Source organism: Sciurus carolinensis, chromosome 16 (genome assembly GCF_902686445.1).
Source record: "Sciurus carolinensis chromosome 16, mSciCar1.2, whole genome shotgun sequence".
Taxonomy (NCBI): Eukaryota; Metazoa; Chordata; class Mammalia; order Rodentia; family Sciuridae; genus Sciurus; species Sciurus carolinensis.
The window spans coordinates 49,832,904-49,956,027 of NC_062228.1; the positions used below are offsets into that span (position 1 = coordinate 49,832,904).

General features: G+C 49.0%; 4 protein-coding genes and 1 non-coding gene across 9 annotated transcripts; 2 read left to right on the plus strand and 3 right to left on the minus strand.

Moving 5' to 3' along the window:
- The first annotated feature begins 10,247 nt into the window (after positions 1-10,247).
- Positions 10,248-10,316, plus strand: Trnaa-cgc (transfer RNA alanine (anticodon CGC)). Its single transcript has one exon. It is a non-coding gene; the product is annotated as a tRNA-Ala (tRNA).
- Positions 10,317-44,236: 33,920 nt separating this feature from the next.
- Map3k10 (mitogen-activated protein kinase kinase kinase 10) lies at positions 44,237-59,141 on the plus strand. The gene is made up of 10 exons (XM_047529102.1): positions 44,237-45,513; positions 48,551-48,731; positions 51,588-51,736; positions 52,191-52,366; positions 52,947-53,193; positions 54,492-54,608; positions 56,373-56,544; positions 56,640-56,752; positions 57,104-57,793; positions 58,547-59,141. Exons 1-10 carry the CDS (start codon positions 44,832-44,834, stop codon positions 58,867-58,869), a joined length of 2,850 nt encoding a protein of 949 aa, XP_047385058.1. The 5' UTR covers positions 44,237-44,831; the 3' UTR covers positions 58,870-59,141.
- Positions 59,142-59,334: 193 nt separating this feature from the next.
- Ttc9b (tetratricopeptide repeat domain 9B) lies at positions 59,335-61,686 on the minus strand. Its single transcript, XM_047529668.1, has 3 exons — positions 61,164-61,686; positions 60,368-60,550; positions 59,335-59,526 (listed from the first exon to the last, which is right to left on the minus strand). Exons 1-3 carry the CDS (start codon positions 61,582-61,584, stop codon positions 59,417-59,419), a joined length of 714 nt encoding a protein of 237 aa, XP_047385624.1. The 5' UTR covers positions 61,585-61,686; the 3' UTR covers positions 59,335-59,416.
- A 3,188-nt stretch (positions 61,687-64,874) lies between these two features.
- Ccnp (cyclin P) lies at positions 64,875-69,239 on the minus strand. The gene is made up of 7 exons (XM_047527196.1): positions 69,195-69,239; positions 68,204-68,392; positions 66,616-66,705; positions 66,379-66,534; positions 65,687-65,845; positions 65,451-65,602; positions 64,875-65,040 (listed from the first exon to the last, which is right to left on the minus strand). Exons 1-7 carry the CDS (start codon positions 69,237-69,239, stop codon positions 64,875-64,877), a joined length of 957 nt encoding a protein of 318 aa, XP_047383152.1.
- Positions 69,240-73,508: 4,269 nt separating this feature from the next.
- Akt2 (AKT serine/threonine kinase 2) lies at positions 73,509-119,011 on the minus strand. 5 transcript variants are annotated; one of them, XM_047527975.1, is made up of 16 exons: positions 118,840-119,011; positions 110,105-110,218; positions 100,437-100,660; positions 99,478-99,603; positions 91,568-91,696; positions 89,869-89,980; positions 81,903-82,056; positions 81,352-81,483; positions 80,521-80,586; positions 79,519-79,587; positions 78,635-78,757; positions 77,195-77,323; positions 76,819-77,033; positions 76,260-76,347; positions 76,043-76,145; positions 73,509-75,105 (listed from the first exon to the last, which is right to left on the minus strand). In XM_047527975.1, exons 4-16 carry the CDS (start codon positions 99,521-99,523, stop codon positions 75,026-75,028), a joined length of 1,446 nt encoding a protein of 481 aa, XP_047383931.1. In that variant the 5' UTR covers positions 99,524-99,603; positions 100,437-100,660; positions 110,105-110,218; positions 118,840-119,011; the 3' UTR covers positions 73,509-75,025. The 5 variants fall into 5 exon arrangements, with proteins under 5 accessions (XP_047383931.1, XP_047383930.1, XP_047383933.1 ...); XM_047527974.1 differs by lacking the exon at positions 100,437-100,660; XM_047527977.1 differs by lacking the exons at positions 110,105-110,218; positions 118,840-119,011 and adding an exon at positions 102,496-102,600.
- Positions 119,012-123,124: the final 4,113 nt, after the last annotated feature.

A 123,124-nucleotide genomic window follows, 5' to 3' on the forward strand; every position in this document is an offset into this window, starting at 1 on the left:
AGGATAATGGCATGGATAAACTCTTCAGGAAAATAAGAGAAATTTTTCCAATCCTTGAGAATGAGATGGACATTAAGACACAGAATTAATTCAGAACCTCAAATAGATAAGATAAAAAAAAAGTCTGACACATTATAATTAGAATGCTTAATGTACAGAGCAAGGATAGAATTTTTAAAAACTTCAAGTGAAGAATAACAGTCACATTTAGAAATAAACCTATCAGAATTGCTCCTGCACTCTTAGCACAAACTCTCAAATCCAGGAGGGCTTGGAATGCTGTGTTAAAAGAAAATAACTGTCAACCAAGATTGCTATATCCAGCACAACTACCCTTCAGAATCAAAGGGAAATAAAACCCTTACAAGATAAGAAGAAAGTAAAAGAATTCCTGACTACTAAGCTGACACTACAGAAAATATTTAAACACAACAAAAGGAAATTTTTAAAACCCCAGATATTGCAATAGACAAATCAGGGGAGAAATAGGACCAAATTAAACATGAAAATCAAAATGGCAGGAATTAAAAACTTTGCTCTATAATAACATTGAATGAGAATGTTCTGTAGTGCAGGCTTTCTACTTGTAAATTCTTTTCACTTTTGTTTATCATGGAAGGATTTTATTTCATCTTCATATCTGAAGGTTAGTTTTGCTGGGTATAGGATTCTTGGTTGGTAACCATGTTCTTTCAGAGCTTGAATGTTGTTCCAGGCCCTTCTAGCTTTTAGGGTCTGGGCTGAGAAATCTGCTGATATCTGTATTGGTTTCCCTCTGTATGTAATCTGATGATTTTCTCTCACAGCCTTCAAAATCCTATCTTTATTTTGTATGTTGGGCATTTTCATTATAATGTGCCTTGGTGTGGATCTGTTGTGATTTTGTGCATTGGGTGTTCTGTAAGCCTTTTGTATTTGATTTTCCATTTCATTCCTCAGGTTTGGGAAATTTTCTGCTATGATTTCATTGAATAGTTTGTTCATTCCTTTGGTTGTATCTTTGTGCCTTCCTTGATCCCAATAATCCTTAAATTTTGTCTTTTCATGATATTCCATAGTTCTTGGAGGTTTTGTTCATGATTTCTTACCATCTTCTCTTTTTGGTCAACTTTATTTTCAAGATTAGATATTTTGTCTTCATTGTCTGATGTTCTGTCTTCTAAGTGATCTAGTCTATTGGTGATGCTTTCCATTGAGTTTTTTATTTGGTTTATTATTTCCTTCATTTCAAGGATTTCTGTTTGTTTTTGTTTTTGAGAATCTCTATCTCTTTGTTGAAATGATCTTTTGCTTCCTGCCATTGCTCTTTCAATTGCTTATTGGAGTGATCATTCATTGCCTGCATTTGCTCTCTTATCTCATCCTTTGCTTCACAAATCATTTTAATTATGTATATTCTGAACTCATTTTCTGATGTTTCTTCTACCATGCTGTCACTGGATTCTATTAATATAGAATCTAGGTTTGTTTGGAACATTTTCTTCCTTTTTTTTTATGTTGTTCACGTATTGTCCCCTCTAGCAGTGCAGATCTGGGGTATTGCAGTTTCCCCCCTATAGGCTTATAGTGACCCTACAGGTTTCCAAAACCTTTTCTTTAAGGGGGAGATCAATATTAGCAACACCCAGTGCAGACAATATGCAGCACAAAACCAAATAGCCCCTATGAAGACATTAACAATATTGTCATAATAAATAGAGAGGATGAGTTCAATTGTTATCTATAGTATAACAAATAGTTTTGCAATAAGGTCTGCTGTTTCCAATGGAGGATAAAGAGGATGGGGAAGAGTGTAGGATGTAGCTGTTAATGGAATAAGAAAAGATTATATAGAAGTTATAGATCATAGAAAGTGTGTAGTGTAGTTAAAAGAAGTTGGCTGTTAGCATGAGAAAAGGGAGGAAGAGACTCTGTGGAAACAGGTAAACAAAAGGAAAAGAGAACAAGAAAAATAAAGAAATGAAAACTTAAACATTTTCAAAAAGGAGAAAAAGAAAAAAGAAAAAAATCTACACTATATCAGTCATGTAGTATTCTAACCTCCCAGTCTTCAGAAGGCTGATGCATGAGCGGCAATGAGCTTCCAGTCTCCGGTAGGCATCTCAGAATAGGATTTGCCCCACCTAAAAATGGGAGCTTCCACTTCTGAGATAACCCCAGATGGCCACACTGGCTTCCAAATGTGTTGGCAAATTGGGAACTGCAGCTTGGGACATAGGCATGGTCAACTGGGGTTCCTGGAGATAGGGTGTGGTTGGTCAGGCAGGGGTTCTGGAGGCAGGGCTTTGTCAGCCGACTTCTCAACCCAGACTCTAAAAGCTAGAAGGGCCTGGAACAATGTATCTCAAACTCTGAAAGAACATGGTTGCCAACCAAGAGTCCTATACCCAGCAAAACTAGCCTTCAGATTTGAAGATGAAATAAAATCCTTCCATGATAAACAAAAGTGAAAAGAATTTACAAGTAGAAAGCCTGTGCTACAGAACATTCTCATCAAAATATTTCATGAGGAGGAAATGAAAAGCAACAATGTAGGTCAGCAAAAGGAGGAACTACCTTAAAGGAAAAACGAGGGACCCAAGATGGCAGACTAGAGGGAGGCTGCATTCCTTGTCACTCCATAACTCTGGTTTCAAGTAGAGGATATCTGTTTCTTGGTAAGGCAGTTTTTGCTGCTTATCGATCCCCTGTTGTTTACCTCATTTGTCTGCGTGATCACCTGCAGTCTGCCAGCACATTGATGCCTTCTTTGAGTGCAGATTGCTCAGTGTCAGGTGCCTATCATTCGCCATTTGCCTGCCTCTCACCTGTCCATCGCCTGCCTTACACCTATCCATCTCCAAATGCCCAAGGTTCACCTCCCGATCATTCAACAACAGTCAGCAAACTGATCATCGACCGCCAGTGGAGCACCAGCTGCCTGCTGTTGCCTGGAAGTTCACTGTTACAGTACCTGCAGGTTTGGTTACATGTGGCTGCCACCATTTTGAGACAACAACCAGGCCCCGTAGGACCCCTGGTCGAACTGGCTGAGCCCCATCTCCAGGATTCCTCAGCCCGATCGATCACTCCCTGCCTCTGGAGCCTTCACATTGACTGACTGCTCCCTGCCGCCAGGACCCCCAGACCAACTGACAGTGCCCTATCCCTGGGACCCCAGACCGACTGATTGCAACAGGCCTCCAGGATCCCACAACCACACCAAACACACCCGACCTCCAGGACCCCTGCCTGACCAACCACATCCCACCTCCAGGACCTCCTGCTGACCATGGCCACACCCTGAGCTGCAGCTCACCATTTGCCAACACATTTCAAAGCCAGAGCGGCCATCTTGGATAATCCTGGAAGCCATATCTCCGACCTTTAGGTGGGGCAAAACCCATCCTGAGTCGCCTGCTAGAGGCTTGAAGCTCATTGTCAGGTACCGCTCATGCATCAGGCTACCAAACTCTGGGAGGTTTCATTACTATATGACTGTTACACTGTAGATTTTCTTTTTTCTCCTTATTGAAAAAATTTAAGTTTTTATTTCTTTACTTTTCTTGCTCTCTTGTCCTTTTGTTTACCTGTTCCTTCAGAGTCTCTTTCTCCCTCTTTTGCATGCTAACATCCAATTTCTTTTGATTACACTCTCACCCTTTCTATTATCTAGAACTTCTGTATATTCTTTTCTTATCCCATTAACAGCCACATTCTACATCCCTCTGCATCCTCTTTGTCCTCCATTTGAAACTGCAGACCTTATTGCAAATCTGTTTGTTTTACTGAAGACAATATTTGAACTCATTCTGCTTATTATGACAATTTTGTTATTGTCCTCATAGGGGCTATTTGGTCTAGGATTGCATAGTGTCTGAATTGGGCACTGCTGATATTGATCTCCCCTTAAAGAAAGGGTTTTGGAAACCTATAGGGCCACTATATGACTATAGGGGGAAATCTGCAATACCCCAGATCTGCACTGCTAGAGGGGAAGATACATGAACAACATGAAAAAACAAGGGAAGAAAATGACCCAAACAAATCTAGATTCTATATTAATAGAATCCAATGACAGTATGTTAGAAGAAATGTCAGAAAAGGACTTCAGATTATACATGATTAAGATGATTTGCAAAGCAAAGGATGAGATAAGAGAGCAAATGCAGGCAATGAATGATAATACCAATAAGCTGACAGAGCAACTGCAGGAAGCAAAAGATCATTTCAACAAAGAGACAGAGATTCTCAAAAAAAAAAAAAAAAAAAAAAAAAAAAAAAAAAAAAAAAAAAAACCAAACAGAAATCCTTGAAATAAAGGAAATAATAAACCAAATAAAAAACTCAATGGAAAGCATCACCAAAAGACTAGACCACTTGGAAGATAGAACCTCAGACAATGAAGACAAAATATCTAATCTTGAAAATAAAGTTGACCAAACAGAGAAGATGGTAAGAAATCATGAACAAAACCTTCAAGAACTATGGAATATCATGAAAAGACAAAATTTAAGGATTATTGGGATCAAGGAAGGCACAAAGATGCAACCAAAGGAATGAACAACCTATTCAATGAAATAATATCAGAAAATTTCCCAAACTGAAGAATGAAATGGAAAATCAAATACAAGAGGCTTACAGAACACCAATGCACAAAATCACAACAGATCCACACCAAGGCACATTATAATGAAAATGCCTAACATTCAAAATAAAGATAGGATTTCGAAGGCCGCGAGAGAAAAGCATCAGATTACATATAGGGGGAGACCAATATGGATAGCAGCCGACTTCTCAACCCAGACTCTAAAAGCTAGAAGGGCCTGGAACAATGTATTTCAAACTCTGAAAGAACATGGTTGCCAACCAAGAGTCCTATACCCAGCAAAACTAGCCTTCAGATTTGAAGATGAAATAAAATCCTTCCATGATAAACAAAAGTTAAAAGAATTTACAAATAGAAAGCCTGCGCTACAGAATGTTCTCAGCAAAATATTCCATGAGGAGGAAATGAAAAACAACAATGGAGATCAGCAAAGGGAGGAACTACCTTAGAGAAAAATCCATTCAAAGGAGAAATCAAGTCAAGTTAAAAACCAAAAATAAGCCAAATGACTGGGAATACAAATCATATCTCAATAATAACCCTAAATGTTAATGGCCTAAACTTATCAATAAAAAGACAGACTGGCAGATTGGGTTAAAAAGAAAGACCCAACAATACGCTGCCTGCAAGAGACTCATCTCATAGATAAGGACATCCACAGACTAAAAGTGAAAGGATAGGAAAAAAACTACCACGCACACGAACTCAGAAAAAAGCGGGGGTTTCCATCCTTATTTCCAATAAAGTGGACTTCAAGCCAAAGTTAGTCAGAAGGGATAAAGAAGGACATTTCATACTGCTTAAGGGAACCATAAATCAGGAAGACATAACGATAGTAAATATTTATGCCCCAAACAATGGTGCATCCCTGTACATCAAACAAATCCTTCTCAATTTCAGGAATCACATAGACCACAACACAATAATTCTGGGAGACTTTAACACACCGCTGTCACCACTAGATAGATCTTCCAAACAAAAACCAAACAAAGAAACCATAGAACTCAATAACACAATCAATAACTTAGACTTAACAGACATATATAGAATATTCCATCCATTAACGAGCGGATTCACTTTCTTCTCAGCAGCACATGGAACCTTCTCAAAAATAGACCATATGTTATGCCACAAAGAAGCCCTTAGGAAATGCAAAAAAATAGAGATACTATCTTGTGTTCTATCAGATCATAATGGAATGAAATTAGAAATCAATGACAAAATAAAAAACAAACTACTCCAACACCTGGAAACTAAATAATATGCTATTGAATGAAGCATGGGTAACAGAAAACATTAGGAAGGAGATTTTAAAAATCTCTTAGAAGTAAATGATAATGACAATACAACATATGACAATTTCTGGAACTCTATGAAAACAGTACTAAGGAAAATTCATTGCACGGAGTGCACTCAAGAAAAGCAGAAAAAGTCAACAACTAAATGACCTAACATTATAGCTCAAAGCCCTAGAAAAAGAACAGAACAATACCAAAAGTAGTAGAAGACAGGAAATAATTAAAATCAGAGCTGAAATCAATGAACGCAAAAGAAAAGAAACAATTCAAAAAAATGACAAAACAAAAAGTTGGTTCTTTGAAAAAGTAAACAAAATAGATAACTCAGCCACACTAACAAAGTGAAGGAGAGAGAAAACTCAAGTTACTAAAATTCGAGATGAAAAGGAAAATATGACAGACACCACTGAGATACAGAACATAATGAGAAGCTACTTTGAAAATCTATACTCCAACAAAATAGAAAATATTGAAGACATCAACAGGTTTCTAGAGACATACGATCCTCCCAAACTGAACCAGGAGGACATACACAATTTAAACAGATCAATTTCAAACAATGAAATAGAAGAAGCCATCAAAAGCCTACCAACCAAGAAAAGCCCAGAACCAGATGGAATCTCAGTCGAGTTTTATAAGACCTTCAAGGAAGAATTCATTCCAATACTTCTTAAAGTATTCCAGGCAATAGAAAAGGAGGGAACCCTTCCAAATTTATGCTATGAGGCTAATATCAATCTGATACCCAAACCAGACAAAGATACATCAAGGAAAGAAAATTTTAGAATGATATCTCTGGTGAACATAGATGCAAAAATACTTAACAAAATTCTGGCAAATCACATACAAAAACATATTAAGAAGATAGTGCACCATGATCAAGTGGGGTTCATCCCAGTGATGCAAGATTGGTTCAAAATCTGGAAATCAATAAATGTAATTCATCACATCAATAGACTTAAGTTTAAGAATCATGATTATCTCAAGAGTTGCAGAGAAAGCAATTGACAAAATACAACACCCCTTCATGCTCAAAACACTAGAAAAAAATAGGGATAGTAGGAACACACCTGAACATTGTAAAGGCTATTTATGCTAAGCCCATGGCCAACGTCATTCTTAGTGGAGAAAAACTGAAAGCATTCCCTTTAAAAGCTGGAACAAAACAGGGACACCCTCTTTCACCACTTCATCCTTGAAATACTAGCCAGAGCAATTAGACTAGAGAAATTAAAGGGATATTAATAGGAAAAAGAAGAACTCAAGCTGTCACTATTTGCTGATGACATGATTCTCTATTTAGAGGATCCAAAAAACTCCACCAGAAAACTTCTAGACCTCATAAATGAATTTACAAAATAGCAGGATATAAAATCAATACACATAAATCTAAAGCATTTTTATTCATAAGTGATGAATCATCTGAAAGGGAAATGAGGTAAAGGATTTCATTCACAATAGCCTCAAAAAAAACAAAAACAAAAAAACAAAAAACTTGGGAATCAATCTAACCAAAGAGGTGAAAGATCTCTACAATGAAAATTACAGAACATTAAAGAAAGAAATCAAGGAAGACCTTAGAAGATGAAAAGATCTCCCGTGTTCTTGGATAGGAAGAATTAATATTATCAAAATGGCCATACTTCCAAAGGTGCTATACAGATTTAATACAATTCCAGTTAAAGTCCCAATGACATTTCTCATAGAAATAGAGAAAGCAATCATGAAATTCATCTGGAAGAACAAAAGACCCAGAATAACCAAAGCAATCCTGGGCATGAAGAGTGATGCAGGAGATATCACTATACCTACTATACGACTATACTCTACTACAGAGAAATAGGAACAAAAACAGCTTGGTATTTGCACCAAAATAGACAGGTAGATCAATGGCACAGGATAGAAGACACGGAGACATATCCACATAAGTAGAGTAACCTCATACTAGACCAAGGTGCCAAAAACCTAGAGTGGAGAAAAGATAGCCTCTTCAACAAATGGTGCTGGCAAAACTGGAAATCCATATGCAGCAAAATGAAATTATACCCCTATCTCTCACCCTGTACAAAACTCAACTCAAAATGGATCAGGGATCTAGGAATTAGACCTGAGACCCTTCACCAAATAGAAGAGAAAGTAGGCCCAAATCTCCATCACGTTGGTTTAGGACCAGAATTCCTTAACAAGACCCCAGAGAACAAGAGATAAAAGCAAGAATCAATAAATGAGATGGATTCAAACTAAAAAGTTTTTTCTCAGCAAAGGAAACAATCAATAATGTGAAAAGAGAGCCTACAGAGTGGGAGAAAATCTTTTCCACACACACTTCAGACAAAGTACTCATCTCCAAAGTTTATAAAGAACTTAAACTTTACACCAAAAATATAAAAATCCCAATCAATAAATGGGCTAAGCAATTGGGCAGACACTTCACAGAAGAAGATATACAGGTGATCAACAAATACATGAAAAAGTGTTCATCATCCCTAGTAATTAGAGAAATGCAATTAGAATGGTTATTATCAAGAACACAAGCAATAATAAGTGTTGGTGTGGATGTGGGGAAAAAGGCACACTCATACATTGCTGGTGGAGTTGCAAATTGGTGCAGCCACTCTGGAAAGCAGTATGAAGATTCCTCAGAAAGCTTGGAATGGACCCACCATTTGACCCAGTTATCCCACTCCTCGGTTTATACCCAAAGGACTTAAAATCAGCATACTACAGTGATGAAGCCACATCAATGTTCACAGCTGCTCAATTCACAATAGCTAGATTGTGGAACCAACCTAGATGCCCTTCAATTGATGAATGGATAAAGAAACGGTGGTATACATACACAATGGAATATTACTTGGCCATAAAGAAGAATAAAATTATGGCATTTGCTGGTAAATGGATGAAGTTGGAAAATATCATGCTAAGTGAAGAAAATATCATGCTAGGTCCAGCCCAAAAAACCAAAGGTCAAATGTTTTCTCTGATAAGTGGGTGACAATACATAACGAGGGGGAAGAGAAGAATGAAGGAACTTTGGATGGTATAGAGGAAAATGGGGTGGGAGGGGTGGGGAAGGAAAGAGTAGAATGAAACAGTATTACTCTATGTATATGTGTGATTACATGAATGGTGTGAATCTACCTTGTGAACAACCACAGAAATGAAAAGTTGTACCCCATTTGTGTACAATGAATCAAAACGTAGTCTGTGAAAGTAGGAAAATTTTAATTTAAAAAATTCAGTTGAGAATGAATAAAACAAAGCAAAAAAAAAAAAGACACATGGAGATTGAACAACACATTTTTAAATAATGAATGGATAATAGAAGAAATCAAGGGAGAAATTTAAAAATCTTAAAACTAAATGAGAATAGAAATACAAAATACCAGAACCTCTGGGACACTATGAAGATGGCCCTAAGAGGTAAGTTTACAGCTGAGTAAGAAATAAGAAAATCAGGAAAATCCCAACTAACCTAATGACGCATCTCAAGGCCCTTAAAAAACAAGGAACAAATAAATTTCAAAACCAGTAGAGGGGGCTGGGGATATAGCTCAGTTAATAGAGTACTTGCCTCACATGCACAAGGCCCTGGATTCAATTCCCAGCACCACCAAAAAAAAAAAAAAAAAACCTGTAGAAGGAAGGAAATAATTCAGAGCAGAACAACAACAACAAAAAAATCACAAAGGATCAGTGAAATGAGGAGTTGGCTCTTTTAAAAGATAAATAAAATTGGTATGCCCTTAGCTAAACTAACCAGAAGAAAATGAGAAAACCCAAATAAATAAAACTAGAGATGAAGAAGGAAAATTTACCAGTCATCTCAGACATCCAGAGGATCATTAGGGACCATTTGAAAACCTTGAAGAAAGTAATATTTCTACATACATATCCTGCCAAAACCGACACAGAAAAACAGACCAATAACTTGATAGAGAGAAGTTGTAAGAAAGCCTTCTAACAAAGTAAGAAGCCCAAAACCAAACGGATTCTCTGCTGAATTCTACCAAACTTGTGAAGAATAACTAATGTCAGTTCTCCTCAAATTATTCCATGAAACAGAAAGGAGAACACTTTCAAATTATAAAATGTTAGCAAATCATATTCAACAACATATTAAGAAGATTATACACCATGACCAAGCTGGTTTTATTCCAGGGTTACCAGAATCGTTTAACATATGCAAATCACCATGTCAATAGATATAAGGACCCAAATATCACGGCCAATCTCAATAGACAGAGAAAGCCTTTGACAAAATTCAGCACCCATTCATGATTAAAAAAAAAAAAAAAAAAAAAAAAAAGCACTAAAGAAACCTCATCATCATGAAAGATATAAAAACACACCCAGGGCTGGGGAGATAGCTCAGTTGGTAGAGTGTTTGCCTCGCAAGCACAAGGCCCTGGGTTCAATCCCCAGTACCGCAAAAAAAAATAAAATAAAATAAAAATAAAAAAAAAAAAAACCACACCCAAAGCTAACATCCTAGTGAACAAGGAAAAACTGAAAGCATTTCTGTTAAAATCTAGAACAAGAGAAGGATGTCCATCTTACCACTCCTATTTCAATATAGTACTAAAACTTCTAGCCAGAGCAAGTAAGCAAGAGAAGGAAATAAAAGGGTTAAAAATTAGGAAAGGAAGAAATCAAATTATCACTTTGCAGATGATATAATCCTATACTTAGAAGATCTAAAAAGTCTGTAACCCCAGCAACTCAGGAGGCTGAGGTAGGAGGATCACAGATTCAAGGCCCCTGGGTTCAAGTCCCAGTACAAAACAAACAAATAAACAACAAAACCAATAGATCTTCTATAGACCAATAATGAATCCACTGGAATCAGGAAAACAATCCCACTCATGATAGCCTTAAAACACACACACACACACACACACACACACCTAGGAATAAATCTAACCCAGGAGGTGAGAGACCTATACAATGAAAACTACAAATCAATGAAGAAAAAAATGAAGACAAAAGAATGGAAAGGTCTCCCATGTTCATGAATAGGCAAAATTAATATTGTCAGAATGGCCGTGCTATCCAAAACAATCTACAGATTCTATGCAACCCCCATCAAAATCCCAGTGACATTCTTCACAGAACTGCAGGGCAGCGGGGTGTCCTAATATTCATTTGGAAGAAGAAAAGATCCAGAATAGTCAAAGTGATTCTGAGCCAAAGAAAGCAATGCCGGCAGCATCATCGCACCCGACTTCCCGAATCATACTACAGAGTCACGTAACAAGGCCTGAAGGGCACTACCATAAAAACAGACACGTAAACCCATGGTGCAGAATAGGGGACACAAACATAGCTGCAGTCATCTGATCTGTGAAAGGTGCCCGAAACTGACACTGCAGAAAATACACCCTTTATCTAATGGTGCTGGGGACACTGGCTATCCATATGTACAAGAGAGAAACCAGGCCCTTCTCTGTCACCCTCTGCAGGTGTGCATGCACACACACACACACACACACACACACACACACACGCACACACACACACACACACATACCTCGAAATGGATCAAAGACTTAGGAATTATACCAGAAACTATGCAACTCCTAGAAGAAAATGTAGCATCAATAACCAACACATAGGCACAGGCAATGACTTCCTCAACGGGACCCCCGAAGCTCAGGAAATAATGCCAAGAGTTAATAAAGGGGATGGCATCAAATGAAAAAGCTTCCACACACCAGAGGAAACAAGTAGGAATGTGCAGAGAGAAACTACAGGATAGGAGAAAAATCTTTCCGAGCTACTCTTCTGACAGAGGATGGATATCCACAATACATAAAGAACTCAAAAAAATTAACACCCCCGAGAGCAACCCAATTAATAGTCAAATGAACTGAACAGACACTTCTCAAAAGAACTAATAGAGTTGTGTGCACGTACCAATATGTAACAAATCCCATCAGTATGTACAACTGTTAACGCACCAATAAAAATTGTGGGAAAAATACAAACGGCCGAAAATATATGAAAAAATGTTCAATGTCATTGGCAATTAGGAAATGCAAATCAAAACTACACTTGGATTTCATCTTATTCCAGTCAGAATGGAAGCCATCAAGAATATAAGCAATAAAAGCCAGAAAGGCTAAGGAGGAAAAGCAACACTTTTATATTATTCACCGGATTGCAAGTTAGTATAACCACTGTGGACATCAGTATGGAGGTTCCTCAAAAGACTAGGAATGGAACCACCATACAATCCAGCCATACCACTCCTAGGTATTTACGATAAAGAAATAAAGTCCGTGTACTCTAGCAAACAAGCCTACCCACATTTATAGCAGCACGATTCCCAATAGCCAATCTATAGAACCAGCCTAGGCATCTGTTGATGGATGGAAGGATGGATGAATAAAATGTGGTCTATATACACATGGAGTTTGATTCAACCATAAGGAGTGAAATCATGTCATTTGCAGAAAAGGAATGGAACTCGGGAACATTACGTTAAGCAAAATAAGTCAAACTCAAAGTCAAGTTTCATATGCTTTCTCTCTTATGTGGAGGCTAGAGAGGAAACAGGAAAAGAAAGGCTTGTGGAAGGAGGAGCTCATGAACATCCCCGGGGAGACCAGCAGAGCAGAGGAAAGGGACCAGGCCCGGGTGGAGGGGAGGGAAAGGAGAAATGCCAGGAACACATTTACCAAGTTACACTGTTACATCGTGTGCATGTGCGAATATGTACCCAATACAGCCCACCATGATGTGTGGTTACAATGCACCAATTGAAAATATGGTTAAAAAAAAGAGAGAGATGCCTCCATTTCCATAGACACGAAAGCTGGGGTGTCCTCACCGGGGACCTGCCCTACATGAAATGCTGAAGCCAGTCCTTCCAGTTGACATGAAAGGTTACCAGACAAACTTGAAGCTGTTGGAAGAAATCAAGAACACTGGCCAAGTTCACCATGTAGGTAAATATAAGTCCAGTATCGTACTTTCGTACTTCCTGTTTTTCTTATGCAATTTAAAAGGCAAATGTGAAAAAGTTATAACTCTTTGTGAATGAGTATTTAGTGTAAAGATGTAACCTGCAAGAACAACACTATGTAACAAGAATGGAGATGCGGAGAAGCCTAGGGTTTGTGTACTGTTAAAAGTCAGTATTTTACAAACAGAGAAACAACATGCATCCCATTTGTTTACAATAAAAAAAAAAGTCAGTATTTGAACTCTAATAACCAATGGGTCAAAGAAGAAACCAGAGGGGCTGGGGTTGTGGCTCAGTGGTAGAGCGCTTGCCTAGCATGGGTGAGGTAGTGAGTTCAATTCTCAGCACCACATAAAAATAAATAAATAAATAAAGATCCATCGACAACTAAAAAAGTTTTTTTAAAGAAATTAGAAAATAACTTGTGATTAATTAAAATAAAAAACATACCAAAATGTATGAGTTTCAGTGAAAGCATTACTAGAGGAACATGTATAGCTATCAATGCTTACATTAAAAAGAAAAATGGGGGTCAGGGATTTAGCTCAGTGGCAGAGAGCTTGGCAAGGCCCTGAGTTCAGTCCTCGGCCCTGAAAAAAAAAATTTTTTTTAAAAGGAAAAAAAAAGAAAAATGATCAGGTCAATAACCTAAACTTATTCCTTTAGACGTTGGAAAAAGAACAGCAAACTAAACCAAAAGCTAGCATATGGAAGAAAATAGCAATGATTAGAGATAAAAGAGAGAGAGAGAGAGAGAGAGAGAGAGAGAGAGAGAGAGAGAGAGAGAGAGAGAGCAAACACAATAGAGAAAAAGCAACAAATCTAAAACTTCTTGGAAAAGACCAACAAAACTGACACACCTGGCCTTGTGTGGTGGCATACACCTGTAACCCTAGTCACTTGGGAGGCTGAGGCAGGAGGATCCCAAACTTGAGGCTAGCCTCAACAACTTAGTGAGACCCCAAGCAACTTAGGGAAACCCCATCTCCAAATAAAAAGGGCTGGTGATGTGGCTTATTGGTTAAGTGCCCTGGGGAGCAATCCCTGGTTAAACACACACACACACACACACACACACACACGCACACACATTTGATTCCCTAGTTGACAAAGAAGTGTTATATATCTACTACTCGTGTCTAGAGGGACTCCTGTGTTTCCTTGAATATTTGAATGTTTCCTAAATGCATTCATATGCCAATAGCATAATTAAAGGAGGAAGAAGGTAACTGAGTGGGAAGAGCTATAGAAGACCCCTTCTTGCATTGTTTCAAAATGTGTCTTGGTGCTTACTGTGCCTCAAACACAGATCTAGTGCTGGGGATTCCGCGAGAACAAAAAGGGTGAAATCCTCTGCCCTGTGCATCCTACACATTCTGCTGGGAGACTGGCGACAGAAAGAACAAGTCAGCGTCAGATGGTGGTGAAGGCTGTGGAGGAAAATCAGCATTGAGGCGGGGCTCAGGTTCAGAAGGGTGGTCGGCAACACCTTCACCGAGGAGGTGCCAACTGAGCAGAGGCCCGAGGGGAGCCGGGGTCTCCCAGGGGAGGCGAGTTCCAGACGGTGTAGAAGTGAGTGAGCAGGAGGAGAAGCTAGAGTGGGGTCCGAGTTAAGAGGGGAGGGCCCAGGGATCACCGTGGGACTCCAGTCCCCTCAAGAGAATGCGGATTCTACTCCTCATGACATGAAACCTCAGCAGCTATAGGCAGAAAACAAACAGCATCCAATTTGCATTTCAGCAAGAGGATGATGGGGCAGGTGGAAGCATACAATGAAATAAATATCTACTCTTCCATACGGATCCAAATAAATTCATGAGAAAGGACAGCCCTTCCTTTTGTAGATTTCTAAATGAAGAAAAAAGAATTAGAAAAATTAGCCTCAGGCAAATGCACAGTAGTAACTGTGGCAGAAAACTTCACTAACTGATGCTAAAACTAGCATGCGAAAGTTTCAGGAGCAACAATATTTCAAGGGCTCTCTCCCAAGATACATATTTGTTACAAAGGGGGAGGAAGTAACTATACTGTGGAAAGGTGCAGGAGATAGCCCCTTAACCAAGCGACCAAGGTCAACGGGATAACCAGATGTGTTGACAAGTCCAAACTGAGGGACATTCTATGAAATACCTGATCGATACTGTGGGGGGGGACGGGGAGGGGGAGGGGGCCGGTCATCCTTATCTAGCAAAATCAGATGGAGTTTGAGCCATGGGATCCAGAGGTCTGGCTTCTAGGAACTGGCTACCACGAGGTCTGTCCCAGATTGCCTGGAAGCATGTGGCACTGTGTGGGAGGGTTTCTCTCTCTGGTTCTGAGATAGAGGAGTCATTTTCTCAGGCGAACTAACTCTACCCATCCTATCCATCACAGAATAAGCTCCATCAATTCCGGGCCCCCCCACTTTTTAAAAAATTCTTTTCCACCATGCTAGTGGTGCAGGGGATTTGAACCCTGGTCCTTCTGGATGTGAGGCAAGCACCCTACCAGATGGGCTACATCATCAGCTCAATTCCAGGCCCCTTTACCTGCACGTCTATAAATAAAAAGAGCTGGGCTACTCCATGTTGTTTGAGGCCAGAGCTGGTATGGCCAGACCCATCTAGTCCCCTCTCATTTAAAACAGAATATTGACTCTTGTGTGCTTATTGATTAGATAAGTTTATGGGTAATTGATTGATTTATAGCCAACATCATCCTCCAGCAGTCAACCCTTTTCTCATTCACGTGGGACATGGCTGAGAGACACCCCCCCACACGCAATACCATTCCAGTGTCAAGTTCATAGAGGAAAATAAGAAGGAACTGTTATAGTCTAGAGGAGACTTGAGAACTAAAAGTAACAAAACTTCTAGCATCATTTCAAAATGCGTCTTGATAAGATCCTGAAATAAAAAAAGTATACATCAGTTAAAAATGCTAAGTTTAAAATAAGGTTGGTAGTTTATTAACCAGTGTTCATTTCCAGGTTCTGATCTGTATGCTAATGTTAGAGGAAACAGAATGAGGGATATACAGGACTTCTCTGTTCTGTCTGCAACTTTTCTGTGAGTCTAAAATTATCTAGTATTGCAGCTTCCTCCTCTTGCTCCATTTTGGTTCACTTGCCGTGGGGGGGAGTCAGACAGCCCTGTGTGTGCTATGGAGAGAGCTGTATGGTACAGAACCGAGGCCTCCTGCCAACAATCAACAGGAGGGCGGGGGTCCTCCAGGTCCATTCAAGTCCTCCGATGACTGGGGCCTTGGCCAAAGTCTTCAATGCAGAACCATCCACATAAGGCCCTCTTGTATACCCTGTAGACAAAATGTGTACACGATAATAATTGCTTTGAGTCGCTAGATTTTCTATTTTAAATCTAGAAAATTGCTGTTTTGCTCAATGACCGCCAGATGGCGCCTGGATTCCAAGGCTAGAAGCAAAAGTGCCCACCAACCTTTTCTTTTGCGGGGGGCGGAGGGCTGGTAGGTGCTGGGAGTTGAATCCAGTAGTGGCTACCATTGAGCTACATCGCCAGCCTTTTTTCTTTTTTGAGGCAGGCTCTCTCCAATTGCTGAGGCTGGCCCGGAACTTCTGATCCTCCTGCCTCAGCCTCCCGCGTCGCTAGGATTACAGGTGTGCGCCACAGCGCTCAGCAAGTCTGCCAACATTTTAAAAGATGTTAACTGACGAGTTAGTTTACAAAAAGTATTGCCAGCCCAATAAAAGAGAGTTTTTTCCCCCCTAGAACTAGACAACTTGATTATAAGGTTCATTTGAAAGAACAATGGGCAAATATAGAGGAAACCAAGCCAGTCGTGACCAGTGACTCTACCAGATAGTAAAAACACAATGATGTATTATTAGTGAATGAATAAGATGGTCATGGAGGGCTTAGAAAACCCAGGACCCAAAACAACTTCTTGTGGAAATGAAATAGTTTTTAATTTATGAAAGGACTCAAGGGAAATTATTTTGTTTTGTTGTTGTTTGTGGAGTGTGTTTGTTTTTGCCTGGTGAGAGGGATGGAACCCGGGGTCTGGCACACGCTAGGCAATGCTGTGCCACTGAGCTACATCCCAGCCCTTAGGGAAATTTTTATTTGCTTATTTAATAGTGTTGGAGCAACTAGACAACCGTGGTGGCATGTCAGATTAAATCCCAAATGCACCCAAGATCTCATGAAAAAAATACAACTCACAAATAAGACACTGGTGAATTCCATTATGAACCAGGAGCTGGTACATTTTCCAGTAAGAGGATAAGCAGCAAGAGAACTTTGTTAAATGATTGGACAAAGGTGAAACTTTTGCACATTCAAAAGATAAACCCACCACACACAAACTAAAGACTATAAGAACAAAAATCAGAAAAATATTTACAGACTATATCACAGTGTTGATAGTCCCCTAATATAAAAAGCTTCTAAAAATAAAGGAGAAAAGGGCCAAGAACCTATTAAAAGTGGGCAAGATATATGAATGGAAAGACCACAAACAAATGCAAATGAGAGCAAGGTACAGTAGCCCATGCCTGCAATTCCAGGCTAAGGCAGGAGAATTCCAAGTTCAAAACAAGCCTCAACAATTTATCGAGTCCGTAAGCAACTCAGTGAGACTCTGTCTCAAAATTTAAAGTAAAAAGGTTGGGGATATGGCTCAGTAGTAAAGAACCCCTGGTTACAAAAATGGAAAAAAAAATGCAAATGTCCATTGAACATATAAAAATATACTTAACCTTGCTAATTTAAAAATAGAAAAGAAAAAAGTCAGCACAGGGGTGCACACCTATAATCCCAAAGGCTTGGAAAGCTGAGTCAGGAGGATCCCAAGCTCACAGTCAGCCTCAGTAACTCAGTAAGACCCTGGAGAGAGATAGAGAGATGGAGAGATGAGATGAAAGATTCTTAACTTTAAGCCATTGATGTGATGAATTTATTGATTTCCAGATGTTGAACTAACCTTGCATTCCCGGGATGAAACCCACTTGATCATGATGCACTACCTTCTTAATGTGCTTTTGTATGCGATTTGCTAAAATTTTGTTAAGAATTTTTGCATCTATGTTCATTAGCTCAAAGTTTTCTTTCCTCCATCTGTCTTTTTCTGGTTTTGGTATCAGAGTGATACTAGTTTCATAGAATGAGTTTGGAAGGGTTTCCTCCTTTTCTATTTCCTGGAATACTTTAAGAAGTATTGGAACGAGTTCTTCCTTGAAGATCTTATAAAACTCTGCTGAGAATCTGTCTGGTCCTGGGCTTTTCTTGGTTGGAAGGCTTTTGATGGCTTCTTCTATTTCACTGCTTGAAATTGATCTGTTTAAATTGTGTATGTCCTCCTGGTTCAGTTTGGGAGGATCATATGTCTCTAGAAATTTGTCAATGTCTTTGATATTTTCTATTTTGTTGGAGTATAGATTTTCAATGTAGCTTCTTGTTATGTATTTCAGTGGTGTCTGTCATGATATTTCCTTTTTCGTCATGAATTTTAGTAATTTTGAGTTTTCTCTCTCCTCTTTGTTAGCGTGGCTAAGGTTTTATCTATTTTGTTTACTTTTTCAAAGAACCAACTTTTTGTTTCGTCACTTTTTTTGAATTGTTTCTTTTGTTTCAATTTCATTGATTTCAGCTCTGATTTTAATTATTTCCTGTCTTCTATTATATTTGGCATTGTTCTGTTCTTTTTCTAGGGCTTTGAACTGTAATGTTATGTCATTTAGTTGTTGGCTTTTTCTTCTTTTCTTGAGTGCACTCCATGCAATGTTTTCCTCTTAGTACTGCTTTCATAGCATCCCCAAGATTTTGATATGTTGTATTATTGTTCTCATTTACCTCTAAGGATTTTTTTTATCTCCTCCCTGATGTCTTCTGCTATCCATGCATCATTCAATAGTGTCCAGAATTTATAAAGAACTCAAAAAACTTTACACCAAGATTACAAATAACCCTCTCAATAAATGGGCTAAGGAAATGAACAGACACTTCACAGAATATGGTCTGCAAGCAATCAACAGATACGTGAAAAAATGTTCAACATCTCTAGTAATAAGAGAAATGCAAATTAAAACTACCCTAAGATTCCATCTCACCTCAATTAGAATGTCTATTATCAAGAATATTAGCAACAGTAGGTATTGGTGAGAATGTGGGGGAAAAGGTACACTCATACATTGCTGGTGGGGTTGCAAATTGGTACAGCCACTCTGGAAAGCAGTATGGAAATTCCTCAGAAAATTTGGAATGGAACCACCAGTTGACCCAACTATTCCACTCCTCAGTTTATACCCAAAGGACTTAAAATCAGCATATGCTATGTGATGCAGTCACATCAATGTTCATAGCAGCTCAATTCACAATAGCTAGATTGTGGACCCAAACAAGGTGCCCTTCAATTGATGAATGCATAAAGAAACTGTGGTATATATACACAATGGAATATTATGCCATAAAGAAGAATAAAATTACGGCTTTGCTGGTAAATGGGTGGAGTTGGGGAATATCATGCTAAGTGAGATAAGCCAATCCCAAAAAAACAAGGCCAAATGATTTCTCTGATAAGTGGATGATTATACATAATGGGGGGGGGGCAAGAATGAAGGAAGGATGGATTGTATAGAGGAAAATGATGGGTGGGGAAGTTGTGGTGGAGGAGGAAAGATAATAGAATGAGGCAAACATTACCCTATGAACATGTATAGTTACACAAATGGTGTGACACTACTTTGTGTACAACCAGAGAAACAAAAGTTGTAACCCATTTGTGTACAATGAATCTAAATTTTAAAAAAAAGAAAGAAATGAAATGAAGGACTGGGGATGTGGCTCAGTGGTTAAGCACCCCTGGGTTTAATCTTCAATACCAAAAACAAAAAACAAGACAAGGCACAAAGCAACTCAATGAGCCCTATCTCTAAATAAAATACAAAATAGGGAGATCCAAGATGGCGGACTAGAGGGAGGCTGCACTCCTTGTCACTCTGTAACTTGGGTTTCAAGCAGAGGAAATCAGTTTCTCTGTGAGGCAGTGTTTGCTACTTATAAATCCCCTACTGTTTATCCCATTAGTCCACTGCAATCACCCACAGTCTGCCCACATATCAACTACTTTTTGAGTGCAGATTGCTCACTGACTGCCGCCTATCATCTGCCATTTGCCCATTTGCCTGCCTCTTGCCTGCCCATCACCTGACTTTCATCTACTCATCCCCCACTGCCCAAGATCCACCTGCCCATCACTCCCCCAGTACCCTGCAGACCGACCACAGACTGCCAACAGATCACCAGCTGCCTGCTGTTTCCTGGAAGTTCTCTGTCACAGTACTCGCAGGTTTGGTTACACGTGACTGCCCCCATTTTGAGACAACAGCCAGAACCTGTAGGACCCCTGGCTGGACTAACAGCCCCATCTCCAGGACCCGTCAGCCTGACTGCCTACTTCCTGCCTCCAACCCAGAATGACTGACTATGCCATGCCTCCAGGACCCCCAGCCAACCACGCCCACACCTGGAGCTGCAGCTCCCCATTGCCATCACATTTGGAAGCCAGAGTGGCCATCTTGGATTATCCTGAATGCCGTATATGTGGAGCAGATCCCATCCTGAGACGCCTGCTGGAGACTTGAAGCTCATTGTCAGCTGCCTCTCATGCATCAGACTACTGAAGACTGGGAGGTTAGACTACTATATGACTGTTATAGTTGTAATGTATAAAGCCGCTCTCCCGCCCACCAGGTACAGTCATTTTGCCCGCCTCCCAACCACTTGTCAATCTGCGCTCTGCCTGCCTCTTCCGTTACAGGAATTTCTGGCCTCTCCATCACCTGTCAAGTTACAGGAATTTCCGGCTTACGCTGCTGCCATTTTCCTGCTTCCCACGTTATGTCCTAACATGCTATTGGTTCATCAGTCAGCTTGCAAGAATTCTCCTCCGCTATTGGTTCCTTCCAGCCCACGAGATTCCAATATCTGGGAGAAGTCACACGCCATCTCTCTCTTTTGCCCCTTCTTTTTGCCCTGAGCAGATGCGCTGATCATCCGCATAAATAAAGTCTCTTGCATGAGATCTTGTGTCTGCGGAGCATTTTTTCTGGGAGCTATCGGCAAGCCACAACTGCCCCTAACAATAGTGTACTTTTTTTTTTCTTTTTTTTCTCCTTTTTGAAAATTTTTAAGTTTTTATTTCTTTACTTTTCTTGCTCTATTTTCTTTTTGTTTACCTTTTTCCTCAGTCTCTTTCTCCCTTTTCTCATGCTAACAACCAACTTCTTTTGATTACCACTTTCACTCTTCCTGTGAACTTTTATATAGTCTTTTCTTATCCCATTAACAGTTACAACCTACACCCCTCCCCTTTCTCTTTTTTCATCCATTAGAAACTGTAGACCTTATTTCAAATCTATTTGTTATACTGTAAGTAATAATTGAATTCATCCTCTGTTTATCATGACAATATTGTAACATCTTCATAGGGGCTATTTGGTTTAGGGCTGCATATTATCTGTACTGGCCGTTGCTAATGTTGATCTCCCCCTTAAAGAAAAGGTTTTGGAAACCTATAGGGCCACTATAAGCCTATAGGGGGAAAACTACAATACCCCAGATCTGCACTGCTAGAGGGAAAGATACGTGAATAACATGAAAAAACAAGGTTTTTCATGGTTCCAAACAAACCTAGATTCTACATTAATAGAATCCAGTGACAGCATGGTAGAAGAAATATCAGAAAAGGAGTTCGGAATATACATAATTAAAATGATTTGTGAAGCAAAGGATGAGATAAGAACAAATGCAGGCAATGAATGATCACTCCAATAAGCAATTGAAAGAGCAACTGCAGGAAGCAAAAGATCATTTCAACAAAGAGATAGAGATTCTCAAAAAACAAACAGAAATCCTTGAAATGAAGGAAACAATAAACCAAATAAAAAAACTCAATGGAAAGCATCACCAACTTACTACATCATTTGGAAGACAACCCAGGACAATGAAGACAAAATATCTAATCTTGAAAATAAAGTTGACCAAACAAAGAAGATGGTAAGAAATCATGAACAAAACCTCCAAGAACTATGGGACATCATGAAAAGACAAAAATTTAGAGTTATTGGGATTGAGGAAGGCACAGAGATACAAACCAAAGGAATGAACAACCTATTCAATGAAATAATATCAAAAAATTTCCCAAACTAAAGAATGAAATGGAAAGTCAACTATAAGAGGCTTACAGAACACCAAATGCACAAAATCACAACAGATTCACACCAAGCACATTATAATGAAAACGCTCAACATACAAAATAAAGATAGAATTTTGAAGACTGTGAGAGAAAGGCATCAGATTACATATAGGGGACACCAATACAGATATCAGCAGATTTCTCAACCCAGACTCTAAAAGCTAGAAGGGCCTGGAACAACGTATTTCAAGCTCTGAAAGAACATGGTTGCCAACCAAGAATCCCATACCCAGAAAAACTAGCCTTCAGATTTGAAGATGAAATAAAATCCTTCCATGATAAGCAAAAGTTAAAAGAATTTACAATTAGAAAGCCTACACTACAGAACATTCTCAGCAAAATATTCCATGAGGTGGAAATGAAAAACAACAATGGAGGTCAGCAAAGGGAGGAAGTACCTTAAAGGAAAATCCATTCAAAGGAGAAACCAAGTCAAGTTAAAAACCAAAAATAAACCCAAATGACTGGGAATACAATTCATATCTCAAAAATAACCCTAAATGTTAATGGCCTAAACTTATCAAAAGACATAGACTCGCAGAATGGATTAAAAAGAAAGACCCAACAATACACTGCCTGCAAGAGACTCATCTCATAGATAAGGACATCCACAGACTAAAAGTGAAAGGATAGGAAAAAAACTACCTCACACATGGACTCAGTAAAAAAGCGGGGGTTTCCATCCTTATTTCCAATAAAGTGGACTTCAAGCCACAGTTAGTCAGAAGGGATAAAGAAGGACATTTCATACTGCTTAAGGGAACCATAAATTAGGAAGACATAACAATCGTAAATATTTATGCCCCAAACAATGGTGCATCCCTGTACATCAAACAAATCCTTCTCAATTTCAGGAAACAAATAGACCACAACACAATAATTCTGGGTGACTTTAACACACCGCTGTCACTACTGGATAGATCTTCCAAACAAAAACAAAGCAAAGAAACCATAGAACTCAATAACACAATCAATAACCTAGACTTAACAGACATATTCAGAATATTCACTCCCTCAACAAGTAAATTCACTTTCTTCTCAGCAGCACATGGATCCTTCTCTAAAACAGGCCATATGTTATGCCACAAAGCAGCCCTTATTAAATGCAAAAAAATAGAGATACGGCCTTGTGTTCTATCAGATCATAATGGAATGAAATTAGAAATCAATGACAAAATAAAAAACAAACTACTCCAACACCTGGAGACTAAATAATATGCTATTGAATGAAGCATGGATAACAGAAAACATCAGGGAGGAGATAAAAAAAATTCTTAGAGGTAAATGAGAATGATGATACAACATATCAAAATCTCTGGGACTCTTTAAAAGCAATACTAAGAGGAAAATTCATAGCATGGAGTGCATTCAAGAAAAGAAGAAAAAGCCAACAACAAAATAACCTAATATTATATCTCAAAACCCTAGAAAAAGAACAGAACAATACCAAATGTAATAGAATACAGGAAATAATTAAAATCAGAACTGAAATCAATTAAATTGAAACAAAAGAAACAATTCAAGAAAGTGACAAAACAAAAAGTTGGTTCTTTGAAAAAGTAAACAAAATAGACAAACCCTTAGCCACACTAACAGAAGAGAGAAAACTCAAATTACTAAAATTCATGATGAAAAAGGAAATATCATGACAGACACCACTGAAATACATAACGAGAAGCTACATTGAAAATCTAAACTCCAACAAAATAGAAAATATCAATGACATTGACAAATTTCTAGAGACATGTGATCCTCCCAAACTGAACCAGGAGGACATACACAATTTAAACAGATCAATTTCAAGCAATGAAATAGAAGAAGCCATCAAAAGCCTTCCAACCAAGAAAAGCCTGGGGCCAGACAGATTCTCAGTTGAGTTTTATAAGAGCTTCAAAGAAGAGTTCATTCTAATACTCCTCAAAGTATTCCAGGAAATAGAAAAGGAGGAAACCCTTCCAAACTCATTCTATGAAACTAGTATCACTCTGATACCAAAGCCAGACAAAGATACATTGAGGAAAGAAAACTTCAGACCAATATCCCTAATGAACACAGATGCAAAAATTCTTAACAAAATTCTGGCAAATTGCATACAAAAACATATGAAGAAGATAGTGCACCATGATCAAATGGGATTCATCCTGGGGATGCAAGGTTGGTTCAACATCCAGAAATCAAAAAATGTAATTCATCACATCAATAGACTTAAGGTTAAGATCATGATTATTTCAATTGATGCAGAGAAAGCATTCGACAAAATATAGCACCCCTTCATGCTCAAAACACTAGAAAAAATAGAGATAGTAGGAACATACCTCAACATTGTAAAGGCTATTTATGCTAAGCCCACAGCCAACATCATTCTTAATGGAGAAAAACTGAAAGTATTCCCTTTAAAAACTGGAACAAGAAGGGATGCCCTCTTTCACCACTTCTACATTAACACCATCCTTGAAATACTAGTCAGAGCAATTAGACAGACTAAAGAAATTAAAGGGATATGAATAGGGAAAGAAGAACTCAAACTGTCACTATTTGCTGATGACGTGATTCTATATTTGGAAGATCCAAAAAATTCTAGACCTCATAAATAAATTCAGCAAAACAGCAGGATATAAAATCAGCATGCATAAATCTAAAGCATTTTTATTCGTAAGCGATGAATCATCTGAAAGGGAAATGAGGAAAACAACTCTATTCACATAGTCTCAAAAAAATAATAAAATACTTGGGAATCAGTCTAAAAGAGGTGAAAGATCTCTACAATGAAAACTACAGAACATTAAAGAAAGAAATTGAAGAAGATCTTAGAAGATGGAAAGATCTCCCATGTTCTTGGATTGGCAGAATTAATATTATCAAAATGGCCACACTTCTAAAGGCACTATACGGATTTAACACAATTCCAATTAAAACCCCAATGACATTTCTCATAGAAACAGAAAAAGCAATCATGAAATTCATCTGGAAAAACAAAAGACCCAGAATAGCCAAAGCAATCCTGGGCAGGAAGAGTGATGCAGGAGGTATCACAATACCAGACTGCAGAGACATGTTTGGGTAGCCCTAGGATGGCGGCTGGCATTGAGCCAAGAAGTGGCACATAGTTAGTGTTAACACAGCAGTGATCTACTTTTGCCTGATTAGTTAATGTCTCCTTTGTGCTAGTGGTCAACAGATGTTCCTCATTCTTTCTTGATTGGTACCGAGGGGCGTGCTTCAATTGTGCTAATCCTAAACTGATTGGCTGCCTTAGGTATATAGGACATTCTCTTCACCTGGGCGGGGGTCGCAGGTTGTAGGATGTAAGCCACATGCTGCACGCTGCACCTCCAAGAAGCGACCCACCTTTAAGAAGCAATAGACCTTTGATAAGCGTAGCCTCTCTGAAAGAGTAGCATTCTCTAAAATTAAGCAAAGTCTCTTTTCCTCTAAGCAAAATCTCTTTTCCTCTAAAACTAAAAGTAAGCAAAGCCTTTCTTCCTCTATAAACTAGCAAACAAGCAAACAAGCAAGGAAGTAGCCCAGATAAAGATAATAGAAGTAGTTCAGTTCCAGTCCACCTCCGATAAATTACCACGAGATTGTTGCTGCAGGCGGCAACACCAGACCTTAAACTCTACTATAGAGCAATAGTAACAAAAACGGCATGGGACTGGCACCAAAATAGACAGGTAGACCAATGATACAGGATAGAAGACACAGAGACATACCCACATAAGTACAGTAACCTCATTCTAGACCAAGGTGCCAAAAACCTTGAGTGGAGAAAAGATAGCCTCTTCAACAAATGGTGCTGGCAAAACTGGAAATCCATGTGCAGTTAAATGAAATTAAACCCCTATCTCTCACCTTGTGCAAAACTCAACTCAAAATGGATCAAGGATCTAGGAATTAGACCCGAGACCCTTCACCAAATAGAAGAAAAAGTAGGCCCAAATCTCCATCACGTTGGCTTAGGACCAGAATTCCTTAACAAGACCCCAGAGAACAAGAGATAAAAGCAAGAATCAATAAATGAGATGGATTCAAACTAAAAAGTTTTTTCTCAGCAAAGGAAACGATCAATAATGTGAAAAGAGAGCCTACAGAGTGGGAGAAAATCTTTTCCACACACACTTCAGACAGAGCACTCATCTCCAAAGTTTATAAAGAACTTAAAAAATTTTACATCCAAAATACAAAGAACCCAATCAATAAATGGACTAAGGAAATGGGCAGACACTTCACGGAAGAAGATATACAGGTAATCAACAAATATATGAAAAAGTGTTCATCATCCCTAGTAATTAGAGAAATGCAAATTAAAACCACCCTAAGATTTCATCTAACTCCAATTAGAATGGCTATTATCAAGAACACAAGCAATAATAAGTGTTGGTGTGGATATGGGAGGAAAGGTACACTCATACATTGCTGGTAGAGTTGCAAATTGGTACAGTCACTCTGGAAAGCAGTATGGAGATTCCTCAGAAAGCTTGGAATGGACCCACTATTTGACCCAGCTATTCCACTCCTCAGTTTATACCCAAAGGACTTAAAATCAACATACTACAGTGATGCAGCCACATCAATGTTCATAGCGGCTCAATGCACAATAGGTAGATTGCGGAACCAACCTAGATGCCCTTCAATTGATGAATGGATAAAGAAACCGTGGTATATATACACAATGCCATATTACTCAGCCATAAAGAAAAATTATAGCATTTGCTGGTAAATGGATGAAGTTGGAAAATATCATGCTAAGTGAAATAGGCCAAGCCCAAGAAACCAAAATCCAAATGTTTTCTCTGATAAGTTGATGATGATACATAAGGAAGAGGGGCAGTAGGGTGGGGAAGAAAAGAATGAAGGAACTCTGGATGGTGTAGAGGAAAATGGGGTGAGAGGGGTGGGGAAAGAAAGATAATAGAATGAGACAGACAGTATTACCCTATGTATATGAATGATTACATGAATGGTGTGAATCTACATTGTGTACAACCATAGAAATGAAAAGTTGTACCCCATTTGTGTACAATGAATCAAGATGCAGTCTGTAAAAAATTTTTAAAAATTAAAGAAAAAAATATTTAAAAAATAAAATACAAAATAGGGCTGGGGATGTGGCTCAGTGGTCAAGTGTCCTCAAGTTCAATCCCTAGTAACCCCCCCAAAAAAACAAATTAAGACCACCCCGAGATCCTATTTCTCACCTATTAGATTAGCAAAAATCCTAATGTTTGCCAACACTGTGGGGTAACACTCTTTCATGGTGCTGGTGGAATACAGGGTAAAGCCTCCTTGGAGACCAAGGACACATCGGAGGAGCTCACCTGCTGGTTATTCTGATCTGATCATAACTCACTGTGCACAGGAATTGAAATGCCAGGAAGAGGCTGTGTGGAGCTCTGGAGCAGAGCATTTGCCTGGCACGTGGGAGGCCCTGGGCTCCATCCCCAGCCCTGCAGAGTAAGTGCTACCCTCTTCCCCATAAAATAGGTATAGTTACTGTGTGTCAATTGAAATCTGCATATTGATTTTTTTTTAAATCTCCCTGGAGAATCTGGCAATGTCAAGGTGAACTTGCCCTTTGACCCAGCAATCCCACTTCTAGCCTTCTGTCCCAAAGACACACAGAAATAGGACTGTGTGGATGTTCCTCCTTACCGAGGTCATAGGTGAAATACAAACACAGCGGGGACCATCGACATGGCGGTGACCAGGGTGCTGGTGGTCAACCCTACCACATCCACGGAGAGTGCCACTCAGAGACACGCGTGTGCGACGTGTAACGTCATGACCTCTGAGACCCGAGGAAGTGAGTAGAGCAAGATGCCAATCAACCTGTGCTCGTCCACCACCTTTCGTGCAATAAGGAGGGAAATGAACACACATGTTCATTTGTTCATATTTTCCAAAACGGTAAAATTAAAAAAAAATATTTCCTAGTCATAAAATATGATTAAAAGAACATTTGTGGATCAGTGGCTCAGGAGGCTGAGGGAGGAGGATCTTGAGTTCAAAGCCAGCCTCAGCAATTTATCAAGGTCCTAAACAACTCAGGAGACCCTGTCTCTAAATAAAATATAAGGGCTGGGGATGTGGCTCAGTGGTTAAGTGCCCCTGGGCTCAATTCCCAGTACCAAAAAACTTAAATAAGTAAATATCACTCTGTGGAAATGTCTATTTTATTTGGTACTGAGGATTGAGCCCAGGGTGCTTTACCACTGAGCTCCATTCCCAGATCTTTTTGCTTTTATTTTAAGACAAGTTCTCACTCAGTTGCTTAGGGTGGCCTTGAACTTGAGATCCTCCTGCCTCAGCCTCCCCAGTCACTGGGATTACAGGCATAGACCACCACACCTAGCAAAAATAACTATTTAATTTTTGCTGTGCTCCACTGCTGATCAACATCCTCTGCCCTTTTTTTTTTTTAATATATACTTTTATTTTAAGGTGGGGGTTCAAGTTGCCCAGGCTGATCTCAAATTTGTGATGCTCCTCCATCAGCCTCCTGAGTCCCTAGGATTATAGGGGTGAGCCACTGTGCCCAGAAAAATTTTTAAATTTTAAAAATAAAGATGAGTAAACTGCGACGAGAAGTGAGCTGTCTGCACAAGGCCTCCTCTGCAGGCAGAAAGGAAGGAAAGAGAAGCCACCACGCAGAAGGCCTCCAGCTCCGATCAGGAAATTCAGGATTTGCGTGGCCAGGAGCCAGGACAGTCAGGGGCCACCATGAAAGGGCAAATGCCCTCCTGGGCCTTGGCTCACAGTTTAAGACCACTGAAAGATCCCACCTTAGCTCAGTTTATCCAACACCAAATGTGCCTCATTCACCACCAGGTGCATCATGAGCACCAAGGTGCATTCGTTCCACCCGTCCTTACCGCTGGGCCCAAGTGCACCTAAATCCAATTAGCATCCTAAACCCCGGGCGCCCTGCAAGCCAAGACAACTCGCTCCTTTCTTTCATTCTAGAGAGCCAGGCTGACTTCTGGGAGCAGTGCCTTCCCTTTGCCTGTATAGTCATACCCAATGACTCGATTTTGTCTCAATCATCACCCAGTCAAATTTCCCAGTGTCCCACATCACAGGGAGAACATGATGAGTGTGAGAATGAGGCTAAAGTTTATAGCAAGCAAACACTTCCAACCTTTAACCCAGGCCAGAGTCAGCTCCCCACAGGGCAGATTTTATAAGTTGCTATCAGTATGGAATTCTTTGGGCTGTAATAACGAAAAGAAAAAAAATCCTAACACCCGCTCAGCACAGTGGTGCCTGCCTGTAATCCCAGTGACTGGGGAGGCTGAGACAGGAGGATGGCAAATTAAGGGCCAGCCTCAACGACTTTGCAAAACCTTGTATCTGTCTCAACTTTAAAAAAAAAAATAATAAATTGATGGTGGCTGGAGGTGTAGCTCAGTGATGAAATACCCGTGGTTCAATCCCTGGTACGAAAAAAAAAAAAAGGCAGCAGAAAGAAATTCAATTTGTACTTAATATTAAAACTCCAGAAGAAGGCGGTCTAGGGACGTTCAGTGGCCCAGGTGAGTCTAAACATCAGGCCCCCCAGGCAGCAAAACCCAACTGTGGGCAATACTTCCAGGTCTCTCAACAGCTAAATGAAAGTAAAGAAAGAAACGAAGGAGCTGCCAATAGGTAAAGGGCGCTTAAAAACTGAAGAGAGTTGTTGTAATGATGGAGAAGAAACCATGCTGTTAAACAGTGGTAAGGACTGCTTCAAGTGCCTTGGCTGTTCTCTTCAATTGAGTGAAGACAGAAAGAAAAATGAGTCCTCAAACCCCAGCAACAGGATTCACACAAAACCTGGGCAGCCCTGCTTCTAAAACTAACTCTGGTCCCCAGAAGACATTCCTGCCTTGGACAAAGAACACTAATGGGAGCCAGGGTGACAGTGTTCACCCACAATCCCAGCAACTCGGGAGACTGAGGCAGGAGGATCTCAAATTCAAGGCCAGCCTGGGAAACTTAGACCCTGTCTCAAAATAAAAAGGTCTGGGAATGGAGCTCAGTGGTGAAGAGCTTCTGAGTTCGATCCCCAGTAAAATGAACAAAAAAGTGTATCCCAAAGAAATTACGATTGCATTTATCAAGAGAAAAAGATATTCCTGCCTGGGCGGCAGGCGCGATTCTGTGGCACAGGCAAATAAATAAATAAATAAATATATATATAAATATATAAATAAATAAATAAAAATAACCCTAAACAGAATAGAAATAGGATTAAATTGGCATCTTTCTGGAGTTTGAGGAATTCATCAACTATAAAATTGTACCCGTCACACAGAAACAGAAATAGTTATTTACTATGTTAATTAAATCTTTAAACCCTGACAGCTTAATATTGAAACAGTTCTTGAATTTCCTGACAATGAGAATAAAAATCTTCCTCAAACTGAAGACAGATGCCAAGGAAATTAAGACTGATATTCTCTGGCTAAGCACAGACTAGCTAAAGCTGCATATGTCTGTCACCTGACTTTCGTTTCTGTAAATTGTAACCACTTCTGTGGCCCCAGGAGAAGAAATCTACTGTTTCTCTTCAGTTTGATCAAAGTGCATGAAATGTTTTCCTTTTTCCTATTCACCTATTTCTTATGCTGGAGGACACTTGACCAAATTCCACCACCCGGGATCCCTGGGCTAGGCTGCTCATAATAGGAAGAAATGGAAGTGGCCATCAGGAAGTTGTTTTTAATTTCAGAGGGTGCATTTCAATCCCTTGGAGTCTGAAGTCCAGTTCTCCTGAATTCCAGGGGCATCATTGCGTCCTCAACTGAGCACCTAACCCTTCTTGGGCACATCCTTGGAGCAGCTTACCCTCTTGCTGTTCGACTAAACCTTCTGCAGAACTAGGGGTTCCTTTGACACCGCATAATGGACCTGGTGACCTGAGACTTGTGTCCACTCCCAAACTCTGCCTAGTTCACCCTCTTGTGCTGCAAAAGCCAGAAAGATGTATAAAACAATAACTTCCCTCCTCCCACCAAAATCACTAGTGCTTAATCGCCAAGCGACTTTCAGTTCCTGTGTTAAAACATATTAACTGAAAATTTGGAGTAAAGCCCAACAGATGGGCGGATACCTGACGTTCAAAAGAGCTTGTTACTCACTGTTCTCAAGAGGTGGGGGTGGCCCATGCAGTAGGGACACTCCCGGAAGCACCAGACTGGCAGAGGGAACATCGGGCCACAACCTTTATTGAAATGTCCCCGGGAAGGAACAGGTGCAGCAGGTTTAGGAATGGCCAGTTTGAAGAATGTCAGCTCCTCTGGGCATGAGGGCTGCGCCTGGTTGGTACCTAGCCCTGGGGTGATGAGGGCAGGTGAGGAGTGTGAGCCCCACAGAGCAGGTGTGGGGTGTGGCCTGGGACACTTTGAAAGGCAGAGTTGCCGGCTAATTGCTTACCATCTCTAGGAACTGACTAACCTTCAGGGGGGCTGCTGTGAGAGCTTCCAGGGCCAGCAAACCCCCAGCGGCCAAAGCAGCAGAGTGTGGAAAATAAAAGACACAATTCATACACCGACTTGGCTTTTCTGCTACATTTGATCTACCTTGTATCTCACTTGCTGCAACTTCTTAGCACCTGTGGGTCTTCTCCCAGCACCCTACCCAGCCCTTCCCGGTCTTTCCTGGTTTCTAAGCTTACACCATCTGGTTAGGGAGGCTTCTCATGCTGCACGGTCTCCTTGACTATGAGGGGACCCACCGTTTCAGCTGGTCATTCCCAAATCTCTGTTTCTCTCCCCACATCTCTCCTGACCTCATGACCCTATAGCCAACTTCCCATGTCTGCACCTGGGTGTCTCACCTGAAACCTTATCAAATCCTAAGGCATGTTGATCATCTCTGATGCCAGATGCCTCCTTCCTTCTCTCCCCTCTCCTCCTCCTCCTCTGCTGGTATTTTGTGAGCAAGAACCACAGTCCATCTGGGACCCAGGCCAGGAACCTAGGGGTCATCCAATCTCTCTGTCTTCAAAAAGTTATCAAGACTTTTAAATTATGTTCCATCTGTCACCTCTTCACCATCCCCACTCCAATTGATTAATAAGTAAATTGAATAATCATCAATCATTAATAATTGAATACATAATTCATGAATTATCCATCGCTGCTCTTCCTCTCTAACTTGTGTTTTTGCAGTACGTTCTGGATCAGTCATATGCCAATCAGGAGACAGAACAGACCAGATATTTTAACAGAGAATTTACTATGTGGAACTTAATATCAGGAATTGCTATGGACGCCATGACACATGCCTGTAATCTCAGTGGCTCAGGAAGCTGAGGTAGGTGGATCACAAGTTTGAGGCCAGCCTTGGCAACTTAATAAGGCTCTCAGCAACTTATTGAGACCCTGTCTCAAAATAAAAAATAAAAAGGACTGGGCATGTGGCTCAGTGGTAAGGGGCCATGAGTTCAATCCCCAGTACAAAAAAAAAAAAAAAAAAAAAAAAAAAAAAAAAATTATCTAGATCATTGGAAAGGCCACAAGAGAACACCAAGCAATGGTTCTCAAATTTCAGGACCATCACCCAGAGGGCTTGTTAAAATGCAGACTGCTGAGCCCCCTTCCCAGAGTCTCTGACATTTGTATTGTTAACAAGTTCTCCCGTGCTGCTTTTCCTGGTGTTGGGTGGACACACTTTGAGAAATCACTGCTCTCGCAGACTTTAGATACAGCAGCTGCAGGAAGCAGTCATTTCTCAGAACTGGAGAACAAGGTGGGGAAGGTGCCCTTGAGGTGGCTGCCGTGTTCCCAAAGCAGCTGCTTTTGCAGGTTGGAAAACTACAAAGTGGTTTCAGTGGCTGTTGCCAGAACACAGAGGTGTTGCTGGAGTAACACTCAGAACCACAGGCAGACAGGAAGAAGCAAAGCCTGAGGGAACCTGCAAACCTGGAAGCGGCTCCCAGATGTGGACCTGTCAGTGCTAAAAGCAGGAAAGTTCTGGGCCAACTGGGATGAGCCGATTACCCTAACTCTGCAGTCTTCTAGCACGCCCTCTCGCCAGGGCCCAACAAAGCCACAAGATATCAGGCACCGCAGGGCAGAGCATGGGGGGAGGTTTGGAGCAGGGACAGTTACTTCATTATGTATACTGACTCCTCTCAGTTCCAGCCCCCTGGGCTGCCATCAAGAGAAGCTTTATAAATGGATAAAACATGCTATTTCAGATTCTTGCCAAAAATCTTTTAATAGTTGCCTACCAGTCAATCAAGATGAAATGTTAGCTGGATATGGTGATGCACGCCTGTAATCCCAGCAGCTCAGGAGGCTGAGGCAGGAGGATCACCAGTTCAAAGGCAGCCTCAGCATCTTAGCGAGGCCCTGAGCAACTTGGCAAGACCCTGCCTCTAAAAATATTAAAAAGTTGGGGATGTGGCTCAGTGGTTAAGCACCGCTGGGTTCAATCGCCAATATAATAAAAAGATGAAACTTCAACTTTTTAGGCAACATAAGAGACTCTTCAAAGTTACCTTCACTTACAGTCCAGCCTTGTCTTCTCCAGAAATACATAAATCCTTGGATTTCTTAAAGGAAATCATATTGTCAAGTTTCTGTGCTTCGGTTACTCTAGTCTCTCACCTGGTTGAAAGGCAGAAAAAAAAAGTCAGAATTTGTCCTTTCCCTTTAGGAATGAAAACTTCCAATTGATGAGATGTTAGCTGAATTTGAAGGCCAAAGAAAATCTCAAAACAAATGTATTTTTGAATTACACCATATTTACTGTTCTCAAGCTTCTGACACCCAGAGAGAAAAAAAGATAAGAATGCTTCCAGTGTTAATGAAATGTGTGAGTTTTTCTTTCCTGTTAAAGATATTTATACTTGAAATCTTCTTAAGACTTGAAACAGCTTTAACCAAATTCCATAAGTGAAAAGCAATGGGGTTGGAAACTAGAGATGATTTATAAAAGCATATCAGAGGACAAAGAAATGACTCTGCAGCAGTTTACTAAGCTTTTTCTTAAATTCAAAGGCTATCAAGTCTGTGTGGTTCTGTAGGTTAAGAGAGTGATTTGGGTTTTTCTTTTACTGTAACACTTTTCTGTTTCAATCAAATGATTTTAGACAAATCTTGATTTGTTTTCTCCAGCATGTATTCCTTTGAGAAAAGCAATCTAATGCAACTCTGGATTCTTTCTGGAACTTACTGAATCCAGCATTTCCCTCCAGTGGGTGGATTACAATTGTTTGCATGACTCTCTTTCAAGTATGCTGAACCTTGTCTTTGGGCAGAAATTGTGGCTTTTGATCTTTGGACTTCATATTTTTAACATAATATCTTTCCTAGTGTATAAGTCTGATTTTCTGTTGCTTTAACAAAATACCTGAAGCAGGGTATTTATTAAAAGTTGGTTTAGGGTTGGGATTATAGCTCAGTGGTACAGTGCTTGCCTAACCTAGCATGCATAAGGTCCTGGGTTTGATCCCTGGCATGTGCACACACACACACACACACACACACACATTTATTAGCTTGGTTTTTGGAGGCTGAAAGTCCAAGATAAATCAGTCCCATATGTTTGGTTTCTGGTGAGGCCCCCTCAGCTGCATCACAACATGACAGATAGCATCATAGCAAAGCATACATAAGAGGGACAGACCACAGGATGAGAAAGAAGCCAGAGTGATCCAGGACTTAGGCTTGCTCTTTTTTAAAATCTACTCTCACAGGAGTTCACCAGGTCCTGTGAGACCTACACTAATCTCTTCTGAAGTCCCTGCCCCATGACCTAACTACCTCCCACTAGGCCCCGCCTCTTAAAGCTCCTACTACCTCAACACTGTCACCCTGGGGACCAAGCTTTGAGTCCATGAACCTTGGGAAGTCAAACCACATCCAAATCATATCACCTAGAGTAGGTATGCCTCATATCTTTACTATTAGTCAAATATTTGTTGAGTTAATAAATGGTAGCAATATTTTTAATAACATTGAGTTCACACAGATTCATAGGATAGAAGGATGCCTACTAAGGACAAGGAGAAATGAAGAGATGTTGGCCCCACTTGCAATTTTAAGATAAATTGGCTGTTGCCGGGGATGTAGCTCAGTGGTAGAGTGTTTCCCGGCATGTGTAAGGCCCTGGGTTCAATCCCCTGCACTGAAAACATTTTTAAAAATAAATATTTTAAAAAGATCAATCAGCTGTGCAATCTAATGAGCAACCTGGTGAGTATAGTTAATAATAATGTCTTCTACAGTTGAAATTTGCTAAGGGAGATCCACATGCCACAAAAAGGTAACTGTGAGGTGATGGGGGTGCTAATTAGCTTGTGGTAATCACTTCATGAAATATATTCATATAAAAACGGACACTGTATATTCCTACTGTTAGGGTTGGTGAGAACGGGACCCACCTCATTCATAGCAGTGAGGATTAAGTGAGGAGATGAGCATTAAGTCCTGAGCACAGTGACTGAGACTTCAGGCAGAACTTTAATGCTGGCTGTTCAAGTTGTTTTCTTCAAAATGTGGTAAATGGCACCTGCTTCACAGTGTCGTTTTAAGGATGAAAAGGTGTACCATGTTCAGTGACTAGCAACGATCTGGCACAAAGCAGGCCCTTGCTTAGTAAATCCCTCACTTCACACTCCTGCTGGCCTCCATAGCTGTTCAGGGGCAGCTCAGTTTCCCCAAAACACACCCAGCTGACCAGAGAGCTCTGCTACTTCTCGTGTGTTTCCCAGAAACTAGGCTCTTCTCCAATAGAAAAACCAGTGGTGAGTTCAGGAACACTAAGAGCCACTCAGCCAGCACCCCCCATCTTTCTGACGTTTGCTGTGAGGTCATTTAGAAAACCCAGGGTAACATTCCTAGGCCTTGGGATCATACTGCAGGGGAGGAACTAATCAGTGGAGCCGAATGCTGACCTTGGGCCCCTTAATCGCAAATGCTACTTGCTGCACATGCAAGGCAAGCCTACCCCTCTGCTTTTGCAGTCAGATGCTCGGGCCATGAGCTGCAGTCCTACTTCCCTCATTCCCTTCCCAAAGTGCATGCAGCTGCAAGAGTATGTGACTTTGTGGGGACTTCCTCAATAGTTTCTATGTTTTGGATAGTGTTATGACTTGCATGAGGTTTGACCCCTAATGGTTCACATGCTGGAAGCTTGATCCTCAGTGTACTGATGTTGAGAGGTGGGGGGACCTTTAAGAGGTGGAGCCTAGTGGGTGGTCCTTAGATCATTGGGGGTATCATCCTTGGAAGACTTGAGTAGTTCTCATGGGATCCCATTTAGTTCTCAAAGAAGCTTGTTATAAAAGAGCAAACCCCTTCCTGGATCTCACTCTGGCTTCCTGTCTCACCATGTGATCTCTCTCCCACACAAGCCCCATCATTGTGATGTTGTCTGCCATGAGCTCCTCACTAGAACCAATGCTGGTACCATGCCTGTGACCTTCCAGAATGTGAGAAAAACAAACCTATTTTCTTCCAGCTTCAGGCATTTTATCATAGCAACAGAAAAGAAACTAAGAAAAATAAAGCACACATCACCCTCTGTAGCCATGGATTAGCCCAGTCACTGGAGAGAAGCTGAAAACTCTTGAAAACCTAGCAGGAACATGGTCCACAATGCCTTGTGGCCAGCTCATTTGTTATAAAATGACAAGTTTGCTCCTTGGCAAAGACAGAGACTAAGGAAGGAGAAATTCCTGGCTGACAGGATAGTCACCTTGCTACAAACACACCTAGACTAGAGTATTAGTTAGCAGTGGCTGCTGAAACAAAGTGCCATGGACTGGGTGGCTTCAACAGCAGAAATGTTTTGTCTTACAGTTCTGGAGGTCAGAAGTCCAAAATCAAGATGTCAGCAGGTTACTCCTGAGGGCTACAAGTGAAGGATGTGTCCCAGAACTCTCTCCTTGGCTCACAGATGGTCATCTTCTTCCAGTATCTCCTCACATTGTCTATGTCCAAATTTCCTCTTCTTATAAAGACTCCAGGCATTAGGTAAGAGCCCACTCTACTGACATCATTTTAACTTAAACACCTGTAAAGACCTTGTCTCTAACTACTGATTTAGGGCTGGGGATACAGCTCAGTCGGTAGAGTGCCTGCCTTGGAAGCACAAAGCCCTGCGTTCAATCCCCAGCACCAAAAACAAACAAACAAACAAAGAAACAAACACTGATTTAAATTCTAAGGTGCTGGGGTTAGGATGTCTACACATAAATTTAGGGCAGGGGGTGGGGACACAGTTCCAGCCCTACCAGCCAGTTTAGCCATTTACAGTAATTAGAGATGTCAGTCCCCTCTGGAGCTCCAGTTCTCCATTCCACATCATTCCTGGATGCAGGCTGATGGGCAGCCCCTGAAACACTGCCATCTCCTAACAGAGAGAAAGGAGACCTGGGTGACTTCGAGGAACTTCTTGATCTCTGCTGAGAAGCAATGCACCCTACTTGCATCCACAGTTCATTAAGTTCAGCAGATCAGAAGACCAAGTCTGCTGTCAGTGGGGAACCTTCCTTGGAGGGACAGCAAATATTGTGGACAACAATACCTCGGCACCCCAAAGCCATTTCCAGGTATTTTTTTTATCCACCCTGCCCCTCTGAGGCTATGCCACCAAGCCATACTCCTTCCCCTTGACAGGTTGGCAGCTGAAATCCAGATCCTCTTCTCTTCTTCTCAGTCTCCTTAGAAACCTGAGAGTCACACTTAGTTCCTCCCTCTCCCTCACCCCTCTACCAGGTTCCTTAGACTGTCTCGGAGGTCCTAAATCTGTACCTTCTCTCCTGTCCCCACAGAAGCCACCCCCTCCCAAGCCAGAGCAGTCCCTTGCCTGAGCTGCTGCGACAGTGGCCGCCCAAGTCTTGCTCCTATAACGGATTCGTGATCTACCCAACACCCAGGGTAGAACATGCCGCCTCGCATCCTTCTGTGGCGTCCCACCGCCCTTCCAGGAGAGTACGCTAGTAAACTTCCTAGAAAGCTCAGCTCAGCAGGGCCTCTGCTTGCTGTCAGCCGAGGCCACTCTGCTGTCCCTTTGCTGCACAGTCCAGCCACACGGAGCTTCTTCAAGCACTCACTTGCCTTAGGGCTTTCGCAGCACAATTCTGCAAACCCGGGCCCCACAACCTTCGCTGAGGTTTGGGCTTCCAGTCGATTCTTCCAGTTCACGTGCATCCACAGCGCCCTCTACTGCCGCCTCTGAAGCACAGCACGGGTGGACTCACCCAGACTTCAAACTGCGAAAGGAGGCCCAGGTTAGGGGTAAGGGGTGTTATTTCCTGGACCACCCTGTGCCAATATAGCAAACCTAGCCGGCAAAGTCTGTATATATACCTCCGGTTTATGATGCTGGGGATCAAACCCAGGGCCTCACGAATCCTAAGCATGCATTCTCCCGCTGACCTCTATCCTCAGGCCCCAGTATATCTTCTTTTAAAGGTAGGTACATTGGTCGTCGTCTGTGATCCCAGTGACTTGGGAGGCTGAGACAGGAGGATGACAAGTTCAATGCCAACCTGGGCAATTTAGCAAGACCCTGACTCAAAAAAGGGGGGGGGGGCTGGGTAAAGACCCCCTAGACTCAATCCCCAGTACCAAAAAAAAAAAAAAAAAAAAAATCATTTTTAAGGAAAAAATGAATCTGTCATGTAAAGATTGGGGAAAGGAATTAATAGCAGTTCATAGATGCAATAATTAACAATAGATAATTAGCACTGGTTAATAAGTGATCAATGGATGTGATAATTATTAATAATCACTAAATCAGCTTTACAGATGTTTTAGTCTCCTTGGGTTGCTATAACAAAATACCTTAGACTGGGTAATTTATAAACAATAGAAATATATTGCTCATCTACTGGAGGGTGGGAAGTCAAAGATCAAGGTTCTCACAGATTTGGTATCTGGTCAGGGCCACTCCTCATGAATGGCACCTTCTATGTGTCCTGCAGTGCTATAAGGGAAAGTCAGCTCTGGGGGCCTCCATATGAGGGGATTAATCCCACCCATCAGAACAGGGCCCTCAAGACCTGAGAACCTGCCAAAGACCCCCCTTATACCATCGCCTTGGTGACTAGATTTCAACATAAAAAGTGGGGAGGGGGGACAAAAACATGTAGACCATAGGTAGCACTGGTTTAATAAGGAGAGGCAGAGGGGGTTTGGAAACCCAGACACCTCCACCACCCCTGGATCACCCTTAGTCCTCAGTCATCTGACATTAATCCCTGTCTGCATTTCCCCTCATGTTTCTGAACCCCACGATGAGGCTTGCTCAGGGCTGGGTGGTGGCTCAGTGGTAGAGTGCCTGCCTAGCACGTGCCAGGCCGTGGGTTCAAGTCCCAGCACCACAAGAAAGAAAATTAGTAATGATGACTTGTTCCTCACACCAGCTGGCTGGAGGCAGCCCCGTGCCTGAGAGCGTGACTCTCCTGCCACCCTCCCCAACTCCTCTGTTCTCACCTCTCCCCCAGCCTTCTTCTCCTGCTTGTGCACATCCTAGCCCACGCCTGGCAGCTAGCCTGCCCCCAGGCTCCCACGTCATCCTCGCCTTGGCGTCTACAGGTCTGGGGCTTAAGCAGGACACGGCATGTCCTCAGACTCATTCCTGAGTAGAAAGACCAGAAGCCCTCAGAAACAAGAGGCCTGAGGATGCATCGGTGAAAAAACGAGGCCTGCCCTCCTTGATTCTGTCCCTCAAACCAGGATGCACACTGAGTGTAATGTGGACAGCCCTGGAAAGTCTCCCCATCCACCCCTGTGGCACCCCTGTTCCTCCCTCTAGGCTAAATTGGTGTCTGAAATTACAGCCCTGGAGACCATATTCATCTGCTCAGGCTGCAGTAACCAAGTTCCATGGTCTGGGTGGCTTCAGCAACTGGAATGTATTTTCTCATAATTCTGAAGTCCAAGATCAAGGCGTTTGTTTCTTATGAAACCTCTCACAAGTCCTTTTCTCTGTGTGCACGCATCTCTTGTAACTGTGTATTTAAATGTCCTGTGTGCATGTGTGTGCGCGCGCGTGCACACATGTGCACTGCAGATGGAACTAAGGGCCTCGTGCATGCTAGGCAAGTGCTCTACCTCTGTGCTACACCCCAACCTCAAATATAAGAATGCCAGTCAGATTGGATTAGGGCCCAATCTAACAGCCTTATATTAATTTAATTGCCCCTTTAATGGCCCTAGCCCCAAACACAGTCATGTTCTGGGCTGCTGGAGGTTAGGGCTTCAGTGTACAAATGGGGGAGGCACAGACTTCCTCTCATGGTAGGAATGCCTTGAATCAGGTATGACCAATCCCTTGGGGTTCTCAGAATAACAGCAAAAACCATCGGATGGGTGACTGAATGAGTATGTTGTCCCGTGAAAACCAGGGATGGGATTTAATGAAGGTTTAAATGAATAGAGACAATTACTTATGTGTCCACTAGCTTTCTGATTCAATAACAGAAAACAGGTAAAGCTGAAGGGCGCTGACACCTGGATCCTTCCTTTTGGCTGAGCCACTGCTGAAGGAGACACAGGATACCTTAAAGAGAACCAGAAGAGAAAGAAAGCAGAAGGGTTCTCAAGTGCAGGAAACTCATCTCTCAAAGCAGCCTCCATCCTGGTAGAACTTTTAAGCTTCATAAATAATCCTGCCACGTTCTCTGTGTCACAGGATTTTTGTATGTTTGGGCAGAGGTGGAGTTTACACGGTCTCCTGGGCACATGGTAAGAATACATGAGGTAGGGGCTTCAAGTCCAAGGATCAAATATGAGGAAAGCCAAAGGAAATACAGTCATCTGTTACTTAGCAGTGGGGATGTGTTCTGAGATCAGCATTGTTAGGCAGTTTTGTTGTGCAAACCACATAGCAAGCGCTGACGCAAAACTAGGTGGTATAGCCCACCACCCCATGGGCTTCAGGGCAGCCTGTTGCTCCTAGGCCACAAACTTGCACAGCATGTCACTATACTGAACATGGTCGGCAAATTATAACACAGTGGTATTTATGCATCTAAATATAGCCAAACAAAGAAAAGGTACTATAAAAATAAAGTATAAAAGATTTAAAAATGGTGTACCTAAGGGTCTAGGCCCTTACCATGAATGGGGATTTAATCCAGGGACACTGGGATTTCACCCCAGGACCCCCCGTCAAATGCACTGATGGTGGACAAGAATGGCTTGGCATTAACAGACTAAAGCAGAAAACCTATCTGATCACATCAATCAATATGTATGAAACACTTAACAAAAATCAACATCGTCTTAAAAAAAACTCTTAGCAAAGTAGTAGTAGAAGATGATAAATAAGATAGAGGACTTCTACTCGAAATCTACTGGAAACATTCTGCTTAATAGGGAATGCTTAGGATCATTCCTTTAAAAGTCAAAAACAGGACAAGGATTGCCCATTAACACCACTGTCATTGAACACTGTATTAGAAATCCAACCCCAAGGGGGAGGGAGATGAGAAGTTGAGTTATGAGGATTGAAAACCCTGACCTGTATATTTATTTATTTATTCCAACGACAGCATCATCCAGCTGGAACAGTGAGAATAATCTGTGAAGCTATTCTAGAACGAGTGATTTCAACAAAGTAGTCAGAGCCTAGATTCACATTTTAAAAATTGACAAAGCCGGGCACCAGGTGCACATCTGTAAATCACAGTGACTCAGGAGGCTGAGGCAGGAGGATTACAAGTTCAAGGTCAATTTCTGCAACTAAGTGAGACCCTGTCTCAAAATAAAAAATAAGGCTGGGGTCTAGCTCAGAGATAGAGCATCCCTGGGTACTGTAAAAATAAATAAATAAATAATCGAAAGCAATAACTGATTAGAAAAATAGAAATAAACTCCCAGCCATAAAAAAATTACAACAATGAAGTCCCAGTGAGTGAACTGAGGGAAGTGTGTTCAAAATATTCTGAGAGGAGTTTTTGCACATGTCCCAGGATGACTCCGTAGTGCAAAAATAAAAATTCTCTTCCAATTAATAACTTACTCATTCAAAATCCAAAAGGTTTTCCAAACCTGACAAATCCCACCCCACTCCTCCCCATTCCCATTGCAGGATCCACCCAGGTTTAGAACCAAGTGAGGTTACTTTCCTCAGCCGTTAGGCTCCTTCTTGGAGAAAACCTGCTCCCCAGCCCACCTGCTACATTGGTGTTAATCACCTTCTAAGTGATTAGAAGGTGATTAACACCAGTTGCTAACCTGGGTTAGCAGGGAAGCTGAACACAAGCTCATTGGTTAATCTGCAATTTTCTCCAGAAAATTAACATTTTGAAGCAATGGAGAATGGGCAAACTTTCTCGCAGGTACTGGGAAAGTCTTAGAAATGAAATACCTTCTTTCATGAGTCTTGCAGAAGTTCAGTGACTTGTTCAAGATCTATAAGCTTGTAAGGGGCAAAATTATAAAATAAATTTTGTGAAATTGCACATCTATGCAAGTGTCTTCCATAGTGGTTGCTTTAGTGACTTTAAAAATGACTACACTTGCCACATACATATTATGCCAGATGGCAAAGCTATAAATGCAGATGAAGAAACTGCAAGGCTATTTCTCCTATATTGAAACAGAAAATTAAGAAGATTACACCTTGAATCAAATTTTGAATTTTGATGCAAACAGTCTTCAACAAAAGTTAATCTCTCCAGGGCTGGGGTTGTGGCTCAGTGGTAGAGCACTTGCCTAGCAGGTGTGAGGCACTGGGTTCGATCCTCAGCACCACATAAAACTAAAAAATGTTTTAAAAATTGCTTGAAAATAATTACTCTTTCCAGAACAACATCTCCAAGGAAGAAGCAGAAGCCTCTGCTTTTAAGGCTGCAAAGTGTTGCTGAGGGCAAATGCCTAAGAAAATTAAATTGTACTAGCATTTCTATTATGGTCTTTATTTGTTTGGTAGCAAAGTTTATAAAATTGCCTGTTTTGAGCAAGCTGTCCCTCTTTCCCCCCTAATTTCATAATTTCTAGTGTGCTGGTATATATATCAGGTTATAGAAGAAAGAAATGCCTGCAGTCAATATGAAACCAGGCCTCCTCCACCAACAATGTTCCTGATAGGTCCTGAGTTCCCCTGAGAGGTAGCCAGGTAGCTAGGTAGCCTCCGATTTCATCTGAGTAAAACAACTTCCTATGACGCTGTGGGGACAGGTCTCTAAATTTGGGCACCAAAGCTCCTTATAATTCCTTTCTTCTCTCCTCCCTCCTCCCTCCTGCCCTCTAGGTCATTTAGAAGAGGACAACTAAAAAGACCCAAAATTTCGCTCCTTTTGAGCTTACAGAATTTGAACAAGTCACTGAACCTCTGCGCGATTGTTTTCTCATTCTTTAAATGGGAAGACGCTGTTTTAAAAAATCATGGTGGTTGTTAACAGGTGATGCCTTTGACTTTTGCTTTGCCATTTATAACCATTTTGCCATTTATAACAAGTGACTTCACTTCTCTGTGAGACACCTGTAAAATGGGGCTCTTCGTGAAGATTTAATGATACCATCTGCACAAAGAACTTGGCACAAAATGCACACACGCACCCCCCCACCCCACCCCCCAAAAAAATGAACCATATGATGGGTGGTGGGGGATTGTGGAGAGCACAAGTTCTGACTGCGGAGCCAGAAGAACCCAGAGCCGGGAAGGAAGCAGATGTGGCTGTGACATTTCCAGGGACAGAAACGCATCGACCGGCCCCGTCTTTCCCGAGGAGGCCTAGCCACTGATGGGGCCCCCTGGCTTGCTCCAGCCACAATCCGGCTCCCCGAAGCCCGCGGTTTGGGGACCGCCTCCGGCAGCACCCGGTCGCCAAGGCAGACTTCACTTCCCAACGTGCAGCTCCAGTCGGGGATCTCAAGGGTCCCTCCCTCGCGCGGACCTTGTCCAGGCTGCGTTCGGGGACCCGAGCAGTAATCGCCATTCGCTCAGCTCCTATACTGCGCTCTGCTAAGCGAGTCGGTGACCACGGACCCCACCCTGGGCCGGGGCCCCGCGGCGTGTCACAAGCGCTGGTCCGCTCCCGACGCCCAGCCCACCTGGCCCGAGGGAGAGTCCGAAGCCCGGCTCAACCCCGGCGGGGTGCCCCTGGAGCCCAGGGCGTCAGCGGGCTCCGGGGCGGGGATGCGCCCGGCGGCCGCGCGGCCCGGGACTACAACTCCCAGGCGGCACCGCGGCGGCGGCGGCGGCGGCGGCGGCGGCCACACGTCACTCCGGCACCGCCGGCGGCCCCGGGAAGCGGCGCGGGCGGGGGCAGGGGCTGGGGCCGACCGGGAGCCCGGTGCCGAGGATGGGGGCCGCCCGACCGCCCCGCGCGTGAGGAGGCCGAGGGGCGCGCCACCCCGGCCCGGGGCGGCCGCCCCGGGGCCCCGCCACCCCCGCCCGGCCCGGCGGTCGTGGCCGGGGATGCGGAGCCGGGGGCCGCCGGTGGAGCTGCGCGGGGTGAGAGGCGCGAGGAGGGGTGGCCGCCTGCTGCCCTCACCCTCGGCCCCCACCGGCGGGCCCCGGCAGGATTTGGGGAGCCGCGCGGCCAGGCCCTCTTAGCGCCCTGACATCCGAGGGGACAGGTGAACCTGCCGCCCCGCTCCCACCCGCTCCGCCCGGACAACCGGATCTGCGGGGACGACCCTGCCCGTTTAAGGAGGTTCCTTCTTGCTCCAGCGGAGGCCCTCCCCCAGCCATGGCCCCCAGGAGCCCCCTCAGACCAGCAGGGACTGCCCCCCATCACGGCCGCCGGGGCCCGCCCTCTGCATCCCGCGGGCAGCCAGTGTGAAGCGGCCTCCCGCAGCCCCCGGCCCCTCCCCCATGGAGGAGGAGGAGGGGGCGGCGGCCAAGGAGTGGGGCACGACCCCCGCGGGGCCCGTCTGGACCGCTGTGTTCGACTACGAGGCGGTGGGCGACGAGGAGCTGACCCTGCGGAGGGGCGACCGCGTCCAGGTGCTTTCCCAGGACTGTGCGGTGTCCGGCGATGAGGGCTGGTGGACCGGGCAGCTGCCCAGCGGCCGTGTGGGCGTCTTCCCCAGCAACTACGTGGCCCCTGCTGCACCCGCCGCGCCCGCGGGCCTCCAGCTGCCCCAGGAGATCCCCTTCCACGAGCTGCAGCTGGAGGAGATCATCGGTGTGGGGGGCTTTGGCAAGGTCTATCGGGCCCTGTGGCATGGGGAGGAGGTAGCAGTCAAGGCCGCCCGACTGGACCCTGAGCGGGACCCGGCAGTGACAGCGGAGCAGGTGCGCCAGGAGGCCCGGCTTTTTGGAGCCCTGCAGCACCCCAACATCATTGCCCTGAGGGGCGCCTGCCTGAGCCCCCCACACCTCTGCCTGGTGATGGAGTATGCCCGTGGAGGCGCCCTGAGCAGGGTGCTGGCAGGTCGTCGGGTGCCCCCTCATGTGCTGGTCAACTGGGCTGTGCAGGTGGCCCGGGGCATGAACTACCTACACAATGATGCCCCCGTGCCCATCATCCACCGGGACCTCAAGTCCATCAACAGTAAGTGGTATCTTCTCCCCAAAACCCTTCCACAAAACCTTGCAGGCCAAGCCTAGATGGCGGGAAACAGGACAAGGGGCACCAGATGGCAACTGTGCATGGGGGAAGGAGCAGCAGCAGTATACCTTCAGGGCCTGGTGAGGTAGGCCTTGCCTCTATTAAGGGAGAAGAAGGTTCAGAAAGGCAGAAGGATGATTCTGCTTCCCAGGTTATAGTCACAGTAGATCAATAAATAAGTATCCATGAACACGAGGACAGGCCCTTTGGGCCCTTCCTTATGGCAAACAGGACAGATGCAATGCTTGCCCTCTTGGCGCACACCATCCAATCATGATGCCAGAGTCCTCCTGGCAGAAACAAAAAGAACCTAGCCTACCTGGAGTCAGGTTTTTTCCAGCCTGGCACTACTGCCATTTGTATCTGGACCGCTGTGAGGCCTGTCCTGTGCATTTTAGGTTGTTTGGCAGTCTCCTTGGTCCCTGCCTACTGGAGGCTATCAGCATTCCCATCCCCAGCTATAACAACCAAAAATGTCTCCAGACATTGCCATACATCACCCATGAGGCAAAATCCCCCCCTGGTGAGAACCACTTCCTGGATTCCTGCTAGGCCTCTGATGCAAACTGGAATAAATGAGAAAGGCAGAAAACGAATGTGCCTTATATAAAAGCTTCCAGGCTGCCTGGCCTAGCACACATTCTCCAATGTTGATTGGTCGGTTGAATCATAGTGGTTCCATCTTGGGGCTTCAGCATCCTAAGGGACCAAGACAAACTGACAGTACTCATAAACTACACATTTCATTCATTCATTCTACAGATCATTCTGGAATGCTATGTGCCAGATGCTGTCCTAGGGATACAGCAGGAGGAAAATCCTACCTTCCTAGCTCTTCCATTCTTGTTCTGCCCCATCTACTCCATTTCATATTTTTATTCACATCTTCATTCTTTCACTTGGTATTTTCAATGCCAGATTGTGTACTGAGCAAGCGATCCCCAGCAAATGAGGCCAGCGTGTTCCCTGCCCTCACATGGCTCACACTTAAGTCCAGAAAAGTGAGGGTTCCCCATTTTCCCTCAACATTCCCATCTCATCTATTCCTGATTTCTGTTAGTTCTACACCTCCAATTTTGTTTGAATCTATACCACTATTTTTATGTTGTTGTGTATAAGTCCCTAGAATCCAGGGCTGAGTCATCCTCACCTCCCAAACCTGACATTCGTATATTCAGCAGAGAGCTACCAAATACCCATAACATGCCCAGGCCACGCCTGGGCTGGGGGGCTGAGCCAGACAGATGCAGGTGGTCCCTGCCTTCATGAATGACTGCACTCCAACCTCTGAAGTGTTGGGTCCTGCATCCTGCTCTTAAAGGCCTGGGCTTCTTCATGGTCCTTGCTCACCCCGACCAACTCACAGCAGCCCCATGCCCAGGTCGCCAATGCGACCTGGACGAAGGCGAGTGGAGCTCTTAAGCCGCCCTGTGCTGTCTCCGGCATGTCCACGCCCATGCCAGAGAGAGCACAGGGTGGCCATGGTACTGTTTCCTCACGGGAGCTCTTCAGCTGGTGTCCTCTGCTCATTATTTATTCTCAAGCACCTACTATGTGCTAGGCACTGTTCTCAAACCTGGGATTACAGAAGTGAGCATGGCAAGATCTGGGCTCTTTCCCAGGATGGAACTTATATGCTAGTAAAGAGAAATAGAGGACAGATAAACACATAGGTGGGTGGGCGAAAGGATGGTAGATTCCCAAGTTTCAGAGAGTACCAGGGGCTCTCAGGGAAATAAAGCAGATCAAAGGTAAGGCAGAGAAGGCCGTGTTTGAGCAGAGACCTGAATAAAAAGGACCTAGCCTTAGATCGGGGGGAATGTCCTGGGATGGGAACGAGTTGCCTCAGTAGAGAAATAGCAAGCCCAGAACAGCAGGAGTTGAGGCCAAGGTGGGGGGTAGATAAAATCAGAATGGCAGGCAGGGGCCAGGCTGGGGACCTTGGGTATTTGATTGCATATAGCAGAAGTCATTAGAGGGTTTTAAGCAGATGTAGATCTTTAAAGAGGACTTATTTTGGGCCAGCCTGAGAGATGCAGAAATAAAGTGTAAGTCCAGGAGGTATTCCCTCTGTCACAGGACTTCACAAAGAGGAGACATGGAAAGCAAAGAAGGAAGGCCATTTTCTAGCCATATGCTGTTGGCCAAGTGACTTCTCTAAGCCTTAGTGGACTAGTCAATAAAAACAGGTTGCTCGTGAGTCAGTTCTTATGAAGGACTTAGCCTAGTGCAAACAGTAGCCATGACTTATTGCTGTCAGTAATAACCCTACGTAGTAGTCAGCTGGAACCATTTGACATGCTTGGGGTTGTATCAGTCAGATTTTGTCACAATGCTGCTGCATAACAAACCACCCTGAAAACTTAGTATCTTAAAACAACAATCACTTATTACTGTCTATGCCCTTGCCAGCCAGGTGGAGTGCTCAGGACTTAGCTGGCTTAGCTGGAGAGGTCTTGCTCCCAGTATCTCCCGTCTTCCTTGAACTAACAGGCTAGCTGAGGCATGCTGTGATGGTGATGGCAGAAGATCCAGGTGACAAGCAGACCCCAGAGTCTCTAAGGCCTAGATTTAGAGCAGCACTGTACCATGTCCTCTTTGTTCTTATCAAAAGCAAGTTGTATGACCATCCCAAAAAGAATGGGGAGATATAGTCTGCCTCATTTGGTGGAAAGAACTGAATAGTCACACAGAGTGTGAACTCAGAAACAGTGGCACTGGGGCCCTGTTGCAGGAGACCACGTTCCTCCCTTCTACTCATGGTTTGCAGGACCACTTACAGTCTGGTTAGAAGTCAAGGTCAGGACCAAAGAGAACCAAGACCTTGGCCTTTGGTGTGGTCTGCAAGGAGGGACTGAAGGGGCTGGGGGACCCCAGCCTGGCAAGTAGCTGCCACAGAGCGGGGCCACGCGGAGGTCTGGGAGGCTGAGGTCTGCAGCCCCACAGGTCAGGGTGACCCACCTTTCTTCCTACTCCCCAGTCCTTATCCTGGAGGCCATTGAGAACCACAACCTCGCAGACACGGTGCTCAAGATCACGGACTTCGGCCTTGCCCGCGAGTGGCACAAGACCACCAAAATGAGCGCCGCTGGGACCTACGCCTGGATGGCCCCGGAGGTTATCCGCCTCTCCCTCTTCTCCAAAAGCAGCGATGTCTGGAGGTGCTGCAAGGCGGGCTGGGGTGGCATCAGGGAAGTGGGGGGTGGGCAGGGGAGGGTATTGGGGAGGGACAGTTTCCTGATGAAACACAGGGCCTGGCAGAGGGGCCTCCTGCCCATCAGCACAGCACTGAACAGGCCCCAAAGTCGTCACTTGCAATGGCAGCAGAGGTGTCCCTGAGGAGGGACTTGAATTAGGACAAAAACATCAAGAGATATAGATAGGACAGAGATGTCAGCACCAAGAAGCCCCTCAGCACCCCGTGCCCCCAGCCCATTGGACAGGAGGTGGAGGCCTTGGAGGCAGTGTTCATTCTTCCCTTCTGCAGCGCACTGGGCTCCAGGGACCCAGCAGTCAACAGAAATAGTGTTGCTGCCCTCAGGGATCGTAACTTTTTCAAAAATACACAAGAAACTAAAAGAATAAAGCTGTTTTAAGTTAAGAAAATGATCATTTAAAAGATAGTAAAGAAAAGCACGAGGGGGCGTGAAGGAGAATTTCTGAGAACTGCTTTAGGTGAGTTTTGAATGACAAGGAGCCAGCCACGCAACGTTTGGGTGCCACAAGGGAGGTGCTGAGGTGCAAATGAACATAGTATGTTCCAGAAACAGGCAGGAACCTGTGTGCTGGGACAGCGTGTGTCAGCCGGGGGTAGGAAATGCGTGGAGATCGCCCAGCAGTCTGCGTGAGGGAACCCCTAGGGGTCTGAGTCAAAGTGTGGTGGAGAGCCATTAGGGGCGTTTACGATTTAGCCTTTCAGTCGCTCCCTTGGCTGTGGGGTGCAGAATGGATCTCAGCCGACAGGAGTGGTGGCGGGCGGCCAGTTGAGGAAGCTGTGTCCAGCAAGTCAGTGGCAATAGAAGCTTTTCAAGCAGGGCCTCTACTTGGTTGGAACCAGTCCCAGGGTCTTCTCATTTACTGTTCCATCAGTCCCCAGCTGAGGCTCCAAATTGCCCAAACAGCAACTTAATGGGTTTAGGGAAGAGAAAAATCAGACAGGAAGTCTTGGGCCCAACCTAGAGCAGAGCAGCCCTTTGGAGAAGTCCCAACTGGTTTTACACCAGACATTCATTTATGGCCCCAAATATCTACTTCAGCTGCAAGGAAGAGAAGCCACACAGTAACAAGACTGAAGTTTTTATTGTTATGTAAAGCCCGGGACTGATCCGGCATCTCCAGTGCCAGGGATCCAGACTCCTATGTTGGGCTCTCTGTGTGGGGCAGGTTACTTCTTCCTTGTATTGTTCTATCCCATACTTTTCAGGACACTAAATATTCATGACTCCCATCCACCAAATATCAGTAACACTCTTCAGCCATTGTGACAATCAAAACATCCTCACAGGTTCCAATACATGGGAGAGGTGGGGGATGATACCACCTCTGGGTGGAAACCACTGTTAATTTTCTCCACCGTGGGTGGCCTCCAATCCCAAGTTCATTTCATGGTCCAGACTGGCTGCTTGAGATTCCACTTTTATTGTCCACATTCCAACCAGCAGGAAAAAGAAAGGAGGAAAGGGGCATCATGCTCTTTAAGGACACTTGCTGAAAGCTGACTGCCTCCCGCACGCCTTCCTTCATTCCACTGTACAGCATGGTAGTCCTCTGGGATTACTTGGCTGTGAAGGAGGATGGAAAATGTTTCCAGGCACCATGTGCCCAGTTCAAAATCACCAGTGCTGTCATTGAGGAGGAAGGGGAAGCTGTCGGCTGCCTGAAGGCAACAGTTATGCCTAGAATAGTGCCTTGCACACAGTTGGCACTTAATAAAAGGGCTGAATGAACCTCAGCAACTTAGCAAAATCCTGTCTCAAAATTTAAAAAGGGGCTGGGGATGTAGCTCAGTGGTAAAGTGCCACTGGGTTCAATCCCCCATATCAAAAAAAAAAAAAAAAAAAAAAAGGAAAGAAAGAAATGCATGAGTGGATATCCAGAGAGAATAGGGATCCACTCCAAGTTAGAAACTGCACAAAGTGGCAGTCAGGATCCAGGAAAATGCAGTTTACTGGGGAAGATGAATGTGCAGGTGACTGTAGCCAGTGATGCATACTCTGGTATTGTGTAGCCATTAAGGGCCCTGTTGTGGGCATCAGGCAGACCTGAGTCCATGTGAGGCTCCATCCCCTATAGCTGTGTGACCCTGGGCAAGCAGCTTAACCTCTCTGAAACTGTGCCTGCTCATGAGATAAAATAGGGGTCATACGGATACCTTCTGCCTTACAGGGCTGTTGTGAGGATTACCGAGAGTGCCTAGCACAGTGCCTGGCCTGGAGTAGGCGCTCTATAAGTGTAAAATAGTGTTACCTTGCTTTTAGAGGTAAGTGCTGCGGGTTCTGGGGGAACGTAGAGGAGGGGCCTCTACCTCGCATTGAAGGCTTTGGGATCAAGGAAGGCTTCCTGGAAGAGGGGGCAACCCAAGTTAGCACTTGAAGGACAGTCACACAAAAGGAAGCGTGTTCTTGACAAGGGAGTGGCATGCGCCAAGGCTGGAGGCGGGAAGTGCAGGTCTCACTCAGTGTTCCTGTGGCTGCAAGATGAACTTGGGGATGGAGTGGGGTCCAAGGGTGTTCAGAGGTCACCAAAGGTCAGGGCTAAGAAGGATGGGTTTGCCCAGCAGGCATGGGAGACCCAAGGTCTCCAGGCAGGGGCAAGGGACAAGAGACAGAGCCCAGGGGCGAGACCAGAGTGAGCCCCACCTGTCTGTCTGAGAACAGCCCCTCAGGGTCAGAGCAGGTTCTTGGGGCCTCATCTGCTGGGCTGGATGCTGGGGTGAGGGAGGCCCGTGGGGCCAGAGCTGGGCGAGGTGAGGATTGGCCTGGGCTGCAGCATCATCCCTCCCTCTCCCCTACCTGCAGCTTTGGGGTGCTGCTCTGGGAGCTGCTGACGGGTGAGGTCCCCTACCGTGAAATCGATGCCTTGGCCGTGGCGTATGGCGTGGCCATGAACAAGCTGACGCTGCCCATCCCCTCCACCTGCCCCGAGCCCTTTGCCCGCCTACTGGAGGGTAAGCCAGGGCCCCGTGGAGAGGGCAGGCTCGGCTGTGGGTGGCAGGGTCCCTTGGGCCCAGTCCTCCCCCTTCACACCCGCCCCACACCCGTGTGCCCAGGAGTAAGAGAGAAGGTGCAGGACACAGTGGACTGTGACTGTGGACACTGTCCCCCACAACCGGCCCCTTTGTTCCCCAGACCTTTGTGCAGGCCAGAGTTCTTGCTGTTAGGATCCACTGGCCCTGGGGTTCCTGCCGGATCCTTAATTCCATCACAGGCCCCTCCACAGGGAGCAGGGCCTGGGGCTTCTCTCCCAGCAGGTCACTGAGGGAAATGTGCCAAAGCTTGGCTTTGAAGTCTTCCCTTTAGCTCCATGGAAGCTGTTTGTCCACAGTCCCCAGAGTCCTGCCTTCTCTGCACAGACTGATTCCCAGAGCATGACTGCTGACATGCCCGTCCCTCTCCCCACAGAATGCTGGGACCCAGACCCACATGGGCGGCCGGATTTCGGCAGCATCTTGAAGCGGCTGGAAGTCATAGAACAGTCAGCCCTGTTCCAGATGCCACTGGAGTCCTTCCACTCCCTGCAGGAGGACTGGAAGCTGGAGATTCAGCACATGTTTGATGACCTTCGGACCAAGGAGAAGGTGAAGGCCAGGCTCGGTGGGAGGGCAGAGCAGGATCCCTGAGCTCTGTTGCCTTTGGTGCCTCGCAGTCCCGCCCCCTGAACCCCAGCCTTTGGGTCCATGCAGGGTCTTTTTGCATATTAAGAAAAGACAACCTTCTGTTGGTGGATTAATGAGAAAAAAGCACCCTGTGCTGAGGTACTCACAGGTGATACTGCATGACGCCTGGAATTGGCTTTAATACTACAGCAAAAATGCAGAGGGCCACATGAAATTTGCGAGTACAGATCATTGTTGAAGTTGGATGCTGGGTAGATGGGGGCGCACCTTTCGCTGCTTTTGTGGCTGTTTGAAATTTTACAGATTGAAAAGTTTAAAAAGGGGTAGGGCAGAAGGAAAAGGCACCCCTTTCTTGGGCTAACACACTCCCCTACCCTGGCACCCAGCTTGGCTAGCAAAGTGTGAGTTGGAGTGTGAACCCAATGGACCTCACGGCGGGGTGCCCTGGTGCTGATCACCCAGGAGGCCCAGCGGCCTTGGGACCCATGCCAGGGGCAGGGTGGCTTAGCCCCTCCCTGCCTCTGCGTCTCGCCCGCCGCAGGAGCTCCGCAGCCGGGAGGAGGAGCTGCTTCGGGCAGCACAGGAGCAGCGCTTCCAGGAGGAGCAGCTGCGTCGGCGGGAGCAGGAGCTGGCTGAGCGAGAGATGGACATCGTGGAACGTGAGCTGCACCTGCTCATGTGCCAGCTGAGCCAGGAGAAGCCCCGGGTCCGCAAACGCAAGGGCAATTTCAAGCGCAGCCGCCTGCTCAAGCTGCGGGAAGGCAGCAGCCACATCAGCCTGCCCTCTGGTACACCCTGTTCCTTGGGCATCCTCCAAGGGGCCGTGGGGTTTTAACTCTTCCTTTGATTGATTGCTGTGCTTCGGATGGAACCAGGGCCTCCAGCAAGCTAGGCAAGCACTCTTCCACTGAGCTACATCCCCGGCTCGCTTCTATTTTCTCTTTAACTTTTTTTTTTCCCCAAAGAGTGGCTCCCAGATAATGTGTCTCTCCTAGGAAGCACACAATGCATCATGTCTGGTTGTCTTCTCTCTGTGATGTCGCAAGCCACAGAGCCAGCCCTGTAGCAGCACCAGCCTATGGAAATTTAGCCATGTATGTTATCTTCAATTTTCTAGGAGCCACATTTAAAAAGTAAAAAGAAACAGGTGATAATAGCTTTAATATATCCATGTAATCAATACCCCAAAACTGAGGTAGTTTACCTTCTCTTTTTTGCACTGAATCTTTGATATCCAGTATGCGTTTGATATTTATAGCATATCTCAAGCTGGGCAGTAAATTTTCATTAAAAATTTGGATCTGGGGCTGGCCACAGTGGCACACAGTGGCACAAAGTTTTTGTAATCCCAGCAACTATGGAAACTGAGGTAGGAAGATCACAAGTTCGAGGCCAGCCTGGGCAATTTGATGAGACCCTATCCCAAAATAAAAATATAAAAGGACTCAGGATGTAGCTCAGTGGTAGAGCACTCCTGGGTTAAATCCCTATAACCACACACACAAAAATATTTTTGATCTGGGGGCTGGAGATGTAGCTCAGTGGTAAAGCACTATGTTCCAGGCCCAGCACCAAAAAAAGAAAAAAGAAAGAAAAATTATCTGCACTTAGATTTTATAAAATTGAGAGTTGGAAAAACTAGATTCACATACCTAGGTTGTTCTAAACATGCTTGTGTCTCCAGTGACCAAATTAAGTTTCTGTTTTTAAATTTAAACTTAAATTAATTGTAGTAAGATAAATAAAGGTTAAACTCCAGTTCTCTAGTTGCAGCAGCCCGTTTCAGGTGCTCCTGAGATGGAGCTGACGGCTACCATCCTGGACCCTCAGACCTGGATCCTCGCCTAGCACAGTTAGACCTGGTCTCACCCCCAGATTGCCAGTCAAAAAGGGCACGAGTATTTGCATTTCCAAGAGGGCTTCCAGCTGCTGCTGCTGCTGGCCTGGTCCGCACTGTGAGAACCACTGCAGTAAGGAATGACAGACGTGGTGTTCCCATGCGATCATTCCTCTGTACTTTCACAAGGAAACCTCCCTTCTGTTACCAGAGAACCATTTACTTAGGAAAGTCTCTTCCTTTTTGCAGGCTTCGAGCATAAGATCACAGTCCAGGCCTCTCCCACCCTGGACAAGCGGAAAGGATCCGATGGGGCCAGCCCCCCTGCCAGCCCCAGCATCATCCCAAGGCTGAGGGCCATTCGCCGTGAGTATCTGCAAAGCCTCCATCAGTCAGCCAGTCAGTCAACAACATCCCTGAGCATGTACCAGGCCAAAGGAGTAACCGAACGGAAGAGGCAAGATCCCTTCCCTTATTCTCATCGGGGGAAACAGACAGCCAGTCAATAAGCAGAATAATTTCCAGTAGTAATTAGGAAAGGAAATGAAGACTTTGGGGCTGGGATATAGTGCAGCATTGAAGCCTGTGCTTACCATGCATGGCTTCCATCCCCAGTACCAAAAAGACAAAAAAGAGGAGATGTATTAGGGTTCAGCAGAGATATGGAATCAATAGGACGTATTTAGACATATAGAAAGAAAATTAGGAATTGGCTCCCGGGATGATGGAGGCTAGGAAGGTCCCCAGTCTTCTGCTTGCGAGACGGCTCCCAGGAAAGTCAGTACTGTGCTTCCAGTCCAAGTCCAAAGGCCTGCCAACCAAAAGCACCTTGTCTGGGGCAGGAGATGGATGTCCCGGCTCAAGTAGAGAGAGCACCTTCTTCTACCTTCTGTTCACCCCCTGCCCCGCACCAGGGAGGGGGCGATGCCCGCCCACATTGGTGAAGACACTCACAGGCACACCAGAAGTCACATCTAGCGGCTCTCCTGGCATCTCTTAGCCCAGTCAAGCTGACATATAAAATTAGCCATCAGAGAAGGAAAGGTGAGGGAGGTGAGGTTTGAACAGGCCCTTTATGGAAAGGAGTGAAACATGCGCAGATCTGAGGACACAGAGGGAATTGCAAAGGGGAAAGGCCGGAACAAGCAGGGCAAGTTACCAGCCCAGAGGCCAACATGCTATAATCCCAGTGACTCAGGAGGCTGAGGCAGGAGGATTGTAAGTTTAAGGCCAGCCTCAGCAACTTAGGGAGACCCTCAGAAATTTAGCAAGACCCCGTCTCAAAAAAATAAAAGGGTCAGGGATGTTTGATCTCCAGTACTGGAGGGTGGGGGGAGAAGGCCAGTTTGTCCAGAGTAGAGGAAGTGGAAGGGACAGCATTAGTTCAATGGTCAAGGGATCCCCAGGGGTCAGATCACACAAGGCCTTGAGATCCAAGGTTAGGAGTTTGATTTTTTTCGCAGTGCTAGGGATGGAGCCCAGGGTCTTACACAAGCTAAGCACACTCCACTGTTAAGCTCTGCTGCCAGCCTGGGGTTTATTTAAACATCGGGAAGGCCTAGGGGGATGTGAGCATGCTGGGATCAGATTCACCTCTTTCCTCTGGCTGCTGTGAGGAATAAAGGCAGAGAGGCCATCAGGGTGCTAGGGACTACTATGGAGACTTGGAAGGGACAGATGGTCACAGTCCAGGCCACATGTCAGAGCGTGTAGATGAGTTAAAAGGTGCAAAGCCACCTCTTGAGCCTGTCCCACCCTGTCGTGCTCCCCAACCTTGGCCCCACCCCCAGCCTCTCCGCACGCCCTCTTCAGACACCAGATTTCTACTAGTCCCAGAAGGTCACTCTAGCAGGGGACACAGAGACAAGCAACTTTAGTAGTAGCAAATACTCCTGAAGGTATGTGCAGAGTGTGGGTCCCACAGGGAAGAGAGCCTGGGCTCCAGGGAACTGACCCCGGAAGATGGCAGAGGGGCGGAGGAGCTGTGTCCCCAGCAGGGGGTGGTGTGCAGGTTTTGCACAGGAGTGTCGCCATGGGAGCCAGAAGGACTTAGACTCCCAGGTGGAGAGTGGCTTGGAGGACAGACCAAGCTTCCAAGACCCAGTAACCAAGTGGCTTTTCCTGACCCAGTGACTCCTGTGGACTGTGGCGGTGGCAGCAGCAGTGGTGGCAGTGGTGGCAGTGGGACGTGGGGCCGCAGTGGGCCCCCAAAGAAGGAAGAACTAGTTGGGGGCAAGAAGAAGGGCCGGACATGGGGGCCCAGCTCCACCCTGCAGAAGGAGCGAGCTGGAGGAGAGGAGAGGTACTGGCGTTGTGGTGCCCACTGGCCCCTGTGCCTACCATAGGCCCAGGCAGCCATGCCGACTCCCCTCCCCCATCCCTCCGTGCCCCCTGCAGGCTGAAGGCTCTGGGGGAAGGAAGCAAACAGTGGTCATCGAGTGCCCCCAACCTGGGCAAATCCCCCAAACACACACCCATCGCCCCTGGCTTCGCCAGCCTCAATGAGATGGGTAAGAGGGTGTGGGTGCATGAAGAGGGAGGGAGGGAGGGAGGAGACGCCCTGGCCAAAGAGGAGAACGGCCCAGGGCCAGGGTGAGGGCAGGACCCAGGAGCCACTGGTGGGAGGCATTCTTGGAAAGGGGGATAGCTGGTCCCTGGGGGTTGGGGGTCATTCCCAGGGCAAGGACACACTAACCTGAGCCTTTTGCGGGAGAAAAATTCAAAAACATTGCTTAGTGGCATCTGGGGTCTTGCTGTTGGGGGGTGGGGGGTCATTGTGGGCCCTGAGGTCCCCGAGGGCAGCAGAACCAGCCACCCACCACCCACCCCGCCCCAGCCGATTGACGTCCCTCTGATTGCAGAAGAGTTCGCCGAGGCGGACGGAGGCAGCAGCGTGCCCCCTTCCCCCTACACCACCCCGTCCTACCTCACGGTGCCGCTGCCCTCTGAGCCCTCCCCAGGGGTGCGGGCGCCGTGGGAGTCACCGCCAGCCGCACCCCCAGCCCGGCCTGGGCACAGCACACGGCGGCGCTGTGACCTGGCGCTGCTGGGCTGCGCCACGCTGCTGGGCGCCGTGGGACTGGGTGCCGACGTGGCGGAGGCGCGCGTAGCTGATGGCGAAGAGCAGCGGGGCTGGCTAGACGGCCTCTTCTTCCCCCGCGCCGGCCGCTTCCCCCGGGGCCTGAGCCCGACTGGGCGCCCCCCAGGACGCCGCGATGACTCAGCCCCCGGCCCCGGCCTGGCGCCCTCGGCCACCCTCGTGTCCCTGTCGTCCGTGTCCGACTGCAACTCCACGCGTTCTTTGCTGCGCTCCGATAGCGATGAGGCCGCTCCAGTCGTGCCCTCCCCACCGCCTTCCCCGCCTGTGCCCTCGCCCAGCAGCAACCCTCTGGTGGACCTGGAGCTGGAGAGCTTCAAGAAGGACCCCCGCCAGTCGCTCACACCCACCCACGTCACGGCCGCACGCGCCGTGAGCCGTGGACACCGGCGGACGCCGTCGGATGGGGCGCTGGGGCAGCGGGGGCCGCTGGAGCCCACCGGCCACGGCCCGGGTGAGTGAGGCACCGCGCAGCCATGGCGCAGACAACTGCCCTGTTCCCGCCATGGTCAGGTCGGTGCCCAGCCGCTACCTCGAAAGCTGCAGCCTCCTACCTAGCACGCGGGGGAAGCGTCTGCGTCCCCACGCACCGCACCGCACCGCATTGCTGGCAGCCTTGTGGGTCCCGCCAGGGTGGCTGAGACATAGGATGAATTAGGTGGCAAACTGCAGGCAGGTGGTTTTAACTGCAGCGACACTAATGTCGCTAATTCTTAAGTAGCACTACTCTTTCCACCAACTAACAGCCACAAAGGTGACGGTATTGGCAGGAGCTAAGTGCCTACCAGGCTTCGGCCGCTGTTAATGACAGTGACCATTGCTTTCTTCAGTCCTTTCCTATGTAGTGAGGTGCTGTTTTGATCCTGATTCTGAGACAATGTCATGCCTTATGCCTGTCTACCTGGACCCTGCCCGGTGTAAGAGGGACAGGGTTTTGGCTAGAGCTAACCAAGAAGCCTGTTTCAAAGGGCTAAAGAACAAGCCGGAAGTGGCGCCCAGTTGGGTGAGCCACTGGAAGTGATGGAGACCAGGGCAAGGTCCCAGTGCTTCCGGCTTTCAGAGGCAGTGGTCCTGCTGGACTGTGGGCCCAGCATCTGAGCATTCTTCAAGAGAAGCCAGAAATTCCACTCTTGATGTAAATGTTGCTGACTTTGAAATGTCGCCCTTCGCCCCACCCTACTCACCTCATCTGATCCTCTCTCCCCAGGCCCTCGAGACCCCCTGGACTTCCCCCGCCTGCCCGACCCCCAAGCTCTGTTCCCCACCCGCCGCCGGCCCCCTGAGTTCCCTGGCCGTCCCACCACCCTGACCTTTGCCCCAAGACCCCGGCCGGCTGCCAGCCGTCCCCGTCTGGACCCCTGGAAACTGGTCTCCTTTGGTCGGACACTCACCATCTCGCCTCCCAGCAGGCCAGACACTCCAGAGAGCCCTGGGCCCCCCAGCATGCAGCCCACACTGCTGGACATGGACATGGAGGGGCAGAGCCAGGACAACACGGTGCCCCTGTGTGGGGCCCATGGCTCCCACTAAGGCCTGCCCACCATCGCCCGCCTGGGCAGCCATGAATGTAGCGTCCCAGGCCCCGCCCCAGCCTGCCGTGCCCCAAGGCGGGGGAGGCCCTGGGCAGGATACTCAACACTATTTATTGGGAAAGGAGGGAGGGGGGGACACTTAATTTATTCCTTTGTACCCCAGGGGGTGGAGCCCTGTGCCCACCCTGCAGTGGGGAGGAGGGTGGGCAGGGATACTCAGGGACAGGGCATCATGGGGGATTTGGCACAAAATGCAGCATTAAAGGTTACCCCTGCCCCTACCTTGCTTGGCTGTTTGTCTTTTCCCAGCCCAGGTCCTCAGGCTGGCTCACCCCGGTGGGACACTCCCACACCCCCACTCCCTTCCTGGGCTTCTCTGGGTTTCTATGATCAAAGGATAAAACTCAACCCCATGTCCTCTCCGTAAACCCGGCAAGAACAACACACAAAGAGGTTCGTCAGTGACAAGTGCTTTACCAGCAAACGCATGAGTTGGGGAAGTTACATGGCGAGGTGGGAGGGAGGGGGCAGGCGGCCCCTCAACCTCAGCCGACCACATCCCGGGCAGGGGCCCCAGCCCCACTGTCCTCCCGCTGGAGGCTGCAGCGGTTCATCTTCAGCTGGGTCAGCTGGATGTAGCGAAGGACATTGGTGTCTGCAGGGGAGGTGGATAGGGCATTATCTGGTTGTCCTGGGGCAGCAGGTGACATCCACACCACCTCAGCTTGTACCCATTGTCCCCATCTCCAGTGGCTCCCCAACAGCCCATATTGCCAAAAACCATTCCCCAGAAGCCAAGCTGCAACCAACAGCCAGAAACATTTCACACCTCCACGCTGTGTCCTCTGCCAGGAATGCCTCTTCAGAGGTTCCTGTCACACTTCCACTCATCCCCCAGCGACATCTGTGAGACATCTGTTCTCCAAACCACTTAACAGGAAAGTTCAGCTCGCTCTGCTCCCAGCTCTGCACCATGCACCCACTGTCAGCCTCTTCCCTCCTGACTCGATGCAAAATGTAGTTGTCTGTGTTCATGTGAGGCCGTTACCTCCAAAACCCCTCTTCCCCATCCCTCCACACACCAATTTCCCGGCATCACCTGCCCTGCGTGGACGAGTAGGTGAGTGAGTGAATGGTTAGTGAACAAGTGAAGGGTGAGTGTATTTGGGGCGGGAAAGTAATGGAGATGAGGATGAGTGTGTGGATAGGGAAGTGATTGAGTAGGTGAATGGGAAGTGTCAGGATGGGTTGGTGACAGACTAGATGAGGAGTGGTCGGGTAGATGGCAGAGGAATGGTGGGGGAGTGGATGTTTGGTGAGGATGGGGGAGTGAGTGGCGGGTGTGTAAGGAGTAGGCAGATGGAGAGACACGTCCAGTGGTACAGCACTCCCTCCAGGCAGCGCTAGGGGAGGAGAGCTCTGCCCCGCTTTGCTCTACTCTAGCCCTTTCCCCAGCCCAGGCCCAGCCATCACCTCTTCCCCGCCCTGCCCCTCACCTGTGGGCTCCCGGCTGCGGGCCTCCTGGAGGTATCTCAGCGCACGTGCGTAGTCGCCCAGGTGGTAGAAGGCAATGCCGGCGCGGTAGGTGGCCTTGAAGTTGCCCTGCTGCTTCTCCAGCACCTTGAGACAGTACTCGCGGACGCGCTCGTAGTTCACCAGCTCCGACTGCAGAAGGCAAGCTGCAGGGGCGCCGGGGCGTGCACTCTTAGAGCCTGTTGGTATCTCTAGAACCCACGTGACTTCCAGAAGTCTGGTCTCCCGAGTGCAGGGAACCTGGGTCCTTCCCCATCTCCCAAGGGGGCTGAGGCCACTAGGGGGCGCCAATCCACTGGCCCATCAGAATAGACTCAATCTGCGCCGCCGCTCGAGGGCGCGAAAGACACAGACAAGCTCCGACGATTAGCTCGGGGGTTTTGGTAGGCAAAAGTGCTAAGGGCTGCCACAGAGGCGAGGGACTAGGCATAGAATGGCTCGTCCAGGCTAGCCCTTCTCACCTTAGGTTGACTATTGGCCAGGGGCAGAAAGAATGACAGGGAAGTGGGATTCAGAAGACCCAGACCAAAGCCCATTTCCTGCATCTCAGCGCCCTCCATCCAGACACCCAGAACTGTGATCGTCTGCCCTCAACCCCTTGCCTTGATCAAGTTCTGAGGTCTCTCTCAACAGACCATGCATGGCTCTGGCCCCTTCAGCCTCCAGCCCCCGCCCGCCAGTCCCCAAGACCTCCCGGTTGTCCCTCACTTCCCGCTTCTCTCACACATGCCCCTCTTGTGCCCCGCGACGGCCCCATACCCGTGAGAGAGTCATAACATTCCACCTCCGTGTTCTCCACCAGGCGCCGCTGCTCCTCGCTGAGGCGGGCAGGCCCGGGGCTGGTGGCGGGCCCGGGGGCGGGGGCCGGCAGGCCTCCAGGGCGGGCCCCCTGCGCCGCCTTCAGCTGCAGCAGTGCCCGATGGTACTTGCCGATGGCTTCCCGGAACTTCTTCTCTCGGTAGCAGCGCTGGCCCTCCGCCTTGAATGCCACGGCGGCCCGCAGGCTGCTGTCGAGCGCCGCAGCCAGCGTCCCCGACGGCTCTGGGGCAGGACCCGGCCGCGCCGAGCCATGGCGGGGACCTGGGCCAGGGCCCGGCGGGGAGAGGGCGGGAGGCGGGCGCGGCGGAGGCTCCGGGGCAGCGCTGAGCATCAGCACCGGGGACAGCGCGCCGCGCTGCATTGTGGGAAACTCCTGCGGCCGCCGCTGCAGCTACCGCATCGCCCCCCGCGGGGCCGGTCCCCACCCTTTCTCCGCCCCCGCACCTCCGGCTGCCGACTCCGGCTGCCCCCTATGGGTCTAGAGAAGCCCCTCAAGACTTTCCCTTCTTATCTTCAAATCAGCCCCAGTCCTCATTCTCCTCTGCCTTATTCAACACTCCGCTTACCGTCATCGCCCCTTCTGCCCGCTCCCTGCCCCCGTGTCCAAAGCTCCCGAAGATTTTGAGAAGGAAAAGATACGCCTGAGGGAAGGACCCAGAAGCTATCAACCTAGCAGAAAGCTGGTTTTCGGTCCACTAAACATTTGGTGTATTGTATACAAACACAGAATAAGGATTCAAACTGCCCACATTCGAATTCCCCTTATTTTCTCGCTAGTTGTATCTCACTTAAATCACCTGGACCTCTGTATCCAGTAACGTGGGTGAATAATATCCACTGTAGAATTCATTCTCTTATTTATGCAACAAACAAGTATTCACTTTATCTTCTCTGTGCCTGGCTCTGTTCCGGATGATGCTGAGGACTTCAGACCTTACCCTCACTAGGTCCCCAAGTCCAGAAGACAGGCAGACCAGTGACCAACAACGACAGCCCACGATGAACTGGCTTGAAAGCACAGGGAGAGAGTGCAGGGCTGAGATGGCCCAGAGGAGGCACCTGCCCTTGGCGGAGGTGGCGAGTGAGGGCTGGAGGAGGGGCTAACCCTACAACCAAGAGAGTCCGCCTCTGTGCTCACCGAGCTCACCTCTTGCGTGGAAAAGCCGATGAGAAAGCACACACGCCCGAGACGTCCCAGGGCGAGCAGCACACTAATAAAAGAATATGCAGGGGAGGAAACACGTGGGAGACTCACGAAAGAAAAAGGAGGTGGAAGGGGTGACCGTCTTGCCGCCCTCCTTAGCCTCCACTTAGCTATATGACCTCAGTCAAGTTCTCAGATCTTTTTCTACTTGACTTCCTTCTGTGACACATGAGGATAACAAGTAAGTTTACCGTCGGGTGGTGGCAGGGACCAAATTCTATCATGCAGGTAAAGCACTCAGTACAGGGCCTTGGTAGTCATGGATGATTTCTTACCAACTATTAGATCCTGAATTATTTAACCACAAATGCCTGGCTCCAACTCAGCATTCATACATAATCGTTTATTTTTATTGGTGAATTACAGTTGCACATAATGGCAGGATTTGTTGTTGCATATTTGTACGTGCACACGATGAACTATGATTTGGCCAATACCCTTCCCCAGCATTTCCCTTTCCCTCCCCCTGGTCCTTTTCCTCTACTGACCTCACTTTGATTTTCACCAGACCCCTTTCCCCCTCCACGCTTTTCCTTGTTCCTCTCTAGCTTCCACACATGACAGAGAATATGGCCCTTGTCTTTGAGTTTGGTTTATTTCACTGAACATAAGGTTCTCAAGTTCCATCCATTTTCCTGCAAATGATTTCATTTTTATGATGGAATAAAACTCCATTATATATATATACTGTGTGTGTGTGTGTGTGTGTGTGATATATACATATATATCACATTTCTTCCATTCAACCACTGATGGACAGCCAGGCTGGTTCCAGTTTGACTACTGTGCATTGTGCTGCTATAAACTTGGCTATGCACGTATCACTGTAGTATGCTGATAAAGACCCAGGTGTGGTAGAGCTGGCTCATACCACTTTCCATAGTCATACTAATGTGCAATCCCAACAACAGTGTGCAAGTGTTCCTTTTTCTTCATATCCTCTCCAGCAGTTATTAATATTTATATCTAATTGCTGAATTAGTAGTGAATAATGTTATGTACCTCCACTCCTTCCCCCTGCTCCAAGGCCCTGGCTGGGGCCTCAGCACCAAGCCTCTACCTCCACTGTCCCCACCACTGCCCCCGTGGCACATCCCCTCTCTGCAGCATCCCCAAGTTCCATTGTAGGCCCCATCCACTAGCCATAACCTGAAATCACTACGTCCCACCCCGATGGCAGCATCTGCCTCTATCTTATTGTAATTTGCTGTAAATTTTTTTTACTGAAAAAGTCTTCCCACATCCCTGGGGTCCAACCTTGAACACCCCAGGCAGAGAAGCATTTTCCTGTCTGCACCTCCAAACTCAGGTTTGGTTAGGAACCTAAAATTCCTGAGTATGAATCCCAAACATTACACTAACCTTTCTGCACCTTGGGGGCGGGGGATGTATGTAGTTTTTTAAAAATGAAAAACATGGAAACCCACTGATATGTTTTCTGACCTACTAACTGGCTACATGCTAGGGCACTGTGCTAAGTGGGAGACAGTTGCACCCTATTCCCAGTCCTAGTAGGATACAATGCAAACACTGTTACTCCTACTCAGTGCCAGCCTTGTCCTAAAGCTTTCATATACATTAACTCACATGACACAGCACTGTGAGGATGCTGCTGTAAGTATTGACATTGGCACTTTAGGGGTTAAGCCAATCAAACTCCGTTATTGATCTCTTCCCTCAAGGACTCTAACGAACTGATGACCTTCACAGGCCAGCATATGTGATGTGTGGGGCTTGTACAACCATTAAAAAATACTAAGTTATGTCAGATGTGGTGACGACCATCTGTAATCCCAGCTTCTCAGGAGGCCGAGGCAGGAAGACCATAAGTTCAAAATCAGCCTCAGCAATTTAGTGAGGCCCTAAGCAACTTAGTGAGACCCCGTCTCAAAATAAAATAAAATAAAATAAAATTAAAAGGGCTGGGGATGCAGCTCAGTGGATAAGAGCTCCTAGGTTCAATCCCTGGTTTAAAAAAAATAAAAATAAAAATTACGGAGTTTGTTGAGAATATAAGGCAGAGATGTTTGCGGCATTGCAGACTTTTAGATTCACTTGAGTAAAATCGGAATAGCGGACGTCATGGAGGTAAAATTCTTCATGAGTGGGGCGGGCATTCCCAGTTCTCCCCAGTTCCTGTATTGCAATTTCTTCCCAACCCTGAGGCTCCCAGTTTTACCCTGAGTGGCGCCAAGTGAAGTCCTCCAGGGCCCCCTGGCGGAAGAGTTGAGAATTTGCATCTTGTCTGTCTTCAACTCTTAAGGACTTGGTAAGAATATCCAATCAGAGGGACGAGAGCCCTGGCAGCGACCAATCAGAAGCGAGAGGAGGGCAGAAAGTGATCAACGAGAACCGAGAGCGCTCAGAATAAAAAGGACTCTTTTATTGGGGCGGGAGACGAACACACAATGAGAGTTTTCGGCTTTTTTCTGGGTGGGTCACGGCGCTCAGGGAGGCCCAGGCTGGGGACGCCGGAGCAGGCGGGCGGCGGCGAGGCTGGTGCCCTGGCGCTGGGGCCGCGCGTACTTGAGGAAGACCGCGGCGCGGCCTGGAGCGGGGCCCCGGAGAGAGGCGCGGACCATGCACCGCTCGAGGGGGTCCAGCTCCACGGAGCTGCAGCGGGGAGAGGAGGAGAAGGAGACAGGGAAGAGGCGGAGACAACCTAGCGTTGGGCCGAAGGTTCCAAGCTGAAAAGACTTGACACGGCCCTGGGGGCGGTTCAGGGGCCTCCCGAGGTCGTGACTGGGGGACTGGATGCGGGAGACCCCACTTTCCACCCTGAGGCAAACTGAAGGGCCCCCGGCCTGCACAAACCCCCCTGTTCTCTCGCATCGCCAGAGAACGGCAAATGGGATCCTTCTGGGCGGTAGACACCGCCTTCTCTCCCACACCCAGAAAAATCTAGTCTGTTGCGCCCCGTCCCAAATTGTCTCTCATTCCCTGACACAGTAAAGACGGGGACCGAGAAGGGAGGCTCCTTGAAACGGCGGAGACCTGTCACGGGCCCTCTGCCTAGGCCATACCTGTAAAGCGTCGGCTTGGGCCTGGAGCCCGCCCCGTGGAGCACGCGATGTGCCAGGTTCAGAGCCGCAGCTGCGCGACGACCAGGCTCCCATCCTGCAGCCTCAGCCTCCAGCAGGGACAGCTCCAGGAAGTAGGTGGCGAGCAGCATCACCTGCCAGAAGTGAACCTCAGACTACACCCCGCCTCGCTTGCCACGCCCCTCCCGCGCACAGGCCACGCTTTTACACATAAGCACCTGGGGGCCGCTGCCCGCCAGCGCAGTGAGCAGCTCCAGGCACAGCAACGGGCCAGGATGGTGCAGTCGGAAATCCAAGCGGCTCAGGATGCGGCGCTCTGCGCGGAGCAGCTCTGCCCTCGAGAAGGAGCCGGCACTCAGCAGGCAGAGGGAGGCAGGCTGAGGATGGCAGGGAAATATGTGAGGTAGCCTTGGACTCCCAGCTCTGGAGTCGGGGGGTCGGTTCAGCCCAAGTTCCAGACCTCAGTTTCCTGGTCTGTAAAACGGGACCATTGACTGTTGGAAAATCGTGGATAGCACGGGCTTCAGAGTCAATGACCAGGTTCGATCCACCTTTTATTTATTCACTATGTGACATGGCACATCCATTAAGCTCTCTGCCTCCCTTTCTTCTTCACCCATAAAACTGAGATAATACTCCCTACTTCATAAGGAAGCTTTGAGTTTCTGCATGTTAACTACTCGAGAGGGACTATAATTAGTGTATTCACTAATTCAACTGTTTAACTTCAGGCAAATGTCTTCCTCTCTGCTTCCAGTTTCCTCCCCTGTTAAAGGGGCACATTAGCAGCCCCTACCTTACACAGATTCGGTAGGATTCCAGAAGCACACAAAGAGTTTGGCGCACAGTAGGCATTTAATTAGTGACTACAGCAAGGGCTGCATCCTCCAGAACCCAACCCCGGAAGTACCTCGGGGAGCACGCACTCTTCCATTTTGCATGCCAGGAACAGGCAGGCCATGCCCAGCAGCTGCAGGCGGTGTAGACGCACTCTGCCGGCGCGCAGGTAGGAATCGAGCAGGTGCACCGCCAGGTAAAGCGTGTCCCCCGCCAGGGCCAGGTACTCCTGGGGAGGGGCACGTGTGACTACCAGGGTCTCAGGTAGTAACAGGGAGCCAGCCCCGCACCCTCCCCACTATGTACGTACGTGCACCTGAACCAGCCAGTCCACCACTAGCGCACGCATCTCTGGAGTAATGGTGCGGGGCAGGGCTCTCCGGGGCAGCGCATGGCACACCTGGGGATGGGCAAGAACAGCCCCATTCTCCACACCTGTGCTTCTGGCACACCTGAGCTCCAGCCCAGAGTGAGCAGCCTCCTGCAAATCTGGATTTGGCAAGAGTGCCACACCCAAACCGTCCTCTCTAACTGCACCTCCTCCACAACCCCATCTGGAACCCTGGACTTCACTCTAGATATCCCCCAACCACCTCTCCACTGTGTAGCCCCGCTGGCCACACAGCTTCCTGGGCGTCTCCCCATGTTGCATTTTCAAATTCCACTCATGACCACCAACCCTCAAATCCATCCCCCTCAGAGCATGCAGAAGTGTCCATCCAAAGACAGATCCGACCAAGGAAGTCCAGACTATTAAGAGAAAATCCTACTTCCATTAGACTCTCAAATCCTGCCTCCAATCATTGTCACCTCTTCCATCACAACCCACATTTCAGCCACATCAGCCTTCTCTTGGCTCAGACTACACCAAGCTTATTCCTACCCCAGGACCTTGGTACTTACCATTGCCTCTACCTGTCATTGTCTCTCCCTGACTCTCTGCATTACTTTCTCAGTCAAGTCTCTGCTAAAATTTCCCTTTCTCAATATTCCTTCCCTCCATCCCATCCCTCATCTTTTTTCTTTAGTATTCTCACTAAAGAATCCATTGCTTCCGGGTGTGTTTTATCTGCTGGCCCTGCTAGGCCACCAGCACCACAAAGGCACTGAGTGACACCCCCAACCGTTTTTGAGACAGGCTGACCTTAAACTTGTGATCCTCCTGCCTCAGCCTCCGGAGTTTCTGGGATTAGAGGCTTGTGCCACCACCGGCATCTTTTATAGGAATACCATCCCATTCATGAGACTCCCAAAGACTGCTTCCTACTTCCTACTTCCCCCTTACACCTTCCTACTGGAGAAGCAGCTTCAACCTAAGAATTTGGGGAACACAGCATTCAGCCTCTGCGGGGGCTGAGCCCTGTGTTCCGGTCACAGATTTATCTCAGCTTCTAGCCGAGGACCTGGGCCCGGAGAGGTGCTGGCGGATGTTGGTCCGTCTCCTGGAGTCTGACGACTGCCGTGACCTGTGTGTTGGCTTTGTGGCCTTCTGTAATTAGGAAGTGCATTTGCTTGTCCGTCCCCCAGAATGGGGACAGACCGGGTTGCTCACCACTAGCAGCACAGTGCCTAGGACATACTCGAAAACGCGTTAACAAAGGTTCAGTATTCGTGAGCCGAATACAGGTGTGGCACCAACACAAGCGACCATGGGCTGTCACAGCAAAGGCTGCAGACAGCCAGAGGATAGAGGGAAAGGGCATTCGGTAACTGCGAGGGGAAAAGAGAACCGCCTGGCACTTGAGGGGTTGGGGACCAGTGCCGGGAAGCCACGGTGAGGGCGGGCGAGGCTGGCGCGGCGGGATTTGGAAACCCTTGTCGCGCGCGTGTCAGGAGAGCCCGCCAGGTTCTGCGCATCTAACCCGCGCCCCGGCTGCCCTCCAGGGTCGCCCGCTCACCATGACTTCAGCGAAGATGTCCCCGGCATACTCGCGTTCCCCCGCCAGCCCCAGCGAGCTCAGGGCCTCCTCCAGCCCCGGCGGCGCGCACAGCTTCTCCGGGGGCCCCCGGGGGACCCTCGTACCCGCGGCGACGCCGTCGGGGACTGGGGCGCCCCGAAGCTCTGAATCAAGGGAGGCATTGGGACCCTGAAAGGAAGAGGGTCCGGGGGTCAGTCCCTGGAGGGAGGCCTAGCCGGGAGCTGGGCCCAGGCGCCTGCCTCTCACCAGCATCCTCCAGGCTGAGGCAGCGCGCACAGCAGAACAGACGCTTCCAGCCGGAGGGCCGACCCCGCGCCAGACGCTTTGAATTAGTCCGGGCGCATGCGCAGTGGGCTCCCTTTACCTGGGCAGGTGCAAATGCCAAGAGGCGAATGCTCGGTAGGCGGGCTCTGCCTCCGCCAGATGCCTAAGGTCAGGCTGCCAGAGACAAATGCTCGTCTGGCCGCCGACCTTAGTCTTGCGTTCCTCAATTATAACACACGAATGGTTTCAAAACTCAGCCAACAGGGTTGTCCCAAGGACGCCGTAAGACTGCTTGAGTGATCAGCGCAGAGCCGGACACAGTAAGAGCTGAAGATGGGAGCTGGAAATCATTTAACAAACATCTAAGGAAGGGCTCTGTGCGCGGGGTCTTCCGTGATTAAATCGCCTGTGGGTCGTGCCTTCCGGAAGCACAGTCTCCTGCCCAGCGGGCGATAGGAACAGGTTCACAGCAATCAGTGTGGACTGGTGTGGGGGCGTCCAGGCTGCTCTCCCTGAGTCCTTGCCCCACACTGTTCCCCACATGAAGCCGGAGGGATCCTGTGCACGCCTAAGCCAAAGCACACCTGCCTCTGTTCAGAGCTGCACCAGGGCTCCCATCTCCCTGACGTTGAAAGCCCAGCCCGCCTATGCTGTCTGCTTCCATCCACACACCTAAGCCCTGGGCCCGTCTGCCCATCCCGCTCACCCAGTCCTCCCCAGCCGCCCACACTGCCCTCTGGCTCTTCCTCATACCCGAGACTTTTGCATTGGCTGTTCCCTCCCAAGAAATGCTCTTCCCTCAGGCTGTTTCCCTTCCAAACTTCCTTTAAGGTATTTACTTAGATGTCACCTTCTCCATGGAAAGTGCCATTCTAAGCACTACCCATCCCCATTCTCTGCACTTATCCTCATCCTTAGCACTTACTGAGTTCTAAGCAACGTATGGCAAGGGCTTCTTGTCTGCCATTCCCCCATTGCCATTATCCCCAGTTCTTAAAACGGGGCCTGGCACATAGTAGGTGCTCAATAAATATTTGTTGAATGAATGAGTGAACAGGCTGGACATAATTTCGACAGGACCCAGGAGCGCCTTTCTGAGGTGGGACAATGGAGCTAAAACATGGAGGAGGAGAAAGATCCAGACTGTAAGGAGAGGGGAGAATATTCCAAGAGGTGGGAACAGCATGAGCAAAGGTCCCAAGGCAGGAAACAGCTTGCTAGTTTCAGACACCAAGTCAACAACCTGGGAAAATTGAACAGGAGGAAGACTTGGACATTGGACCAGTGACTTCCAGTCACACTTCCCGTGAGAACCTTTGGCCCATTGCTGCTTCCCTCATTTCCTTCTGTTCCCCTATCTCTACTTGAAAAGCCCAGGCCTCTTTATGTCCCCCAGATAGTGAAGAGACCTGAGAGACACTACCCTAACCAAGGAATCAGTCATCACCAGTTAAGGGATGAACTGTCATCCTGTGCCTCCTCATAGGGTGCTCCCAGGAGGGCAGTCATTTCTGGAAGTTCTGCTCCAGATTAACCACGGGGAAACATCAGGCAATAAGCTCTGAATGAGAACAGTCTGCAGAGTAAGTAGCCCACCTGTGAGGCTCCAACCTGACAACGCAGCCTGGGAGGAGCTACTAGCCAGGGCTTTTTATTTATTTATTTTTGCGGTGCTGGGGATTGAACCCAGGGCCTTGTGCTTGATAGGCAAGCACTCTACGAGCTGAGCTATCTCCCCAGCCCAGGGCTTTTTTAAAATTATGCAGACATTGTATGTGACTATTAGTAAAATTTGATTAAGGTCTATTGGCAAGAGCTTTGTGGCAACATTAACTTGTTGACCTCGATGACTGGACCCTCAAAGGTACATAAGAGAATGAACACAAATGAACAGCCAGAAGAGAGAAGGCCCAATAAATGTAGTAAGATGCAATGCAGTTTTTGTCAATAAAGTGCCTTGACTCGCCTGTACTCCCAGCAACTCGGGAGGCTGAGGCAGGAGGATCAAGAGTTCAAAGGCAGCCTCAGCAACCTAGTGAGGCCCTAAGTAACTCAGTGAGACCCTGTTTCTAAATAAAATACAAAATAGGGCTGGGGATGTGGCTCAGTGGTTAAGCACCCCTGGGTTCAATCCCAGGTACCAAAAAAAAAAAAAAAAAAGTGCTACTTCTCAAGAAAGATGGGTGACGGATGTACTTTTTTTTTTTTTTTTCTTTTCAGTGCGGGGGATTGAACAGGTGGGCACTCTACCACTGAGCTATATCTCCAGCCCCCTGCCCATTTTTGAGGCAGGGTCTAATTTTGCCCCAGCTAACCTCCAATTTTAGGTCCTTCCACCTCAGTTTCCCAAGGCGCTGGGATTACAGGCAAGTGCCACTGTGCCTGGCTGTTTTATACACCTATGTAAGATGTTGGAGACGTTCGGAAAGCAGTGAAGATGGCAGTCCCCGTCATCCCCACACCCAGTTTCCCCATTATTAACATCTTAGTGGCACATCGGTCACAATTAACAGACACTGATGTCATTGACTGAGTCAATGCTTTATTTGGTCATTTGGTCTTCTTGACCTTTTTCCCTAATGCCTTTTTTCCCTATCACATCCAGGGAACTACTTCCAGTTGATGCTTAGGCTTCTCCTGACTCTACCAGTTTCTTAGACTTTGTTAAGGACCTTGACAGTTTTAAATTTTTTTTTTTTTTTTTTTTTTTTTTAGTTGTAGATGGACACATGCCTTTATTTTTATGTGATACTAAGGGTCAAGCCCACTGCCTCACCTGTGCTAGGCAAGGCTCTACCACTGAGCCAGACCCCCGGCCCCTGAGGGCAGGGCAGGTATTTTGCACATCCCCCAACTGGAATCTACCTCATCAGCTTTCTCTTGGTCAGGCTGCAGTTAATGTTTTGGGAAGCCCAGCAGGTCCTCCCTGTTGAGTACAAGATACTCCAGTCTCATGCATTTCCTGCCTTAGCCCTTAAATCACTGTACCATTTTTTGAAAGCTTCCTACAAGTCTGATATTATTTCAAAATGTTAAATAGGTGAAAAATATTTGGAGTACTGGAAATTGAACCCAGAGGCACTCTACCACTGAGTTACTTATCTGGCTTATTTTTTGACAGTCTCATTCAGTTGCCAGGCTGGCTTCTGACTTGCAATCCTCCTCCTGGGGCTCTGACTTAGCAGAAGTACAGGCACCCACTACTGTGCCTGGCCACGATCCCCTTTCGGAAAGATATGTGACTCGTTCAAATCCAGGAATGTAGACCAGATAGTAAAATACAAACGCAGTAAAGATGTATTGTAAACTTTATTGCAGCACCATTGGTAGCAGGAAAAACAAAAAACCTGAAAGCCAGGCAAGTTCCTATCATCAGAGGAGGGAGGATCCCTCGGGATGCATCTGCCCCACAGAACCTTTGGAGCAACTGGAAATTATTGACAGTGATGTGCACCAGGAGTTCCGCAAACGGTGGGCTAGTGGGTTAAAGGGAACTTCACTCTTACCCCATTACCCCATGTGCCACATACATATGCACCTTGGCAGGAGTGGGGGCACGGTGTGGCCACACGTGGCCAGAGCCACTGTGGCAGTCGGAAGGGCTATGCCCTTTTATGTCCCTGTGTCCATCTGCAAAGAGTGGTCCATACTCCTAACTCCAGGATGTGGGGTGATTGTCACTTTCTTCCTTACACTTTTCTGTTTTATTTATATGCATGTATGCGCACGCACACACACACACAACTTGTTTAAAATGGATGTTGCAAAAGATGGATTGATCTACTTAAAATTTAATTGGCAAAATTTATTGAAACTTTTCATCCTCAAACTAAGAAGCACCAGTAATGTATGGGTGTTTCAGCTAAGGGACACGCCTGGCTGACAGTGGCTGCTGGAGGAGTAGGGGTGCACCGCGGAAACCCAAGGGAGACAGGACGCACCCACGCCGCAGGATCAGCATCGCGCCTGCACAACTGCACTTACCTCGCCTCGGCTGGGACTGCAGGGAGGAGGAAAGGCTTTTCTTTATAGGGTTCAACTGTCTTAATACCACTGTGACATACTTAAGTAATTAAAAAGACTATAAGGTCCACATAAAGTCAGGAAAGTCAACACCAGGCAGCTGGGATGTAGCTCCTTGGTAGAGTCTGACAAGAAAAACCAGCTCTACCTATGAGCCACAATCCCCATCCCTTTTTAAAATTTTATTTTGAGACAGGGTCTTGCTAAGTTGCCCAGGCTGGCTTTGAACTCATGGTCCTCCTGCCTCCGCCCCCTCAATTCCTGGGACTACAGGCGTGCGCCACTGGTGAAGATCTGTGAACAGGACCTGACTTTCCCATGAGGCTCACTTAAAATCACAAAGCCTCCGTGTGCAGCCCCATCCCTGGCAAAATCTAAAATGAATTCAGCCGCACCAGGGTTGGGAGAGGGAGCAGCCCGGCCCAGCCCACCAGGGTCAGTGACTCGAGCTGGAGACGGAGGGCATGTCCGGCCCCAGCCAGGATAAAGGGCTCTGGCGGTTGGAGAAGGGACTCCCAGAGCTGCAGGAGGCTGTAACCAGGTGCTCCACTGCTCCCAGCTGGTGGTCACATAAATGTCATCAATACGCAGATTCTGCCCTGGAATTTGGGGGGGCCCCAAGCCTCCCAATTTAATGTAAATGAGCTAAGGTGCTGTGGCAGCAGTGTCCCTCTCCCAGACTCAAAGACCATGTGGAATCAGTCAGCCTGTCCCAAGGTAGTGACACCACACACTCCTCGTCTAGATCCCCTCCCCTCCCATGCCCTACCTCTGTCCCCTTCCTCTGGCCGGGACGGTCTCTTCATGACACGCCCCCCTGGGGCACCTTCTCTGCAGCTTCCCCTCCAGCCTGGGCTCATCCCCACTGCCACCTGCTCCCTCATCTGCTTGATGGGGACCCCAAATGGCAGTGGAGCAGGAGGTGGACAGCATCCAGGGGCCAGACTGCATAAGCAAGGTGAGGCTGGGGCTGGCGGCTGGCAAAGTGCAGGCAGGCCCTGGTCTGAAATGAGTGTCTTTATTGCTTGTACCGTACAAATACAAAGGACAGGACAGGCCAGTGGGGATGGGGAGAGCTGTCAGATACACATCATACACACACAGAAAGGAAAGACCCCCACCATCCCCACCCCACCCCACAATGCCTTTTTATGACCCGCCCGGTAAGGGAGGTGGGATGGGGAGGTCAAAATCACAAAAAATAAATTCCAAACACCCAGAGATGTTGGGGGCAGAGGGGGAGCGCGGACGTGGGCAGGGAAGCAAGTGGATCCCAGGAACCCACTCCCCCCAGGATGAAGCGCTGGGCCAGGTGGGGCCCGAGCGCACACACGCCACGCACACTCGAGGACCAGACACTGTGCACACATGTGCGCGCGCGCGCACACACACACACACACACACACACACACACACACAGTCATGCACACCTGCATCCCAGAGCTCAGGGACGCCCGGGGGCAGTCCAAAGCACACACAGGTGTGCTTACAGCACTGACACGTCCTCTTGACCACGTTCACCTTAAGGCTGCAGAATACGGGGCCCTGGAGATGGGAAGGGGTGAGGTAGCCTCCCTGCTTAGAGGTCCCCAACCCCAGTACGTACCAGAGACGCCTCCCCTGCTCCTTCCCACCCCAAGTCCACAGGGCCCAATACTGTCTCGGTGAGATGTGTAACAGCCGAGGCTGGCGCCCCTCTGCCCCCTCTGTAGAAAGGAGGGGGTGATCCTGGCCCCTGTCCTCCAAAGGGGCTGGGGCCAGACCCAGGGTCCAGTGGGAGGTAAGGCCAGCTGGAAGGAAGCCCTGGTAAGGCACGGGGTTTGGGGGCAGGCAGACTGGCCCCCGATTGTTCTTTCTGTCTCACCCACAGAGTCAGCAGAACAACTTGGGGAGGGAAAGGGAGAGGAAGGGCCAGAAGGCAGTGACCCTCTCCTGGTTCCCCATGATGGAGGGATCTGGCTCCATTCACAAGGAGCCCTGACCCCTGATCCCACCTGTCCCTGGACATTATTGCTTTTCTGACCCCAAAGGGGTGGTGGCAGGTAGACCTCCTCTCGCCAGACCCCTGGGGCCTAGACGACAGGCTGTGGAAGGGGGCACGGGGTGCTGTCCGCTAGGCGGCCGTCCCACCAGAGGCAGCTTCATCCAGAAGCAGCAGGGAGCCAGGCTGCCTGCGTAGTGCCCTGGCCAGAAATTCAGGCAGGACCCGGGGATCCAGGCTTCACCCTCACTGGGGCCTGCGTTGATTAAAACCCTGAATCTCTCTGTCCTCCCAACAGCCCACACTGCAGTGGGAGGTGGACAGTCCCCCCACACAAAAGGGAGGTTGGAAGCCAAGGCTGCAGGGATCACTGAGGTGAATTGGGGGCAGGACTGAAGGAGGAACTGGAAATGGGGATGAGGGAGTGGGGGATGGGGACACAAACCGAAAAGGTAAAATGAAAAGTTTTTTTAAAAAGCCACTCAGGTGATGGATGGTGGCCACGCAAGGATCCCGTGGTGGCAATAGGCTGCTCACTCCCGGATGCTGGCTGAGTAGGAGAACTGGGGGAAGTGCGTCCGCTGGTCCAGCTCCAGAGAGCCCAGGCTGTCATCTGTGGGGTCAGGAGGAAGTGCACTTGGGATGACTGGCCTGCAGAGGGCCTGGGGCACCCACAGACTCCCTGGGGACCCACCTACAGGAAGGACTGCAATGGGCCACAGAATGAGCCCCAGCAGCCATGGTCCCTGCCCCAGGCCAGGCCCTGGGTAGTCTTGTACGGGAAACTTCCACAGGCCCATAACCCTGACCCTGTGTCCTCCCAAGTGTCCTCCTCTCATTCTCTCCCCATGCCACCACCAGGGTCCGGTCCAGACCCCTCAGGTCCAGTCCCCTGCCCTGGCCTGCTCCAATCTACCCTCCACCTGAGTCAGGGGACTTTCTAAAGCCCTGAGGCAGTCCTGTCCCCTCTGCACAGAACCCTCCCATGGCCCCCATGGGAAGGTCCTCGGCCCCTGATGTTCCCCAGGATGCTCCCACTCGTGCCCTCCTGCCTCTCTGCTGGGCCCCCAGCTACCCAGACTGCAGCCTGTCCCCTTGACTGTGTGCAAAGCTCTCTCCACTGCTGCCACCCACATGCCACTCTTTTGCCAGGAAAGCACAGGCCAGGTGAGGCATTTCCTCCAAATGCCCCAGTTCCTGGGCACCTACACCAGGCTGAGTGCTCTGGGCTGTCACAAACCTGGCCTGGGAGCTCTCCAGCAGCAGGGCCCCGGGCTGCCGAGCTCACTGCTGTGTGGTGTTGGAGCAAGAACACAAAGCGCTCAGGAGTCACTGACCTAATCTAGCCCGAAGACCCCAGCCGTCCCCTGCCCAGCACTCTCCCCTGCAGCTCGGGACCATGCTGTAACCAATGGCTCCTGGTCACTAAGTCAAAAAGGACCCAGTAGCAAAAGGCCTCGCAAGCAGGTGTTAGGGCAAACTGCCCAGTGGCAGACCCCACCTCTCCTCTACCCAGCAGGCGCAGCAGCCAAGGGGCCCCAGACACTCACAGCGGTCCGGGGGTGTGATTGTGATGGACTGGGCGGTGAACTCGTCATCAAAGTACCTTGTGTCAACCTCAGAAGTGACCTGAGGCTTGAAGGGTGGCAGGAGCTATGGAAGAGAATAGCCCAGACTCAGGGACCCTGAGGACAGGCTTTGGCCCAGGTCACCCACAAGGGGGCCAGGCCCCCAGGACTGGCTCCTGGCAGCAGGGTGGGCACTCACCTTCTTTTGTACCACGTCCTGCCAGTTGATGCTGAGGAAGAACCTGTGCTCCATCACCTCCTTGGCATCGCTGGGCCCCCCACCGAGCCTGGGCAGAGACGGCCATCAGCGGCCATCCGCGCCCATCTCCCAGAGCAGCCAGGTCTGGGAGATGGGCTTCAGTGCAGGCAGACCTGAGCACGCACAGCCCTTCTCAATTCCGTCCCAGCCACACAGAGGACACCAAGGCTCAGGGAGGGGTGCTCATGGCAACCTGGACCAGGTGGTCTCACAGCCTGCCTCACTAAGTCCAGCAAAGGAGGTGACGGGAAGGCTTGTCAGAGCCAATCCACATCTTGGCTTGGCCACAGACAACACGATGGTCCTAGGCTGGGCACAAGACTGCCCAGTCCTCGGAATTCCCACATATCACATAAGGGCAGAGAGGGCTGAGCATGGGCCTGGCCTTGGGGAAGCCCTCTGAGTGCTAGCTGTGGGCCACCATAGGCTGCACAGGGGACACACACTGCAGGCCCACAGCAAAGGGCACCGGGCTGGGTGGACAGACACCAGCCCTCACCTCTGCTTAGGGTCCTTTTTCAGCAGCCCAGCCAGCAGGGACTTGGCCTCGGGACCAAGCGTGCGTGGGAAGCGGATCTCCTCCATGAGGATGAGCTCAAAGAGGCGCTCATGGTCCTGGTTGTAGAAGGGCAGGCGGCCGCACATCATCTCGTACATGACCACGCCCAGCCCCCACCAGTCCACAGCCCGGCCGTAGTCATTGTCCTCCAGCACCTGAGGAGGGAGGGGCAATAAGCAGCCAAGCCACAGTCCAGGGGCCGGGCAGGGGACGGAGGAGTCAGTTCTGCCCTCAGTGTCTGAGCCAGGAAGGCGCACGGGTCCTGGGGCCCTCCACCCTGGGCCTACATGTTCCTGGGCCCCCCAGTTCCAGACACCTCAGGCGCCAGGTACTCCGGGGTCCCACAGAAGGTTTTCATGGTGGCCCCGTCACTGATGCCCTCTTTGCAAAGGCCAAAGTCAGTGATCTTGATGTGGCCGTCTTTGTCCAGCATGAGGTTTTCCAGCTGCAGGAAAAGTCAATAGATCAGGGGCACATTCTCCCAGGGCGCCCGCCACCAGCCTTCCCCTCCACGGGGCCATGGCCTGGGGTGGTAACTATTGAGCCAGCAGCTCCTCAGCACCCACTCCCCAGGGCCAGGATGGGCCCAGTGCATGGCCACAAGCAGGCCTTAGGGCTATACCCTCACTCTGAGGCGCAGAGGGATGCCAGGCCCAACACCTCCCTTCACCCTGGCCACCCCAGGGATGTGAAGGAGCCAGGTCCTGCCCCAGCTCCTGCCCCCACTGTGGGCTTTAGTTAATTAAGATCCAATTGGCACTAAGGGCACTATCTTTCTTCTATTTTTTATTAACCATTTTTTCTTTTAATTTATGAAACACACACTACAAAAGAAACAAAACCACAAATGGACAAGGTAGTAGAGCCTTTGTGTAAACTATGAGGTCAAGAAATAACATCGGCAGCCCTCTGGAACCCTAATGTGCCCCTTCCCAATTATTAACTATCCCCCATCCCCTCCCCACAAAAGCCACAGTGAGAAGCAACTTATTTTTTTTTTTTGGTACTGGGGATTGAGCCCAGGGATGCTTAACCACTGAGCCACATCCCCAGCCCTTTTTATATTTTATTTTGAGACAGGGTCTTGCTAAGTTACTTAAGGCCTCATAAAATTGCTGAGGCTGGCTTTGAATTCACACTCCTCTCTCCTGCCTCAACCTCCCAAGTTGCTGGGATTACAGGCATGTGCTACCATGCCCAGTGAGAAGTAACCTTAAATTCCTTACTTTTCTCTAGAGTTTTTATTTCTTTTGTGGAGCTGGGTATGGAACTTGGGGCCTTGTGCATGTCTACCACTGAATCACCTCAGGCCTTTCCTTACTAGTTCTGACACCTACGTATGCACCTGATGTGCCACCTGTTCTGGCCTCTCCCCCAACGCCAGCCTGTGGGCTATGCAGTTGCAGTGCTCTCTGCTACTGCAGTCCTGCTGCGTGGAGACACCACCATGCAGCGTCCTACTCTACAGCAGAGGCATTTTGGGCTGTGACAGTGCTGCCTGAGCGTGCGCACGTTTTCTGCGGGAAACGCTATCCCTGTTTCTGTTGTGCACACAGCAGGGCAGGTGGCTGGTGTTCAGCTTTGGTGGAGAGTTTGAGCTGACACCCACCTGCAACCTTGGAGTATGCACAGCGACTGTGAAAGGCCTTCACGGCAGGACCAACTGGGCTGACCTCCTGGTGTGAGACCCTTGTGCAGGTCAGGGGCCAGCCTGGCCCACGTGCTGGCACCCCCTCACTCCCGGTCACCTGCTCACCTTGATGTCGCGGTATACCACATCCCTTGAGTGCAAGTACTCGAGAGCTGAGACAATCTCCGCACCATAAAACCGTGCCCGATCCTCTGTGAAGACTCGCTCCCGGGACAAGTGGAAGAACAGCTGCCGGGGTGGAGGAAGGTCAGACCCCAGCCTATGGAGGGAGGATGGCCTGGCACCCCACCCCATGACAGTGACCCCTGCTCCCTGAACAGGCAGGTGACATCAAGAGGCACCAACTGAGGGATGGTGAGACAAGAGCTCACACAAAGGGAAAAACCAAGCACGGGATGAAGAATAAGGGACAGTTAGCAGGTACCCACAGGAAGATAAGGGGACAGGCGAAGGACAGGTGATGGCAGGGAGACAAGGAGGAAGGCACAGCACAAGCCAGTGACAGCACTTGCTGAGCAAGACCAAGTCACACAGGTGACTGCAGCCTGGTGAGTCACATGTGTGCACAGAGGTTGAGAGGAGGAGGAGCGGGGACAAGAGCCAGTCTGAGCCACTCAGCGACAGGAGTGGCTGGATCTGTCTGCACAGGGAGGACACGGGCTCAGAGGTTGGTGCGTCTTCACCCTCCCATAAGAACATCCTTCCTCACACTGTCAGCTGAGTGTCCACAGCCTCTCCACACCCCTCTGCACCTGGGTTAGGATCCTGCCCTGACAACTCCCCTAACAGCTGTGTGAACCTGGACAAGCCACTTAACCTCTCTGAGTCTCAGTTCCCCACCTGCCTCAAAGGAGCAGGGTGGGGGGTGAGGGGCAGTACCCAGTGACACTCAGGAAGCCTCCCTCTGTCCCTTCCATCTGACCCAGATCTTCTCTGCCTCCCCCAACACTCTGGAAGGAGACACCCACAAAGCAAGGCCAGTAGCTCACCTCGCCCCCGTTGGCGTACTCCATCACAAAGCACAGGCGGTCGTGGGTCTGGAAGGCATACTTCAGCGCCTGCAGGAGGAGGGCACAAGGGCCACTAGGGTCAGACGGGAGGGAACGGGCTCTGCCTAGCCCAGAGGAGAGAGCAATTCATTCTGCCTATCACACCCGCCCTGGACTGGGGCTGCTATTAAGCATGTAAGTTCAAACCCCAGGCATTGTGTTCCGAGCAGCAGAGCTTGGCTTCTGTTCTCCTGTTTTAACAGTAAGTATGTTAATAGCCTCACCCCAGCACAGCGTGCATGCACATGTGCGCGCGCACACTCACACAGGATGCACACTGGGGCTAGGCACAGCAATAACTCTGAAGCCAAATCCGAAGACAGGGTGAACAAGCTGTCAGTCAGCTAACAGCTCCCAAGCTGTATGTAAGGAGCCCTCCAGAGGGTTCCTCAGATCACCTGGGCTTCCCCTCTGCTCAAAACAACCCTGCAGTTCTGCAATCTGCACTGAGGCACCTCCTGAGATCTTGTATGGACAACACTGCAGCTTAATAGGATACCTGGACCACTAAGCTAAAAAAATGGCACAGAAGCCATCCTCCACCTAGTCCACTTAACTGATGGCCACTGGCCTTGATGGAGACTGCAGTCCTAAGACACCTGCCCCAAAGAGGATCCACTTGGCCCGAGGAGACAGGCAACGCAATGGGAACACATCTGCTTCCATGATATCTTAAAATCAAAATCAAAACCCAAAACCTTTCCATTTGGACCAGGCAGGTGGTTCTGTCCATCCATACACAGCTCTGTGCCATCCCTCTGTGCACTGTGAACCCGCCATCTCTAAGGAAGTCTCTGCCCAGGGCCTGCATTCAGGTACTCTGGGGAGCACACCAAGGCCACGCGCTGCAGTGGTGGGTTTGGGCGCTCCCTGAACTCTGCCCAAATGGGCTGGCGGGCGCCTCCCCGACCCCTGCCCTCTGAGAAGGGGAGTGCAACTCACAGTGAGGAAGGGGTGCCTGGTGTTCTGGAGGACCCGGCTCTCGGTGACTGTGTGGGCGACTTCATCCTGCAGACAGAGAATGGGTACGCAGCTGTGACCATGCCACCCATCCTGCAGCCTGGAGGAGTCACACCTGGGTGACACCCAATTCCATTCTTTGCCATCAAAGCAGACAGAATGACAGGAGCAGAACATAGCCAATTAATTAAGTAACAGGACCCAGACAAGGTCAGACAGCAGCTCGCAGAAAGATGAGAACTGATGGAGATTTTACAACGGGAGGGGCTGGGATTTTACAAAGGCTGGGCTTGACCCTCAGTGTGTGTGTGTGTCTCTCTCTCTCTCTCTCTCACACACACACACACACACACACACACACACACACACACGCTCACACAGTAGGCCGATGCTTTGGACTGGGCTCCTGCACTAGGCTCCAGTAGAGTCACTCATACCAAATGTCAAATGATCACATGGAATGTTAAGAAAGCAGCTAGATTCCAAAACAGACCATTTTCCCTAAAAACAGGAGATTCCTGTCTATCTGAATCAACTTGAAAAGAAAGTCCTCTTTGCTTTAACCTCTTCAGAAGGAAATAGGAGGTGACTTGATGTTAACCGGTCAGCTTTGTTTTAGCTGTTCTGTTTCCCTGTTCCTGCCTTACAACACTCTGCCGTTGCCCAGTGGGAATTCTCCCTTTTTTCACAGAATGCAGGCAGCCTGAAGTAGCAAATCACGAATGAAGCCCATAAAATCTCAAACTAAATGAGCTGTTATTTTGTCTTCTGACACCCCAATGAAGCCAGTGCACGGCCGTCCCAAGGATCCACCTTGGCAATGATGACCTCCTTCCGCAGGATCTTCATGGCGTAGTAGCGGCCAGTGGCCTTCTCCCGCACAAGGATGACTTTGCCAAAAGTGCCCTTGCCGAGGAGTTTGAGATAGTCGAAGTCATTCATGGTCTGCGGGGAGGGAGAGAGCAGGGGCAGTCAGGGCCTGGCAATCGGCCATGGAAGGCAATTTTAAGAAGGAAAGAGGGAAACCAAAGACACCACTGCCCAAGGGCCTGTGCAGGAGCAGGAAGGGAGCTCTGGGCAGCAACTCAGTTCTGAGGAGGCTGCAGCCAGGCCTTCCCAGGCACAGGCTACACTGGGCAGGGCCTGGAGCTCATAATGGGGCCACTCGGCCTTCACAACCTCCAAGGAAGAGGTCATGGCAGCTCCGTTCAGAGCTGCCCCTCACCCTGTGGCATCCACAACTTGGAACCACCCGTCCGCACAGCGTCTGTGAAGCCTCTCCACCAGACCCTGCACATTTATATGGAAACCAAGGGAGACAGGGTCAGCACAGCCCCGCCCCAGGCCGCTGCCCCAGCACGTACCACTTTGGCCCGTGCCTTGCTGACTGCCACTTCCATCTCCTCGGCTGTGGAAGAGTCACTGGGGGAACCACACTTGCAGTCCATGGGGTCCTCGCCTGGGCCCCGCTGCTTGAGGCTGTTGGCGACCATTTGGATGGCCCGCATCCACTCCTCCCTGTGTGGGGACAGAGTCCTGGACCTTGGAACTGGGAGAGCAGAGGGCTGCCTCCCGGCCCAGCCACGCCTTCTCCAATGGGGGAGCAGACAAGCACACCTCTTTGGAGGCTCTGGAGAGGTCTGTCTGAGCCAGGTGGAGCCGATGGGACCTGACTGAAACTTCAGACCTCTGACTACAGCAGGCAGGAGAGGGCAAGAATGGAATAAGAGAGGGATCACCCACCGCCCAGGAGTGGCCTGGTCTGGGGGCCCAGTGCAGCTAGGCAGCACTGTGAAATGATCAAAGTGGGCCCCTTGAAAAGGAGCTCCACCCTGAACCCTGAATGAGGGAGGCCTGTGCTCCCGCGCCCCTCCAGAACTCATGAACAGCACAAGTTTACAGTCACTGATGATTTGTGAAGTGACACCAAGAGTAAAGGAAGCATTCAGGCATCAAAGCAGCTCCAGATCTCTCAAGAAGAGCTAGCCCGAAGAACTCCCTGGAGGGACAGTCTGCTGAAGCGGGGTGTGGGGGCTGCAAGGCAGGGACAGAAGGATGCGGAAGAGAAGGCGGTGGGCAAGAAGTGCGTCCCAGCTGAAGGGACCCTGGTTTGAAAACAATACATCAGCTTTGTCACTCATGATTTAGTTTTTGGGAGCGAACTTCCTTTTGATACTTACAAACTGTTCTTTGTCTAATTAGTGGAAATGACCACAGACCAAAAAGAAAAAAATATTAGGCTGAGTGACACTAAATTGTCTATATCCCCCATTTCTGACCCACCACACAGCATTTTCTGGAGGTTCAACCTAACATATTTTGAGCCTCTCTGTGTTTTGCTTGTGTCTAGAAAACAGCCACGTGACCAGCAGAAAATAGAAAATGCTCACTAAGAATGAGACAATTCCGAGAGTAAGCAGGCAACCTCCCAAATCCCGAAGCCTGAAAGAAGCTGCGGTGCGTGCAGCCAGCACTGGCAGGAAGCTGCCAGGAACCGAGAGCGGCAGAGCACGTGCGTCCTCTAGCTGCCCTCCACCAGCCTCTGTCCCACAGCATGGAGCCCGGCCACTTCCATGCCTATCAGCCTGACAACGCACTCCCCATGTCTGGACACAGCTGGAACACAGTGTCCCACAGTGGCAGCCTATCTTCACTTCCGGGGCACTGCTATTTTTTGGTGTTATAAACACTCACTGCTATTCACCACCCTCCCTCCCCTAGGAAACTGAGGCACAGATTGAAAAATCAAATGCAAGAAAAACATGGCAGCTGCTCCAAGCCTGGTAGCTGGACTCACACTGGACCTGGGGCCCTCCCAGGGCCAATGGGCAAGAAAGTTCTTGCCCAGATCTGTGGCTTGCTGAACCAAGCAGGAACTGAGCTCAGAGGTCCCCAGTAGTGCACAGGAGGCTCTGCCTTCTCAAACTGGTTTCCCTTCGGAGACGCTTTGGAAGACAGATGTAAGTATCCATCATATCATGTTATGAAGCAGATACACAAGTGTCAAGGGTTGGCACATGGCCCCTTCCCACCCAAGCAAAGTCTAGGGTCCCCATAACCCATATATGCTGGTCCCATGAGAAGCTCTGAATGTGGTGTGCCCCAGGGCCTGTACAGGTGCTCAGTAGGTATTTGGGCAGTCAAAGTCTGAGTGGCCCCAGGGCCTATGCACAGGAAGGCACTGCACCCCAGGCAGAGCGGGCTGGCCTCTCCCCCCCCTGACCTAGCGCTTCCAGCCAATGTTTCTCAACTGGTTTTAACCCATGTTCCCTTTGGAACAAATCACAGCATAAAACCCAATCCCTATATTAATTTTCCTATTTTCAAAAAGAGGGGAGAGTAGGAACACATCCCATGATATGCCTTATCAATCATAGCTGACCTCTTAGAAATTTTAAAATACTGGCCGAGTGTAAAATGGTAGATGGAAAAAGAAAAAAGCACACCAGCAAGCACAGTGGTAATTCCAGTGACTCAAGAGGCTGAGGCAGGAGGATCACAGGTTCAAGGACAGCCTAAGCAACTCAGTGAGACCCTGTCTCAAAGTATTAAAAGGGCTGGTACAGCTCAGTGGTACAGCACCCTGGGTTCAACCCCAGACTGCAAAAGAAAATCACTGATCTCCTAAAAGATAAGAAGAATATAACTCAGACACACGATCTCATGGAGAGAAATTTTGAGATCGTGAAAAAAGCCGGCTACAGATTTAGACACACAGTGTGATATCGCCTTTTTGACAACGAGAGGGATGGAGAGAACCAGCAGTCCAGAAGCAGCTCTGAGCCCAGCAGCCCTGCTGCAGGGACATCCAGCCTGCTCCCCTCCTCTGGGCACTGCGGCTGCCGCCTGGAAAGCACCACGCCCAGGGCCTGGTCCAGAAAGCACTTGCCTCATGGAAGGCGTGAAGGCAACGGGTGGGCCCACACCTACCCCATTCACCAGGGAGGACGCAGGAGCGGGTCGGGGTAGCTGGGCCCTCCCCACTGCTGACTAGCCACGTTCCAACTGGACTGAGGTTACAAGCTTGCAGCACTCAGAATTCCAGAGAAAAAGCAAGGGCCTCTGTCCAGGGCACTCCTCAAGGTTTCAACACAGTGTCTGGGGCAGAGGGGAGCTTCCACCCAAAGCTGGGGCTTAAGTACCTTCTACCCCCCAAAAGGAGAGGTCCTGAGGAAACCAACCCTCTCCCTGGTCAAGAGTCACGACTAGGAAAATAACAGCAGTGAACGGGCAGCTCCACCGCCACAACCTCGAGAGCAAGGGAAGGAAGAGCTCTGACAGAGACAGGCTCAGAGAGGTAGATCGCCTGTGGAGGTCACACAGCTGGAGATGGCAGAGCTGGGACTCAGTGCCAGGCAACCCATTCTTCCCTAGTCTCCACTTTCCCTGTGCCAGGGGTGAGCATCAGACTTGAGAGAGCTGAGGAAAGCTCCAGTCTTGCTTCCTGCATGAGGCCCAGGAGAATCGAGCAAAGGTACCCTCTTGGGCCAGTTCACGGACCAAGGGACACCATACCATGGGACCTAGAAGCCAAGCAAAAGGATGCCTGCCTCTCCTTGGAAGCTGTGATGTGGACAGCATTCCAGGGTAGGCCTCCCCTCACTGGACACCACCTCTGCCCACACCCTCCATGAACAGAGGCAGCCACGATGCTGTGTGAGGTAACTCCTTCAACCCTCCCAACAACCCAGGTAGCAGATACTGTGATTCACATCATCCTACAGATGGGGAAACTGAGGCACGTGGAGGCTGATGTTTGCCACTTACACTGGGAACACCAACCCAGGCATTCCTTCTTCACCCAGGAGCACTTCTCCCATCAGGGGCACCTTCCAGAACCTTCTCATCCTCATTTGGGTTCCAGGGCCAGGGATATATGGGGAACTACATCTGCCCAAGCAGCACTAAGCAGGGCATCCTGCACACAGTACGTGCTGGGTAGCTGGGAGCCAGGCCCTGAATGTGCACCCTGCCGCATACTAGCCATGTGGCCCTCATGGCACAACCTCTCCAGGGTCTGTCTGCCTCCCACATGAACCAGGGGTCACACAGTGGCTGAGAGCAGACTCTAGTGCTGACGGCCTGGGTTCAACCCAGCTCTGCCCCTTCCAGTAGATAACACCGGGCAGATCATCTAACTTTCCTCAGGGGGCTGATCTGTAAAGCCGGCACTAGTAAGGGAGACCTGAGATGCTAGACACGGAGCACAGAGGAAGCGACTGAACGGACCCTTGTGAGGAGTCACCTCGCCAGCCAGCCAGTCAATGTTTACCAAGTGCCTCCGACAAGCCAGGTCTTGTTTTGGATGCTAAGGATACAGCAGGGAACAGCCCACTGGAGGTCTTAGTGTAGCGGGGAAGACAACTGTGTAAAAGTACACTAGGCTCCTGTTAGCCACAGTTCTGCTTTCCATGGTTTCACTTATCTACAATTAACTATGGTTCAAAATTTCAGAAATTAATAGTTTTAAATTGTACTATCTTCTGATTATTGTGATGAACTCTCATTTCATCCTGCTCCATCCCACCCGGGACATGAATCATCTCTGTCCAATGTATCCATGCTATATATGCTACCCACCTGCATGTCACTCAGTAGCCTTCTTGGTTATCAGATTGAGTGCAGCAGTATCAAAGTTCTTGTGTTCCCTTACGGAGCGCCCTAACACATCACCACAATGCCTAGGTCAGTCGCTTCATCTCACCTGTAGGCACTGGGTCATTTCCCATCATTACCATGAGAAAAGGGTGAGCACAGTAGTACAATAAGATACTCTGAGAGAGACCACATTCACATAACTTTTTCTGGTACTATAGATTGAACCCAGGAGCATTCATCCAATGAGCCACATTCTCATCCCTTTTAATTTTTTATTTTGAGACAGCATCTCGCTAAGTTGCTTAGGGACTCGCTAAGTTGCTGAGGCTGGCTTTAAACAAAGAGATGGCAGGAACCTTGAATGAATCCTTGTTTAAGAAACATTTTTGAGGATAACTGGGGAAATTCGAGTACAGCATGGATACGGAGAGGGTAGCAGTAAATAGATGTCACAGTGAGTATCCTTCATTCAACTGCTTGGGAGCGGTAGTATTTCTAACCTTGGAATTTTTTGGATTGGGGGATTTTTGCATATCCTTTACCATGTGGTTGAGCCTCTCTAACAGGAAAACCAGAAATGTTCCAAAATCTGAAACTGTGGGAGCATCCTGTGGGTACTAAGTTTCCAAATATGGAGTATTTCAGATTTCGGATTTCCAGATTAGGATGCTCAACCAGTGTAACCACCTCAGGTGTGATGATACCTGCTCTTGTAGGAGAAAACCTGTTCGCAGCAGAGGTTGTCAGAAGCAGTAAGGAGCAGTGTCGAGAAGTACAAGCAGAAGTTGGAGACCCAGCACAAAACAACTGAAGAGTCAGCGTGAGCAGCCAGACAAGGCCAGCACGGCAGAGCTGCTGCACCCAGGTGCGGGTACCTGCAGGTGTACACGGTGATACTGTTCTTTCAACTTTTCTGCATCTGAAACAAGCTGCCAGTAGGGTGGGGTGCAAGGAGGGTCCCCAGCTTCCTGGGGAAGGCAGGAGAGGCGACCAGGTGCCCAGTAAGAAGGGTGCTGCAGCGTCCGGGCCGTGTCCGACCACCAGCGTGCTTCCTGTCTCCCCTGCCACCCCATCTCTCTCCAGGCCCAGGGCAGCCAGCAACCTCAGGCCTATGTGGGGCAGGGCAGCAAGGAAAGCACGGCCAGCCACGGCAACATGGAGTGGCCTCCCCCTTGCTGGGTTTCTGGCTCACAACGCCCCCAAGGCTACAGCCAGGAATCCTTGGTTTGGTCTCTCTAGATTCAACCCAGCAGGTCTCTCTCCAGAAGCAGCAGAAGTTACCAAGAAAAGGAAAAAGGCTCCAACCAGCTCCCGCGGTCTTCGTAAAAGGAGTCTCACCACACTGAGGGGTGTGTCATGTTGACAATAGAAACTAGATCATTTCTCTTGCCTACTAAACCACGCTGGCTCCCTGCTGCTCCTTCTCCAGGCTTGCAAGCTGTGTGCCAGGTACTGCTGAATCAAGGGCTTCCTGTTTATCATCCCCTGAATCTCTTAACAACCCTGTGACAAACCCTGATTTATTAAATGCCTGCCAAGCTCTGCAGGGATCTCCATCTAGAGGCCAAGGTCCTCGCTGGGCTCTCCAGCTTCAAGCGCCTCTACTTCCTCTCTTCCAAAACTTCCGCCACTGGATTCCCCGGTGACACAGAACTCTCTGTGGTCCCTGGGACACATAAGCTGTTTCACTTCCAGGCATACGCTGCTCAGTCCTTTTCCTGGACCTTTCCAATTCCTATCTCCTATCTACCCTTCAACACAGCCCACACCAGGCTCTCATTGACAGTCTATATTTTGGTTCCCAGTTTCCAACTGAGTAACAACTAAGCTGGTCTGAGATGGTAATTCTGTTCCCCTTGGTGGGTACGTGTATTTTTAACCCTAGGGAGATATGCAACAATAATTACTGTAGAGACTGTGGTAACATCTTGTGGTACTGTTTTGTGCAGGCTCTAGAACTGCATTGTCCAGAACTAGCTACATGTGTGGTTACTGGAATTGAATAAAAGCAACTAAGATCAAATTTCCATTCCTCAGTTGCCATAATTCAAAAAACATTTCCATCATGACATGAAGCTTTCTTGCCTAGCCCTGCTTTAGTCTTCTCCAGAGGATCAGCAGAAGCCCTACCCCACAGGCAAGCTAGAAGTGTGTCTCAAAGTGAGGTCCAAAAGGACAAAGTGGGAGAAAGAACATTTGTCACTTGTCATAAAGGAATGAGCCTTCAGATATTTTAAGAAAAACTCCAACTACTCAACAGAAAAAGAGATATAAACAGATAGTTAAGAAAGGAAATTCACATGGTCCTTGAGGCTCCAACTCATCCAGAGAGAGAGAAACCCACTATTTAAGACTAGTAAAAACCCAAATGTTTGAAAACACAAGGCCATGAGGACACCCTCAGATATCACCTGATAGAACTAACTCTGAAAACGACATATGCAGGCTGAGCAGTGACTCAAAAGACTAAGGAAAGAGGATCACAGGTTCGAGGCCAGCCTCCGAAACTTGCGAGCTGCTAAAAAGGGCTGGGGATGTGACTCGGTGGTAGAATGACCCAGGTTCAATTCCAAGCACCACAAAAAAAAAAAAAAAAAAAAAAGGACAAGTATGTATTCTTGTGACCCAGTGATCCCACATCTAAGAATTCATCACACAGGCTGACGCCCGCACACATGTGAAGTGAGAGGGCACACAGCAGTTCACTGTGACACTGCTTGTAATGAGCCACAAGCTGGGAACAACCCCAGTTACCACCAACAAAGAACTGCTAGATAAACAGGGATGCACACATATGTCGTGGTGGCGGCAGCTGTCTCTGCAGCAAGGTGGAAAGCGTCCACAAGAGACTCAGTTAAGTGCAAGAGGCAAGCAGAACCGCGTGGGTGCAGTGCTGCCTCCAGGGCACAGGCGCCCAGGCCTCCATCTGCTCTTTGATCACAGAGAAGACAATGGTTATCTGGGGGATGGAGAAAGGAGGGAAGGGGCGTGGTGACAGTGACACTTTTACCAGGTACCTTCCCATTCAGTGTGGGGGGCGGGGGTTGTTTGTGGTGCTGGAGAGGAACCCAGGGTCTCGGGTAGTAGGCAAGCACTCTACCTCTGAGCTACGCCCCAGCTTGACTTTGCTTCTCCTCCTTCTTTTTAGTACTGGATTGAACCCAGAGTACTTGGGTTGGCTTAACCACTGAGCATATCCCCAGCTTTTTTTATTTTTTATTTTGAGACAGGGCCTTACTAAGTTGCTTAGGGCCTCACTAAATTGCTGAGGTTGGCCTTGAACTGGCCATTCTCCTGCCTCAGCCTCCTGAGTTACTGGGATTATAGGCGTGTGCTACCGTTCCCCATTCCCAGCTTACTTTTGAACCAGATGAATCTACATTATTTCTTCTGATTATTAAATTGAACTTTTTAAAGTGACTCTCTGGATCAGTACTTTGGAATCAAGAGAGATGCTCATTAGGAATGGTCTGCTGACCCTCTATAGGGGGCAGGCATAGAGTTTGTGTCATTAACAAGTTCTTCCTGTGACTCTGATGTGCCCTCAAGTCTGAGAGCAAACAGGTTTTCATACCAAGAATTCCCATTCCTCTCAGCTCCAGTTAGGGAGACTTCGCACCAGGAGGGTAGAAAACTGGGAACATCACTTGAGCTCAGGGGAATCCGTCCATTGTGCCCATTCCCTTTGCACCAGGTTTGCACCAGGGTAGCCACGTGGAGGCCCAAACTCACCTCTCATCTGGAGAGTCTACATGGAAGGTCCTCTCAATGACAGTGGTCCACTGTAGGCAGCGAATGACAAAGGTGTTGGGCCTTGGTCTCTCGGTCTTCATCAGCTGACATTCTGTAGGGAGGGGAGGAGGGCTGGGCAGTGAGGGGACAGCCCTGCTGGCCTGCAGCCCATATTCCCTGAGCCATCTCTGTGTGCAAGCCCCATGCCAGATGGTGCTGGGGACCCATTAGAGACCAAGAGAGCCCTGGCCTTGCCCTCAGGGAAGGCCACCAGATGGTAACAACTCAGTACTCAGGGCTGGAACAGGGATAGCCAGAGGAGGCATCCAACCCAGCCTGGGGCATCAGGTGGGATTCCCTGAGGAAGGGGCATCCCTGAACTGAGGCCTGAAGGCAAAGAAAACTGAGTCAGAGGGGACATCATGTACAGAAGTCCAGAGGTAAAGAAGTGCCCAATATACTCAGGGTGGCTGACTCTGCTCCAAGTGTTAGGAGGGTAGAAATGAGAGACCGCTTAGGAAAGGTAGGCCAAGGCCAGCTGGACAGGGCTTTGGAGGTCATATTTTGGAGGAATGTGGACTTTGTCTTCAGGGCAGCAGGGAGCCATGGAATGGACATGGACAGGCTGAGACAGATTCCCCTGGCTGCCATGGAGGATGAGACTGAAAGCCAGAAGCCAGGGAGGAGGTGGGGGAGGAACCCAGATGGGAGGATGGGCTGCAGCAGAGCGCAGCAGGCAGGGGAGGAAGGGAGCGGGCTGCAAAGGAGGACAGGCACCTGGGACCAACACCAGGCTTCTGGTCTGACAGCAGGCACACCAGGGCTGCCCAAGGAGATAGGAAGGAAGATAAGTTTGAGGGAGGGAAGGGGAAGGGAGGTGGGAAGGTCAGTTTGAGGCATGGTGAGTATGAGGGACCTAGAGGAAACCCAGGGAGAAATGTCCAGGAAGCTGCTGGGGACAGACTTGGAGTTCAAGCGAGAAATTGAGGCTGAAGCCACCAGAATGTGGAGAAAGCAGTCAGGGAAAAGGCTTTCTACAGAACAGCATGAGGGCCAGGCTGCAGGAGAGGCTCCAGGGAGGAGTCAGACTGGGAGGACGCTACAGGGCAGACCTGAGGAGGGGATGGTGCCCGTGGAGACTGGGCTGCCTGGGAAGCATTCTTAGCAGGAACAACAATCACAGTACAAATCACATCAGCAGGGAAGGAAGGAGGTGGGGGCTGGGGCAGTCCCAGGTTCTGAAGAACAAGGCAAGGATCCTGGGTTTGCGAAGCTGGCCAGCTGGAAACACCACTTCAGAGGCCACAGAGGGAACCGAGGACTTGAGGTCAGCCTGGTAATCAGCTCAGTGGGAAGTCATGACCCCCTCTAGGTGAGAGGGAGGGAGGGAGGGAGGGAGGAGGCTGTCAACAGAGCAGGACAGGACTCCAGCGAAAACCACAGGGCCAGCCAGAGCTGGCACTGGGGCCCAGGAAAGTGTGCAGAAATGCCCTGGTTACACCTCTTCTCACTCTCCACCTCCCACGAGGAAGACCCCACAGCACCCAGCGGACAAGGAGGGACAGCAAGAGAAGGATGGGAAATGGATGAGGGCAAACAAGCCCAGGTCAGTCCCCTGGCTCAAGAATGACCAAGACCCATGTGCCCCCAAGACCTGCCAGCCATTCTCTGAGTTCTGGCCTGCTTGGCTGAGACACACCTGCTACAGAGAAGTTGTTTAAGGGTGGTAAAGTCTGATCAGGGGCCTCAGGCCTCTCCTTATACCCAATGAAGGAGCCATCACTCTTCAGAAGGAAGTACCGGGGCCTCCACGTCTTGATGTATTCACCTGAAAGAGGCAGGAGAGGAGAGAGGTCAGAACAAGGTTGAACAGTGTCCCAGGCAGTCAGGCGGGCGGGCAGGCAGGCAGGCAGCCCAGTGTGATGGTGACTCACAAGGGGCACCACAGTGAGAGGAGGGTGGACGAGAGTGCCTCTCCCAGGGGAGCCCTCAAGGTGGCCCCTGCTGACGCAGGCTGGGGCACTGGGCTGGGCCTAAATGATCCACAGGGTCATGCCTGGCAGGAAAGCGCCTGTAACAGTGCCCCAGAGCACCAGCTGCCTCAGCATGTGGCCAACAGCAAGTTATCCTTGCCAGGTGGCCCCATCCTAGGGGAGGCCCAGGACTCCAAACACATATGCCCTGTGACCCTATTAAGGCCAAATGCCACAGGCTTGGTATTCACCAATACAGCCATGTAGGTGACTCAAACATCAAAATATTCTTGTGCAGGGTGGGCTACAGCTGCTTTCACACCCTTCAAGGACCTGCAATCCCTTCCACTTTTCTGGAGGCTGGGAGCAGGAGGAGGCTGTGGCAGAACCTGCATGCACTTCCCACACACACTCTACAAGGATCCCCTCCTCTGAGGGCGGCCAAGGATTAAGTGAGATGGTGAAACAGACATCCACATAAAAAGTTACACTAGAACATCCACAACAGCAGCAGTCACAGCAGCCCCGAAGTAGACACAGCCCAAATATTTATCAACTAATGAATGGATAAACAAAACCTGGTGGATCCAAATGGAAAACTGTTAGGTCATAAAAAGAAATGAAGTACTGATACACGCTACAGAGTAGAAGAATCACACTTAGGCTAAGTGAAAGAAGTTGGTCACAAAGGACCGCAAATTATAGACAGTGTTTTTACAATGGTTCAACTTTATCATAGTGTGAAAGCAACATGCCTTCAGTCGAAAGCACACTTCAAATGGTAAATTCTGAACTTTACCCAAGCTACCTATATGCAGCAGGACACTCTGACCACAATGGGCTCACAGTCAGCCACATGACCACGAAGGTGCTCAACTAACACTACCATACCTGAACTGCTAAGCTACAACGCTCTGTAAGTTAGGTGTATTAAGTGTATGTTCAACCTATGACATGTTTATCAGGTGTAATCCTTCCATGCTGAGGAGTATCTATATGAGTCCATTTGGGATACAGAGTCTAGGTGAAGACTGGACAGGATCTTTCTAGCATGTAAAAAATCTCCTACAAGTGACCATAGTTGTTGGTTGCACAATTCTGAATACACTAAGAGCCACTGAACTGTGACCTTCAAATGGCTAAATTGTAAGGCATGTCAGCTACATCTCAATGATGAGAGAGCAACATGAAACACTCGGCTTAGAGCCCAGCACATTGCACACACTTGATCGATACTCTTTATTATTAGTCCTCTATGCAAAAAGTGTGTGCCAGGCACTCAACTCCCAGGGCACGTGAAGAGGCAGGACGTGGGGAGCTGAGTTGTATCTGCTGGGTGGGACCCACCAGTCAGTCACTGCCCTTCTCTGAGCTATGTCTCCTCTTCTGGGGCCCTCCATTAACTGAGGAAGAAGATGGGATAATGATGCTACCATAGTGCTCTTTGTGCCAGGCTAAGTATCTCATGAATTTTAACTTATAAAATTCTCTCAAATGTAGACACTAAATCATTCCATTTATATAAAGTTCAAACACTAGTGAAATCCTAAATTCAATAGCATATTAAAAGGATGGCCTCATGTGGCAGTATAGACCTATAGGCCAGCTACGTGGGAGGCTAAGGACAGATCACTTGAGCCCAGGAGTTCAAGGTCAGTCTGAACAATAAAGTGAGACCTGTTTCAAAATATAAATACATGTACATTTATATACCATGACCAAGTGAAATTCTTCCCAGGAATGAGCAGATGGGTCAGTGTACGCGTCAGTCGATGCAGTGTGCTACATTAACAGGATGACGTGATCATCCCAACAACATGGGAAAAGCATCTGACAATCCAACTCCCTTTCAGTATAAAAATATTCAGCAAGCTATGAACAGAAGGAACTTCCGTAATGTGAGAAAAGGCATCTAAGAAAAGCCCATGGCTGACGGCTGACGGCTGACGTCACGCTCAATAAGGAAAGACTGAAAGCTTCCCCTAAGGTCAGGATCAGGACAGGGATGCCCGTTTTTACCACTGCTGTTTTTACCACTGCGAAAATGGAATGAAAAGCACCAAACTGAAAAGGAAGGAGGAAAACTACTTTTACTTTGCTGATAATGTGATCCTATGTAGAGAAAAACCACAAAGAATCTATAAAATAGCCAGGTATGACGGATGGCACAGGCCTGTAATCCCAGTTACTCAGGACACAGAAGGACACCAACTTTGAGGCCAGCCTGTCAACTTAGCAAGACTGTTTCACAACGAAAATAAAAAGGGCTGGGGTTGGGAGCACTGGAGCACTCCTGTAATCTCAGTGGCTTGGAGGCTGAGACAGGAGGACTGTGAGTTCAAAGCCAGCCTCAGCAACTTAGCGAGGCACTAAGCAACTCAGCGAAATCCTGTCTCTAAATAAAATATAAAAAAGGGCTGGGGATGTGGCCCAATGGTTAGGCGCCCCTGGGTTCAATCCTCAGTTCAAAAATAATAAATAAATAAATAAATAGGACTGGGAATATAGCTCAGTGCATGTGAGGCCCTGGTAAAATAAAGGAAAGGAAGGAGGGAGGGAGGAGGAAAGGAGGAAAGAAAGGGAGGGAGGGAAAAGAAAGAAGGGGAGAGGAGGAAGTGGGGAGGGAGAAAGGGAGAGAGGGATGGATGGATGGATACAGAATAGGCAAAGACAAAAATAACCTACAGAACAGGCAAAAATGCTTATAAATCATATATATATACCAAAAGTCTAGTATCCAGAAAATATACAGAACTCTTAAAACTCAGCAACAAAAAAACAAACAGCTCCATTAAAAAGGGGTAAAGGACTTGGATAGACATTCCTTACGAAGATATACAAATGGCCAAGAAGCCATGAAAAAATTCTCAATAGCATCAGTTGTTAGGAAAACACAATCAAAACTATGATGAGGCACCACTTCACACACATCGAGAAGACTGCAATAATAATAATAATAATAATAATAATAATAATAACACAAAGCTTTGCATCATGGCACACACCTGTAATTCTAGTGGCTCAGGAGGCTGAGGCAGGAGGATGGCAAGTTCAAGGCCAGCCTCAGCAACTTAGCAAGACCCTGCCTCAAAATAAAAAATAAAAAAGCTGGGGTGTGGCTCAGTGGTTAAGCACCCCTGGGTTCAATTCCTAGTACCAAAAAAAATAAAAAAATAAAAAAAAAAAGTCCCTCCCCAAAGAAAACACTAAAACTCTGAGCAATTCGGGACTGTAAATGGTGTGGACACTGTAGTACAGTCTGATGCTTCCTCAGAAAGTTAAACACAGAATATACTATAAATTATAAGTATAGGAACTATGACCCAGATTATATAATTATACACACCTACAGACCATGTATATTAGGCATTAGATTATAAATGCAAACTACAAATACAGACCTTACAAAACACAATTCTAGGTATGCACATGGGAGAACTGAATACAGGTTTTCAAACACTGTACATCTTGTTCACAGCAGTACTATTCAAAATAGCAAAAAGGTACAAACCACCCCAATATATATCTAGAGATGAACGGATAAACAAAATATGATATGTCCATAAAACTGATTATTTGACCATAAAAAGGAAAGAATCTCAAAAACATTATGCTAAGTGAAAGAAGCCAGTCACAAAATATCGTGTATTGTACGATTCCATTTATAGAAGGGTCCAGAGTAGGTAAATCCACAAAAACAGAAAGCAAACCAATGGCTGCCAGACACTGGGAGGAAGAGGGTACAGAGACTGCCTGCTTAATGGGTACAAAGTTTTCTTTTGGGGTGACGAAAACATTTTGGAACTAGATAGAGGTAATAGTTACACAACATCATGAATGTACTAAAGGCCACTGAATTATATGATTCAAGATGGTTTATTTCACGTTATGTAATTTTCACCTTCGCTTTTTTTAAAAAAAGAAAGCAAAAACTAGAAGATTAGAAGTCTAGAAGATTGCAAGCTTTGGAGGGGCACAGGGGCTTCTGCAGACTGTCTTGTTCTATTTCTTTTCTCTTTTTTGCACTGGGGATTGAACCCAGAGGGCTTTACCACTGAGCCACATTGCCAGTCCTTTTTATTTTTTGAGACAGGATCTCACTAAGTTGCTTAGGGCCTCACTAAGTTACTGAGTCTGGTCTCAAATTTGCAATCCTCCTGCCTCAGTGTCTCAAGTCACTGGGATTACAAGTGTATGACACTGCACCTGGCTCTATTTCTTTATCTACATGCTGGCACAGGCATGAGTTAATGATCCAGAACTTGTCTGTGATGTTTTATACATTGATAACAAGAAGTCTAGAATTAAAGAAAAAGGAATCTCGTGATCTTATCCCCCATTTATACATGGGGAAACTGAGGCACAGGCAGCCTTGTCAAGTTTCACAGCTGCTACTGTGAGAGCTAGCACTGGTGTCCAGAGCCTGCACTCCTGACCACTTAGCCACCAGTCTCTGCAATGGCAGAAGGGCCTCACAGAGGGTGGGCACTCTACTAATGGTGGTGATGGTATGCCAAGGCTGTGCCACAGACAGGGCCCACACATGGCACAAGGGGCTCCAATCAGTCACAATGATTAGTCACATTCTCTGACCTTGCTGAGCAAGCGGCAGCAAATAGACCAGACCTTGAGGACATTCATTCAGCAGCCAGGAAGCCTGGAGTCCAACCTCGCACCCTGGGCTGAAACCCTGGGCAATCACTCTTGCTGCTGGTCTGGAAGATGGCTGCCACCTTGCAAGGCATCTATGAAAATCCAACACTGGGCCTGCCTGGGGCAGACTCCAGGGCCTGGCAGGGTGGGCACTCCAAAAAATAGTGCAGCAATTATTTTAGCCAGCAGGGGTTGGAGCAGAGGTGCCAAGACAGTGGCAGGGCCTGCCTCTGCCAGACACTGTCCCAGTGACAGGCACAGGAAGGCCTGGAAGTACATGAGCATGGGTGTGCACACGTGTGCTGTGCTCACCCAAGGCAGGTGTGTCCAAGATGGGCCTTCCCAGCAGACAGGGACAGGATTGTAGGCAACTCATCTGGTCTCTGGCAACATGAATGGGGACGGTGAAGCCATAATAGAGGCTGAGACTCTCTTAATGCCATCAGCTGAGTCCCCGGGCCAGAGGTAAACTCCCCAGCCCTCAAGAGTTCACCAATTACCTCCAGGACTCCTGGCACTTGAGCCCAGGGAGCCACAGGCCTCAGGCAGCCTGAGTGGAGGGACAGGCCCAGGACCTCACACACTCCAGCACATTCATACCACACACAATTCCAGTTGTTCATCCAACTATCACTTATGGAGTGCCTACTGTATGACACCACTTTTTGAGTTGATGGGGACACAAGTCATGTGGAAATCCCTGTCCTTGTGACCACATCAGAGGCCTGGGCTGTTAACCCACTATGCAGATGTAAAATGAAGGCTCAGGCAAGTGCCTACCAATACCATCTGTCAAGTTTTGCAAAGTTCCACTGACAGATCCAAATTCAGGGTTGTCTGTGGGGGCGGGGTCAAGGTGCCCCGAATGCTGCCCCTGCCTAGAAAAGGTAGTGGGACATGTGTCCACTCTACTCATCCTGATGTGGAGTCCTCGCCTGGCAGCAGTTCCTGTCTCACACCACTGTCTGGTGTCTGTGGGCTGGGACAGGGTAGATTGGGCCCCTCCTCCTGGATCCACAGGGCCAATCCCATCAGCCACCAGCTTGCCCACCTCAGGACTTGCTGGCTATCCCCTATGTCCATGTGCCCCTGACCCAGTGAGCTGTGGTGCCCTCCTCCCCTGCCTCCTCCAGGTCTTTTTTCTCTGGATACTGTGACTTGAGCCCAGGGGCACTCTGACACTGAGCTACATCCCTTGCCCTTTTTCTTTTTGATTTTGAGATAGGTCTTGCTAAATTGCCCAGGCTGGCCGCAAGCTTGGATCTTCCTGACTTAGTCACCCGAAAAGCTGGAATTACAGGTGCGCACCACCTGAGTCTGGCTCCTTCGGGTCTTATTTAGACATCCTCTTTTCGGTGAAGGTCTCCTCCCTGACCAATGAAATGAAGACAGCTCTCCCAGCTCTTGCCCACCTCACCCCCATCCTTCTCACATCTAGTTTTACCTCATAGTATGCACCACCACAGGACACACGCATCTGCCTGGGTGTGCCTGCCCCCCACAAGCAGAGGAGGTGCCTGCTCAGCTCACTGCCATATCCCAGGACAGGGCCTGACCCACGGGGGTTGTTCCATCAATAAATGTTTGCTGAATGAATCAAAGTGCAAGCAGAGAGGGGCTAAGGAAGTAGCTCAGTGGTAAAGTGCTTGCCTGGCAAGCATGCAGCCCTGGGTTCAAATCCCAGCAGCACACACACACACAAGGAAAGGAAAGAAAAAGAAAGTGCAAGTAGAACAGCTACTACCAGGTCTGGCACCTTTCCTCCCCCGGAAGAAGGTCCATGGAAGTCAGCTAAAGACAAGCCACCTTGCAGCATATGCTTCTTCCTGTCTGCTTCCCAAAGTCACATGGCAGCTGGTCCAGGGCATCCTGGAGTCTCTGGAGTCTCCAGGTCTAGTCTCTTCCCCACCATGACTTCACTAGGGCCTCGGCTTCCCATCAGTACAACTGCACCAGGTCACACGCTGGTTCACTACTCCCCAGGGCTTCCTACTGTCCACAGAGTTAGAGCCAAGGTCCTTCCGTGGCCTACAGGGCCCCACATGGGAGGAACTAAGTCACTCCTTTCCTCCCTGCGCTGAGCCATGCTATTCCTAGAAAACAACAGGCAGGGGCTGCGAGGCCCTGGGTCTGTCCCCAGCACTGCACAAACAACCCACCAGGCACCACTTCCAGCTTGGAGTCCTGCGTTCACTGTGCCTCCCCAGGACACCCTTGCTCAGCTGTCCGTGCAGCTCACTCCTGCACCTCCTCCAGGGCTCCTCAGAGCGGCCTCCCCTGATCAGCCCACCTCACAGCCCCTTGCCCCTCAGAGCTTCCATATTTCACAGCAGTGCTTATCACTCCCCAATGTCACACGGCTACTCACGGGTTGTTTGTCCCCACTCCCTACTGGAATATGAGCTCTATGAGGGTGTCACTGTGTCCCCAAAGCCTGAGAATGTCAATGAGTATTTGCTAAATGAATGTTAAATATTGCATTCAATTAGGTGACTGCCTTTCTCTAAGCCTCAGTTTCCCTACCTATAAAATGAGGCTATGACTGGGCATGGTGGTGCACACAGGTAATCCCAGTGACTCGGGAGGCTGAGGCAGGAGAACTGCAAGTTCAAGGCCAGCCTCAGCAATTTTCTGAGAACTTCAGCAACTTAACAAGACCCTGTCTCAAAATTTAAAAATAAATAAATAAAACAGGACTATGAACAAGATCACTGATGTAGAGGCAAAGCCTGAGGCCTGGTCTGTGGCTCATCCAGGGCATCCAACTAGGCTGGAAACTCAGCACCAGTAGGCCCTCAACTCCCTACCCATGGGCCCTGAAGGATTCCATGAGGTGGGCACCCAGCTACTCGCATGGAGGCTGCAAACACTAACTCCTTGGGTCAGTCACCACCTACACTTTCGCCTCTCAGGGCACCAGATGCCAGAAGAGTCAGGGTGGGAGGGGAGAAACATGATCTGGTGGGCAAAAGTCACCCCTTACCACGTTTGTGCAGCCAGCCTTCTTTGATGACAGACACCTCATTCATAGTGGCAGCGTGACACTGTCACCTAGCTTGGGACAGCTCAGGGCAGCAGGACATGCAGGAGGCACTGTGGGTAGTTTACTCTGGAAGACAAGAAGGAGCGCATCAGAGGGGGAGGGATTCCACCCGGGCCCTCCCTCAGGACACCCAGACTCTCAGGCCCTCTGGCCACTTGGCCTGCTCTGCGCTAGGTGTAGTCAGTGAAGATGGGGGGCCCTGCCCTGGGGAGCCCTGCCCTGGGGAGCCCAGTCTTAGCAGAGACATACCAGGTCTCCGGGGACCTCAATCTGGGGGTAGCAGAGGTCCCTGGCCTATGTGCAGCCAGGCCTCTGCACTCAGGCCCCTCCCTCCACCCTCCGTGCTGGCTGGGCGGGCACCGAGGTAGCTGCGGCCTGCCCTCCACATCGCTCCCATGCCCTGGTGCTGAGGAAACCAGGACGAACCGCACAGCCCTGGGCACCAAGCGGAGGGCGTGCTCACAGCCACCAGCGTCTGCCTGCCCCACAACACACACAAACACACACTCTCTCTCTCTCTCTCATTCCCACTCTCCTTTCCAAACCAGAGAACCAGCAACCTATCACCTTCAGCAAACTAAATGCCCACCCACCCGAAGCTGGCCACCCCAAGTAGCTCTCTCAGTCTCAGTTCCCTCCCGGCTCCCACCAAGACGACTAGGGAAAGACAAGCCGGGAACACTGGGGTCCTGAACAAGCAACCTACTATGTATGCGCTTGTCTGGGGCCTAGAAGTCAGTCCCAGGGGCTTGACCAAGGTCTTGGTCCCTTCCCCAAGACTTCTGCTTCTGTTCTCAGGGACCAGCAGCCAACAGACTGATGGACGCCGAGGCTGCTGCTTCGTCTCAGGTTCCCCGAGCGGAGGGGAGAAGGGTGCAAGGAGCTGCCAGCTGGCCTACCTGGAGCCAGGGCCTGGACTGGAGCCACGAAGCCCAAGGCGCCTTTCGCCTTTCCCGGCCTGGGGTTATTTGCGGACAGCAGGTCAGGAGCTACGGTGGCCCCCAGAGAAGTGTCAGCTGGCTCTAGGGACACCATGGGCATCAGCTTTCTCTCGTGCCCCAGGGGAGCTGGTGGGCCGGATACGCTACTGCCTGGCATGTGATGGTGGCAGGCTGCCCAGGCCCTGGGCAGAAGGAAGGGAGGTAAGTGGGAGGAAGCGGGAGGAAAGGCAAGATGGACGGTGACGGATATAAACAGGACAGTGAAAATCACATTCCGGATTCCTCAGTTGCAGAGGCAACGATTCTGGGCTGGGAACAGCAATAAGGGCCTCCCTTGCAAGCAAGCATGGCACCTCAAACTCTGCACACAGGCCAGAAAGACCCTCCACTCATCAGCCTGCAGTGGGACTGCCTGGCCCCTGGCCTCCCTGCTCCCCTCCCAGCTCATGGCCAGGCTAGTAGGATCCTGCTCCACTTCCTCCCTGGACTGCCCCATCCTGTCCCCTATTCAGCAGCTAACGGACTCTCAGATCTGACCCTGTTCTTCCCCTGCTCAGCACCCTTCCATGGTCCTTCACTGTCCTTGGCAAAAAAGCCAAACTCCTCAGCCTGATACCCAGGGCCCCTCAGGACCCGCTCTGCCTCCCTTCACCCCAGCTGCCTCCCACCCTGCTCAAGCTCATCCCCACAGCCCCCTCGGCCAGCCCTGGCCTCCCCCGGCCTCGCATCCCTACAGCTCCATCTTAAATGGACCTTGTCCCTCTCCCTCTACTCAAAGCCTCTCCAGGGCTACCCAGTGTGCTCAGAACACAGAACAAAGTCCTCGCCACACTGACTGACGCCCTGTGGGAGCTGAGACACACATCTAGAAAGCAAAGGCTAAGACAATGACAGGAATGAATGCGCGCCCCCCACCCCCGCCCCAATCAGGCATCTGTCACCTAGACTCTATCCCCTGTGCCTTCTTCCTCCACCTTGAGGCCTCAGTCAAACAGTGACTCCTCCAGGACGCCCTCCCAAGCTCAGCTGTGCTGGGTGCTCTGTGCACCCACCTTGGGCACTTCTCCCCACCCATCAAAGCTGATTCGGTGACCAGCACAGCACTAATACCAGTTGAACACAATGAGAGAACCAGTCTCCCAAGGCAGCAGCCTAAATCAGACATCGCTACAGAAACATCTGTACTCCACTCGAGTACTCCACCAATCTTTCTGAGTGTGTCCCTAAAGCTGCAGACACTGTTCTGGGTGCTAGAAAGAGCATCACTAAGACTGCCCTTGCTCTGTCTTATGAAGCTCAATTCTGGGGAGAAGGTAGAACCACCCAAATTCAGAACATGTCAGCTTTGGCAAAGAGGCACTGAGAAGGAAAATAAGGTACGGAGAAAGACTGGCAGGGAGTGGGGTGCTGTGTGAGCAGACACGGAGAGTGACCACGGGAGTGGGGAGTACTGAGGTGCAGGAGAGAGGGAAAGCAAAGGCCCCGAGGCAGAAGGAGCTGGTGGAGGTGAAGCCAGGGGAAGCACGCAGGCCTTCCAGGATGTGGCTGGGAGCTGAGGTCAACACCACACTTTTCCCTGCATGAGTTCAGTTCAGGTACTTCCCACAGAGCTGAGGAGGAGAACTCAGCTGAGGAAGGACAACAGGGGACCCAGGTCCAAACTCAGCTCTCCCCTCAGTGGCCCAGCACTTTTACCTCTCAGAGCCTCCATGACCCAGCAGTGCCAAGCTCGGCAGCAGCACCAGGGCACCCACTGTGGGCAGAGGTTCAACCCGCTGCCTGGACCCAGTAACAACCAAACACATGGCTGCCATTATTCAAAAGCTAAGTGCAGGCAGTCAGGTGTGACCGAGAGTGGTCAGGGTTCCAGAGTCCGCGAGCCATCCCCAGCAGGGTGGCCTTGGCCAGCGTGCCAGCACTCCTGGGGAGCCTCTCCAGAGTGCTCACAACACTCCACCAGAGGGTCCATGACTGTGCCCAGGCAAGGAAAGAGGCTCAGAGAGGGGAAGCCATTTACCTTGGGTCTCCCAGCTGGGTGGTGGAGGCCCTGGCAGCGGCTCAGCACACCAGAGTCACATTTTATGGTCTCGTTTCAGCAACTAAGAAATCGGCGGCAGCTCAGGCGAGAACAGGGGGAGGAACTGGAAGATCCCCTGTGTCCTGCCTGGATCCTGCCCTGTCCTCCCACTGAGGGTGGCGCCTCGGCTGAGGTGTCTGTGACGCAGTCCTGCGGTGATGAAACACCAGGCAGCGTGGCCAAGAGGACAGCCTGCTCACCCGGGAGCACAGGCCGGGGACACAAGGCAGGAGGGAACGCAGGAAGAGCTCTGCCCTGGCCACCCTGCAGGCAGCACACCCCTCTGCAGGGAGCCTGTGTGGCCCCATCCCCACTCGCTGCTTCCTAGGACACCCATGCATGAGTGTGCTGAGGTCTGAGCTGGGGCTACAGCTGCTGACTAGATGTGAGCCACCTGGGAGGCAAGGAGAAAAGAACATGGGCACCTCACAGGACACCCAGATGACTAGGAAACATGCACAACCTTGTCAGTTATGGGAACATCCAGATTAAAATCACCTGTCTGGGATGCTAAAATTTTAAAAACCAACAACGCCAAGCATCAGCAGGGCTATGAGGAATCACAACTCTTATTCACTACCGGTGGAGTACAAAATGATTCAACTACTATGGAAAACTGTTTGGCAGTAAGAATTAAAATTTAGCCAGGTGTGGTGGAATAAATCTATAGGCTCAGCGCTCAGGAGCCTGAAGGAGGAGGATCCTTTAGTGTGGGAGACTAGCCTGGGCAACACGGTGAAACCCCATCTCAAAACAACAACAAAATATATATATGTATGCGCATGCGCACACACACACACACACACACACACACACACACACACACATACACACACATGCCTACCCCATGACCCATCAATTCCATTCCCCCAAAAGAAATGAATACATTTGTTTACCAAAAGACATCTACAAGAAGGTTCACAGCTGGTGTGGTGGCCCACACCTGTAATCCCAGAGGCTAGGGAGGCTGAAGCAGAAGGATCGAGAATTCAAAGCCAGAATTAGCAAAAGCAAGGTGCTAAGCAACTCAGTGAGACCCTGTCTCTAAATAAAATACAAAATGGGGCTAGGGATGTGGCTCAGTGGTCGAGTGCCTCTGAGTTCAATCCCTGGTACTCCTCACCCCACCGACAAAAAAAAGAAGAAGAAGGAGGAGGAGGAGGAGAAGATTCACAGGAGCAATATTCCTAGTGATTGCCAGGATCCCACCCACAAGAGACTGGATAAATCAACTAGTAAATTCATACCTACAGGACAACACCACTCCTACAACAGGGAGGTGGCATAAGAGAACTGACTGAGTGGAAGAAAACAGACACAAAGTAACAAAGCAAGTGTGAGTTTATTCACAGCAAGATGGAAACAGGATAGACCACGGTTTAAGAATGTCTTTATCCTCTGTAAAACTATGCAGAAAATCAGGGAGAACAAATGTCAACAAATGCCACAAAGACAAGAGCCTTTGGGAAAACTCTGGGAGGTGACAATGTTCCACTGTGGTCACACTGGGACCTGTTTTACAGTTACTGGTTCTACTGCAGTGTAGAAAGTCCCATCAATGTATTTTTCTGTATTTTATGACAAAAGAAGTAACTATACAGAAGAACACTGGTTTGGGAGTTCGGATAAGATGGAGCCCAAATTGGGACGCCTCCTATCTCCCAAAGCAGGGCTCTTCCCCACCTCCCCAGGAAGGCTGGCTGGCCTCCACTTCTCCCTCAAGAAGATCTGGCCATCTGTGGATAAGAAGGAGGCCTCCAGAGTCCAGAGGAACTGAGTTTCGGCCCAGGCTGTATCCTGGCCATGTGGTCACAGGCAAGGGACACCCCTGGTGCTCCCATATGCACAGTGATGCCGACTGGAGTGGTGGCCTGACCCCCCACAAGGAAGCTGGAGGCAGCTTCCTGCCGCACACATGGGAGTGGAATCGCCACACACAGTGGTCAGCTCTGAGAGGGGAGGGCAGGGAGGGCGGCGATGCGATGGAGGGCTCTGACTGGCCCATGAGGTCTGACTTATTTTTTAATAGCTGCTGACCACATGGGTATCACTGACTAATCTCTCTATGTTGCAAACACTCTACAATAAATTAACTTTTCTTTAAAACGTTTTTATTTCCATCTGTCTGGCTCATGGGCCTATTTCTCAATGGTTTCTAATCGGAAGGCCCCTCAGAGGCTGCATCCTTGCGATTCACATGATGCCACAGGGCCTGAACTGGGCCCAGGACTCCAGGCAGAGGTGAGCAGAAAGGGTCTCTCAGGTGACTACCTTGTCCTAGCTGGGCAGTTGGAAGGGGCCAGGTCCTCTGGAACCTCATTTGTTCACCTATGAAGCTAGGGTCATTGTGGCTCTTGCCCCTTTGTGGGGTCCTGAGGCCTAGATGAATTCTAATGCTCTGTTCACACCCCTCTTCCAGTGTGGGGCCTTGTGATGATCCAAGTCAGAACCCAACCCTCCACTCAAACCTTCCCTTGTCCTGTGACCCAGGGCAAAAGCCAAAGTTCTGACAGGAGCCCCCGGATACTATGAGGTCTGCACTATCCCCAACTGAATTCCCAAAGGTGCTCCATTCCAGTGGCACCTGCCCTCTGCAGCTCCTGAGCTACCTCAAGGCTGCTGCACGCCCTGCTCCCTCAAGAGACTGGGACAGTCTCTGCTAAAGTCTCTCCCTCTGATGTTTCTTAGGCTGCCATTTCTGCCTCCCCTTATCTTTTATTTTTTCTGTAAGACATATATATCACTGTGGACTTACATCCTGTATATATTTATTTGTTTGTCAGTTTACAGTCTCTCTGTGCCCCAGAAAGTCAACAAAGCAAGGGCAGGAACTCTTGCCTATCTTGGTTAATGCTGGATTCCCACAGCCTGGCAGTGCTGGGCACACAATGGGCACTTAATTAAAATGAGTATGTGTACAGGGAAGCCCTGTGCCCAGCAGTAGCTCAAAAGACATTCCTTCCCCTGCCACTCGCTCCGTCCCCTCCCCTCCCCCCTCCACCTTTCATTGACCTGGTTTAGATGCCAGGCAGCACATATGGGTTCAGGAAGGCGGGGAAATCAGAGACCTGCGTCTCCTTGAGCTGGTGGCAGCAGGCAGGGGGCACCTTCCTGGCTGTGCCTGGCTGAAGTGGTGGCAGCAAACCCCTCAGGAGCCTGTCACCTATCCTCTGTTCTAGGCCTTCCTATAGCTCCCCAGGACCCACACAGGAGGTAAATTCAAGGGGACCTGTCCCTGGCAAGAGCACTGCTTGTGGGAATGGGACAAAGTGCAGGGAAGCGACACTATTCCTTGCTACTCGGCACCCTGGCAGCTGGCCCATACTTGGTGAGGGCACTGCAGCAAAACTGATGAGCGGAGCCCGCGCGCACTTGGAGGAGTCTCCGTGTCGGAATGGTCCAGCACGGAGTTCTTTTTTTTTTTTTGGTAGATGGACACAATACATTATTTCATTTATTTATATTTATGTGCTGAGGATCAAACCCAGTGCCTCACTAGTGCCAAACCCAGTGCTAGGTGAGTGCTCTACCACTGAGCCACAATCCCAGCCTGCCAGGGCTGAGTTCCAAGGCACGACTCTCAACTTGGCATTAGTGACATTTGGAGCCAGGTAATTCTATTGTGGGGGCTGTTCTGTGTACTTTAGGAGGTTCAGCAGTATCCCTGGTGTCCAGTCACCAAGCCAATAGCACTCTCCCCTGGTTGTGGCCAGCAAAAATGTCTGCAGACATCACCACCTGTCCCCTGTGGAGGCAAAGCCACCCCAGCTAAGAAGCAGTTCTCCCTTCTAAGCACTAACCGGGTCTGACCCTGCGTAGCTTCTGAGATGAGATGAGATGAGAACCACAGTTCTAAGGGCATCGCTGCCATAGTAAAAATCCGGAAATAGCCTAACTGCCCTCAACAGGAGTCGGCACTACAGTAACGCGGGACATGACAACTGTGCCAAGAGCAAGAACGCCTGGCTAGCAGCACACCAGGTGCAGGGCCCACTTAGGGCTGTACCCCAAATCTAAGCCCTATGGCACTGCTACAGAGTAGGCACTGCACCCTCTCCACTTTATGAGGAAACTGAAGCGCACAAGTGAAATGACGTGCCCCACTGACTCCAACGGGAAGAGCAGAGCTGGGGCAAATCCCTGGGCAACCCGGCTTCACCTCACAGCGCGCCCCACCGCCTACCAAGTTAGGAGGACTGAATTCAGGTCCCTGCCCCCCACCTTACAGCCTTCCCAAGCTTCAGTTTCCTTTTCTGTGAAACAGAGCCACCAGCAGTTCTTCCAGCACAGGCGCGTGCGGGGAGGACTTAACACAGCACCTGGCCCAAGGAGTAGGTGCAGCCACTCAGCACCACTCCATGTGGGACCAATCCTGACACAACCACCAGCCTGGCAGCACCAGCAGCAAGACCATCAGCACTCAGGGAAGGATTGCTGCTTGACAGAAATTACAATGTCATCCCTTTCTGAAACACCAAAACAGGCAGCCACCACACGGCCTCAGTTCTGACATTACTGAGGTTGATTCGCAGCTCATGATCCATGTATACGATTCAGCTACAGCATCCTTTCAGAAAAGCAATTAGTTACAGATCAATAATGAGACTTCCGGGCCACAGTGTCCTAGGCTTCAGGGCATGAAGATATATGCATTTCAGTGCCACTTGCAGGGAAAAACAGATCAGAGGGACTGTGCTAACAGGCAGACTGCTGTGAGTCGAGGCAGCTTCATGAACCAAACACCAGACTCCCAACCCAGCTCTGCCATTTGCTGTGGGACCTTGGGCAAGCCACTGTCCCTTTCCTCATCCTATCCATATACTAGAGATAATAAGGGTGCACGCCTCCAAGGCTGCACACCAGTCTTCCCACAGCAGCTGTCCAGCACACATCAGATGTATTACTTCCTCTGGTAGGGGGAGGCATGGGAACTTCACTTCCTACACTGTGTATTTCTGAACATGTGAATTTTTACCTATTCTCCCTCCTTGGTGAGAAGGTGGTGTTAGAGAGACTTATTTCTCTTCATCACCCTCCCTACCCTGCCACCTACCCCATCTGTCTACTTGGAGCAGGTGGGACTGGGGACAGGAGGAGGACGTGGGCAGGCTGCAAAAGAAACCAGAACAAGAATAAGCACCAGAACAGCTTTCCTCGTCTTCTCTGTCTCCCCCGCCACACACACCTTCCCCACACTGCCACCCAGGGCCTTACGAACCCACAGAAACCATGTCAAATTATTTTAAGTCTGCTTGCCCATGATGCCTGGCCATGGGCTGCAAACAAACAACACCAGGCCACAGCCAGCAGGGTCCTCCAAGAACAACTCTGACCCACTCAGGTCCCCTCCCAGGTGCACATCCAAGGCCAGGATAGAGACTGCCAATCTGCCTCAGTCCCTCCTCCATCTTCAGTCTCTTAGGTTGGGGGCGGCTCTAACACACACAGCTTCCCCTTCTGGTCCCTTGAAGACTCTGCTTTCTCACCCCAGAGCCTCTGCACGCGCTGGTGCCCTGACCAGCATGCTCTTTACCCATTTTCATCAGCCTGATCCTCCTTTCCTCAGGAGAGCCTCCTCTGGCGGTCCCTCTCCCACAGGGGGGCAGACACTCAGAGGGGCCTTCTCCCGCCTCACTGCACTTACCTCTAATGCCCAGCCACCTGGACAATGATCTGGGCAATGTGGCCTCCCTGCTGGACTGGGAGCTCCACACGGCAGGAACAGAGTCTGCCCTGGTCCTCGCTGTGTTCCCAGCCACACCCAGTGCAGGGCAGGCCCAGAGCTTTAATTCATTCCAGGAGGGGTGGCAAACAGAATCGCAACTTTTATGCTCACAGTTCTGCCAAGTGAAGGTGAAACAAAAAATCCTCCATTCACTCATTCCACAAACATGGCAACGACTGCATCAACACTTCCTCGGGCATCAAGGATGAGCAGTGACCAGACCAGAAGCTCTACCATTGAGGAGTATGGGAACAGGCAGCAAAATAAACCCAGAAGCAAATTATACAGTATATTCAAGACTGACACGTTATGGGGAAAAGCAGCCAATGGAGATACGGTGTAAAGGAAGGGGTGAGGGTTTCCACTTTACACAGGGGGATCAGAGAGGCGCTCACGGAGACAGTGACATCTGAGCCAAAATGTGAAACAGATGAGAGCCACATGGAGACCTGAATAGAGCATGCCATGCAGGCAGAGGAAGAGCAGGGCCAAGGAATGGGGTGCATGAGGCTCCACCAGCAGGGCGGAGAGAGGTAGAAATGAGAGGGGCAGGAGATAGAGTACAGGGGAAGCAGGGAGCTTGGCTGGCCAGCACTGTGGTGGCCCCTGCAAGGGCTGTGCTCTCCACAAGTAGTGAGATTGAAACCTGCTGGCTTGAGGTGGGCAGAGAGGGGGCAGCACGTGGAACCAGCTACACCAGTGCAGGGTGCAGGTCTTCAACGAGGCAGGGGCTGTATCACAGCCTTTCTTTCTAGGAGCCATACCCAGAATAAACCCTGCACACTAGCCTGACACTTCCACCACATGCCCCATGTGGGGACCAAAGAACCTGCATTTGACAGATAAGGAAAGCAAGGATGGGATTTATTCAGACAGCCAGGAGATGAGACACGGAGTCACGGAGATGAGACTCCCATTATAAGACCTGACTCCCTTGTCCACACCTCTCTGCCTGGGTTCCCAGAAGACAAAGCCCCAGCCACTCTCTCGGTGCCTACTCCCGCTGATCCCTGGGTAGCCCTCCCTTACCATTCCTACCACCCTGCAGAACTGAGTTGCTCCCAACCACACACAATAGTCACGGAGATGAGACTCCCATTATAAGACCCTGACTCCCTTGTCCACACCTCTCTGCCTGGGTTCCCAGAAGACAAAGCCCCAGCCACTCTCTCGGTGCCTACTCCCGCTGATCCCTGGGTAGCCCTCCCTTACCATTCCTACCACCCTGCAGAACTGAGTTGCTCCCAACCACACACAATAGGACCCCTCCAAACCAGCTGAACAGCACCTCCCATACACGTGCTACTCTGCATCATCACCATCTGCCTCCCCACTCCAGGGACCTCTGATCTCTGAGGTAGGGCCTGGTGACCCGAGTTCCTACCTTACCCCTAGGACACCTAGAAGCAAACAGGAGGCAAACCAGGGCTAATATTTAGTAAGTGCTCACAAATACCAGGCACACACTAATGCTGAGAGGTAGACAGTACTACCATCCCCATTTACAGATGAGGAGACTAAGTCTCAGAGAGAGACACATGCACAAGAGCACACAGTGAGCAAGTGCAAGAGATGGGCTGAGCCTAGGGTGGAGCCCTTGACAGGACTTCTGTATGATGGCAATGTGATTCCTGGGAGTCTGATCTGTGGCCATGGCAGAAGAACTGTGTTTTCATTTTTATTTAATTTTAATTAATTAAAACTCAAGCAGTCACATGCTACTCAAGCACCTGGAGTCTGAGGTAGGAGGAGGGTGGGCCAGTCACCCCGCCTGGCTAGAAGCTCCCATGCTACCACCCCTCTCCCACACCCCAACCAGCTCACCTCCAAGAACTGGAGCAGGACTCAGAGGCCCCTACTCACACCTCAAGTCGACTCCAGTCGACTCTACCACCTCCAGGCTTCACAGATTGCTGCTCTGAACCTTAGCTTCCTCATCTGTAAAATGGGATTCAATATCAATTGGACAGAGCATATATGTATGTTAACTCAAAAGATACTCTTTTTGGACAATGCTGTGTTATCACAGGAAGCCACTGAGAAGTGCTTTATGCACAGCTGGGGATAAGACCCGTGCCTGGGCAAAGAAATAGCAATTACACAAAGATGAACTCTGAAATCAAGGGCCATCTTGAGCCTCAGTCAGGGTCAGGGAAGTAGGAAGGAATCATTCAGATGACTCACAACATGCCTATGTCAGCTTTTTGAAAATATCATCTAAATGAAAACACAGGGCTGGGGATATAACTCGGTTTGTAGAGTGCATGCCTGGCATGCACAAGGCCCTGGGTTCAATCCCCAGTACCACCAAAAAAAAAAAAAAAAAAAAAAGAAAGAAAGAAAAGAAAAGAAAACACAGCTAAAAAAAAGTAGACATTCAAAAGGCCCCACCCAGAAGGCCCCTGGATACCAGTGTGAGAAGCTAGGCCCTAGGGGACCCTGCCTCCAAAGCAGAACATGGCCTGCTTCTTTGCCATCTTCTGGGCTACCACTTGAATCCAGCCAGCCCCTCCCACACAGTGCCTCCCCACCTACCTGCCTGACTGTCCCTCCTTTTGGGGACAAAGTTATGGTTCCTCATTATTGCCTGGTTCCTGGGCCCTGCACCCTCCCCTCTCCCGCTCCCTCAGCTCTAGATACATTGAGCGACTCTGTGTCACCACCATACCAAGATCTCTCTCGCCTCAGGGCTTTGCTTGTGCTGTACCCTGCCAGCCCACCCCATCGGGCTTCCCTCCGTGGCCTGCATGCTCCCTCCTCAGGTGAATTCCCAAGCCCAGCTCTACCTGTTCTCATCCTCTGCCCCCTCTGCTAGGCTGGGCACCATTCCCTGGCACCCAAAACCACACATTGCAGAGTAGGACTCAATAAATATTTGGTGATGGATAGAATACACAAATAACCAAAACCAGCCAAGGGTTAACTCCTGTGATCATTCAGTAATCAGACCCCAAGGCAGGGGAGGCAAGTGCCTCCCAGTCTCCTCTCTTCTCCCAGTCTCTAAGGGTCTCTAGGGAAAGGATGGGCCAAGTTCAGAACTGCACAGGCAGTAGGTGGTAGAAAGAAGCAGCCTTATAATCCCAACAGCACGGCTCAGAGCCTGAGGCAGGAGGATCACAATTTCAGTGCCAACCTCAGCAATTCAGCGAGATCCTAAGTAACTCGGTGAGACCCTGTATCTAAATGAAATACAAAATAGGGCTGGGGATGTGGCTCAGTGGTCAAGTACCCCTGCGTTCAATCCCTGGTAGAAAGAAAGGAAAGAAAGGAAGAAAGGAAGAAAGAAAGAGGCAGCCTCACCCCACCTCTCAACCTGGCATTCAAAGGAGGCATTTCCAGGATGACTGGTGCCTACTTTGTGCCAGCTCTGTCTAGAAGAGAAAGCAAAAAAGAATTCATTACAACTGTGATGACCCCAGTAACATTAACCACGATATCGGTCAAAAGAACTGGTCTTCTAAAGGCAGGTGGAGCCAGGAGTTTAAGGCACATGCCTGTAATCCCCGATACACAGAAGGCTGAAGAAGGAGGATCCCAAGTCTGAGGCCAGGCTGGGCAACTTAACAAGACTGCTCCTAAGTAAAAAATAAAAAGAGCCAGAGGTATAGCTCAGTGGTAGAGCACCCCTGCTGGTACAAAAAAAAAAAAGGGGGAGGGGGGCACAGCTGTACCCCAGATGGAACAGTGTCCGAATTTTGTCACCAGCACCGACTGCCAGATCCAATAGTGTCCCTGTACCTCTATTTCCTTCCCTGTAAAATGGGGAGATAATAGTTGCACTGAGCGCCCAGGCTATGGGACGACTAATGAGAGGAGGCACATTCAGCTTCAGAGCCATGTCCAGCACAGAGAGGCCGCTCAGCTAACAATTCTCAATAACAACACAGACGCGCTATGCAGCTTTCAGTGCTACTGTTTCCCATCTACAAAATGGAGTGACAACAGTGTCCGCCCCCGAGGCTGCCACACAGGTTTACAGAGCTAACTGGCATGGGGTACTTATGGCAGCTCAGTGTGGGGCCCTCCCAGGTGAGCACCTCGACTAACAGATCCCCCACTCTCCCAAGGTCCAACTTTAAACCCACCCTGCCAATAGACAAGTACAGGGGGCAGTCCATAGAGCCCTTCTCTACTCTCAGAAGCCCATCAACCCCGGTCTCCCCTCCCAGAAGCAGTTTCTCAAGGCTGATGCTTTGCAAGGCTCGCCTCGAACTTTTGATCCTCATGCCTCAGTCTCCTGAGTCAATGGGACTACAGGCATGCACCACCACACCCAGCATATGAGGTCGGTGCCCAGCATATGAGGCAGGCACGTCAGAAGAGAACCAAGGTTCCCAAGGTTCCATGGTAACCAAGGGGGTGTCAGAAGCAAAGCTCTTTGCCATCAGCTGTCCTCAGCCTGGATCGCTAGGCAGTACAGGCTAGGTGAAGGCAGACCAATGACCCACCAGTCAATGAGAAGCCTGAGAGGATGGCCTACGAGGGGAACGAGGAGTGGCAGCAGCCCCAGTCCATTAGGAAAGGGCCCACGGGTGGCAAGCAGAGGGAGACTTGGATTTCTGGCCTCACCCTTAGAAACAACATCTGCGGACGACTTCCCAGGCAGGGCAGCTGGACTCCGGGAGCTTCCTGCAGGAACCTCTGACATGCAGTCTCCCCTTGGCCAGCCCTGGCTGCTGTCCCTGCTCAGTGCCCTTGAGAGCCCCCAGGCTCCACCATAGGTGCTGAGCTGGCAGTGGGTCCTGTCCCAGTGGGGCCAGGCCAAGATCCCACTCCACGCCCCTCCCATGTTCGCTCCCTCCCTCCCGGTCCTGCTCCCAAGCTGTCTTCCCCAGCTGGGCCTCTCGCTGCTTGGCTGGCTGTCCAGAAGAGCCTGCCACGGAACCACCCCACCAAGCAGCCCAGAGGCCTGGTGGCTGAGGGCCTCGCACCGAGAGCTCTAGAAAGCTGAAGAGAGGCCCAGAGAGGGGTGTTCCTGGGTCCTTCAGAAGCCTGATATTAACTGCTGAAGACACTCCTTCCCATTCCCACATCCTAAGGGATTTCTGGCACCCCGGCAGGTTTGATCTTTGGGGGGCTCTGCTCCATCCAGGATGATACTCCAAATCAAGCTTCAGAAAAACATCAGGGGTCAAGTCCACCTAGGGTTACTGAGACTCTTTATGTGCTGGAGAGACCCCTGGAGCTAGACCACTCAAATTCAGCACCTGCAACCAACACTTTCAATCGGGGGACCCCGAGAAAGAGGGTCTCACTGCCATCATGTAGGAAGTGCAGCTGATTCCTTGAATATGCAGGGTCTTCACCCAGTCATGCTGTGGCTCCTTTCACAGCACTCCACCACTGCCTCAGGGAGACCAACCTTGATGTCCAGCTAGCAGAGTAACATTCCTGCCCTCCTTTCCCATTTATCTTGCCTTTGTAACAGCAAACACAATCTGAAGAGGCACTGCAGGGCCACAGGCAGGCACCCGTCTTCACTGGAGGGGAACCCAGGAGGCCTGGTCTTTAAAACTCTTCAGCGGCACTGAGCATGTCACGGTCCACAAGCTGAACAGAGGGCACAATCTGCAGCAAGACTGTTCCTATCAGGATCTGCAGTTCTGCATTATTTGCCATCGACCCAGCTGGGTTAGGGAGGGGTGGGTAGAAAAGCCAGTCCATTGCCCCTCGCCTTACTCCCTGAAGGTAGCAGCCATGGGCCCTGGGGAACACAGTGTGAAAACCACAGAAAAGGGAGGTGACCACTGGGCCTCTGCCAGTCGTAAGGCAGTGATTCCGCTCAAGGGGGAAGTGGGAGGTGTGTGAAACTCCCTGCCCAGCTCGGTCAATCTACCCGCCTCCAGGCCAAAGCCCAAGAACCTCTCATGGTGAAAGTCACCTTCTAACACCCGAAATCTACCCAGGCTGCTCCTAATGAAACTCCAAACTCCTCCTCTGGCTGTCTACCAGTATCTGAGGGACCTGGGCCCTGCCTCCCTAGTCCGACTCCCTCATGGGCTCTGCCCAGTCACACAGGCCCCTGAGCTATCCTCACCTAGCTGTCCCCCCTTTGCACCTACCCACTGTGGATGCCCCCACCTGGAAGGCTGTTCCTTCACTGATCCCACAGAACCACCCTGCCTGTCTGATATCAGCCCCCAGGCCTTCCCTGCCACCATATCTAAGGAGCTACCCATGAGTCTCCATCGCCTAATCTGAATTGAGACCTATTCCATGCTTAGTTGCCTGTTTCACACTGGTCTCCCTCAGCTCCGCGAGGATAGGGATTTTGACAAGTGTGCCCCCCTGTCCCCAGTACCTGATGCAATGCCAGGCAGAGTAAAAGCTTAATAAATGGAAACAAATACTTTCCCAGCTCAGGGACCTCAGGATCAAATCTGCACCTTCTCTCTTGCGTCCCACAGGCTCTGCTGGGACTCGCCCTGCCAACTCCCATTGCCGGCTATGGTGAAGAGCTAGGCACAGTGGCACAAGACCATAATTTCATTGACTTGGGAGGCTAAGGTCACAAGTTTGAGGCCAGCCTCAGTAACTACGTGACAACCTATCGCAAAATAGAAAATAAAAAGGGATCAGTGGTTGGGTGCCCTGGGTTCAATCCCTAGTACCACCACGTGGAGAAGGGTAAGCACAAAGCCTGACATCTACAAAGGATCTAGAATGTTCACCTAGGAGGGGATGAGGGCAAGTGAAAGGGAAGCGGCCTGGGAGCTGCACTTGTCAGTTTTTGCCTGATTGTACACCCACCACACACCATTCCTGATCTGGAGAATGGAGATGCTAACGCTGGCCCTGCCCTCTTCCTAATGTTTTTCGACAAGGTCCTGTAAACTAGCAAGAGCCTCCGAAGACCTAGCAGGAATAATAAGAACTACAACTGCTTGCATACCTGGGAGTGCATTTGTGTCTGTTATTTGTCTTAAGCAGAGAGAAGAGGAAGCAGTTACTGCAGGCTTACTGGTCTGCCCACACGGTTTTAAGTGCTTTCCAAAAATTAACCCACTTAGCCTTCCCAATAACCATTGGGTGGGAATCGTCATCACTCCCATGACGTGGATGATGAAACACTCTCAGAACGGTAGAGAAGCCTGCCAAGGCCACAGGACGAAAAGCTGATAGAGCTGGCGTGACCCCTGTGCTCAGAATGGCTTCAGCACAGCTCTTCAGAGGCTGGCAACCAGGACACAGCAGGCCTGGATCCTGGGACGCCTGAGGGGATGGGGGTGGAGGGTGGGCGAGGCGGGATGCCTCAGTCCCTACACAGTAACATAATCAGGCCACCAACTGGGACGTCCACAGACCCAGGCACCACGGTAGGAGCTTCCCATGGATTAACTCACTGAATCCTCACAACAGCAGAGGTGGGGGCCTTTCTGAGTCCACTGCATGGGGGTGTATGTTGTATTCAAAGGTAACAGCCAAAAAGTGAAACTGCCAGAAACTCACCTCATGCCCATGTCCCCACCATGCCTCTAACACAGGTCCCCAGTAGCTGTGTCACCCCCTGCAGGGTTCTCTTGCCGAGTCCTGCTCCTAGCACCCATCTGCCTAGGGCTAAAAGAAGCCCTAGCTCAACTCCAGGAAGACACCGAGTTTCCCCAGCAAGCCCAGAAATGCTGGACTGGCCACAAGCAGACTTCACGGCAACCCAGGATCGGGGTGAACGGAAAAAAATGCCCAGGGCAGGGGTCAAGGGGACAGAGACCCACTTCAGCACGGGACCTTGGTGAGTAAAGTGTGGGCGGCACCAGGCTGTAACTGCCTTGGGTTCCAACCCCAGCCTGACCTCCCAGGGTCTGCTAAGTCCTGGGGGGAGGTAATTCCTCCTCCAAGCCTTAATGTCTGACAGACACAAACACCAAATAAAGCCCCAAGTCGAGAGCCAGGCTGGGCCACTGCCTTCTGGGCATGGTGGCACACATCTGTAATTCCAGCTACCTGGAAGCTAGCCTGGGCAACTTAGTGAGACCCTGTCTCAAAAGAAAAAAATAAAATTTAAAAAGGGCTGGTGATGTAGTTCAGTGATAGAGCGACCCTGGGTTCAATCCCCAGTATGGAAAAAAAGAAAGAAAAGCCACTGCCCAGTTACCAGTTATTCATTGACAAGAGGACCACTCTGAGGTCAATATGAGCCAAGAATTCACATCCCAACTCTACCACCTCCAGATCTTAGGGAAGTCATTTCACTTCACACTGAGTGCCTCAGTTTCCTTGTTTGTAAAATGGGCATCACCCTACCTCATTCACAGGACTCTATAACCACAGATATGTTTTGAAACTTAAATGAAGTCTGTTAAATGGAAGTTGCATGACTATGTGTGCAAAAGGTCTGTCACATGTCTAGCATGGAGGCGAATGTTCAATAAACAGTAACTATCCACTAACTCTGGAAATGGTGCTTCTCTGTGCCTGTTTCCTCATCTAAAAAGGAGATCATGACAACAGTGCCAGCCAATTTAGAACACTCGTGTTCAGCAAGTTAACTACTTGAAGTATCCTTTAACATTGTATGGACACAGACTGCACTCAGTTAATGTCAGCCATCAATTTCATGGTTATTGTTTTTATTGCTGTTAACTCCATCTGGTGAACCCTCTAAAAGCTAGTAGGAGAAGACTAGAGGAACAAAGCCCTCGTGTAGAAAGACCCTAGACAGCACTGCTTCACATGACTCAGGAAGCTTTCTCTCCAGGAACCATGATCCATGGAGGCCAGTCAGCTTGGAAGCCGCTGCTATGGACCACAGGAAGCCATCTGCCCCAGCTTGACCACTTCATCAGCCCAGTCAGCTGGATCAATCAGGGACTTCAGCCAATCCTCCCACAAATCCAAAGGTTACAGGGCAAGTCAAGGTCACAAGTTGGCCTACGGAGCAGGGCACTGGCCACACACTTTTAGGGTTGGCTGATCCAATCACCCACCCAATGACTACAATGAGAAACCAAATCTGTGAAGGATCTGATGGTCCCAAACCCTTCAGAACAGCCTTCCGCCCGAGCAGCTCTGGGCCAGGGGCACCCCTCTCCAGGTCCCCTTGGCCTATGAAGAGGAACAGCTGGGAAAACAGCTCTCAGCCTCACCACGAGGCCAACTGTTATCACTGAACTGGTAGGGAGCTTAAACAGGACTAGCGGCTGGGCCTGTAACCAGGAGACATAAACACAGAGGTGGCCAGGATGGAGGAGCTTGCAGTGGTCTGTGGTTAGTGTCTGGTCCCTTCATACCCACTGCCCAACAAGGTCAGGCAGGATGAACTCTAGCTGCTTCTCTGGAAAGGGAAGAGTGGACAAGACTGAAAAGAAGCCCAATCAGAGGTCCTAACTGCTCCAGCCCAGGCCTCTGCTATGCCCCAATAAGTCTTCAAATAAGAAAAAAGGGGCCTTAGAATCCTAATGATTGAGATGTCCCCAGTCACCCTACCCTAGGGGAGAGTGTATCTCCAAATACTCTTTCCTCCCAAGTCTTAACAAGCAAGTTCTGGGGCACAGCTCCTCAAATAAAAGCCCAGCACGCTCTCCCCTCCCTAATAGGGAACCTCAGGCTCAGAAAACTTAAGTGATTTCTAAGACCCATCATCCCCTGTGCCCTGAACAAAAAAACGTGCCAAAGGATGTCCCACACACCTTAAAAAGAAATAATCTGAGCAGGTTCTGGAGTCCAGAGCAGATACCACCATGATTCGAAGCACCCCAGTAACCATCCAGTCCTCCCCAAAATCATTAAAAAATTCAATCAAGTGTGAGTTCCAGGGCTGGAGCTGTAGCTCAGTGGCAGAGCACTTTAGCAAGTGTGAGGTACTGGGTTGGATCCTTAGCACCACATAAAAATAAGAAAGTAAAATAAAGGCATTTTGTTCATCTACAACTACAAAAAAAATTGTTTTTAAAAAAAGAGTGCGTTCCACGTAAAAGTCCACCACTGCACATTAAATACAGGAAGCAGAAGCTCCTTCTCACCACTCGGTATCACAGACCTCTCAAAATACACCCCTAACACCCACCAGGGCCCGTCCTGCCCGCCTGCTCCACGTCCCCCAAAGATCACAAACATCACAGCCCTCCCTCCCAGACACGGCTCTCCTCCACCTTCTACGGGTGGCTCCCCACCGGGCCTTGGTGGTGTAATCCAGACGGCCCCACCGCTGACACGCTCGGTACAGACCCCTCTCCAGGAGCCCCTACCCTTCTAAATGCACTATAGGAACGGCTCCCGAAGTCCCCAAATAATACAGTCCTCTACGCTTGACCCGGTGAGCCCCCTCAAGGGTTCGGTCCCCCCGGTACGGCCCCCAGCCCCTCAGAGGTCTGGCCCTCGCACGCTGAGCGAGCTCCCCAGCCGCCGCAGTCGCACAGCTGCCCACCCCCGCCCCCGACCCCTCCGGGCTAGTCCCCCCGCCCCCGCGCAGCCACCCCCACTCAGTTCCGGAAGGGGGGGGCTCGAGGACCGCGGTCCCCGCCCGGCGGGCAAGGGTGGTACGGCCCAGCGCGGCACCGCGGGGGGCCCGGACGCGACCATCGCGGGGGGGTGCGCTCGGGGACACGCGCTGGCGCACTCACCTGTCACCGGCGGCCGCCCAGCCTCTCCGGCGGGGCTCTACCCCCGCCCATCGCCACGCTGAGCTAGCTCCAGCTCCTTGTGTCTTCTGGCGGCGGCAGCGGCGGCGGCGACGCCTTCTCCGAGCCAGGCCCAACGGCTCGCGCTGCGCGGCCCCCCCGCCCCCTCCCCCCAGCCCCCGCTTGCCGCCCCCTCCCACCTTCTTGACGGAAATACCGCCTTCTCCCGCCACAAACAGGAAGTGACGTACGAAGAGCAAGGGACCGCCTTGGACTGGGCCAAGGCGCAAGCGCAGGACAGGGAAGGAGGCGGGCCCATAGCAGGGTGCCTGTGTTCGTTGGACTGTTTGGGTCGGTGTGGCTAAGAGTCTGGCTCGGGCGGAACAGAAAGGAGAGGTAGGGCAGCGCAGGCGCCGTAAGACTCGGACGCCTGCTTTCCCTTAAAGCCAGCCGCAGAGAAAAGTTCCCGGCAGCCTCCGGTCCTTATTTACATACGCTTTGATCTACTCCGCTCTCGCCTCCACTCCTGGTTCCGAGGCTCTTAAAGAGCCCAGGAGCTGGAGTTGGGAGGGGTTTCTTTTTCAGCGTGTCAGTCATGGTTGAGCTCAGGCTCTGAAGCCACGCAACCCCAGAATTTGAGTTTCCTCTTTGTCAGTGACTGGGCAGGCGTTTTTCTGTGCCTCAGTGTCCACATCTGCAAAATGGAAACAATCACAGCAGCATCAGTGGGCTGTTGAACTACTTTATGGAAACAATGATTTTTATCAATATGACAATCTCTGTTTCCAAAATATGAATAACACCTGCTCATCATATATATCCAAATAAATATGGGTTGTATATCTTTTTTTATGGATCGACTTGAGCCCACCAAAGTCTTAAAATCGCCCAGCTAGAAGAGATTTAAACAGATCGCGACCCCTGGTATTTTGCTAGTGTACCAGATAGTTGAAAGACATCTGGTTCCTGGTCTCTTCTCATCGGTTGGGAGAGGATTGCTACCTTCCGAATTTGGGTTTCAGCCTGCCACGAAGCTTGGCAAGTATGCACCTTTGAGGGTGAAAAATGGCTGGCTCCGAGCTCAATCCTGGATCCATCTCTGACTGTGAGAGGGTTTCAGGCTAGTTCCGCCGAGGGCTAGGCCTTAGTTTCCCCAAAGGTAAACGCAATGCTGGCATTAGCCCTTAAGTAAGGGAATTCCAATTTGGAACTCGCTCTCTGCTCTGTATTCCTCTTTTTCTTTCTCTTTCTTTTTTTTTTTTTTTTTTTTTTGGTACCAGGGATTGAACCCAAGTGTGCTTAACCACGGAGCCACAGCCCCAGTCTTTTTTATTTTTTATTTTGAGACAGGGTCTCACTAGGTTGCTTATAATCTCACTAAATTGGCTTTAAACCTGTGATCCTCCTGCCTCAGCCTCCCTAGCTGCTGAGATTATAAGCATGTGCCACCATACCTGGCTGTATTCCTAATTTCTGAACTTCACTCCTCAGTGTTAGTAATTTTGACCAATGCCTTTCACATCTCTGACCATTTTAGTATATTACTGTCTGGTGACAAGTGTGTCTCACGGCACAGAGAGCCCCACGAGGGAAGAGACCAAAACTCTCCGTCATCACTGTGTACCTGGCACTGCCTCGTAAAGGTCCTGCACAAAGTGGGCTCTTAAGGAATATTTAAGAATTAGCCTACTCTAGACCCATTACTGTGGCCCACCCTCTTCACTCCCATCAGTGCCAAATAGCTCACAGCCCACTATCCCCCTACCTGAGTCTCCCTCGGGTAACCCTCTTAAGGCACCTGGTGAACCACAACACACTAAGACCTCACTGAAACCTCCATGTGCTTATGTATAAACTCCTTGGGGGGACCTGTCTTCAAGGACAATGGCTCTCTCAAACTATTCTAAGACCTATTATATCCATATATAGATTTTCAGAATAATGAAATAAGAATATCACCAAAGGTATTTTATTCTCATATATGGTACACTGTAATATTTAACATTCTTTTTACTTGCTGAACTGATTTTTATGAGCCACTACAGGGTTTGAACCTTCCTGTTTGAAGATGGGCGGGTTCTAATCACATCTTTCCTGTGTTCTTGTCAAAATGACTTTCCTTCTTCGGGCTTTGCCTTTCCTTATTGCAAAACAGTAGTAAGGGAATTTATTTAGCATTTGTTATGACCAGGTTCTGTGCCTAACACACTCCTGATGCTACCCTGTTGCTATCTACACAGTAATCTTGAAGATGAAGTGCAGTGGTTAAAGCACTAGCTCAAGTTCCCAGGACAATTTAGGGATGGAGATAGGATTGGGACTCAGGCTGTCACATACCACAGCCTGTGCTTTTAACTCACATCATGCTGGAAAATAGAAAGTCCTGGCCCTACTTCTGTGTCCTGTGTTGCTTCAGCAAACACCTAATTATTGTTTGAGGGCCTCAGTCTTTCAATTTCAACATCAAGAGTGATGGAAGAGAAAATTCCCTAAAACCCAAATTCATTCTCTTCCCTCTAATCTATTCTACGAACTCCTGCCCATAACTATAAACATGGGCTGCACATGAATTTTGGGGGGGTGAGGAGATTTCAGATGAAATGAAAGTCTTCTTTATTCAGAACAAAAAAAAATTAAAGATCCCTCCCTGAGGGATGAGGAGGATATTTCCTCAAAGTCTCCTACTGTCCCAGGAGAGAAGAGATGAGGCCCCAGAGCCTTTTCCAACCCTTGCCACAAAAAACAGTTTCCCATTGGTGACTGGACAAGCTGCAAGGACCAACCACAAAGAACCTCTTAGCAGCCCCAGCAGAAAGACGGGCTCCATCCCTACGAGGTCTAGGGGTCAAGCCCTGGCAATGGTGGAGGTGGCCATTAGGGGAGAACCTTCCCTTCCCTTCTACGTGGGCAATCAAGAAACACAAGCCAGGAGGAATGAGGATTCCGCCTTTCTCACCCTAGCAAAGTATTTGGGGGGTAGGGGGAGCAAGTCCACAGCATCGATCAGATTCTCAAGTCTGGAACAGTTAAGGAAAGTTTTTATTTTAATTTAAAATATTTAAAAGAGGTCCCCATATTATAAAAAATCATTGAAATAATATCTTCAAGTCCCCAACCCGAAGTCACTAAGCTCCCCCAGATGCTACTGTGTTGGGAAGAGCCTTTTAGAGTCATGTTGTGTGTTTGGCTAAAGTACAGATAAGCCTCAGGGATTCTGTAAATGTTGGTTCCAATTTCCTCATTATAAAAGTTTCAGACTCTTTCAAAATTGTTAATAGAAGACACTGTGCATATTCAATTTCTTTTCTTATTCTCCTCCCACCCCCTTTGGTATGGGATATTTAACCCAGGAGGGTTTTACCACTGAGCTGCATCCCCCAGCCCTTTCTGAGACAGGGTCTCACTAAGTTGCGTAGGGCCTCACTTAGTTGATGAGGCTGGCATTGAACTTGTGATCCCCTGTCTCAGCCTCCTGAGTCACTGTGATTACAGGCATGTGCCACCATGCCCAGCTTACACATTCCATCTCTTCATACATCAGAGATTCCCAGTTTAAGTAGCTGTGCTGGGCTAATGCAATTTAGTGCAGACCTTGGGAGGAAGTTTTTTCTACTATTGATAAGATTGAACACCTGATCAATTTGCTTCAAAGACCACAGATGGCTTCCCATCCTATGTGGAATAGAGACCAAAGATTTTACCATGGCCTTCAGGGCCCTGTGTGGGCCACCCCTGCCTGATTTCTAACATCACCTCAAACTACTCTTGCCTGGACCCCTGTTGCAGACCCTCCCACCTCCCCTGTGTTCCTGCAGAAAGACAAGCTTGAGCCGCAGACTGTTCCTCTGCCTGAACTCTGCATCCCCCCAGCCCCATTCTGAGCCTTACGTGATTGGCTCCATATCTTTCACAACTCAGTCCCAACATCACCCCTTAAATTTGCTCAGTACCCCAAATCTGAAACAGCCTTGCCGTACTATCTCGTTAGCATATTTGAATCCCCTCGTGTTCATTTTGTAGCTCTCTTTTCCAAACCACAATAGAAATTTGCCTGGGAGGGTGAAGACCTTGTCTTGGGCACCACTATCTTCCCAGCCCACAGCATAATGCCTGGCACAGAGTTAGGACCCAGGAATCAAAATATAGTTTTTGACTGAATGTGATTTAAAAAAAAATTTTTTTAGTTGTTGAGGGACCTTCATTTTATTCATTTATTTATATGTGGTGCTGAGAATTAAATCCAGTGCCTCACACATGCTAGGTAAGCACTCTACCACTGAGCCACAAC

Coding starts and splice junctions, on each gene's coding strand:
- Map3k10 (XM_047529102.1), top strand. CDS start 44,832: ATGGAGGAGGAGGAGGGGGCGGCGGCCAAGGAGTGGGGCACGACCCCC. Junction 53,194..54,491: donor CCACATCAGCCTGCCCTCTG/GTACACCCTGTT, acceptor TCCTTTTTGCAG/GCTTCGAGCATAAGATCACA. Junction 56,753..57,103: donor CGCCAGCCTCAATGAGATGG/GTAAGAGGGTGT, acceptor CTCTGATTGCAG/AAGAGTTCGCCGAGGCGGAC.
- Ttc9b (XM_047529668.1), bottom strand. CDS start 61,584: ATGCAGCGCGGCGCGCTGTCCCCGGTGCTGATGCTCAGCGCTGCCCCG. Junction 60,551..61,163: donor ATGTTATGACTCTCTCACGG/GTATGGGGCCGT, acceptor GCGCCCCTGCAG/CTTGCCTTCTGCAGTCGGAG. Junction 59,527..60,367: donor CCGCAGCCGGGAGCCCACAG/GTGAGGGGCAGG, acceptor CCTCCCCTGCAG/ACACCAATGTCCTTCGCTAC.
- Ccnp (XM_047527196.1), bottom strand. CDS start 69,239: ATGAGGAAGAGCCAGAGGGCAGTGTGGGCGGCTGGGGAGGACTGG. Junction 66,535..66,615: donor ACTGGCTGGTTCAGGTGCAC/GTACGTACATAG, acceptor GCCCCTCCCCAG/GAGTACCTGGCCCTGGCGGG. Junction 65,603..65,686: donor TGGCGGGCAGCGGCCCCCAG/GTGCTTATGTGT, acceptor CACTTCTGGCAG/GTGATGCTGCTCGCCACCTA.
- Akt2 (XM_047527974.1), bottom strand. CDS start 99,523: ATGAATGAGGTGTCTGTCATCAAAGAAGGCTGGCTGCACAAACGTG. Junction 79,588..80,520: donor CCAGGCACCCCTTCCTCACT/GTGAGTTGCACT, acceptor CTCCTCCTGCAG/GCGCTGAAGTATGCCTTCCA. Junction 78,758..79,518: donor AGTACGCCAACGGGGGCGAG/GTGAGCTACTGG, acceptor CCACCCCGGCAG/CTGTTCTTCCACTTGTCCCG.